Source organism: Clarias gariepinus, chromosome 9 (genome assembly GCF_024256425.1).
Source record: "Clarias gariepinus isolate MV-2021 ecotype Netherlands chromosome 9, CGAR_prim_01v2, whole genome shotgun sequence".
NCBI lineage: Eukaryota > Metazoa > Chordata > Actinopteri > Siluriformes > Clariidae > Clarias > Clarias gariepinus.
The window spans coordinates 25,628,492-25,772,670 of NC_071108.1; the positions used below are offsets into that span (position 1 = coordinate 25,628,492).

Consider the following 144,179-nt stretch of genomic DNA (forward strand, 5'->3'; position numbering starts at 1 on the left):
AGAGGAACCAGACTCAACAGGGAACCCATCCTCATTTGGATGAAATGGCTAGCAGGGATCGATTTGCATCATATGAGACTGGAAGTTCCGAATAACAGGAGATGTGTTTAAGTTAAAATTGAGTCCAGTTCATTATTAGAGGCTCAGGTAGACTGTAGGAAACTTCAGTCCTGAACTATAGAGCGACTAAAGTCTCAAGTCCTCAGAGAACAGCTGTCTGTATCAGCCGAGGACAGGACCATCTTTATGGAAAAGTGGAACCATCCCCAGTCATCACACGCATCCCAAACAAACCACACAGGGAATCCATGAGACGAGATTTCCAGCCAGAAGTGGGACACCAGGACGAGACCATTTAATGCTTTATACGTCAATAGTAGTAGTTTAAAATTGATGCGGAATTTCACAGGTAGCCAATGCAGTGTGGATAAGATAGGGGTGATGTGCTCATATCTTCTGGTTCTAGTGAGGACTCTCGCTGCTGCATTCTGGACTAACTGAAGCTTGTTTTTGCACCCACTGTAGTTGAACAACCAGACAGTAAGCCAGTAAGTACAATATACTTCAATCTCCAATCTAGAGGAGATAAAAACATGAACTAGTTTTTCTACATCATTTAGTGACAATATATCTTTTATCTTGGCAAGATTTCCGAGGTGAAAGAATGCTATCCTGGTAATATTATGTACATGTGCTTCAAATGAAAGGCTGTGATCCATAATCACACCGAGGTCTTTCACTGTTGCATTTGATGAAACAGAAAGGCCATTTAAAGTTACAGAGTGATCAGAAAGCTTGCTTCTATCTGCTTGTGGTCCTATGACTAGAACTTCTGTCTTATCAGGATTAAGCAGAAGGAAGTTAATTAACATCCAATCTCTTATGTTCTGCATACATTGCTCAACTTTAGTAAGCTGGTGTTTCTCATCTGGTTTTGCTGAGACGTATAACTGTGTGTCATCAGCATAACAATGAAAACGAATACCATGCTTACAAATTATGTTGCCCAAAGGAAGCATGTAAAGAGAAAAAAGCAGCGGGCCTAAAACTGAACCCTGTGGAACAACAAACTCTACTTTAGAACATGCAAAATGATCACCATTTAAATCTACAAACTGATAATGTCAGACTGTCAAATAGCATCTGAGCCTCGAGAGGGATGGTCCCTTAATTCCTACTACATTTTCCAGTCTGTAAAGAAGAATACTATGATCAATAGTGTCAAAAAGCTGCACTCAGTTTGAGTAAAACAAGTATAGTGACGCGACCCTTTAATAACTGCTAATTTAAAGGATTTGGGAACATACCCACTGCTGAGTAAAAAGTAAATTATTTTCAACAGGGGTTCTGTTATTGCTGGTACTATCTGCTTGAGAAAATGTTTGTATAGGATCTAATACACAGGTTGTCGATTTTAAAAAAGAGATGAGTGAAATTAATTCGTTCTCTTCAAGAGGAGTGAAGTATTCTAGGTTCTTATGTGATGTGGTTAGTTTATCATCTGTTTAAATTTTCTGGTTTAATACCATTTCCAAACAATTTGGAGTTCAACAGTGAGAAAGATTATTCACAAATGGAAAGCATTCAAGGCAGTTCTACTGAGCATGTTAAATGTTAAAGTCCATGACAGCACAATTAGAACAAGACAAAATAAGTACAGTTTGTTTAAAAGGGGTTTTTGAATTGCTGTCAGGAGAAAACCTTTTCTCCAGCCTCTATAAAAAATAACACGGAGACGTGACTGTGGTTCGCAAACTCCATCTGATCAGAGCACAATGTTTCCGGAACCTGTCCTATGAACAGATAAGACCAAAGTGGAGTTGTTCGGCCTTAATATCCAGTGCCATTTTTGGGGAAAACCAAATAGCATTTTACTAGTAGCACCGCATACCCACTGTCAAGCTCAGTGGTGCAGGGCTGATGATTTGCGCTTGTTTTGCAGCTACAGGACCTGGGCATCTTGCAGTCAATAAGTCAACCATGAAGTACTCTGTACATCAGAGTATTCTAGAGGCAAATGTGAGGCCATCTGTCTGACAGCTAAAGCTTGGTCTAAATTGAGTAATTCTACTAAATCTACAAGAATTAGGAATTATCTAGTCAAAGTCCAGGCCTCAACCGTATTGAAATGCTCTGGAAGGACCTTAAGAGAGTTATGCATAAGCAAATGCTTAAAATGCTTAAAGCAATACAGGATATAATTACTCCATGTTATTGCTGCTACATCTACTAACTATTGATTCATGATGTACTCAGTATTGCCCACATATTTCTTCTTCATTTTTGTTAAATAAGTAATGGCATGCGGACAAAAAAGTTATACTGTATGTTGTTGTTCGTCTGAGGTTGTATTTGTTTAATACTGAGACCTGCTATGATCAGATGATTTTTATTATGCTTTTATTCAAAAACACACATAATTAAAAGAGGGAGTACAAATTTTTAATGTAACTGTAATTACATTTAAAATAAATATTTAAATCTTTTTATTTAAATATTTAAATAAATGCTTTTTTTAATGTAGTCAAACTCATTTGTAAGCTGGCCATTTATGTCATTTCCGATTTGATGGACATTTGCCTCTTATTTTTATTATTTACTCATATTGTATGTGGCCTTTTTCACAATAATATTAAATTTTATTCACATAGATGGCTACACTGATTAATACAGCTTTGCTATCTAGGAGACCTAATTTATTTTTATGAAATGTAATTTTGAATGTGATGTATAACCATAGCCATGAGTATGTAAATATAAAGTGCACATTATAAAGCTGAACAGCATAGTAACATGGTGTGACTAAGAGTGTCCTGTAGCTTCTATGTTTCCATGTGTAATTTGACTTGCAAACTTACGGAATAATCAGAATCATGGGAAAGCACGTTTTAGCTCAAAGGTTTCTGAGATGTTGCAGGAACATAACATAAATAGGTTAAGTACATTTAAGTACAACACGAATGCTGTGCATATTACCTAATGTTGTACAGTATTTGTTCTACAATACAGGTTCTTAACCCTAGTAACAGAGTGCCTCTCATTCTGGAGATTTCTCTGCTTTAACACACCGGCTTCCCCTGAAAAACAGTTGTTATTATTTGGATAACTGAATCATTTGGATAGTGGTGGATAGGAAAAACAGTAAAATCTCCAAAACAGGATTAGATATGGGAAACCAGATCTAATGATAACATTTGAAAATTGCACAAATATGGGATGATGTATGATTTCATTCAGTGCTGGGTGGAGGTTGAATAAATGAAAGTAAAATAGAGATTTGGATGTTTCATACACAGTACTTTGCAAAAGTCTTGAACTACTGCTCATATTTTGCTTCCAAAGAGCCAGATTTAGAACTCCGAGCCTCCTAAAGGACTTATTTGGCTCTCATTTACAATCCAGTTCCTGTACCTGACCAGTTTCAGGGGAATGTTTTTGTTCATTAAGCCACACAGTGACCTATGAATCATTTAAGTGCAAAAAAAACAAAAAAAAACATCAAACTTAAAGCATGAACCAGTGAGAAAAAGGTGCAGATGATGACAGATGTTCAGACTGGTGATTGGTACACTGGTGGTGCTGAATGCTGAGTAGTTGGAACAGATGAGAGGGGAAATGAGGTTGCTGCTGAGTTTGTTAAAGTATATAAACAACTTATTTGTAAAAGTTAGACACTTTGCAGCCTGTCATAGTGAATAATTTGTTTTAATTTCTTTAATTGAAAGTTCATAATTTCACTTAAATTAATGTGAGGAAATGAGGGTTGGCTTTAAGACCTTTGCACAGTACTGTATATGTAAGAAATAAAACTTACATTGTCTATTAGTTTTATTTCTTACATATTTATCCTGTATACAAGGTCGCATGGGGGCCTGGAACCTATCCCAGGAGACTTAGGGCACAAGGCAGGGTAGACCCTGAACAGGGTGCTAATCTATCGCAGGTCAAATATGCTGTTATAGTAAAATATTGAAATGAGAACAATTATATAAAAAAGTTTTATGATGAGACCTGATGCATGTTTATGCTTTCACTGCAAGTTTATTTTCTCATAACATGCCATGCTAAAAATTTGCCAAATAATGACATTTTTATTAAGCAAAGAATTATGTTAGATTATGGTAGAACTGCAAAGCTTAGCACCCTGATGAGTTTCCTGTGTCAGAGCAAAGCTACAGTTTTACCGCTAATCATTATAAAGTGCTGACACTCCAGACTTCTTCCAAAAATGCTAAAGGAATGAAAAAGCTCACAATAGCAACCATAATTTGTTACTATGGAAACTATAACTTGTTACAACAATTATGTTAATGTAAACCTTACACTCACAAGTATTGTCAGCTGATGTTATAGAAGATGAATTAAAATGTTCTGACCAATCAGGGTTGAGCAGTCAAAAGCGACGCGGGATAAAAAAAACTTTTAAGGTTGAGTATTAAAAATTGTATCAGGTTAGTTGCTTAATTTGATGATTATTGTCTGAAATTTAAGCGCCTACAGTAAGTGACTCACTTATAAATCAGGGCACCATTTACTTCCAAATCCAATGCTTTGCTAAAATAGTTGCCGTTAACCAAAGACCAGACAATGGTTCAGAAAATAGCAAAAGATACTCATCATCTAACATGTTAGTTGCATCATGTACCCAGCTTTCAAAGTCCATAATTGTGCTGTTATGCGCTTGCCTCTCACACTCATTTAGTTCCAGACAGCCCTCACTGAGACCAACCCCCAGCGGAGGTGTTCTACAGGGCTGCATTCAAGAGCCACTGTACCTCTATGAGAAAAACAAAAGGAACAAAGTGAAAGGCAGGCAGTCAAGGGACCACTGGCAGATCTGAGGGAGGCAGGGAAGGGAGTCGGTCTCCAACCCATAGCTAATTATCACCAGCAGCATGAGTGAGATATTACTCCACAGAGATGATGAAGTGAGTTGGGTAGCATCGTTACTTAGAGACCTGGTACACAATATACCCTGATTCATTACCCAGTGGGTCCAGAGGGCTGCTATCGTCCCACATACAAACATTTTGCCAAGGACAGAGGACCTCCTCTGGGAGTTCTTCACAGGTTAGGGTGGGGCAGCCGCCTCAAGTGGAAGGGCCCTTGAGTATGACATGAGAGAACACACCAGAATCTTCCTTCAAAACAAAAACACTTGCGAAAGATGTGTGGGCTATGCTTTGGCTCATTTAAATTTGTTAATGTCATATCGATATACCAGGAAGTATGGTGGCTAAGTAGTTAGCACCATTAGCTCACACCTCCAGGGTTGGGGGTTCAGTCTTTGTGCAGAAAGATTGGTTTCCTCCGGCTACTCAAGCTTCCTCCTACAGTCCAAATACATGTGACTTGTGTACCCCACCTTGTGTCCTTGGATAGGCTTCAGGTCTGAATGGATGGATGGATATTGACATAACATAAGAGGACTGGCATTCACCCTGGGCTATATTTCTGGTAATAACAGTTACTACACAATAATATGCAAATATACCACCCACAATAATAACGGTAACAGCAAGGATAAAGACAAATGTCCAGGTAGAAGTTGGACTAGTTGGAATTAGCCATTGTGTGATTTTGAGATTTGGGTATGCTTCCTAGGACATTTGAACTGTAGAAACAAGAACATTTGCTGTTTACCCATACATTATTTCTTTTTATATGGCTTCTGGTGTAAGTGATTCAAATGTGACTGATTGCAGCGTTTTTAGAAGTTGCACGACCAAATGTCTCGAAACACACCGCATGGCACTTCATCTCGAGGCATTGTGTCCTAAAAAGTACTGGAATGTTCTTGACCTGACCTGAACCCCAGTACTTTATTTATCATTTCAAAAGGGTGAACTGAGTATCATAAGTGCTGTGCTCCAGATTGCTTATTGAAAGCGCAAAAAAAAGCCTTGTTGAAAAAAAAAAAGCAGTAAAATTGCAGCATCACATGCTTTATATTGAATCAGCAGGGAAGATACACAGCATCTGGTAATGTATGTTTTTAAAGACAGCAATTACTGTGTTTAATAACTAAACGGGAAACAACGTAAAAATATAAAAAGGGTCACTCAATATGTATGTAAGTTATTTTAAATAAAAGCTGATATTGTGGAGTTCTTTTGCAGAATAAAGGGGATTCGTCAGAATAGCCGACGATCTGCCGTGACCCTTCTACCTAGGGGACCAAGTGGACCCAAACCATGCCAGCATAATTTCTCCCACATATTACATACTCATATACTATTCTGATAAAATTGCTGCACTACAGATCTGACTAGGACTCAGCTGGAGAGAGCGCTATGATCTGAAACACAAAAGGATAATCATGGTGAAATTTAGTTGCCTGGGATACTTTCTGTAAATGCACTGGTACGTTGGGCCGCCTCACAAAGCATCCCTTGGGATCCCGTTAGCAAGGAGGTGCGATACTGCAAAACACATGTAGGCTGCAACACATTTATGGTCCAGTGAATGAAGACAGCATTTATAAAAATATACACATACTCCAGATTATTGCAGCTTGATTGTCCACCAGTGTAGGCCGAAAGGAAATACAGCATTAAGTGTTATCTTTGACTATTTTTTAAACTTGTTTGATGATCTGAAACATTACAAGTGTGACAAATATGCAAAAAAAAACCTAGAAATTAGTAAGGGGGCAAACACTTTTGCACACAACTGTATTAGCTCTACAATACACTGTACATTCAGCTACTTTGTATTTATATTTTTTATGGGAAGTGTTTTAAATGCAAAAGCCTTGAGCCACCACTCATTGCTTTATATTACATTCTATACCGCTTAGGGTTGCCAATCCATTGCAGGGCAATTTGAAAATGGCAATACTGTAAGTCTAACCTGCATGTCTTTGGACTGTGGAAGAAACCCGGATTACCAGGAAGAAACCAACCGTGCATGGGGAGAACATGCAAACTCCATGCACACAGGCTTTATATATGCTTCATGGTGGTGTAGTGGTTAGCACTGTGGCCTTAGACCTCTAGGGTTGAGGGGTTAATTCCTGCCTTAGATCTGTGTGCGTGGAGTCTGCATTTTCCGCTGGGTACTCCTGGTTCCTCTCACAGTCCAAAGGCAGTTCCTGTAGTGTGTGTGTGTGAGTGTGTGCCCTGCAATGGATTGGCACCCTATCCAGAATGTACCCTGCCTTGTGCCCGAAGTTTCCTGGGATATGATCTAAGCTTCCTGCGAACCTGTATGGGATTTTTCATATTAAAGTTTAATGGATGATTAATTTGAAATATGTAGAATAAATAAAAGAAATGAAAAGAAATGTTTTACTTTGATAGGCTACAAAGTGATCATCAGGATCTTGACTGGCTCCCACAGGTGGGTCCTGGTAAACCCATGTGGGTAGTGCACTCCCAGGGAAATACTTAAGCTCCTTCAACATGACAAGTTTTTATCTAGAGAATGACCTGACACTGTTTCTCACAAATCTAATGCTCAATTGGGCAATTAGGTAGAAAAATTTAATGTCTAGACCCATAAATATCCCATTTTACTATGTATAAAATAATTCAGAGACAATAAACTGAATAAATAAACAATCCACCTCGTGGGACAATGTAGAGCTGTCCGTCAGACACTATATACAATTAAAGACAAAATGAAATTAGTTTAAAAAAAAAAAACACACAAATGTCACCTAATGAAGCAATGCAGTGCATAGAAAGACTAATACTGCATGCTGATAAGCTTGTAATAACCTTGCTTTTTATATAGGGTCAAGATGCAGTAATCTGATTTAGAGTAATCTGCTCCAATCTGGCATAAATGCTGACCGCATGCCTCTCTCTTGCAAATGGGTCACTCCCATTATCTGAGCCTCAGCTTTACTGATATATATATACTGTCAACCCAGAGCATGTCATATTGACATTCAGCAAGTCACTGTTCAACACAGTGTATATATTCTTGAACTTGATGTGAAGGCTAAAGTCTAAAGTTCCACCAATAATAATATATAATATATAATAATGGTGTACATGTGTTGGTACGCCACTAACTTGGTCATTATTTTTACATGACGAGCATAAAGAATACACTTAAGGGCCAAAATGGCTACAAGAAGTTAAAATCTAATTTAAAAACAGAGAAATATTTTCTAAATCCATTTAAATAATTAGAAATACACATTTTTTTTCTCATTCTTCAGGTGATTTTACTGATGAAATTCGAACGAAACGAATGCAAAAGCTCATTGTTCTATGTTAAGTAATTGTATAAATAATGATCAAAACCAGGAGTGTAGAATGTATTTGTTCACCAAATTCATCTTGGAGTCAAATTAACTTAAAATAGCTCTGTCCTAAAATCAGCATAAAATCAAGCTTTGTAATGGAGATTTGTATTATTCTACTGAGGTCGATTTTAAACAAAAGGCAGAGAAGTGCTAGATCTTTCAACAAATATTAGAGAACTAACCAGAACTACCTAATTACAGTAAAATACAGTATCATCCTAATTAGTTTCACTATAATTTGCTAAATTATATTTGTGATTTTATACATATTGATATCGGATTATTATAATTTTACTAAAATAAATGACATTTGTAAATGTTGTTAATTCTATGTATTAAGTTAAGTAGAAAATACCAATTTTGACCATTATTTTAACATTATTTATCATTTATCGACAGTATATATATTTTTTCTTTATATATATATATATATATATGTTGTACCTGGCTGTAAAGTCACATAAATAAATGCCATGTAGCAATGTATACTTTGCTTTGTATTTTCTGTTTCTAACATGTTTGTCTCTGAGTTCTTATGTGCATTATGCCTTTATGAAAAATAATTGCTAGAGGAGTTTAAAATTATATGTCCTGCACTAAGTACCTGCAGGCAAATGGCCACCATTACATACCTGAAAAACATTTCCTCTGTTGTTAAAGGAAACAAGAAAATAACTTTTGGCTGATGTAAAAAAAAAAAAAAAAAAAGGGCTCCAAGAAAGTGCTCTCAGACTCCCTCTTCTGTCTGCCTACAGTATCAAACATAATGTACGCTTCTCTATGATTCAAGAAAAGCTGTCTAAAATTAATCTCACACACACATGAAACGTGAAACTCATGTTATATAGATTCATTACACACAGACTGATATATATTATATTATGTGTTTATTTTTAATTTTTTTATTTTGATGATTATGGCTTACACATAATGAAAACCCCAAATTCACTAGAAACCCAGGTCACTCTGATAGCGGCCTTCAGCTCTTTTGCGTTGTTGGGTCTGGTGTTTCACATCTTCCTCTTCACAGTATCCCATAGATTCTCTATGGAGTTTAGGTCGGGCAAGTTTGCTGACCAACAAAGCACAGGGATACCATAATCCTTAAACCAGGTATTGCTGGAAAATTAAATTAGCATCTCCATAAACCCGGTCAGCATAGAGAAGCAAGAAGTGCTCTAAAACGTCCTGGGCTTCATTTCAGAATCACCTTAAGGCTGCGGTTGTCTCTTGTAACGGTTTTGATGCATTGGTGGTACCACAGACACGAGGAAAGGTCTCACAGAAAAAGGTCATTTTATTTAGAAAAAAGTAAAGGCTTTAAGGAGGGAGGACAGAAAAAAGTTGATGGTGTGCATGTGCGGATCCGGAGGCAGTGCCCTGCGGGAATGCACAAGGCTGCTGAGTAATGTTGGCAGGCAGAATGGCAAAATGGGCCCTGCATGCTCCCTTGAAACAGCTTATCTTCTCTGACTGGCCAAGAGGCCCCTCCCAGCGTTCCCTGAGCACTCCCTACCTTGTTTTTATAGTGCAGGGAAAAGCCTGAGATTCATTAATGATGATTTTTCTCAAGCTGTGCCTGTTTTCAGCAGCCCCGCCCTTACGCACACCTGCAAAAAGAGAGGCTGCCTATTTAGTGAGCCTACGGAGTGAGCAAAGGGCAACAAAAGATTGAGGTGACACCTTTGTTGTTTCTGCAACTTTTTCTGTGCAGGATGTTAGCAGTCCTCCCCATGGTTGTGTAGGTTACCGAACCAGACTGAGAGACTATTTAAAGGCTCATGTGCAGGTGTTTAACTCAAAACGACCTTTGAGTTTTGAGTTAATTAGCTGATTAGAGTGTTACACCATGAGTCTTCAATATTGAAGTTCTTCACAATATTGAAATATTGAGATACTAAATTTTTTTCATCAGTTGTAAGCCATCAAAATTAACAGAACACTTGAAATACTGTATATCAGTTTGTATGTAATAAATCTATATAATGAGTTTTACTTTTGAATTGAATTACTGAAAAAAAAATCAGCTTTTCGATGATATTCCAATTTATTGAGATGCACCTGTGTGTGGTGTATATGCGCAGTACTGTGCAAAAGTGTTATTAAAAAGTCACATTTTGTTATGTATTTTTATCATATTTTAGCGTTATTACATACAAAACCATTGAATATTTCCAAATATACGGTATATTTGAAAATTACCAAATAAATAACAGGCTCCTGGGTTTTGCATAAAATAAAAAGAAGCAAGTGTGACAAAGTTATAAAAGGTACATATAGCATAATCTCCAGTCACTCAGTAAAACCTCCCAGAACCTCTCTGCAGAAATCTGAATCTAACACTACTGATTTTTTTCAAGCAAACAGTTTTCACAACAAATAGTGACTGTGTTTATGTTATTCCTCTTTAGTGCTCCTTATATAAATTTCTTTTAATATAATAATCAATTAAGGAGATGTGAAATTACTGTAATTTGTATAAGAGCTGTCCAACACATTATTAAAACCTGTAACAATAGTCCTGAACCTCCAACTTTATGAAATGTGGTCAGAAAAAAAATCATGAATGAAGATCACTTAAATGCATAGTAAAATGAATGGTAAAAAAATGACAATGGAAATCACACCTATGTTTAACAGTTAATGTAAGAGCATTTCCACATGTACAGTACAATGTGTCAAGAACTTACAGGATTGGGACTAAACAGCCGTGTGTTCATACGAAAACGACTTGTTCGTGAGACTAATCAGAAAATTAAAACACAGATTTCCTCAAGAGCATAAAGATTGAATTTTGGACCAAAAAAAGTTATGAGGTCTAATGGGTCCAAACTGACCATATTCCAGTGTGATGGGTGTATCGGGGTTAAGAAGGGAACACATGAAGCTATGCACCCATCAAGCACAGTGCCTACTGTACAACCCTCTGGAGGCAGTTGGTCAGGGCTAGTCTCAGCAACGTTATCTGGCAATAAAACAAAGTCAGCTGACGACCCTAATGTACTGAATGACCAGGTTATCACATCAATAAACTTTTTCTTTCCTGATGGCACGGGTACATTTCAAGACACAAAATGTGAAAGTGTGGTTCTGGGAGCATGAGGAAACATTTGGTCACCTTGGAGTGTGTAACTTTTTTTTTGGTTGGCCAGTTTATATACAGTATATACGTATATATAATAACAAACTGAACATCTTTAATGATATATAACAATAACCAAAACAAGGAAGGTTTATGATTTATATTTGACTGAAGTCTTATCCAGAATCAGTGTGCTCGGACGTGTAGGCCAGGAGAGTGACACTGTACACCTCAGTTTCATCTCCTTTCAGTATCAGTGGAACACACATCTGTACCACCTTGTTGGGCTAGAACAAACACACACACACACACACACACACACACACAATCAATGACAAAATATCAATTAAAAGACAAAGATGACATTTACTTTTGTATAAATATGTGCATAAATAATTTTTATCCAGTTGTTTGTTACTAGTGTCAAAGTGCTAACATGCTGTTATGACAAAATGTCCATGTTAACACATTTTATATAAGCCAGGTTTTATATACAGTGGAGATCAATATTAGAGAACAATTTATGAACCCCTGATCTTTTTAGACATAATGTAATCATCATTCCTCAACATTTGACAGATTTTTGTTGTGGCTTTACAACAAATTTACAATTTATATTACAGTGGAACCTCGGAGTACGAGCTTAATTCGTTCCGGAAGCGGGCTCATATTCCAAAACACTCGTAAACCAAATTTAATTTACCCATAGGAAATAATAGAAACTTAAATTATTCGTTCTACAGCCCCCCCAAAATTAATACATAAATAGAAATTAATACAAAATATAAAGTAAAAATAAAACAAATGAACCTGTACTTTACCTTTAAAAAAATTAAAAATAAATCCCGACAGATAAGGGTTTTCGTTTGTGCACGCAGGGTGTATGTGTGTAAAATGTACACACACACACACACCCATTAACGGATAGACCGTTTTTAAAACCGTTTAAAAATTAGCAAGGAACATTCCTAGTCACACTCACGTGAGCGCATACTAACAGGATCACTGCTGTAAGTAAAACAACAACAACAACAAAAAAAAAAAAAACAAATTAAACAGCTCCTCACCTTTGAAAACAATCGCGACAGAGATAAGTTTGTGTGTTTATTTGGCAACCTGAGAGGAGGGAGGATGAAGGGGGGCTCGCTCGCGTTTACAGCCCCCTTCTCTCAGGTTGCCAAACAAAGACACAAACTCTCTGCCTTACACAGACACAAACACACGCGCACTCAAAAACACTGCAGGCACTAAGACCCAGCAGGGGAGACGATAGGTCTCGGCTTTACAGCTCCCCTTCTCTCAGGTTGCCAAATAAACACACAAACTTCTCTCTGTCGCGATTGTTTTCAAAGGTGAGGAGCTGTTTAATTTGTTTTTTTTTTGTTGTTGTTTTACCTACAGCAGTGATCATGTTAGTTGATAGCATGTTGATCACAGCGTGTGTGTGTGTGTGTGTATTCATCCAGAAGGAGAGGCGATTACCTACAATTCTGCTGCAAGAGAGAGAAAAACTGTTGGCTCACTTGTGATAATGTAACGCTCGTTGTTAAAACAAGAAGCGCATGCGTGAAACATGATACTTGGTGCTCGTAAACTAAGACAATGCTCGTTTTTCAAGTCAAAAATGATTAAAAATTGTTGCTTGTCTTGCGAAAAATTCGTAAACCGTGTTACTCGTAATCCGAGGTCCCACTGTATTTGACTGTGTCAGGAGGTTTATTTAAAATCTAAAATTTATTTTATCTTAAAAATTATAAACCTATATATTTTCCTCAGTCAACAAAATGCTGTGTCTTTGTGACTGACTGGCAGCATTGCATTAAATTCAATTCAATTCAATTCAATTCAATTTTATTTGTATTGCGCTTTTAGCAATTTTCATTGCCGCAAAAGCAGCTTTACACAATAAAAATTATTATTTAAGTTTGTATCAAATGTAAATTTGTATGAATCAAAATGAAATCTAAAGCAAACCATGAAGCAGGGTATACATACTGTAACTAAATAAACTTCACATGAAGAAAGAAACTGTATGTTATTCATTTGCAATGGTTTGTTCAATTACAGACAAGTTTCAAGAATTCAAAGAATCCAAAGAATCCACAGAACAAGTCTTTTAAACCTAGATTTTTTTGTCCAGGTCAACCGTGTCACGTTCCTTATTTAAATGATTAATACAGGGTGTTAAAAACAAACCCCTTTTTTATGTAAAGCTACAAAACCACCAAAATTTGAACTTAATTTTGGAGACATAAAAATTCCAACAATCCTTTTAAATAGAACAGTTTAAACATGACAACAGGCATTTGGGATGTGCACTACCAGTCAAAACTTTGGACACACACAATGTTTTTTTCAACATTGTACATAAATGCTCAAGACATCTGAACTATGAAATAAAACATCTGAAATGTGTAGTAAACAAAAAAGTGTTAAAAACACTAGAAAATGTTTTAGATTTTAGATTGCCATGCAAGTGCCAGGCTTTGATGACAGCCTGGCACATGCATGGCATTCTTCCATCAGATTTATCAGGTGGTCACCTGGATTGGTTTTCAATTCAAAGGTGTGCCTTGTCAGGCATTAATCTGTGATATTTCTTGCCTTTTTAATGTACTTTAGACCATCGTTTTTTTGGGTACAGAGTGCATCGCCCTATTATTGCTTTTACAACTACTGTACAAATTCATATTGTGGCAAGAAACGTCAGTTAAGCAGCACACATAAATTCTTCTCAGAGTTCAAGTGGTAGACATATTTCAACACTGACTGTTTAGAGGAGACTGCATGAGTCAGGCCTTCCTGAAAGTATGGAGAAGGAGGTGTGATGTTGTGGGGTTGCTTTGCTGGGGACACTGTTGGTGACTTCAAAATTGAGGACACACTTTACCAGCATGGCTACCACAGGAATTAGCAGTGACATGCCATTCCTTTTAGTTTGCACTTAGTGGGAACATATTTTGGTTTCCAACTGGACAATGACCCCAAACACCTCTTTAGGTTATGTAAGGGCTATTTGTCCAGGTAGGAGAGTGGTGGAGTGCCGCATCAGGTGACGTGGCCTCCAAAAATCACCTGGTCTTAATCCAATCGCGATGGTTTGGGATGAGCTGGAAAGGAGAGTGAAAGAAAAGCAGCCAACAAGTACTGTACTTAATACCTTTGGGAACTCCTTCAAGATTGAGAGACACAATTCCAGTTTATTACAATACCTCATGAGGATGACCGAGAGAATGCCAAGAGTGTCCAAATCTGTTATAAAAACTAAAGGTGACTCCTTTGAAAAATTTTAAATGGAAAATATATTCTGGGTTATTTAATAAATATTTGTTGACTACATAATTCCATATTTTCTCTTTTATAATTTCAGTGTCTTCAGTATTAGTATACTATGCAATGTTAAAACAATAAAAACATAAAAAAACACTAAGAATTATGAAAAATATGTCCAAACATCGTCTGATACTGCATATGTAACAATACATAATGAATATGTCAGAATGAGCAACCCCATGTGTAAATGTTATTTATGGACATATATGAATTTTCAATACACTGTGGAACTGTAATATATTGAGGTAATATATGAATTTGTTATATGTGCCATATATTGTACATACTGTATATGGTCATATAGTGTCTTGCAAAAGTATTATGTTTTTTCACATATACAGTATCAGTATCAGCCAAAAGGTTTTGCAGACTCTAACATGTTTTCTTCTAAGACTGCCCTGTATTTGGCACCATCCATCTTCTTCGTAACTCTGATGAGCTTTATTGCTCTACTGAAGAAAAGCATCCCCACAATGATGCTGCCACCATCATGCACAGTGTTAGTTTTACGCCACACATAATATTTTTGCATTTGGCCAAAACGTTTAAGAGCAATTTTTTCCACATGTTTGCTGTGTCCCCCACATGGCTTGTCGCAAACTGTAATTGGGACTACTTATGGCTTTCTTTCAACAATGGCTTTCTTCTTGCCACCCTTCCATATAGGTCAGATATGTTGAGTGCATGACTTATAGTTGTCCTATGGACAGATTTTCCCACCTGATCTGTGGATCTCTGCAACTCCTCCAGAGTTACCATGGGCCTCTTGGCTGCTTCTCTGATTAATGCTCTCCTTGTCAGTGTAGGTGGACGGCCATGTCTTTGTACGATTGTATGACATACTCTTTCCATTTTCAGATCATGGATTGAACAGTGCTCCGTGAGATGTTCATTGCTTAGGATATTTTTTATAACCTGCTTTAAACTTCTCCACAACGTTTTCCCTGACCTATCTAGTGTGTTTCTTGGTCTTCATGAAGCTGTTTGTTTTCTAATGTTCTCTAACAAGCCTCTGAGGGCTTCACAGAACAGTTGTATTTATACTGAAATTAAATTACGTGTAGGTGGACTTTTTTTTGCTAATTAGGTGACTTTCAAAGGCAATTTGGGGTTAGAATTCAAATGCATGCCACACTTTTTTAATTTGTAAAAAATTTTTAAAACCCTTTATGATTTTCTTTCCACTTCACAATTAAGTGGCACTTGTGTTTACATAAAATAAAATACATTTATGTTTGTAACATGACAAAATACAATACTTTTACACGGCATATATTTTGTAACACATATGATTATACAGTATATAATTGATCAGCCACAACATTAACACCACTGCCAGGTGAATTGAATAACATTGATTATCAATTATTTACTAGTGAACTGGAAACGGGATTATGGGCACCCAAGGCCAATTTACAGCCATGTGGACTAAGGGATTATCTCATAGAAAAGCTAGCGTGGCACAAACTGCCGATAAAAGTCAATGATGGCCATGACAGAAATGCCTCAGAACAAGCAGTGCATCACGGTCTGCGGGATATTGGGCTTAGCAGGCAAAGAGTTCAAGGTTGTTGATGTGGCCTCCAAATTTCCTTACACATGGGATGTGCTGGATAAACAAGCCCGATCCATAAAGGCCCCACCCTGCAAACCACAGCACCTAAAGGACCCGCTGCTACTGTTCTAGTACCAGACACACCAACCCCTCCAACTTCAATGCCAAACCCTCCACAAAAGGGGCCAAAGCTGCTCCAGTGGCACAAGGGAATCCTAAAACCTGAATGGTTTTAATATTAATGGTTAAAATAGAAAAAGTTATGAGTGATCAGTGTATATGTTACGTATATAAAAAAACCTTTCTCTGATATATGTACATATATTACATTTCTGTATGGGAATATTAGCCGTGTTCTGACTGACCTGTTTTTGAAAGGCTGCCAAAAGGAGTAACAGAGCATTTGGCTGAGATTAAAACTCACGCAAATAGGAGGTTTTTACATTCATGTAAATATAACCTAGCGAGCATCTGTTAGATCTGATGCTCATTTGACAACTCATGTGTAACTTGTGTATAGTATTACTTTATATTTTATGGATGTACAGACATAAATCTTGTACACACCCCTAGCTAAGCCCAATTAAGAACTCAAGTGAATTCACAGACCATGCTGACAGTGCTGGCAACTCTATTTCTGAGTTTGTAGCCAGTGTATCTGATGGCAAAGTGCTACAATTCACATTTTATTACAAAAACGCCTTTTAGTTAGGATTTGGTTAAGAAACGAAACATTTGGCCATTTGCCAATGCATTACACCAGTAAGTGACATGCAATCATTCCGTACCATGTGTCCAATAGGAGGTGTCCAAGTGACAGTGATGATGCGTCTGTGACCTGCATCTACACTTCCTTTAGTGGGGTCCACACTGAACCCATGCTGCTGAAGACCAGTTAGGTTCTCCCACAAAAACTCCCCATTCTACAAGTGGTAAACGAAAAAGGGAGATGGGATGAGACAAACATTGCAGGGAAGAGAAAAAAAGAGAAGACAGGAAAGCAGGAAGAAATTATATTGAGGAAGGAAAAGTGTCATAATTACACTTTATAATGACAATGTGTAAAATATGAGTGTCTTTAGATCTAGGATATACAATTACAAGTGTACCTTCTTGTTTTGTGGTTGTGAGCTGTGGATACAGCCCACCTCTAACTCCCGCACTGCGGCTGTCACCTGGCCCTCACGATACACACTCCTTAGAGTCAGCAACAGGGGTGTGGGCAACTTCTCCCTCTCTGTGTGTGAGTGCCAGCCAAACAAGGAGACAACAAATAAGCTCATGTTTCTTTACTTATAGTTTCCTGGCCAAGCATACAAGGCTGCACTAGCATACAAACACATATTTAGGGACTAACTAAGCTTATTTTTTATTAGATTAACTTCATTGTATTAAGAAAACCATTTACATTTTTTTACATTTAGGCATTTGGCAGACGCTCTTATCCAGAGCGACTTACATTTTTATCTCATTACACATCTGAGCAGTTGAGGGTTAAGGGCCTTGCTCAAGTGCCCAACAGTGGCAACTTGGTGGTTGTGGGGTTTGAACCTGGGATCTTCCGAACCGTAGTCCAATGCCTTAACCACTGAGCTACCCCTGCCCAGGGGTGCATTTGTTCAGTATAAAAACATCTACAGTTGCAACCATAGCAAGACTAGACAAAAGAACTTTTAAAAAAGAATGTTTAAGATAAATAGGGGGAAAAGATATTTCTCAGGAATATCACACAAGCTATGTTCCGTACCTGCGTGTTCTGTCTTGTCTGCACTGTATATATTTGGATGGATGAGTGATTCAGAGCACAGGTCTAATGGATCACCACCACACACAAACATATTGTGGCACCGTGCTGCACCGCGCAACTCCAGATTGCACACTGTTTGCTGTCACACACACAGTATTAAAATTATTAAAACACTACAAATATGATAATATCAGCAGTGAGTCAAAGACATAAAGTGTACCTACAACATAAATGAGTAAAAAATTGTGTCTGTCAGCCTGGAAAAACCTTCATATGGTAAAATTCTGATATTTCATCCTATATGTGGTTCTGAAAACTCAGCTAGAAGTAAAGTCAGGTAAGGAATAACACACCACAAACCATATTATTCCTTTCTGCTAAACTTAAAATAACAAAAATGGACAGCTTGTCATTGCAGAACTGAAGAAGCTAAGTTAAGTCCTCTGTCCTGAAACTTTAAAATTACTGTCGCTGTTAAAAATTACAGACACCTTTATACTAAGAGTCATTTAATAAATGTTTTAGAAATGTTTGCTAACTCTTCACCACAGGAACTGTACCGTGTCAAAAAGGCACTGGTAAGATTGCAGGTTTTTGTGATGTAAAAATGAGTGAAGCGAAGATAAATCACATCAGATCTTTTTTCCAAAAAAAGGTAAAAACATATCTGGGCAAAGGGGCAAGTTGGCCAGGCAGATATGCTCGAATCGGTCCCACCCAAAACCCTGTGGATAAAATGTGTTACAGTCTGTAAAACTTTTTAACTTTTTCAGCACAAGTTACTAATAAATACCATATGCTTATCACCCAAAGAGCATGGTGATAAGCATATGGTGGCGGCAGCAACATGTTATGGCACTGCTTCTCTTCAGCTGGGACTGAGGGCTCTAGTCAATATAATGGGAATCATGGATAGCACCAAATCTATATTGGCACAAAACCTGCAGGTCTCTGTTAGACAGCACTTTAAAGGTGAACAAAGATCCCATAGGATTTATATTTATATCACAAAAACCTGTAGTTTTAACAGGAGTATCTAGACTTTTTATAACCACTGAACAGTATGTTTTTCTGTTAAAAAAGGCATTTATAATTTAGGTTTAGATTATATGGAGTAGCTGCCATACAACTTCCTGTGAATGAGGTGTTACTGTAGATGCAATAATAAATCAAAACAAGAATCGAAACAATTGAACAACAAAATTAGATAAATCCATTTCATTATAAATTTAAAGTAAATAAAATTTTGTGTTTGCTTTTCGATTCAGACAGTTGGACCTGGATGTGTAAAACTATACATGCTTTAATCATATCATTATTATTATCATCAGTTTGCTGCAGGCGAAATTGAGTGAAATTGAGTGAAACTCTCTCACTTGGTTCATAAGTTGTATACGGAGTGCATCTCGGTAATGTAGACTCTCATGATCAGGTTGAAACATTACAGCGATGTCCTGAACTTTACCGGGGGCGATGATGCCCTCTGTGGGTGACACACTAAACACACTCTGACCGCTGTAATTCTGAGTGCCTGTGAGGAACAGCAGACAAAAACAAAATGTTTCCAAACTCATAAATTTAGACAATCAGTGCTGGTCACATGAGAAAAAACAACATGATAGCATGTTTGCTTTGCCAACAAAATAAATGTTATTCACAACAATAAGCGTAGAAATGTCCAAAAATGTTCACAATAAAAAAGTTTAATTTTTTTTTATTGTTAACAGGACTGAATAAATTTTAAATCCACCCGACTGCATCAGCTTTCCTAAAGAAATAAATACCATATTATACTACGTATAGTATATCACATCTTTTAGTGTCCAGAGTGAAAATGTATTTGTCATTGTACATTTACCCAGAGTTGTGCATGGTGTGGAATACTCAGAAAGAAATGATGGAAACAAGCGTGTGTCTTTGTGTTTGGGGAAACTGAGGCTGTCCAACAACACTCTAAACTGTACAAGCAGATCGGATGAGTTTTGAAGCTGCACAGTGAGAAAAAAAAGGAGAAACAAGAGCATTATGCCTTATTAAATTCTGATCAATAGTATTCTTAAACACACCTTCATGCACACAATTGATTTCACAATCAATTATCATTTAATCATATATTCTAATGAAATGGTGATGAAATACTCATGTTCACTCACAGCAATTAACTTTAATTAGGCATGGCAAATTTTAATTCATTAACCCCACTACCACCACCACCCAAAAAAATTACACAAAATTAACAGGATATGACCTCAGAATCATTATGTTTTATCTTTATTTTAAAAAAATTCAAAAAGTAGTTCTAATTTTACCGTAAGCACTTGGCTAGAGCTCTGTTTTTCCAGCACATATCCAAAGTCCAGGACTGGTCCCTCATGTGTGCAAGTGACGAGAGGCTGGATGCCTTCTCCACAAAGCGTGAACTCCAGAGTCATTGTACTGCAGCTCACCTCCAGTATTTCACGATACTGATCCAACAAACATCAAATCACATCAGTATATTTACAAATATGTTGGACAACATGTAACACTCATGGTGACATACTTTCACTTCCACTTCCCATCTGAAGCTGTTTTTTTTCAAATGTACATATTAGTAACTTATAAACAAGTACAGATAATGTCACCTGGATGTTATCTGCAATTTAAACAAACAAACAAACAAACAAACAAAAATCCTCTTATTAAAAAAATCACATATTATCAAATTTCCCTGTGATTTAATATTTGCAATGTTCAGTCATTTATAAACACTAGATCAAATGTAAGTTTAATTGTTTTCTACCTTAAGGCACAAGCAATAATTAATTACACATAATCACAATTTTGTCAGACTTATACTAACCTAAGTGAAACATGGATGCCCTACATTAAATACTTCATGCATTTGTTATTTAAACCCCAAAATCCCAAGCTATTTTTGACAGAAGTAGTTTGATAGAACAATTCATACTGAATCTCTTACTACCCTACACACCACTAGAGGCCAGTGCTGTTTACCTTTTTGCTTAAAGCTGGTGTAAAAGCCAGCACAAGTGTGTGTGTCTCTCCAGGCCTGACTCCTCTCATCGCATTCAACACAGCAAATGGTCCGTTTATGTCCAGCAGTGAAGACGTCAGCTGCAGCTTATGTTAAGAAAGACATGTTGCTGGCACAGTAAAACGAGGCTCAAATAGTTATTTTAAAGTGGTGTACAAATCAAGCTCGCCAGCAACCAAAATCACGGCTTGTTGTCAGACAGGACACACAACATAAACATAAACTTGTTACTGGGTTCAGTTATTACAGAATAATTTGCATATTCAACAATTCATTCCAAAAATTCATAACAGCACTGTTTAATTCTAAAATGTAAACTTTCTAGAACAGCTTGAATACAAATCAATGCACAGCATAAAAAAAAGATTTAAAAAAAAGTATTTGGCAGAATGAAACATTCTGAGATTAACCATCTAATAAACTTAGAGAGAGAACAAAAGAGGCTTTTGAGGCAGTGACTGCTTCTAGCTTCTACAACATTAGTGATACTTACTTGTATTATTGAAGTGTCACAAAATTTAATGTACGCTATCAACTATAAACTAATCAAAATATGACATGATGTGCTTTAATAAATAAAATATTTAAACTTGTGGTACAAGCTGTAATATCGCCAATGGAATAACAGCCCAGAAACGTAATAAATCACAAGCAGTTGCTATCACAATTGTGGGAAATTTCCTATGTTTGTAGAATTATTAGATGAACGCTGCAGATTTGAATGTTACTTAAGCAGTATCACATGTGATGTGGTCATAGACATGAGGGCAATTCACTGATGACATACTGATGATGCGGATTGATACTTATAATTAGGTTTCCCCATGGTGTTATGCTCTATATCACCACTTGTGAAATGTTTCTCGTCCAATCAGATTACTCTGCTGCTTTATAAAAGCAATAAAACATGACATATTGCTCTTATAGGCAAAGAATCAACTTTATGGGTGGTGACAATAACTTTGCAATGTGTTTGACTGCATAAGACCTCCTAATTAATAATCTTCCTATAACAACATGCCAGGTACTGTTAAGGATTTAAGAATTAAAAAAAAAAGAACAGTAAGTCCCCTACATACAAACATTTAAGCTACAAGCCTTTTATAATAAGAACATGCATTTGCGCATGACCTGTCCGGGTTACATTGTCAGGTGCATGTAGCGTGCATCCGAGTCTGTCCGGAAGCAAGTGTAAAAGCAGTGACGAGGAAACTGGTTCTGCTAAGAAGCACCAAGCAATGGAGACAGAAGTGACAATAATCAAAAAGATGGACCAAGATGAAAAGATAGCAGATCTTGCTTATTCTTTTAACATAAATCGTTTAACCATTGGCATGATTTTAAAGAACAAGTATAAGATCATGGAACATGTTAGTTGTACACTGGGTATAGCCAATTGTGTTAGTATCCTAGTACCTAGACAATGTTTTTTGGACAAACAAATTGGACTTACGAATGAGCTCTCGTAACTTATTTGTATGCTAGAGACTTACTGTATTTTGTCTAAGATGTTTATTATAAACAAATGAATTATAAAACCGTTGCAACTATAATGCTTGTAATACTACTACTACTGTTAATAATAATGAAGTAAAAAAGTCGTGAAGTCTGCTTCCGAAGGATACCTTCACAAACTCTGAACAAATGTTCTGTACTGTCACTTTTTTCAAAACCTTCTGACCTAAAACAAACAAACAAAATAAATAAATAAATCAAAATCTCTTCAAACACAGTAAATCTAGTATTTGTACAGACAGACATATCTTACCTAATGCCACCTGGTTGAAGTTGATAGTCGTTTCACCGCTGTCAGATATGACCATCAGCATGGGTCGAACAGCTGGGCAATGCAGCTCCAGGTACAGTGTGTTATATGGACTGTGAAAAGGGTTCTATTTTTTTTATTAATCCAGCCCTGGCCTCAAGCATACTGACACAAGAAAATATTAGAGCAATCCTTTTCCTAGTCACTGTACACTATGGTACACAATTCTCCTTAAAATCTGAGGCAATATGTTTATGAATGCTTTTAGTCATCTAGATAATTAACCTGTTAAGGGTGCATCAAGACCATTGGAAAAAAAAAGCTGCAGTTTCTTTTGATTAGGTGCTTAGGTGCATACCAAGCACAGTAACCTAGAAATATGTCTAACTACATTTCATTGTGACTGGCTACAGTGAACAATATATGCATCAGTCACACACATTAAATGCATTATTATGTGATTTTATTACATTTACAATACTGTATATATACAGAGTCAGCCAAAAAATGTAAACACACATATACTAAATTTACTGCTATATATTATATATTGATATGTATGATGATAATAATATAACAGTATTATTAATATTATATAATAATATTAATATAATATACATTATACGATTTATTTTACACTATTTTAAGTGTTTATATTTTTTTTGGCTGACTATATGGAAAAAACCAACCGCTACGGAAACAGCGAAAGTCCTCTACAAAGGAGAACTCCCGTTACCCTATGCACCGATCGGTGCTGGTGGCCTTAGGGATTAAAGATAGGTATTTATATGTCAGTTCACCTGTATAAGGGTTCCCCTGTCTCCTTTTGGTGTGTAATGTCTCCATTAGAAATAAAGCATGGGATGATGTAACGGTTGCATGTCTCCGTGAAAGTTTGGAGTAGAGAGGCCTTTGCAGCAGTATACTCATTTAAGCTAGACAAACAAGGAATATATTAGCCATGTGTAGAACCTACAGTAATCTGATAAAATACACTATATAGCCAAAGATTTGTAAAAACACACCCATACATCACAACATATGTGGACCTTTTTGCAAATGGCCTGAATGCAGTCTTTATATGAAGCATTACTGGAAATACAGGGTGATAATACATGTCCCCAAAGCAAAACTAAAGAAAAAATATTTGAGTGGCCTGCACAGAGCTCTGACCTCAACCAAACTGAACACCTTTGGGATGACCTGGAACACTAACTGCAACCCAATCTTCTCACCCTGACAGTACTTTATTTGTGGCTGAATGGACAAATCCCCCCAGCAACCCTCCAACATATAGTGGAAAGCCTTCTCAGAACAATGGAAGATATAAAAACAGAAAAGGGGCTAAATTTGGAATAGAATTTCATTATTCATGAATGTAGAATTTCCTATATACATATAGGTCTGTATTCTTAAAATGAACACTTACTCTTTCTTTGTGTCCTCTGGGTTCAGGGCCTGCAAAGGACTCTCACTTTTGGGAGACAGGGACCCTTTCTTGGTCTTCTCATTCAGCTTGCTTGAGTTATGATTTAGGGCACTTTTGACTTTCTTTGGTTCCTCCTGTATCTCATTTTGGTTCTGCAATAATGGAAAACAACATTCTATCAAAGCTTCTATCAAATCTCACATATCTTATCAGGATTAGTAAACCGAAAGATAACCAATGTATCAGGACAGATGTTGCAGCATCTGGGCTTTTGCCAAAGTTATCCTCATCTTTTAATTTCTTAACTACCTGTAGCTCCTCCTTCTGAGATAGCAGCTGAGCAGCCTTGGCCTTGATGATGGCATCAGACAGAAATGGGCTAAACGTAACTTGAACCAGACACCTCTGTTTAAAAAAAAAAAGTGAACAGCTTAGATTTTTTTTCTAGAAATGAATGAAAAATAGATGACTGCCAAAATCTGATAGGACTCCGTAGGAGCATGATCTGGTTAGACTCCCAGAGAGCCTAACGAGTCTCAGCTGAACTTTGGAATGCATTTCAACACAGAATGAGGGATGTGGAATTTGGCTCGAATTACTTATTTTGTACTCGCATTTTGGGTGCGCTGTAAAAAATGTCCGTAATTTTAACAGTAAAATACCATATAAATGCAGAATAAAACTGTATTTTACAAAACTTGGGATAACCATAGAATTTACAGTAAAAAACTGTAATACTTTGTAGTTTTACAAAGTAAGACCTTAAATTTAACAGTTAAAAACATACGAAAATATGGTTTATTGCAGTAAAATAAAAAAAAAGGTTATGGATGTAACATATAAACTCTCAGAGAAGGTATTTGTTATTAATATACTGAAGCATTAGTTTATATTTTACTAAACCTTTGTTAATATAGTTTAAAAATCAGAAAAATATCTGCTCTGTAAAAAATACACCGTTAAAAAAACAACAACAACGTAATTTTGCCAGAAATGTTCCATAAAAAATATGGTAGCAACATTATTGTTTGTACAATTAAAAAAAAAAAAAAAAAATTCTACGGTTTATAGCCATCTAATTTACATGTTTATGCTATATTAAAACAATTTACGGTAAAAAACTGGCAGCTGTGGTTGGCAAAAATTTACCGTAAAAAATACGGTAGCAACATTATTGGTTGTATGGGATTGTAGTATTTATTATACTTTATATTTTAAGGATTTTAATATTTTTTATACGGTTTATAACCGTCTAATGTACATTAACCAAGGACTTTAAATGTATGGTATTTGGCCCTTTGACACCGTGGCAAGGACAGCCGCTAGAACGTGCCACTTTACCCGCCGCCACCGCTCACCAGCCTGTGCCCGCATGCGAGCAGGGCACTGCCCACCAGATCTGCACGTGAACACCTTTCCTTCCCTTTTTCCCTTTCTACCTCCTTTAACCCTTTACTTCCCTAAATAAAATGACCCCTTTACGTAAGACCTCGCCACATGTCCCTGTTTGTTGTTGCCCCCCTTGTGCCAAACTCATAACAAAATCCATGAACATATTTAACAACCTAGTGCAGTGTGCACTTAAAAACCACAATGCAGGACAGAGGACATAAACTATTTTAACATGTGTGTGATTAAATAATTTTTTTGTGTAAAGTTGTAATAAAAGCCCTTCTATAAAATTATATGCTTAGATTGTCTGCCCAAAACGCTTATGTCCACCCTGACATTTGTATATTTGATTTTGATAATTTAAATATTGTTTTGATGTCTTTATTAAAAAATACATGAGACCATGCTGATGTCTAAGTCTTAAATAAATATTGATGGGTTTTGATAATTTGATTTAGGTTTGTATTCATCAATTAGCATAAAAGTACTCTTAATAGTTTCTTAACAGTAAAATCTGAATGCTTTTGTAACTTCTATCTCTTTTAGCTCCCAGCTAGTGTGTAAAATGTGTTTTACAGAATTGCTGAATGAATTCAATGTGGTTATTCATATAAAAAAAATAGTCCAACAATGACAGCAACTGTGTAGCAAGCATGGTAGTGTAGTGGTCAACATAAATCTTTAAATTAGACAGTTCTGAGCTGTAAAAAACATGGTTATGATCCGTATTTATTACAATGTAAACTCTGGAATTTGATGGGAATAAATTGTTTTTATAACAACATAAACATGTTAATAAGACATTTATAAACCGTACAATAACCAATTAAAATCTGTAAAATATAAAGTATAATGAGTGCAATCCCGTACAACCAAAAACATTGCTACTGTATTTTTTACGGTAAACTTCTTGCAACCACAGCTACCGTTTTTTTTACTGTAAAATTTACAATTTATTTTTTTACAGTGTGACAAACTGCATGGTTGGTGTACAGAGCAGAAATTTCTCAACAACCAAGATGATTTTAATGTACTTATATACAACTCAATTGTAATTTAAGACAGACTTTAAAAAAATCAAAACAATTAGAGGAGGTTACAACAGGATCAGGAGATTAAGCAGAAGGATCAGTACCTCTCCAGGTAGCACACGTCCTGTAGTGGGGGTCAGTGTAATTTCAGAGTTTTCTGGAGGAGTGAATGTGAAGAATCTGGCACCCACAGGAGAGACAGGGCCCTTGCCAATTCTAGGCATTGGGCCTGTAAAATCATTGAGGCTAGTGTGAGAGTTCAGTATGTGAAGCACAGCTATGGACCGATCTCCTACTGCTGTGGCTCCAAACCGCACCAGTGAATTAGAGAGCTCCAGCACGGGGCGCACCCCGATTGCATGGCATGGCAACACAAAGTCTCTATGTGGAAAAGAGAATAAACTATTTTATGGACAAAATTGGCTGTAATAATACAGTGTGAAAAATAATAGGTTAGTGTACAGTAGGTTAGAGGTTGGAGAAGAAGATACATTAAAGGTGGTTGAAATCTGGTGGAAATTATATACAGTATTTTATATGTAAATATACATAATATATACAGTTAGTTCCGACTGAGCAATCTGATTAGACAAGAGGTTTCTAATAGTTGTGATCGTGGGTGGTAACATCACTGGGGCATTTAACTATACGTATCACTTTTTGTCACAAGTATTCTTACAATCGTTAATCACACTAACTGTATGTCTGTCGCAGCACAGGTAAAAGTAGTTTGGTACAGTCCACCATACTGAGGAGAGAGCAGTTTCATCCCAAATCCTGCATTCAAAAGCAGCCATGTATATAATCAGTTGATAATAAATGGTGTTTGTGGAACTGTCATACAAAAAGCATTATCACACTCAAGGTCATGTTGTTCTGCATGAACTGAGTTCTGTGTAATATTGTATAATTATATTATATTGTATTATATTATCAATGCAAAGATAAATCTTTATATGTAATCCATACTACATTGCTTCCAAATTCAACCACTGATAATTATTTCTCCTGAAAGCTTGAAATTGCATGATCTCAATATCTCTGTCCAATTTAATTTATGAGTGTTGTTTAAGTCAAACCAGGACTTTCATATGTGCAGAATAATATAACACAGTTATGGGAATTAGGACTACCTTTAGTTCTCCATATAATCCCCTGATACACTAAGGCATTTATCCCAGTGTTTCACTAGTGCTTGGACACCATGAAGGTAGAAAGTGTTCTCAGTATGCCAGAACCATGAATGGACTACTTGCTTCATGTCTTTCAGTGAACAAAACATGTGGAAATGACTTTGAGGGGGGTCAAGACTGTATGGGGGATGTAGCAAAAACTCCTAACCAAGAGTTCCTGTAATGTGCAACTGGTGTTTGTGAATGATTGTGAGTACAGTTCCCACAGACTGGTGTGTCTTGGAGCAGGCTGCCATTGGCTGAAAGCCACAAATCTACGGCCTTCTTTTAAACAATTGCACCATCCAGATCTTTTATTGCGGGTAAAAGTCTCATCACCATACTGTGCTTGAAGTCTTCAATTAAAATGTTTTTTTCTTTTACAAGTTCCGGTTCAACCCGCATATTTTTAAACATAAGGAAACCCTTTTTGGTCCATGAAAAAGGGTGTAATGGTGGCTCACATTTTGTATTGAGCAGTATTAAACATCTGAATGAATAAACATTCATATGAATAATATGAATAATAATTTAAATTAATAAGAATTTAACTTGACCTACCTGTTAATTCCTGACTTGCAGGTGATTTGAAAGTTGTAATCGCCTGGTTTGGGAGCACTGAAGATCAGATCAATTTCCAACGTCTGCTGAGGGAGCAGCGTGCCAAAACCATCATTAGGCTGAATATCAATGAACTACACAAAAGAAATAATGGGATCAGACAATCAGAAACTCTTGCAGGCTTTGTGGGAGATCATGAATTTATGTAAACCGTCATTCACGGTCTCCAAGTTTTGTTATTCCTTTGCATATTGAATCAGTTTAATAAAATGCAGACTAAATATACATAAAAATATTTTTTATTTGAACTAATATAAAAGTAAATCTGAAAATTGTATGGTTCATGATGATACAGGAATTTTAAGCTACGCATGAGATCAGGAAAACACTACTTGGCATCGCATTTGAGTAAAAAGATATACCTTCTACCCCTATCCTATAAAGCTTTCCGGAAACAGGCAATTTAGTGGCAGATGGATTTTTCCCCTTAGTGAACCCCTCTACACAGGGTGCCAGGACACTGCCCACAGTGGAAATCTTTATGCTGAGGTGGTCAGTTTATAAAAAAAAGCTCACAGGCATGTGCCATATCGTTGACATTTACAATGTGTTCTCTTTTTGGCTGTAGATGTCAGATAAAGGCTGGATTCAAAGGCTATTTGGCAGCCATTTTGTCTTGCTGTAACGACTCATTTTCTTTGCGTCCCAGTTTCTACAAAATATGTCAACAAATATGCAGTGTCCCTCATGTTTGGAGGACTACCTAAAGAGACATTTGAAAAGATGCAAGTATTCTAAATGTTCTACAGATGAAACATGAAAACAAAACAGCCATAAAAAACAAACAAGTTATTTGTGAGTAAATTCTTATATATATTTAGCAAACCTCAGTTCAGGAAGCTTAAAACTAACATGGTCTTCAGCTATCATCAGTAAGAAAAGAATGGGGCAAAGAAATAGCCCAGGGCTATTCTACCCCATCGCAATTGGGACATTGTACCCTACAGACTTCTGCAAGTGTTGGTGTAGCCCAACCAAACAGCTGCCATAGCACTTTTACTATTGCCTAAGATACAGTATGTTGACCCAGTGATGTAATGGATTATATTAGCTGTAAAACTGCTTTCCTAACAGTTTTGTTATAAAATTTAAATGATAGCAACCAAATAGCTTCATTCTATGACCAAAAAATGATGGTTGGAGCAGATGACCCAGCTGGGCTATTATACTCCACATTTCTCCACTGTATTATACAGTCCTGTGCAAATCTCTTGAGCCATCCAACATTTCTTCATATTTTGCTTTCAAAGAGCCAGACTTGCTTGTATTTTAATTCGGTCTTAAGGAATAGTTTCCCAGGTCTCAAGTTTTTGGCTCTCATTTTCAGTCCGGTCCCTGTACCTGACTTGTTTCAGTGGAATAATTTTTGTTTGTTAAGCCACAAAAGGCTCTATGAATCATTCAAGCAAAATAATATCTAACTTACACTGTATCCTTGATACCATGGAGTAAGTCATATTTCCACAATTTACACCAGAGAAATAAAATTTGGAGGGATTTAAACATTTCTCTGCATAATTACATTATTCATGATATAAACAGTTTTTTATGTGCAGGCCGTAATATTAAATATTACCATTTTACCAATATACTGTAATTAATTTATTTCTAAATTTTTGAAATATTGTCTAAAGTTGCCAGATTTGTCTAAGAACAAATCACAGCTTAGAAAATTTTAATTAAAAAGTAAGATTCTTCTTCTTATTATTATTTTATGTAACATGATGTAGCTAAGAGTGGGACTATTTACAACCTAAACAAACTATATAAATAAAAGAAAGTTTTTGTCTGTACATTGGTCAGAACTTGTTCTTTCAATGATATTGTTTCATTTCAAACAGTGGAGGATCCAAAACCAGTCGCCGAAAACATTGCATGTCTGTTATGTCTATCTTTGCAAACAGATTTTGTTAAGCATCATGCAAAACTGGCTGGAGTGCTTTTTTTCGGGTAAATTTAGTGCTTTTTCCCTTGATGTGGGTGTGGCTATATGCATCACTTAACAGAGCCAATCAACGCTATACTTTACAAAGTATCTGGAAGACACAGAAACACCAGTAATGCACCTACAATCCTTACCAAACACAAATAAAAGCGCAACACAGCATGGCTTACTAATAAAAAAAAGGCAAGTAAAACTAAACCTTCAAATATGAATGGACAGATCGATGTAAGTTTATTCTTCCTGCAGGAAGTTTAAAACCATACTTTGGTATTTGCCTGAAGTTCCAAAATTTCCGAAAGTTCCGAAAATCTTGTGCCATGAATTAAGTCTAAATGGGCAGTGGAAGGGAAGTTATAAGCAGTTATGTGCCAAATTACAAATTAAAAGTTTTGATAGCGTTCTGTGCATACGTGAAACTGTGGGCACCTCTTAAATCGACGGCTGGACAGAATTTAATAAAACTTTAGAAGTACTGAGATATCTGCCTGAGGCTTAATCTGCACCTTAAGTGAAATCAAAATGTTGAGTAAAAGTGATGTTATAAACAGTTATGTGCTGGATTTAAAAATCTACTTTAAAATAAGCTACCAATAAGCTTCCTGATCAATGTAAACACCTGTACCAATCAATGATTAGAAAAGCTTAACTGAATATTTTTACTAGGATTTGTTCATATTTTCTCCATTAAAATAACAGCACTAAAGTGAATTTTAACATGCTAGGATGATTTTAAGACAAAACTTGATCCTTATCCAATCTACTTTCTCAATTTCTCATATGTAATTTACTCTGCAATTAACGAACAGGGAGCATATTTGGCTGATGACAAAAGAAGTACAACTTAAAATAAATAGGACTAACCACAGCTTAAACTTACAAAAAAAATTCTATGAATTAATAAGTTAGGCAGAGAACTCTGCTGTAGCTGTAGCTGAAGGTTTTAGCTTTAACCTTTTAACTACTTCTTAAAACTATAACCGTCAATGACAAATTACAAAACAAAAAACTAAGAATTTATATTAAAAAAAGATTGAAATAATCATCCAACAGGAGTCTAGTATAATGTTGGTATATGAATTGTCTCAACTGTAATTACATTAAAGACTAAAAATGTGTTGCAGCTTCCATCCGCATTATTTGGATGCTTATAAAATAGCACTTGATCCAATCTACTATATACAAAATGATGTGCCTGCAGGATGTTTCATTCACTCTGCTCCCAAAAGTAGAAAATGTGCCCACTGTTTAAAGGATAATCTTACCAAGCACACATCTGCTACAGTTTCAGCTCACTAAAGAGCAGTCCCTAAGTTTATGTTTGAGAGCAGTATCTCCAGCAATCTCATCTTTGTCAATTGATTTAATCTATAAAAGTAATAAGTAATTTAAAAGTTATAAAGATTGTATGGTTTTAATTAAAAAAATAATTAAAAATTTATTTAATGATTTAAAGTATTCTTAGATCATTTCCTTTTTTACAAGCCTAGGGATGTGTTTGTAAACTAAAAACACTTCCCTACCTTTATGTGAGGATCTGCCAATGGTGTACCACCCTGCACACACCTCTTGCTGCCTGAGTATCATAAAAGTCTGTACTGTAGTTAGTTTATGGTCTGAATAGAATATCAAAATTATTGATTTCTGCATTATCTCCTTACTTGTGCCTAACTCTACTATTAATATGACCCTAAATATCTATTATACAGAATACTATTGACACAATATATAGTGGGGCATTTCTATTACACTAGAGTACAAATATTTAAAATAATAAAAGTCTAACCCTTTTGTTGTAATATGTCATCAGTTGCTTACACATGGAAATGTGACAGCTGGAACATATTTCCTAAAAAAGTGATTGCAGTGTGTGATTTCAGAGAGCCAGAAATAGAGACTGTGTAAAACGCTTCACATTAGTAATGCCTTCAGGCTGGTCTATCAGTGAAAATGAGTGTAGCCCTATTTCCAGTGTGCTCTAATAAAACAGCAGCACACTTGATGCATATCAGAACCAGTATTCATAATCATCATAATCATCATAATTGTCTTTTTGTTTACAGACTTTTATTTTTTTATAATTTTTTTTGTATACAAAAAAATACTGGTATATTTAATTAGTACTCCATATTTACCTTGGGAATGCCCACAAAACCGAAGTCCTGTGGCAATAAAGAGAGGTTGTTGAGACGTACGGTGGTCTGAACAGACTCGAAAACGGTGCAGTGGCCAAAATCCACCTTGGTATGGTCAAACGTCAAATCAGAAGTGGTCACAATCGCATGGACAGTGAAGAGAACAGGCTTTACCTATTGGAAATTGATCTTATTAGACTTATGATTTTATGGATTCCTCCAAATATTACACTCCTCATTAAAAAAGTAAAATTAGAAGATGTCCAAAGATGAATTCAACACTGAATATATACAGAACTATTTAATATTTTATATTAAATCTCCGAAGGGTGCTCAAGTCAAACTGGGATGTGTGATGAAATTTCCTGCAAGTAAAACCGATTGACATTTGCAGAAGGCTTCAAGCACAGTACGGTGATAAGACTCTAAGCCGCAGTAAAACATTTGAATGGTGCAAAATGGGGCATTAGTGTAGTAAGAGATTATATATTCTTCTTCTCACAACTGTGTTCTTTTATTCTGCACAATCAAAAGTCCCGGTTTGACCTGAATGCCTCTTGTAAATATTTCAGTGTGATATATAATTCTCAGATAAAACAGATGTGACAGTAAATTTTCTTTGGCTTCTGCTTTACTTACCTTGTTTACGTAATGGCACTTATTTATAGATTGAAAGAAAAGGAGGGAGGCAAGGTGAGAGTGTGAGAGTAAGAAGCTGTGTGCTGATCAACATTTGTGTTGATTTTGAACATCAAAGTGCTGTAAGGTCACTATACTTGTGTGAATTTTTTTTTATGTTACCTTCAGCCAAAAGGACAAGAAGGTAGGGATTGTAACAAACATATGAGTGACATATCAAGAATCAATGCAAATTAATAAATTGTTCTCTTGGCGATGACATTCTATGATCGAAAGTTTCTATCCTGACAGGCATGTCTTCTTCCTGGATGACTCTGCCTCTGTCCACAGGGCACGAGCTCTCAGTGAACCGTTTGAAGAGGATGATGAATCATATGGTACGTCTTTCACAGCCACTAGATCTCAACTCAGTTGAACATATAGAATAGAATAGAATAGAATAGAATAGAATAGAATAGAATAGAAATGTGTAAAATGTCCTGAGAATCACCCAGGAATTTGGTTTACAAAGAGAAGGGGCTTCTTATAAGGTCCTGGAAGATCCTCACCAAGTGTGTCTGTGTATCTTTGTATTTGTGTGTGTGTGTGTGTGTGTGTGTGTGTGTGTGTGTGTGTGTGAGAGAAAGAGAGAGAGAGAGAGAGAGAGAGAGAGCATGCATATCTGTGTGTATGGCTTTGAGAATTTGCCATGGCCAATGTTTTGGTCAGGAACACAGGTTTGAGCACAGCATGAGTCCTGGCCTGGGAGCTAAATCTGAGTGGGTGATAGGACAAGCGGATGATGTTAGATCCTGTTCGCCATGGATGGTGTGGTGGAGGGGGGCTTTTTTTGGAAAGGAAAAGTTAACCAGAATCCAGGTTGAGGGATTATGCATTCTTACTGATTCTGCTATATTACTCAATACACAGCTATTAAATAAGCAGGGCTATAAAAAGCAAGGCATACAGAAATATTTATAGCATCTTGTCTTAAAGCAATACAGCAAGGTAAACTCTGTCTTAAAAGAAAGAGAGAGAGAGAAGGCAGCCATGATCTATTTTTGACTATTTGCCCCTACCTGATCAGCCACCTGTATATTCAGAGGTACCTCCAGGACTCCCGTGTCCTGGTCAAAGAAGGACTTGGCGTCCTCTGGCAGGCTACATCTATCAAAGAGACATGAAAGACAGGACAAAAATAAACATAGTATTTGTGTAAATGTACTGCTGAAATGACCAGAATTAAATTTAAACTTGTCTAGTCAACAGAGTCATTCTTTAAACTTCATATCTGTACATTTTTGCTATATTTCTATTCATGAAAAAAATACTAAAATACTAATGTAAATGTCTAAGATTTTCTGCTTTCAGTTTTAACCAAAAAGAGCTAAACATCACTCATGCAGGAATATTAACCAATTTTATAAAGTGGACACGATGATCTGTAGCAGATATCAAAGCTAAGCGGGAGGGAGAGAGAGAGAGAGAGAGAGAGAGAGAGAGAGAGAGAGAGAAAGAGAGACAGACAGTGTGAAAGACAGGACTGTACAGAGAGCGAGGGAGAGAGAAATAAATAGAGCAAAACCAGAGATGCATTAGTAGTTCCACGTAGTCCAAAGGCTCTACCATGTGAGAGCATGGTAACCATGGTGATTGTGGGTGTAAGGCGCAGCGGAGTGGGATTTAGAGAGGGACACGCAGTCAAATGTCAGATTATGTAATACAATAAGCTCCGCTCAGTGATAATATGTCTAAATTAAACACCCTGTGGAGTATAAAAGCTGCTAAAAGCCAAACATAAAAACAGGTTAAAATGCTTAATTAGATTTTTTTGTTGTTTTTGTGAAAAATAGAAACATAGGTGTAACATGTGAGCAATAAGCTATATTTAACAACATAGTTAAAATAGATACAAGTCTCTATTCCTTATATAGAAGAAGTGTAAAGATATCGTATTGGTTCATACATACTATTTTTCTAAATGCTTCGTATAAACAGGAGATTACTGCTTTTCTCTGTGCCAGAGCTCCATGAAATAATTGGGCAGTTTTTCCCTTTGGAATTTTCTATTTCTTCTTTGCTGGTCGTTAAATAGCTGATCTTAAATGTTCTGAATTCCTCTTTAATCATGCAAAACCTCCGTTTATAATGAGCAGGGCTATGAGCAAGGCTAATAAAACTCAGTTCTTTTCTCATTTGAAAACCAGCATTTAACAGTACAGTATTATCCAAACACACCCAAGCATTAAAGCCTGGTGTAATCCTGCACATTACACCTAACGCTAAAGCGTTAAGTGGAAACTAGGGCTCTGCCTTTCATGTTTAAGAATATCCTCCCAAATAAAACCAATTGGGCTAAAAACATTCTGCTCAAACAGGGTCACTTTATTATATATGTATACCACTGTAAAAAGAAAAAAAAAGAAAAAAAAAGAAATACAAAATAAAAAACATTATGAACTTTACAGCCCTTTTACAGACGAAATAGATATTAAACCTTGTGTACACCAACAATATACCCAATGTCCATCCTATTAGTGGCAAAATAAAGACTAAATCAAATCCAATAAATGTACAGTATTATTAACCATAGTATGTTTTCTGTTATGCTAAACTGATTTAATGATCTAAACTGAATTTAGGTGTCCCAAGTCTAGGATCTATGTGCCATCCATGCTACCATCTGAGACACTGGTGTTATCAATCCCACACTAGCACCGATTTATTTAAGGAATCGCTTGTTCTCGGTTAATGGAGTCTCGGTGGGAGCGTCACTCCTGAATTAGCTTGGCGTGGTGCTGCGGAAAAGCCTTGCGGGGCGTCACATGGCCCATCTGTCGGAAAAGAAACAGGCTTGTAGCACAGTTTTGGCTTCTGATATGAAAGCACCCCACGTTAAATTCCAAATGATCAGTATAATTCCATTTCCTTTATTGCATTATTAAAAAAAAACCTACTGCCTAATCCCGGTCCCTGGAACCAGTTTAAAGAGAAAAGTCTTTGAAAGGCAGAGTTAAGGCCTGTATGAAGTTCAGTGCTCTTTACTTTTTTATCGACTATTTACTATTTAAATTACCTAGATTTGATCATTTTCAGGAAATGTGTATGAAACCATGTTAAATAAAGTGAAGTGAAAATGATGCCTATATGTTTTTTTTTTAAATAATACTTTATTATGCACTTTCTGTTCTTCATCTTTAAATCACAGTCCATGACAAATCTCACAAGGAGACAACATTCATAGAGCAGTCCTTTAAAGTTTATTAATATTACATTAAGTTTGCTACTAGCTAAGAACAAAAGTAGGGGCATCTTCTGTTTCAAGACTAACACATCTTGTATACGCTTTGCTGATTCATTATTTAATGCTATGTAACTATGAGATGTACAGTTGCTTACAGCTACACTATACTGACTAGTTTCTCTTGAGAAAGAAGCTGTGCATACCCGAGTCTTAGGAGTTGAGAGAGCAGTTGGGGGATCACTGAAAAAATGAAAACACACTTTACAAAGGGATTATGGAGAGTTTTGTGTTTGGGGGAACAAATGAATGTTTTTTTTGTTTTTTTTTACTGCTTTCCAGTAGAAATTCTCTAATTCTCCAGGCTCATCATTTTGAATTAATGTTTTAATTTAGGCTAACCTAAAATCTGTCCCAGTAGTAATATGTGGCATGGTTTACTAAATGGTTTAATAAAGCCTCTGATTAACTAAGATTAAAGCTGAAATATGACCAAATGTGCTATTAAGATTAGTTGTGAAAAGCCATGCGACTGGACAAAAAAGCTTTCTTACCTAGCAATATGCTTCAACAATAAACCCAAAAAGAAATCATACATTTTAAATCTAAAACAATAAATACAAGTTAAATCTGACTAATTTTATGCTGATTCATGCTACATTTCTATCCTAATGGAAGTGGTCAGTCCCAATGTCATGAAGACTCAATGAATGGTTTGATGAGTATAAAAATGATCTTATTGTCTTCACATTCACCGCATCTCAACTAAACTATATATAAATGGGAGATTCTGGATAGATGAGTTAAGCAGCAATCTCCACCACGACCATCATCATCATCATCATCATCATCATTACCATCACCACCACCATTTGAGGGTAGAATATGCTTTATCCCTCCAGAATAATACATCAGCAGTATCTATGCCAAGGTAAACTGAAACTGTTCTAGCAGTTTGCAGTGGTCCAACAGACACTATTTTGTTGTTAACTTTAATATTTCAGTTCCTTGTAACTTTTCTACTTGACTTTCTTGCCACTGAGAGTCTCACACAGTGGGCAGTTCATCAATCAATAATACAGGATTTTTTTGTTGTTGATCTGTTGCTGCTTTGTGGTTACCTGGGCAGGAATTTGAGCTGGGCTCGAAAGTTGGACTTTGCTTGAACATAACCAGTTTTAGGCAGTATGTCCAGGTGATTCTTCAGCTCCTTACACACTTCAAATGTCAATCTGAGTGCTGTGCTGGCCCTGGAATACAGAAACACTCATATGTAAATAGACTGATTTAAATTGATTTTGGGACATCCTCTACATGTCCCATGAGATTTAGGAAACAATCTTGCTGTTCTTTTAAAAACAAAGCACATGCATAATTCTTATTATTAGTAATATTATAACAACAATTATCCTAGGTGGCACAATGAGTTTTAGTCCATTAGCTCTGAGAGTACTTCAGATAAGCCACTTTTCCTAAACACCATTTAGTACCTCTGTTTATTTGTATAAAGTCCAGCAGCTGTGCTCTGAGTTTTTTGTGTAAAAGCTGTAACACATACAGTACAGTACATACAGTACGCTTCACCTGTACAAGAAAAAAAAACATACACTTTTTCCCAGCAAGCCGAGCAATAGTTATATAAATAACTCAAACCAGAGTACACACGATCCACCTGAATAGACGTTAATAGCCTCACATGATGTACAGTGTTCCATTTTCTCACCATTTTTGAGGTGACCCAAATGTTATGAGAAATCCACTTTGCGGCAAAAAGCTTTTAGATTGAGGAATATAATTGGGCTGCACGACAGGAATGTAATCCATAGAATTCTGCCTACACACACCTACTACTGCAATGGCAACATGCCAACGAAGGACTGACTCACCGTCACCAGATGTTTTTGTTATTTCCTATCTTATGTAAATGGTTGTGATTTTACTCAAGTAGAGGAGGTCTAAATACGTCATTTCAGACTCCAAGTATAGTTTGCAATCTTGTAATTAGGGAGAGCAACTGGCTCAGATTGTTGTTGTTGTATACATACTGTAGATCAGCATTGATAACTATTCAAATAGCATATTTTCTATGTGTTTGTATTATGACTATGTAAATAAGTACTTGTACAGTGTCCTTCAAGCTCAGTAGTTTCTCAAGGCAAAAAGAGATGGGATATTTTAATGAGGCGCCAGAAATTCCCTGACATTGCACTATGCTGTCAGCACTTACTATAATTTTCAAGCCTTCAGTAAAGTGACCTACATAGTAGAAAACTCAACAGATGTGCTTGTGCCACAGGCAAGGGCAGCGGCAGTCCATGGATATAAATGGAAAACTTTAATGGTACACTACGCCCTAGTCACAGAGCTACTCCTGAGATGTTTCAGTCACTGCAGTACCCCAGTTGGCTTAAACACTTACTGTCACATACAATTTCGTTCCAGCATGCCGCATCTATAGTTTCGCCCTCAGCAGGACACTTTGTGCTTTGTCTTGCTCTAATTTTAATACTTTCTTTAATTGGCTTGCAATTTCTCACGTCTGACAGGAAAAAGGCAAAGAAAATGGCCCAACAAACTCAATTTCCTACTCAGAAACTTACCAGAAATATATAGTTCACACATAAACACACACATACACACACACACACACACACACACACTCACGCATAAATATACAATGAATCAAGTCCATGAATTTTGAAACGATGATAAGGTTAGGCATTTGGCCAAAAATAAAATAATTTTAAATTAACACAACCGCTCAAAAGTTTGGGATCACTTTCCAAATCCATGTTTTTCCTGGTTTTTATTTCTTTCGACATTGTAAAGCAATGCTGAAGGCGTCCAAAATATGCAATAATCTGATTTGAACGGTTCATTTTGAGATGTGTCTGCTACTCATGATGTCCAAAGACTTTATAAACGGCTCTAATCCTAAACTAAACATAAATCCCAAACATAAACTTTTCCTCTGCAGTAGAGGTAAGGTTTTGTCTTGCTTTCCTGAGATGGGCTTCATGAGAGCCAGTTTCATCATGGTGCTTGATGGGTTTTTACAAAAGCACTTGACAATACTGTTCTTGCAGTAACTACTGTATTCCAGAACAGCTGACTTTCATGTCTTAAAATATCAACTGCCTGTTGTTGTTGTTGTGTCATTACATAATTACCTATTATCATAATTTCATATGTTATTTCATAGTTGTGAAATCCCCAGTATTGTTATAGAATGTAGAAAATAGATGACTAAACCAAAACAAAGAAGTTTGCAAATGATCACATGTGTATACAGTATATTTACATTTACAGTACATTAAGGCATTTGGCAGATGCTCTTATCCCGAGCGACTTACGAACTAAGTACCATCAGTCAAACAATGCTAGGACTTTATAGGAATATTTGCTATAAAACACTGACCATAATTAAGTTAATTAAACTCTGATCACTAAAGTAAGCCTTCTTGTTGCAACCAAAACACATGCTTTTATGGAAGCATTTTTCTACCTTCTTAAGGTCCCACTTCTGAGTTAAGTTAATGTGGCATAGTTCTTGCAGCTTGTTCCCAGTTAATTACAGACTCTATATAATGTCAAAAAGCATATATTTGCTATAAAACCCGTAGCTGCATAATAAAATATAAAATTGTGCTGAAACGTTTGCATACCTTGGCAGAATTTGCAAGATGTGTACCATTTTTTTTAAAAAGAATACATGAGTGAGAAGGCAAAACACATTCATTTTATTTCATATAGGACTCAGGTTCATATGTAAGGCTAAGAGAATGAGACGATCATCAAACAAAACATGAAAAATAAAAAATATGAAGTAATCTCACTTCCAAAGTTTGTATACCTTTAGTTCTTAATATATGATGGCATGCAGTCTTTTGTAATAAGTGTGTTATTACAATATATTGTACAGCATGAGTGTATTCTATTGTATTGAATGCATGAGGTCTCTTAATTCTCTCAGGTGGTATAGCTGCCCATTCTTCTTGGCAAAATGCCTCCAGTTCCTGTAATTATTTTGGTTGTCTTGCATGAACTGCACGTTTAAGATCTCTCCAAAGTTGATCAATGATATTGAGGTCAGGAGACTGTGATGGCCCCTCCAGAACCTTCACATTTTTTCTGCTGTATGCCCTAAAATATGTTGTAATTTTAATGACTATTATTTTGTTCCCTTATTTTCAGATCGGAATCTATCCATATTTAAGCATGCCAGAAGATTAAAAAAAAAAAAAAAAAAAAAAAAGAGGACTGTGTCAGAGAAAAACAGCCAGGAATTTTGAAATTCTCCTTTTGAAAAACATCTTTCTGCAGTTGAAGTTCTGCTGAGAACAGCCCCCTATTCTGTGCGTCAGTGAGTTGCTCTTATAGGCTCTAATGTTTACATAATATTAATAATGTATTAAAAGCCAAACCTTACATGCTTAAAAATGTAAAACATTTCGGTTTCAGATGATACAAAAACAGCTCTCCCTTCATGGGCACTCATCGACAAGTACCAAAATAAAGCTGGAGTTGGTAAAGGAATAGCGATTAAGCTGATGATACATTGTAAACCGAAATTTTTCGTGGTGTCATAATCTTTAATATGTTTTATTTAAAATGATTTGTTTGCAACATAACACTTTCTCCCTGTCTAATTTGTCTAATCTAATGTAATCTAATTTCCTATGAGTGACTTACTACAAAAGCACATTCAAAACATAAGTTAAAAACTTTAATTAAAACTCAACATATTATTATTACCAACATATTCTTGATACTAAATTGCATATTAATATTTCCACAAACAAAACTGCAGACTGATTTCATCTCATGCATTAGGTGTATTAATGCCGTTTTTAAAATTATGCAAAAAAAAAAAAAAAAAAAAAAAAAACACACTTATATGGCCAGAATAATTTTAGCATAAGAGTTTGGGACTATTAATCCCAAATCCAAAAGTGTTCCTATTAAGGGTGCCAGTGAGTGTTTGTGCTGTATATATTTTGTGCAGTATATACTGTATACTGTATATATTCCCACATAACCTGGACCAGTCAGAAAAAAATGCCCCCAAAAATCTCTTTGGTGAAAAATAAAACAGTAACGTCCCTTTTTCCATCAAAGCCGGTGCTAAATTTGCCACAGAGGCTAGAGGTAACAACAAGAAGCTAATTATGAAAATGAGTTGGGGTTTAAACTTTAAGCCTAATTGGACAAATCCATGCTAGCCATTGTTTTCTCTATAAAGCATCTCTATGTTGTCATAATGGTTCCCAATAAAGTAAGGCTCATCCAATAAACAACTAAACACTGCAAATGACAGATTGTATTTAATTTTAGCCTAAATCTGCACTAGGAAATATATATTTATTTATCATATAAAAATATCACTGTAAATATCATGAAGGATACAATAATTATCGGCGCATTATAAAGTATTATTAAATTCCTTCAACATTTCAATACAAGGCAGCAGGGAATAAAACGAAAACAGTTCAACTATGGCTATATAGTCATCACAAGCTCTTCGTTTATGTCTTTATTTTCTAATTCTATCTAAATCTGTATGCATATACAGTAGAGGGAAATACTGTATATACAGACATACTTTTTTTGCACCTTTAAAAATATTTTTGCAATAAAAAAACTTATTGAACCTTAAATTGTTAACACACTACATAAATAGAACGTGCTCAGCATTTAAACAGCATTGAATATATATATGCATACATAAAGTATATACAATTTACTGGAGATGTGATCTGTGTCATTCTTTGTTCCTGGATGGAGCAAAAAAACACCCTCTTTGCTCTTGCAGCACTGTCACTTTCAATGTTTAATAGGTCCATAGGATGAACTGCTGTAAGTCTCTGAATATTCTTAGTATATACAGTCTGTGAGTGTTTTGGTCTATATACCCTGGCTCTATTAAACACTGCCAAAAGTCCAACGTTATCCTTTTTTTTTTCTACTGTATTCCACATTTGCACTGACGTAGTACAGTCTAAAAAATCTGCTGCTTTCAACCCACTTAGTAAATATGCAGCACTGAGGGGAAAACTCATACACATACACACACGCACACACAGTGTATCTATATTAAGAATCCTGCGGACCAATATCAAAAGGAGTGCACAGCTCATAGAGGGAGCACATGAAAAAGGAGCAATAAAAAAAAGAAAAAAAAGAAATGGACCCAAGGATTGCTCCAAGCTCATGGGTTTGTGTGTGTGTGTCAACTGGGAGAAGTAGGTTGTGTTTGTGGACGTGGGTTTATGTTTGTGCAGTGTACATTTGTGTGGGTGTGTGTAACTGCATGAAAGATAGAGGGTGTGTACAGTACGTGTGTGTGTGAGAGTGTTTGTGTGTGTACGTGGGAGGGGTTGTCAGTAAGAACGGCTGTTATACTAGGCAGAGATGACGGGATGAAGGGTTTGTTCTAAGCCGCTTTCAGAAAGCACTGAGTTCCATGTCAACGTCTTCTCTCAAGAGTGTTTAAGTTCAGCTGATTCCTTTCGCGCGAATTCGAATGCTTTAATCACGTGATTCACGTGTAGAGTCTCACACACTCGCAAACCTGTTTTAGTGAGAGCTCTGAATCCTTTTTTAGCACTGTTTCCTGCGAGTAAACATACATCACATAGGTGTTGTGAAGTGAATCAATGATGAGGGTGGGCTTTGTTCAGAGGTGGGCATACACATTCTCACTCACACACACACATACACACACACACACACACACACACACACACACACACACACACACACACACACAAAGAGGCAAACATGCACAAAACATGCTCACCCACATAACTACCTACAGTAAGACTATAAATAACACACAGTAGACACTGGGCATTAGTCACCAGTTGTGTAAGATACATAACAATAATTTTTTTTTTATTATTATTATTATTTTTGCATTTTATGTGTGAATCTTCCATAAATATACTGAATATTTAAAACACAATAATGTAAAACAAATAATGCTAATATTTTAATGGAAATGACATACTGTATCTGTTGTATTTTAAGCTGATGAGGGATTTCCTGCAAGGATCTAAGTCTACAGACTCTTGATTCATGGCAATAGTGACAGGTTTCTAGATTTTAAATTCCTCCTTGTGCCTGTTTCCATATGGCACATGAGCATGATTTTAACTGACAAAACAGCAAACAAACACCAGCACAGCTGAATCCACCTGGGTAATTTTAATTATGGATGAGTGACCAAGGCTTACCTCTGTTTTAAACAGCATTTTGTGCTGAGTTTTCATTTTATATCTGACATGAATCGCTTGTAACGTTTATAACTACATGCAAGAATTTACACCAGTATTCATACAGATCTTGCCTTCTGCACTTGGACTGCTATAACATACTTTAACATGTATATAAAACAAACATTTTGCACCTTCAGGGATGATCCTAAACAAATAATTAGCAAGATTAACAAAGGTTTAGATTTTTTTTTAAAAAAGGTCAGTCTGACTGAATATGTGTTCACCATGAGCTGGCTAGTTAAATGTATTTTCCTCACACAGTCAATATCAAGCTGTGATCGAGTTTTGGAGGTGTGCCCTAAAGAGGAGAGCGCCAGCATTTAGCAGTGGTGGATGAAGTACACAAATCCTGTATTTGAGTGAAAGTAGAGATCCCCTAGGTAAATACTACTCCATTAAAATTATTAGGATTTTCCAAATCTTTCCTAATTACTTACCCTCAAATGTACTGCAAAACTACTGAGCTGGTATTTGCCCATTGTTGCCCGAAAATCATTGTGTGCAAATCTCCGCCACTTTCTCTCTCTTTCTCTAATGTTTACGAGGATTTCTAATCCTGTAGCAAATCTTTTTTCCCCCTATTTCCCGGTTATGAATGCTGAAGCGCACAAATATAACAAGGGAACAAAGGATTCTACACATTACATAGCACACTAGCTTTCCATTTTACATTATTTGGGATTCAACCCCAGAACAGTTAGTTATCTGGGGCTATTCTACAACTCCATGGTTTATTTTCTTTGCATTGTGGCTACATACAGTAGTAGTAGTGGGAAGAATTTAAAACTACTCCACCACTATATACAACACATTTGTGGCATTTAGTGATCTACTAATTTCTATTAACAGTTTTTATATTGCACAATGTTAAATTACACTATTTTAGTGTTTAAAAAACGAGAACTGAAACAAGTACTAACAAGACTTATTAAAAAAAATGTTGCTGCTCCATGAATCGGGAGGAGCACCAGGCAGAACGGTTAATAGGGTTGCCATTTTATAAAAAATAAATGAATAAATAAACTCTGTATCCACCATGATTCTTTTAAGGTAGATTTAGGCCTTTTGGGTGGCTTATAAGAAATAGATAAGCTGAAATTTTTGTGGAAAGTTGCTAGACCCTTGTTAATGAGATTACGTCTTCTGTGTATGCCTTGCTGGCAATTGGAAACACACCTGCTGTATTGGAAGGCTGTGTTCGGACATATATTACATTTTACTTTTGTTGTTTTTTTAGTTTCTACATTATAAAAGGACAAAAGGAAGACATACGGACTTATGTAACCAAGTACAGAGACACAACAGTCCATCATAACCTTACCATATGGGGCTGAGTACATGAGTATAATTGCAAGAACATATAGTGTTTTTGATAGCAGTTGCAAAATCCTTTAAACACTATATTGAAAATGGACTATCCCAGGAAAGGAAGAAAGACTTATCTCTGGGGCAGAGATGAGTTGATTTGGAAATATCAGCCTCAGGAAAATCAGGAATTACAAACCCAGAATAGAGCCTACAGTACATAAATACATGTACTTAAACTCAACTGTTCGGAAGGAATAATTTCATATTTTGGATGCCTTCAGCATTGTTCCACAATATAGAAAATAATTCAAATAAAGAACAACCATTAGACTTCCAAACTGGTAGTTTAAGTCAAGGTTGAAAGCCTTTTGTAATTACTAAATTTTATAATTATAATTATAAAAAAATAATTTATTTTGAGGGTATGTTGTCCTAGCCTACAGTATGTAAAATCTATGGTCATGCTCATTATGCTGCTAATGTGTTTCATGGGGATTTTATATAGTATGACACCAAAAATATACGATTTCTGTCCCACCTGCTTTGCACTTCAATGCTGTCTTGGTAAAGACGATCATACATGCAGATCTTTAGGTCCATGCTCGGCTTGGTCACCCACACAGGAACGCACTCAGCCACACCGTAGGCTGACACCACTAACTAGAATTTTTGAAAAGTATATTCAGTTTACAGTTGGAACCATACGACAAAAGTTTACTCAATCTGCAATGCTCCTTACCGCTTCACAGTTGGGTTGTGAAAATGTGATCTTAATATCTAGCTTAGTTTCTCCTGGGATGGTCGGTGTAAAAATGATGGGCAGTTTGACACTAGCGAATGGGCCCACCTCACCCTCAAGTACCTAAAGAGAAAATTAATGTGCAAAGTTTCATGTTAGCTTCAGTAGTTTACGGAAAACTTTAGCTCAGACTAAGCAGCACCTAATGGGTCACTGATTGATCAATAATATACCAATTTAACAGCAAACTGGTTCTTCCCTGTCTAAATTATTAGAATTTTATTCCTTTCTCATGTATTTCTTTCAGTGGTGCAGATGATATTGTATTCTGCCTTTTCCTTTTTTTCCTAGATTTCCTTCTATTCTTATAAGAGTCGAATACTGAATATGACTGAATCAATCATATGGGTAATTTTCTGCAATTAGCCAAGGTTATTTGTGCTTGTGTAGCATCAGTGTAATCCATGCTCCAGTGTAATTTTAGTGGCTGAACAAATACTGTAAGCCTCTCACAATAATCAGCATGGCATTAACACATCAAATGAGAAATCACAGAGATAAAGCAGACATGGCCATAACTAGCAATGACGACACCAAGGTCCAGACTTGAGCAGTTTCTCTTGTTTTCTTTCACCTCCCACATAGCATCTCCAGGTGTCACATTCAATATGGACACAAAGACACCATGACAATGTGGTGGCACAATGTAGCCTGTTATGTAGGAAAACTTGCAGTCCAGAACCCAATCAGCATCCAGCTGATCTCAGGAGAGCTAAGGAAAATAGCTCTTACAGAAAGAAGAGCAAAATTAAAATTAATCAGTGCAACTTGTAAGAATAGTTTATGGGTGAATAGAAGTACAATACTACAGAGATTAGAAATTAGAAATTTAATTAGCACACATTCATCTTTGTGGTATAACTGTAAGAAGTAGGTCACATTTATTAATATTATTGGACCTGACTAAAAATGGAAATCCCTCATTACTGTTGTCTTTTCTGGTGCTGTTTTTGGAAATCTAAGGTTGTTCATGAGTGATATGAATGCATGTTTGACATATGTCATTATTTGACTTCTTTTTGGTTGAAAAATGCCAGACCTGTCTCAAATTTCTCATTAAAATGTGCCTGTGACTAAAACCCTAAAGTAGAAAAGACAAAAAAGGAACAAGCAATGGTTGCTGTGTTTTGCTTTCCAAAAATTCTTTGAATATTTTTGTGTGATTTCTTTTCACATATATTTTAGACAATTATGCTGACAAGAAAATACTTATAACCAGTTTACCAGTTTCTGCATACACAGATTACCCATAACATTAAAACCATTTACATAAAAAAAAAACCAGCCTAGGTTTTGAAGTCTCATTGTGCCATCGGGGTGGGGCGGCTCTGCAGGACCTCTGCTGTAATGTCTGTCACCACAACCTTGGGTGTTGTGGGTCTTGCAGAATTGGGGCCTCTGTGGATTGGACTTGTTTGTCTGGTGCATTCCAATGGTTTGGGATCTAGAGACTTTGGAGGCCGGGACGGCATCCTTGGGCTCTTTACCTACTCTTTACTGGGTGTTCTGGTACATTTCTATCATTGACCAGCATTGACTTTTTGTGGTGATTTGTGCTGCATTGGCTTTTCTGTGGGATTGGATGGGATGGGCTGGCCTTGGGTCCCTACAGGCATGGGTGACCCTTAGGTGCCCATTATCCTGTCACCAGTCTACTGATGTATAATAATCAATTTTATTCAGTTCACCTGATAGTGGTGTTAATAGAGTTTTATAAAATGTGAGTAGGGAAGTTTTATGCACAAAACTATGCGTGCGCGTGGTTAATAAATAAGTCTCGCTCACTGTTGTTTCTAAACTGTCAGTAAATAAAAGCCAGTTTTATACTTTTGTTTGTTCACAAAAAGGCTGAAATTGACACATTCAGATACATCTAATATACACTGCCTGCCAAAAAAAGAAGTGTCAAATTATTGGCCTGCATCAAGCAAAAAACAAAAAGAAAATTACTGGTATTATGTTAAAAAATGTCCAACGCATTTATACCTAAACGGCTGGTGCTGAAGCATTAGAGTCCATAGCATTTCCATATCTAATGACTGAGAATAAATCACTGTGAGGCCATAGGAAAACCACTTGTCAGTGAGGCTAATTGGATAAATGTTTCAGTTTGCTAGGGAGTATAAGGATTAGACTTTGGAGCAATGGAAAAGGGCCATATGAGTCCAGACTCAACCTATTCCAGAGTGATAGGCGTGTTAGGATAGCAAGGGGAGCACATGAAGCAATGCACCCATCATGCATATTGGCCACTGTACAAATCTCTGGAGGCAGTGTTATGATCTGGGGTTTCTTAGATTGCTCAGGTCTAGTCCTAGCAGCGTTATGCGGCAATGAAATTAGGTCGGCTAACAACCTGAATGTACTCAAAGACCCAGTTATCACATCAATGTATTGTTTTCTTCCCTGATGGCACATGAATATTTCAGGACTCATATTGTCAAAGAGTGGTTCTGGGAGCACGAGGAATCATTTTTACACATGAATTAGCCATAACATCACACTCTGTAATCAAAGCTGAAAGTGTTAAATCAAATATTTGAGTGTGTGTGTTTTTTTTTAAGCATTCATTGATTTTTTTGACTGACAGCCCATAAATTCTGCACATTAAAAAAAAAAAAAAAAAATTTGGGCATGCCAAATGTCTAGGAACTAGAAACTTACTTTGCCAACGCTAATTTCAGTGATCTCATGGTCATGGCCCTGCTCAACCTCTGTGACCTTATCCTGCTCCAAAGCATCAGCTCCTGAAGCCTCAACACCTACAGATGTGTCACAGCTGGTAAGGGATGTTCCTAAAATCCCAGTTAATCCAAGTTATTAGTCATTTAGACAAAAAATCATATTGTTGAACCTTTAAACATTGCAATCCTGCACAGAATATTTTAATTAAATGTTGTGTTCACCTGATTTCAGTTCCATCTGTGTAATGCAGTTGGAATTTTCATGACATAAAGCAGCATCCTTCACGCTCCTGCTCTCAACAGGCTCCTGATAGAAGCAATATAATTCACATACCGCAATATAAACGTACACTAAGTGTAAAACGTCTATTTGCACACATCTGTGTCACTAGACAGATGTTAAGTCGATGTGCTTGTTTTGGTGGCTAATTGCAAAAGTTACCTGTTCGCCAGTTGAGGAATGCTGCGAGAGACTAGGCAACTGAAGGCTGTTTGTGGAGAGGGGAGCCAGTGAATAGCGAGTACCCAGTGCCCCCCTGTTGGTCAGGGTGATTACCCGTGAAATTGTCTCCCCGACCACATGCGTGCCAAAGTCAATGAGGCTGCTATCAACAACCATCTGGGGAAAAGAGAGAAAAGACATAACATTTATAGAAAAAAAAACAAGACTTACAGCACCATCTTATCTATAAGAATGTTCCTCTATATGTGGTACCAGAATTACTTGGAAGAAAATTTTAGCAGTGCTGACCTCACATCTTTTTGTTCTGCACTTGATTATGACAGAAAAGGGGCCGGCAGCTGACTGAAACTGGATCTCACCATCCAAATCTTCATTTATCTGATAGAGAGAAAATGTACAGCATGTTGCAAATTCATATATCTGATTATCAAGAAGGACATTAAATGATACTGGTACATAAACAATGACCATCATCTGGATTTCTATTGTGTTAAACACAGGACATGGACTACTTCAGAATTAGAAAAAAAGGATAAAATAATCTACAAAAGGTTTAAAAAATATAAAGGAATGCCTGATGTGTGTTTCTCTATAGAAGACCCGTCACTGTATACAGTACTGTGCAAATGTTTTAAGCCACCCCTCATTTCGTCATAGGAAATAAAATGATTAATAAATATATTCAATGATTAAATGAAAGAAACAGAAACACATGCTTTACTATGACTAAAGTGTGTAAATTGTCTAAATATACACTTTCAAAATTGGTTGTTTATGTAACAACCTCAGCAGCAAGTTTATTTCCCCTTCCATCTGTTCCAACCACTCATTTAGCCCCGTCAGTATACTAATCAACAGACTGATCATCTGTCATCTATGGTTTTAATGCTTTTTTGATTCATAGCTCAGTGTGTGGCTTAACAAACCAAAAACATTCCTCTGAAACTAGTCATGTACGGGGACAAGACTGAAAATGAGAACCAAAAACGTACCAAAAATGAAAGGCAAAAACGTTTTTTAAGCAAGCCTAGAGAACTATACCTTAAGACTACATTAAAAATACGAGAAAGTCTAAATTTACAGCTTCTTGTAAAAGTTATCAGTTTGCTTAAATGTTTTGGTTCACACAAGAACCTTTAAACCCATAACTTTTATTATAATATGCTGAAGCATCTTCAAATATGGTCTGTTAGTTACTGCTATTTAAGCCCTGTGATGTTTTAATGTTCTTTCTCAAAAACATACTATAAGAACTATATGTTGAAGCAGGGTGTGAAATAAAAAAAACTTACCAATGGTCTAAAAATGGCCTCTAGTTCACATGCCATGCCTGCTGACATTGATCCTGGAGGCTCAAAACTGAATTATGAACAATAGAAAATTGGATTAGCAAAGAATCTTTGCAATGAAAAAAAGATAAAAAATACATACAAACCACAGTATAAAAAAATAATTACATGCCAGGTTTCACTGGAAATGTTTTAATACTAATAAAACTGAAGGAGCATGACATATAACTCCGAAATCTCTCTTTTCAACTGAATAAAAGTAATCTCTCTTTTATTTGGTTATTATTCTTTCAACATTGAGATAGCGTTTAGCGAAATGAAGTTTAATGTCTGGTCTATGTAATAGACTTCCAATACTCGTTTTTGTGTCATGGAACAAAGAACAGTCTTAGTGATGTACACTTGGACACAGGATTGAAGATAGTTTGCCTGTAGCTGTTGGCCCAGGCTTATCCATCAGAAAACAAAGGAATAATCAATACAGCATTTAAATAAAAGTGGTAACGAAAAGCAATGGCTGATGAATAATTGAATAATGTCCAATATCATAAAAGCTATTTCCAGGTTATCCCAAATTCTGTTTTTATTTGATCTATTCCATCTACAGTATGTCAATGCACGCAAAAAATAAATAAAATAAAAATAAGACAAAGGATAATTCCACAGGAAGTCAACCAGTGTATGGAGAAGAAACTTGAGTCTAGCCCTACTGCAGCATGCAGCTTTATTGTGAATACTGATAGGTTGATGCAGTGCACATTCATTTGGGAATGAGTACAGAAAATGTGTAATAGAGATGCCTGTGAGGCATTCATTCATCTTTGGTAACTATTTCAGGAGGTTATCCTGGGAACGTTGAAAGAAAGGAGGGAATACAGCCTGTGGATGGGATGCTGAACAAATACACCTATATTCACATACTCAGTCACATTTAAAGAGAAATTAGCATACCCAATCCACCTTTTTTAGATTTAGAAGGAAACCTATGCAGACTTGGAGAGAACATGCAAAACTCAGCAATGCTTGCTGTTGAACTTACAAAAAACACTATCTATTTACGTCTATTAAGTCTACATTAAGTCAAAAAAATACTGTCTATGAATCTCTATTTAAAATAGTGACATTTTAAGAGGTGGAAAAGTTAAGCAACATATTACTACAGTAGTGGAACAGAAACTCTTAACTCTACTGTATGTGATTTAACCATCCTGAAATTCATTAGATTTAAAATCGTTCCGCTCCACAGTTTCAGTCTGGCATCAGTGACATTCACACCTGTTTGTGATACTCATGAGTATCAACCTTAATGGTTTCAGAACTTTATCTGAAAATTTGGCAGGGGAGGACACATGCCTAGATAGGTGTCTCCACAGAGACTCCAAATATCATCCCCCTCCCCCATTATGGTTTTACATGGATTGTTTTATTTCAGCAGTTCACGTCATACAACAATCTGTCATTCAGTTAAATTTAGCTCCCAAAGTCACACAGGCTGATACAATCTGTCTAATTTATCCCATGTGAGCTGAAGGTAACACATTCAGCTGAAAAGGCTTAATTAATGAGCTGGCTTGCAGCCTAAAGAGACAGTAATCTGCTGAGTTACCCTTTAGTGTCACCTGTTCAATTATTACAATGTTAAAAGGGACTTTGGGCTAAATATAAAAGGGAGAAAATCTGTTCTTGAGGTCTTGAATATCAAGTCTGATGTATGGACAGATTCGCCATTTGTTGTGTGTGAAATATGCCTGAGAGGATGTAGCAGGAAGTGATGAGCACATGCTGAGAGACATTTGTCATCTGCAGATTTTAGAGAAATGGCTTAGAAAAGCAGCAGGTTCTATAAAAATAGATGAACTGCTTTAAAACAGTATGTGTGCCATCAACCTATTTCCTGTTTTTGGTGAACTAAGACATGAAGCTTTGTGCATGTATGAGAGATAGATAGATAGAGAAAGAGAGAGAGAGAGAGAGAGAGAGAGAGAGAGAGAGAGAGATATTCTGATACTCTGGAGAAGGGGGCTCTGGCATAAAGCAAAAAAACAAAAAAAGGGAGAGAAAAGCCAGAGAGACAAAGAGTGAGACAAAAAAGAGAGCCGTTTTTAGAATTTCTGGGGGCGTCAAAGGAGGCATGGACATATGGCAAACAGAGCAGAGTCTTACTACTGCTGCTCACTTCCACAGATTGGTCTTGCCTACATAGATATTGAACTTGACAGAGTATGAATAATGTACATGAGTAATAAACTTCAGTGGTACATGAACTGTATTTTTTATGTTTGTGATTGTTTGCCCTGTCATTCACTTAGCCTATCAAAATCATCATCTTCTGATCATACAGTAGGTCATTGGTATTATTTTTTATCCTTGTGTGCAACTTAACCACTGACTGCATATGACGAGTCACATATTAAAACTCATTGCTCATTGTTGTTCTCACCTTACAGATATGAAATCTGTGAGGTTCTGTGAAACTCCCACAAGCCTGCAGTAATTTGTGACATTAGAGATGTTTGTAAGTACAACCTTTCTCTTATATGTCTTTTCAAGGTCAAAATCCTGCAAAAAAGCATGATAAAATATTCATCTTTATGCAATGTATGAAATAAGAATTTGTGTAATTATTTATTATACTACATCAAAGAGAAGTGTGTACCTACCTTAAATACAACTGTTTCTGGTTTGCTGGCAAATGGTGGACCTTTCCGCACTTTGCCACTTGTGGGTTTCTTGGTTGTTTTGGAAGTCAAAGTTTTGTCCGCGCCTGTCTTTAGGGATCGCGACAGAGATGATTTGAGAGAAATGTCTTTATCAGGCTTCATCTGAAAACATTGAGTTGATTTAGTCATTTTGAATATTTAACCATTAATACCTCATTAATATCTTACGACAAAGTAAAGATGATTTCATTAAAACAACAGAAATTACTCAAGGGGTACTCTGCATAAACTGCGGTTAAACTGCATAAATAAGAAAGTCATCCATGCCTCAGATTTTGCTCCAAATCAGCTGGTTTTGTTTAAGCGCATTTTTAACAATAGTTACACTATTTAGTACTGGTGATAATACTATTACTGTTACTATTTTTGCATATTTTTGCCTCAGTAAACACTTCTTTCTGGAAGCGTGACTTTCATAACAAATCAACATGGCTGCACACGGCATTAGAAATAAAGAAAATCTTATTACCTTTTAATGAGTTATACTTAGAGCTGTACAATTAATCACATAAAAATCCAAATAGTAATATGCACCTTTGCAATTTAATCGCATAAGCCTGCAGTTTATATATAGTGTTTGTCTATCATTTAAGTTTTTGTTTCTTTTTGTAATTACTTTTAGGGTGATAAATATTGACAACCATCCTACTAATGTCATAGTTTGTGTCATTGAATACAAAATGGTACATTTAATTGTTAAATATCGAGGTTTACGTCACAATCACAATATTTGTCAATAAAATCAATAAAAATGTTTATCCTGCAGCCCCAGTTACACTGTATATACAAGTATTAGCTTTAAATTGTCATGCACACTCGGTCCGCGATCGGCACAAGGACCCGGAAGTAATATGGTTGCGAACCAGGAAGCATAAAAGGAGACAAGATGGCGCAGCCCATCGCTCAGTCATTGAGTTTGCCCATGTCGCTTCGGATTCATTCGCCGATTCGTGAGTACTCACTTACTTGGGTTTGCTTTCAGATTGAGTGTGTGTTTATAGGACGTGTTTTAGATTGTGTCTATCCCTTGCTCCCTATTTGTGAGAGTCCTTAGATTAAATCGTGTGATTATCCTGCCTACTCGTGTCACTCCGCGTTTGGGTTTACCATTCACGATACAAAGGGTTAACAGCTTCTGGGCAACACAGGTTAGTTCATGACAGAATGACTGAGCCATCCGCGGTGAACCCAGCGGATCATGCACATATCTGCGATGTGGTGAACCAGCATGCCATGTTTATCAATAAGCTAACCAGGGAGATCGCTACACTGCGCCAGAGCGTCCAAGATGTTGCGGAGCAAAAGACGAGCCATCCACCTCACCGCCCTTATGACCTGGTAATAGAACTTCAGTCGGGTTCCGTTCCCCCTGCGGCCACCTCTACTCGATATCGGCCACCGAGACGCAATCTATGGAGGAATACGTCGCCAATGCCCTTCGTCATGGGACCATCCGGTCCTCCTCCTCACCAGCGGCCTCAGTGTTCTTTTTTGTCAAGAAAAAAGGGCCCGAACTTTGCCTGTGTGTTGACTATCGGGGGCTAAACAACATCACTATTAAAACAGACAGACACCCATTGCCACTCACCAACTCAGCCCTGGACGCCCTCTCTGCTGCCACTGAGTTCACAAAGTTGGACCTCCGGAGCGCCTACAACTTGGTGCGTATCAGAGAGGGCGATAAGTGGAAGACGGCATTTATCACACCCACCGGACATTACGAGAGCCTGGTCATATATACCATTTGGACTCTGCAACGCACCCTCGGCCTTTCAACAATTCATTAATGACGTCCTCAGAGACATGCTGGGCTGATGGGTGTTTGTCTAACTAGACGACATTCTCTACTCTCACACCCTCGAAGAACACATCCAACACAGCCAGCTGTTCTAAAGAGATTGCTTGCTCACCAACTGTACTGCAAGCTGGAAAAATGTGCTTTTCACAAGCACTCCACCACGTTCCTGGGTTTTGTCATCTCGCCCCAGGGTGTGGCCATGGACCCGCAGAAGCTAGAAGTTGTGCGGCACTGGCCCCTACCCAGGACTCTCAAACAGCTTCAACAGTTTCTCGGGTTTTGCAAACTTCTATCATTGCTTTTTCCGGGGCTACAGTACAGTTGCAGCACCACTAACCACATTGACCAGGCTCTCCTCTCATCCGACGCCCACATCCGACGTGTCCACCTCCACAACGAAAGGTTTGTTGGCATCTGGATGGAGAAGGGTAGGAGCGGTGATGAAGCGGTGACAAAGTTCTTGGAATGCAGAAATTTCAACCCAAAAATTCACCCATTTCAACTCACCCCAGCTGCAATTTCTGCATTCCAAGAACTTTGTCACCGCTTCATCACCGCTCCTACCCTTCTCCATCCAGATGCCAACAAACCTTTCGTTGTGGAGGTGGACACGTCGGATGTGGGCGCCGGCGCTGTTCTCTCTTAGCGAGGTCCAGAATATAAACTTTACCCTTGCAGTTTCTTCTCCAAGAAATTTGACCCCACTCAGCAGCGATATGGGGTAGGAGACCCCCCTGTTGGGCATAAAGTCGGCCTCGGGGGAATGGCATCACTGGCTCCATGCTATTTATCAAACGACGTTCTGGTGGCCCTCCTTGAGGAAGGGCATTACTAAGTTCGTTCAGGCGTGCACCAGGGCCAAAGATGTGAATCAACCAACACCTGGAAAACTACAACCACTCCCCGTTCCTCGATGGCCCTGGACGCACATCGCCCTGGATTTCATCACGGGCCTGAAAAAACACCATCTTAACCATCATGGACCGGTTCTCCAAGGGAGTGCACCTCGCAATCTTCACATTTCATCGGCCACCAACCTAAGCCCATTTGAGGTGTGCTATAGTTTCCAACCTCCGATGTTCGCCCATCAAGAACCGGAGGTTGACGTACCATCGACCCAACAGTTGGCTCATAGGTGTCCTTGACGGCGGTCCCGCTTACACCGTGCACACTCGGTCTGCGACCGGCACTAGGACCCGGAAGTAATACAGTCGCGAACCAGGAAGCATAAAAGGAGACAAGATGGCGCAGCACATCGCTCAGTCATTGAGTTTGCCCATGCCGCTTCGGATTCGTTTGCCGATTCATGAGTACTCAGTTTCTTGGGTTTGCTTTCAGACTTAGTGTGTGTTTATAGGACGCGGGTTAGATTGTGTCTATCCCTTGTTCCCCATTTGTGAGAGTCCTTAGATTAAAATCGCGTGATTATCCTGCCTACTCGTGTCACTCCGCATTTGGGTTTACCATTCACGCTACAAAGGGCTAACCGCTAAAGCTATATCTTCTGGTCAACACAGGTTAGTTCGTGACATAAATTAATCATAATAGAGATATATTGGTTTGTTAAATCTAAAACACTGACTACAAATGAGTGCATCCATGTTCCATTTTTGTCTGTCAAAATTTGGAAATTACGTAATCCTGACTGGCAAATTATAACTTAAAAATGATTACAAACTCCATACAGTATCTCTGAAGTGATACAGTGAAACCTCCGATTGCGCCAACGGTTTGTGAGTGTTCCACAAGACGAGCAAAGATTTTTAATAAATTTTGACTTGGAAAATGAACAGGTCTTGGTTTACGAGTACTGAGTATCATGTAGCACTCATGCGCTTCTTGTTTTGAAGCCGAGCATCACATGATCACAACTGAGCCAATGGTTTTCTCTCTCTCTAGCGCTGCGGAATTTTGGGTAATCGTCTCCCCTTTCTTAGTTTTTAGTGCACGTTTCTTACTGGTTTAATCAACTTCCGTGCACGCGTGTACTGTTTACTATAACACTGTGACCACGTGTGTGTGTAAAACATTTTTTATTTAGTGTTTGTATGCGTGTGTGTACAGCGTATTTACTGTTTATCATAACACACGTGTGCGCGCGTGTAAAAGAAAGTAAAAGAAAGTCTCGTTAGAGAGGTTAAAGATCCATTTTCTCTCTCTCTTATTTTGCTATGCGTCCTCAGTGACATGCTGCCTGTTTTATTAATTTGAATTAACCAAACTAATAAAGAAAATCATCCAGCACTAGTTAAGGGCTATGTGACTATATTCACTCTGACCACAACATGCACCAAATTAAATGTCTTGTACTGAAAGATATGTATACGAATATTCATACTGTCACACCCCTACTACAATCCCTTGACACATTTTTCCAGCTGCCATCAAAGTATTTTTTACCACGTTACACTCAAAAAATTATTCTGGGCTTGTGTAACTTATATATAGTGATATTACATCTATTCACCTAGTTTTCAATGTACTTGATTCTATTTAATTTGTTTAACCTAACCATACCAATTTTAACCATTAGTTACCTTTTTTTTGTTAAACTTACATATTATACTCAAGACAAAATTCCACCTTAAATTGAAATATGTTACTATATTTATTTACATTTCTAAGACATTTAAAGTGTAATAACCATCAGTCATAATGCTTGTTGATATATTCTAATGAATATTTAAGTAAATAATACATTAATGACCATAACTATAAAATTATCCCTACAGCATGCTTGCGATTCCAAAGCCCGCTGAACTCAGGTTGGACCAGACACTCTTGGTCTTCTTTTCCTTCTTTTTCAATTAACAAGTCTGCCTCAGTCCTTGTTCTCCTGCCTTGCTTCTCCATGCAATCCAGAGAGGTGCTGATGTCACTTTTAGAGCTTGCAGGAGAAGACGCAGGGCGGGATGGGAGCCTATTCTGAATTATCTGCATGAGTAAAATAAGGGCTGTGAAATGTCTGCCATGCAAATAGACAGAATAAAAATAGAATGACCTGCCTGTGTATTTGCCAGGGTAGATATTTTATGCATAGTAGACAAAAATACACAGAGAACAATATCTTCAGGAAATCCTACTTAGAAAAAAAGTAAAAATGAACCACTTTACCATAGAATTGCTATAAACATAGACCATAATGTAAAACACCTTGATATTTTCAGCATCCCTAACAACTTTATCAGCTTTATTTCTACCTCTTCCTCTAAGTGTGCTGGTAGAGGCAGTAAGTTCAGTCTTTGCTCACGTCGCTTCAGCACCATGCTCTGAGTCACACGTGCTGGTGGATGTTTGAGAAGCGATTGACGTTTTTTCAGTCTCTCCTTGTGCTCTTCTTCCAGCCGCAGTTTGGAGGCTATCTCCATCCGTCTGGCTTTCTGCCTATCCAGGAATTCCCTACAAAATTCAGGAAATTCAGGTTATATTACCTGTTGCATGTTTAGAATTTTTTCATGTAGAACTAACCTATTGCCCCTATTGATCTACCCCCAGCGATGCATGCTCAGTTTTTAAAGTATGCATCCAGCTCCCTATCCCATACCCAACCCCATTTTTACAGCTATGCTGCTCAGTGCCATGTTATCACCTGAGCAATGGTGGAAAAGCTAAAAAGGGGGGGAGAGGAGGGGGTGATTGATGCATGACTTCTTACTCCTGCTTTCTGTAGAAGCTCTCCTGTGCTTTGTGCAGGTGGATAAGCTTCTTGCTGTCCATTCCTGCTTCTAGGAGCAAACGTTTTTGGCAATTTTCATCCTCTTTCTGCTTCTCCAAGCAGGCTTTATCTTTAAGCTTTCTCACACGCAGAGCCTCCTGCAATGAGAAAGATTAAGTGGTTGCACTGATAACTGTATGGCGAAACATCATCGGTAAATACGGAGCAATGTTTAATAGTGAAAGAGCATTTTCCTATTCACATAATTGATAAAAACGCACAGAATTGGAAATAAACAGCTGTGTCTATAAAAAAAAAACATTTGTTAGTGATTCTAATCACGAAAAAGGTTTTAATTTGTTAGCGGGCAAATTGGACTTTGGAGCAATGGAAAGAGTCAGACTCAGCAACTTTATGTGGCAATAAAATGAAGTCAACTGATAATTTGGAGTTTTTCATCCCTGATGTCACAGGCATGTTCAAAAACTTAAATTGTGAAAGAGGGACCATTTTGACACATAAACCGGTCACCATATTGTTTGCTGGCAGTTAGTGTATTAATAATACTAGTACGTTTAGATGTTAAACGTCACTATTTGTGCTAATTTTAAAACACAATCACAGGAATAAACCTTAAAAGTATGGGTCCATTTTTTTTGACAAGTACAATTTGTGAAATGCTCTAGGGTTCCCCATAGGCTAAATTAATGAGATGTCGCAAATCCTGTAGGCAAACCAAGCTGAAGCAAAGGAAAATGCATGAATTTATTTCTACTTTTAGAAGAAAAAAATTAGAAGTTGTATAAGAAAACTATAAAATGTATAAAATGAAGCCTCAAAACTGTAATAAGAGTCATATATTTAATTACTGACTCGCTTGCCTGTCACATACCTGACTGGCTTCTATATTGGCCCTCAGTGATTTTGCAGCTTCTCTCCTCTTCTTCATCAGCTCCTTTCTTATCATTTCTCTCTCTTCCTCTTTTTCACGCATTCTTCAACATAATAATAAATTAGTCTCATGTATGTATTAGTGGTTCCCAAACTTGGTCCTAGTGTTTTCTCAATTGAACAATGTGTGACAGAAAAAAATAAACCACCAGGACCGGAGTTGGAAACCACTGCGGTATGTGATCACTGTAGCAAATGAGTGTGTGTGTTGGGGGTCTTACAGTACCTCTTGAGAGTCTGTTTCAGGAAGAACACTGCTTTCTGTTGACTTGCCCGGATCTGCTCTTGCTTCTTTAGGTCAAGCGCTGCTTGCTCTTGTAAAGCTTTTTCCTGCTCACTTACACACAGCAACAACATTTCTACATTAATATCTATTATTAAATTAAATTAATATTTGCTAAATTAAGTCACACTTAAAAAAATTTTTACACTTCATTTAAATTTGCTTATAAAATATAATTTGAATAAATCATTAATAAGGAGTTTTGTGTGTTTATATGTGTGTTCAGCATTGGCAATAAGGACATGGGACTTGCTAGAGCAAAGAGTAAAATGTGCCTCATGGTACTTTTTGGCACGCAGTGCTTTCTGCTTGGCTCCCTTAGCGATGTTCTTCTCCCTTTTAAGTCTTTCATTGTACTTCTCCTGTTTCAGGGCCTGAAATTTCTTCTCTTCATCTTCCACCTCCTGACGCAGACCTAGGTACTGACCAAGTTCTACCTCCACTTGACAAAGCTCCAGTCTGGATGGAAAGAATGCAAAATTTATTGGTTTTTTTAAAAATGGACAGAGTGACAAACCTTGAGAAATTTTGTCGCCCAAGTATTTGTCCAAAAGTTTTGAATTACATCACATCAGTCTGTTCTACATTTATTTTAAAGGCCGTTAAATAAAAGTTGAGACACAGTTAAGTTCAGTTAGAGAGAAAATGTTATTTTATTGGTTATTTATAACCTGATAGTGTGTGGTTAGGACTAATGAGCTAAATGGTATGTAAGGATGACTGGAATTCTTGCATAATGTTGAAAATGTTCTTTATTATTTTTACTTGGGCTTTAAACCTTTTTCTGGTGAGGGCAACTTCCTAGTTTTTTGAGAACTTGCACACCATATGCCAACCACTTTTAATGCCTAATATTACTTCTAATAAAATAAAATAAAGGAAAAACAGCAATAGAACAACATAGATTAAGAATTTTCTTATACTTCTTATAGGGCAGGAGTTGCTCAGTGGTTAAGGTGTTGGACGACTTATGGGAAAATCCCAGGTTCAAACCCCAAGGTCCACCAAGTAGCCCATGGTTGGGCCCTTGAGCAAGACCCTTAAACTTCAACTGCACAGATGTTTAATGAAATAAAAATGGAAGTCACTCTGGATAAGGTCATCTGCCAAATGGCGTAAAAATGTTATATAATAGTACAGACAAACACAAAGAAGATTGGTGCCTAGCCTCAAACCTCTGATTTGCATGTGTGGTTAAGGGATAGGTACTTTGGGTTAGACACAGTAAGTGGTAAAAAATATAACAGTATATTTTTGATAGAATGATTTTACAAATTGATTGTCTAACCTCCCTTGTAGAAAGTACATTTTTGGCTATTCTCAGATGAACATTCTCACTTCCTAATAATTGTAATTATTTGATGTTAACTATACTGTACATACAGTATGTGTCTATTGTAAGTTAAGTCAAACACACTGATAGATTTTATTTCACACTGGTGATCTCAAAGCATTCTTAGTTGACCTTGACAGAAAAGAAGGGAGTTGCAGCAGTGCTTTTCCCACACACTGCAAACACAGGCCATAGCATTACTAATGTGGTAGAGAAGAAAGAAGGTGGTGGTGCTTCCAGAAAGAGTTCAAAACGCCTGCACAAATGATAAGATTCACAAGTAAATAAATAAAAAAAACAAGACAGCTTTTTGGCTTATATTTGAGTATTTTACTTGGTAAATATAATGTAGCATACTCCAGAGTTAAAACCTAAAGGTCATATGTAAAATGTATAAAACTTGACAGGTTTAAATATTTATTTTTTGGTATTTTCCATTTCAGCCCTCACACTTGCAAATTCCAGCCTGAATAATTTGGCACAGAGGTTGGATGTTTCAAACTTACTGGATTGTTTTTGTGATGCAATTAATGTCTGTTGCACTGAGGTCAAAAACTCACTCGTGCTCTTGCAGGACCATGGATAGATGAGCCTCCAGCTCCTCCTCTGCTTGAAGTTCGGCACAGACACACTTGTGTTGGGCGCGTAGGCGGAATACGGCTGCGCTGTGGACAACAGCACACACTGAGGTTGAAGTAACAACAAATACAACTCCTTTCCACCTACGATGTATGTTTTTTTTTTTTTTTTTTTGCATTTTACCTGTTCCCTGCCTGCTTCTTCTTTTCTATGTCATTTTGTAAGTTGTCTCTCTGTTTTTCTAGCTCAGTCACATGAAGACGACAGGCTTTCAGTTCCTCTCTGTAATAGAATGCATGAGAAGCAGGACAGCTTGTTAGAGTTTAAAAATAAAACGCTTCCAAAGCTTTGGTGGCAAAACGTGACGCTCCAAATTAGCTTGAAAAGTACCAGCATTCACAAGGGAGCTGGGAACTGATCACACCTCGGCACACCACAGACAGCAACACGGAGAAGAGTTGGGTGGGGGTGAAAAAATGTTACATTTTTCTCAAATTATATAAGCTTGATGATGTGAAGCACATCAGCCCCTAGATTAATCCTTGTGAATAAAATATGTCAAAGGTACAAAAGATCATATAGCTTGTTAATTAAATAATATAGACATGTACAGTACAATCAAGATTCTATAGTTTTGCTGTAAATGTATTGCGATAGAATAAAAAGCTCATTAAAAGCATGTGCAGCCAGGGAAAAAAAGGTTGAGTGGCTTTTCCAAAAAAGCCTAGACATAGAGCTTGATAAAATAGTGAAGCCCAGGGGTGCAATTGAAACACAGAGGGCCATTTAAATGTGCACAGCACTGTGTGTGTTTTTGTGTGAGTGTGTGTGTCATGTCAGAATGTTGCAGATTTATGACAGAATGTTTGTTCCACACTGCTATTCAAACACAATGTAACCTGTGAGTCGTTCTATCCACCCACCTAACAGCTTCTCAACAGCTTGGGCTAAAGGCTAAAAACACATATGGAAAATACTTATGTTTTTTTCTGGCTCAAGAGCTCGGGTTTTAAATATATCTTCCAATTAAAGTGCGAGGTATACTTCTGTTTAAATGCAGCAGTAGGAGAGATTATGGTCTGCTGAGTTAACTGAGGAGCTGGTGTATCCGCTTGCATGAACAGACGTGTGCGTATACATATACCATACTGTATATACATATACGTGCATATGTGTGTGGAGGCAGACCTGGCTTTTAACACATTAAGCTCCTTCTGTTTGTAAAAATGGTCCAGTTGGTCCAGGTCCCTTCTCAGCTTGAACATCCGAGTGCTGTCTATGTTGCTTCTCTGCCTCTCATCAAACTCCACATCTCCAGACCCTAGGCTTAAATCCCTGGTGGAAAACACTGAAGGTCATAAAGAGCCTTTGGGTGTCCTTACACTGAAAATTCAGATAATAGGCTCACCAATCTGGGTCATCCATATCCACAGAACAATCAGCAAGAAATCCATCTTCATCCTTAAATGCAGCTTCTGACATTCCAGCTTCTTCTAATTAAACACGAGCAGGTGTGTACACATACATAATTACCTTCATTCATCATAATACAGAAATTCTCTTATGTATTGATGTCTACCTTTCACGTCTTCATCAGTCCAGTAGTTCTGTCGTGCTTCATGTTCAAAGTCCTCGGACAAGCTGCTGTCCATCGTGAAGTGCTTATCTGTTGACCTGTAACATTTAAATATCATTAATCATCTCTATTCCGATGTATTTATTGGATTATCCAGTCAACTAATTATGTGGCAGGAGCACAATGAATGAATGAACTCATGCAGATAAAGGTGCAGAGCTTCAGTCCATGTTGACATCAAACATCTGAATGAAGACATGTGTGAGCTTTGACCGTGGCATGGATGTTAGTATTTTAGAAATACTACTATCAGCTATATTAACTAAAATATTTACTGGTTACAACAGCATCTCAAACCACCAAATATGTGTAAATTCTACAAAAGCAGAAGGTTGCACTCTTATTTGTCAGGAACAGGAATCTAACTCTTTTCCAGTGAGCAAATTTCTGCCAGCCTGTACTCAATGAAGTCTCAGATTCCTGTTCTGAAATACTCAGATAAACTCATATAGCATCAGCAGCTACAGCCAGTGAGATCATATTTTTTTCCCCATCCTAACATTTGACGTGAACATCAGCAGACGCTCTTGACCTGGATTTCTGCATAGTGCTGCTGCAACATAATTAACTGAGTGGATATTGCATGAACAATTTAGTTTAAAGATGTTTCTCTTACATACACATTGTATTAGAGACGGGAACTACTAACGAGATCCCGATATGATTTTAGCATAATACCTAGGTGCCGATTAAATTTGTATTGCAATTACATTTCTAGCACGATTTCCTAAAAAACTTTAACGCTGTGCTGCAGGTCATTGTGTGAATAGTTTAAAGTGCACCACCTGTAGGATTGTAGAAGAACTGCAACACGTTAGCACCTCAAATGCAAACATATATAAATTAAAATTCTATTAAAAAATATTCTGAAGTCAGTGTAACAATATATGAACTGCCATATGTAACTGAATTGATTTCCCACCATAATTTGTCAATTTTGTAAAAGTAACGAACATACACATACACAGTGATTTTATCTTTAAGCTGTAGTGGTAAAAATATTCTAAATTATAAAGGCTTCAAGCTCTGAAGCTGTGTTTTTTGTAACTTTGTATATGTGGAGACAATTACAGCAGTTTGATTGTGTTATTCTAGTCGATTTCTTTTTATAAACCTTGTAGATTGCACTTACTAGAGAGAAAACACATTAAACCAAACTCTAAAGCTGATTTTTTTTTTTTATTTAAAAATCAGAGTGAAAAATCATTGTTTTTATTTGACCATTTCATCGAATCTTTTTTTTTAAATTTGTTTATAAGGATATTACAGAGGGTTTTTGAAATTGTAACGACTAATATTAGTTAATTAATAAAAGAAATAAAATATTTAAGCACATGTTCTCTTGATTAAATTCTAAAACTAAGAAATGATAGTTTGAAAGTGATGAAAGTGTGAAGGTAAAATTTCATTAAGAAAGGACTTAATGTAAGTGCGCTTCCTCTTTTAAAAACACAGTTGGGCCATATTGATCATTACTAGGTAAATGACACTAATCATCTGATCTTTCTGCTGTGGTTAAAGAGCTGTAAGGTTTTTTTTTTTTTTACAACCTATTACTGTTGTTTATCATTTATTTATATTTTTTTTGCATAAAATATTCTATACCTAATATCAAGAAAAAAATACTTTCGTCCAAATAGCAAGATGCTTTTCTCTTAATAATGAGACATTTCTCTCGTAATTACAACATGATTTTCTTGTGTTTCCCCTTATTAATAATTTGTAAACAAAAAATAGACAATTTGTAATAGCAACAAGAGAGTTTTTTGTTTCAAATAACAAATAATGTAGGTACATAATAATGAATCGCTCTTTGCACAACAATGGTATGCTTTTTTCGTAATGTCAATGTTTTTAATTTGGAACAACAACATGTGTTCAAAATATTTTTTTTACCCTCTTAGATTTTCATGTATACGTGAAGTAATTATATGCTTATTGGGACAAAGGTATGGTATAGGCATAGAAAAGTAATTTTTTTTAATGCATTACTTTAAGCATTCATGCAAAACCTCAAGTAATGCTGAAGATTAATTTATGCAAATGTATGCAACTGTATGTGCAAAATCACATGTCGCTCTTCTCTGCAAAATGTTTTAGTGTTTGCATGCATTTTTTTCTTTTTAACTCTGTGTCTGCCAAACCTCCTTTGTTGCCCTTCTCCTTAAGAGCACTGTTTTTGTATCTATTTAAATGAGCTACTGTTGAGTCACACCCTGCAAGAAGCCAGACGGAGGGTCTCTTCCTATATGATGTCACAAAGGGGGAACTCTCAACTTGCTTGTTTAAGCCCTGGCCAATACAAACCTGGAAATAGAATTAAAAGCAGGGAATTGTTTCTCAAATTTTTGATTTGTACACACACTGTAGACTCATCTGAACATCTAAAAATGAGTAAAAAGTGAATTTTGCATAATAGGTGGTGCCCTTAAAAAAGAGAGGCTGTCTCATCAAAGTAAGAAAGGCTGTCTCATCAAAGTAGCTGAAATCAGTAATCTGTTTTTACTGTAGTTGTGATGGTACATGGTTTTACAAGGCATGGTTGCTAGCCTAACACCCAGCCCTCCTCCTTTGTCATCCAGGGTAGAGACTGGCAATAGCAGAGTTGTAAGCCTCCATAGTCCTCCCAAGTGCAAACTACGCACATTTTGGAAACACAACATTTTGAAAACTCAGCTAAAATGCAGCCTGCAACAGATCCCTAAAAAATCACAAGTCAGTAAAAGTAACAAAGTGACCATGTACTAAGATTCTGCCAGGAGCTAAACGCACCAAGGGTTATCCTCAAAGATACCTACGGACAAACATTTATCCACAACGTCGAAAATCATCGACATGCCCTGAGATAAAGCATAAACACTGGCAAAATAAAGGCACTAGTGCACTCCGGGGACCAAGACCTTTACTAGCAATACTGACATGCTTTGCTCATAATGACAAGCTGATAATAATAATATTAACAACACTTTTCTCCTAATAAAAAGTATTTTTAGATAATAGGGAGATGCTGAACTCCTTACCTGTACAAATGTTAAAACAAATATCTAATCAGCCATGTCAAGCATCAGAAGAAGCATGTCAAGCATTCTGAGAAAGAAGTGTATAAACTGATATATATATACTGTATAGGTATATAGGCTGGGTGAAAAGTAACTAGGCATTAGATGGTTATAAAATGCATATTTCCAATACAAATTTATTAAAACTAATTATGCATGTACTTTAGTACACAGAAAAATAAAAGAAAATCTTCAAATTTTAACGTAGGCACCAGTGGCGTCAACCAGTTTCTTTAAACTTCTGTGGATGGAATGCACAGTCTTTTGCATCTGAAGGAAGTCTTTTGGGATGTTGCTGAGAACATCCTGACTGTTCACTTCTGTCCTCCAGTATTTGAGGCTTTGTCCACTTTTGTCCACCAAGTTCTATAGCCATCAAATGTTGCCTAGTTAATTTTCACCCACCCTGTTTATATATATATATACCATATGCTTATTGCAAAGGATCGAGACAAAATATCAACCAAGAATGCAAGATGTTTCTTGTAAATGATTACCAAGTTTGCACAGATTTAATCCACTATTCTTTACAGATCTTCGTTAAATCCTGAAGGTTTTCTGCCTGTCATTTGGCAACTCGAAGTTTTAGCTCCCTCAATAAACTTTCTATATGATTCAGGACCTTAATGTGCTTCTTCCTGAGCCACTCCTTTTTTGCACTTGTGATAAGTTTTGGGTCATTGTGCATAACTCATCTTCAGGAGGTTCTCATAAAAATTTTTACCATACATGTCCCCATCTATTTACATTTTTCTTCCTCCAAAAACAGCGAGTTAAGTTGATGCCTAAGAGCTCAATTTTGGTCTCATCTGACCGCACTTTTTTCCAATCCTTTTCTGTTCATTGGCAAACTTCAGACAGGCCTATAGACGTGCCTTCTTGAAAAGGGGGACCTTAAAGCACTGAAGGATTTTAATCCATGGTGGCGTATTGTGTGACCAATGGTAATGGTTACCAATTTGTTTGGTGACTGTGGTCCCAACTGCCTTGAGATCATTTATAATCTCCTCCCGTGTACTTCTGAACTAATCCCCTATTTTGCATTTTTCCCCCTTTGCAAATAATAGTTCCAACCGTTGTCTCCTTCTCACCAGGCTTGGTGATGGTCTTGTAGCCTATTTCAGCCTTGTGCAGGTCTACAATATTGTCCCTGACATCCCTTTGACAGCTCTTTGGTCTTGCCCATGGTGGTGGGGTTTGAACAGAACATGTGGACTTCAGATACACTTGACGGATTGTTGTTAGGAGCTCCTTTTTAAATTAATCTGTGTAGAAAAACAAAAGCAGTCTGTGGGAGCCAGATTATCGTTGCTTGGTAGGGGATCAAATACTTATTTTTTTTTTATTTTTATATGGTTTTTTTTTCTAGATTTTTGATTGATATTCTGTCTCTATCATTTAAAATAAAAGCAAACCAGCCAGCCATCCTTTAAAATAAAATAGAAATAGTAAACCTAATAGATTTAATATACATTTTTTACGTCAAAAAGTGTCTATAAATGTTTTTTAATAATATTGTTTATGTTTGCCTTACTGCAAACTTTTTTACACTTGCTTTAGCTTCACTTCATGTCTAACATCTGAGTGCAGTGTCTGTACAGTGCTGTACATTTCCACACTGCAGTAACTTACCTAGCTAGATTAGCTTCTACCATCACCCTAATTTACTAGACTTAAGCTAAGCTAACCTTCATTAATTCTAAAACGAGATGTTAGAGAGTGAATATACAGTGTTTTTTTTAACGTTTTTTCCCCCTTACATTTATTTGTTTCCTTACCAACTTCTGGAACTTTCCTCGCTCAAGCTGCAAGCTATCACTTCTACGGCGCTCGAGCCTAGTGTTTGCTTTTGCGTTACCATGGAAACCGGAGCCAGCTGAGCGCTGAAACTGCCGGTCTAATTCCAAACAGCGTCCTGCTGGCTGTACAATGCGCTATATAGAGTGCACAAGCTGTTAGTTTATACCGGATGTAGGTCACCTCTATAGGGAGTGAGGAGCCATTTGGAAATTCAGTCGTCAGGTTCAGTTTAAGCGTTTAAACGAATCTGTTTCTTCATCCCACATAACATTTAGATGAGCAATGGGTTTAAACAGGATGGATGGCAGAGATTATTGTAGTTTAATGGTTCGGATTCAAAACTGTAAAGCTTGTTGTTTGTCATGAATGTGTAACAGGAATAAATAGGATAAAAGCTCTGTAAAAAAAAAAAAACATCTTCATGGGCAGCCCTGTTTGAGAACAAAAATAGAGGCAGTATCCTCACTGCATGACTTGAGGCAAAACACGACTTACACTAGCTCATAAGATATGTTTCAGATTTATGCTTAATGGACCATGGCAGGGTTTGTGTGTGTGTGTGTGTGTGTGTGTGAGAGAGAGAGAGTGAATGTGTAAGTGAGTGGGTGGTTGGTTGGTTGGTTGGTAGGTTGGGTGGGTGGTTGGGGATGTTCTTGCTTTTTCTTCATGTGTGTTATTGTTCGCATTTGTAAAAGGAATCGCTTGTAAAGATTCAGTTCTGTGTTAAAATACACAAAAACAGAAGAACATGTACAAGAGGACAATCACAAGCCAACTCATTCACTCTATCAGATTTAAATTACCTGCATGCCCTCTGTCTTTTACTGTAGGGCCAGTGTTGATAAGGATCTTCTTCTCATCAGCAGAATTTCTAGAATAGCCGAGGAAAAAGTGCTGAATAAGCTGAATACCAGTCCGTTAAATCCTTCAAATGCTTCTGATTTGTCTGTGTGTATGTGTATGTGTATGTGTGTGTGTGCGCCTGTGTGTGTGTGTGCGTGTCAGATTCAGCTTCATATCTTATGGTGAACTGGGTACATCCTGAACACCAGCAACAGCCCACGGCAGGGCACACAGCTAAATGAGCAGTGCTGTATCTCGAATTATTACATGACACTCTGTATGGTAAAGGTGTGTAGTGTCCTGAGGGCGGAAAACAGCGTTCTTCATGCTGAAACACCTACTGTTATCTCTCGAGGCTTGAAATGTAGAAACCAGGGCAGATAGGAATACACGGGGAAACGCAGGCTGCGTCTTAAACCTCAGGAGAACTGCAGTGACACAGATATTTTAGTCAGTAGCTGAGAGCCTCCCTGCATTGCTGGGCAAATAAGTGGAAAAAGCTTATCACAAACTTAAGCTGGTCATGTTTTGCCAGCATGTTAAGGACAGAGCTGTACTGCATTTTAGAGTATGTTTGTGCGGTCAGTGACAAAAAGTCTGAATTCATTTATAACAATCAGCCCTAACACCACTTAACACCACTGCCATGTGAATAGAATAACATTGCTTATTAATTACATACCCGTAAAATGGTGGGGAGCGAAGACCAGCCCACAGGAAATCTAATCTAGCACAAATTGATGGATAAAAGTTATTTCTGGCTATAATAGAAAGGTATCCTTACACTCATTACATCACAGCTTGCTGTGTATTGGGCTTAGCAGGTGAAGAGTTCAAGGTTGTTGATCTTTCAGCATCTTTTGGATGTGCTGGACAAACAAGTCTAATTTCTTTAGTACCCATGTTGCAACTTACAGGATCTATCTTGGGGCCAGATACCACAGTCATGCCTCAAGGGGTCAAAGCAAAAGCAAAATGTTTTGGTGGCAAAAGTTAAACCTAAAACTTTGGTGGTTTAAATTTCATGGCTGATTGGTATATTTCTGTTATTATTTTAGACTCAAAAAGTCATATTGCAATTCATTTTGACTCACGAAATCTGCTTCCTGGACATGATCCACCTCAGCCGTCATGATGATTTATTACAGCTCTTAAAACATATAAAGGGGTGTTTCGTGATAAATGGTTTGCTGGCCTGTTTGAGTGATTAAGCTTTCAGTACAATATCAGGAATCCAGGATGCAACAAAGACATTTATTTCTTTTGGAGAAAGGATTTGGGTTGCACTTAAAAAGCTCAGAAAACAGGCCGAACGGTTTCAGAGGAATGTATAGAGTAAACATACAGTAAACGTAGCCTAAACCAGCCACAGAACACCAAAACCCTGACAGATGACCATTGTAGTTTTTAGTTGATTAAGGTTAGTACATAAACTACTGTATACACTCTCTATAACTGATCTGATCATATGCATTTATGTAAATGTTTTAGCTGAATGTAACTAATCAGACCAGAGACTAGTTACAGCTATTACAGACATTATCTTAGAAAGGGATAAGCTTACAGATTTAAATAGATTTCTCATTTTCTTTGTCCTCTCTTTTGTGATATGGGGAATGATTCTCCCTTCTCCAAAACAAATCCTGTTTAAAAGTGAGAACCACAATTAAACCAAATATAAGCACTTTGGATTATTTACTTATAGACAAAACCATAATTGTTGGCTAAGCATTTACGGTGAACTGCTGTCACCATTTAGACATGATAGTTGCTTATCCAGAGTTTTGTAGGCGATGAATTTTAGGTACCTATACAGTAGCTGTAAACTGGGTAACTAGTTTGCAGCTATTAAAGTTTAATAGATTGTAGAAAGGTATCCTTACACTTGTTACATCTGTGTTGCTGTGTATTGGGGTTAGCAGGTGAAAAAGACCAATATGTTCATCTATATAAATCATTTTATGGCATTTATATGTCAATTTACAATGTACTGTAGGTACACTGTGGTAAAAAGGTTTTGTGTGATGGTCTGAATCATTTAGGTGTGTAAAATACTTTTTCATGTCCCTGTAAACTGATCCCTTATATCCACTACCTGGCCGAAAAAGTTGCGCACTCTAATAATAAGTTTAACCCCCATTAGCTTTGACTATGGCACTCAAGGTTGTGGCTAATGTCTAGGAAAATGATTCCTATATTATATACAGTTTTTCACAAATTGTGGAATATGCCTGAAATTAATGAAAATGAAAAAAAATGGGATAAAATAAAATAAAAACTAAAAAAAAAAAAAAAAAAAAAAATATATATATATATATATATATATATATATATATATATATATAACAAAGTCAACTGATGACCTAAATGTACTGAATGGACAAGTTATCCTTTTGATTAATTATATATATATATATATATATATATATATATATATATATATATATATATATATATATATATATATATATATATATATAAATCTTACAGTACAGATGAGTACAGATTGTGAGTACAGATGAGTACAGATTCTTGTGCATTGCAACTCTTAAGAGATCTCTTCTTAACATAATTCATGATTTTTTAATGACCACGTTTTCTTCAGTGAAGTTGATGGTTCAGCATTATGCTTCTAGGATCTAATAACACTATGGACACTTTCTTCAATGTCTTTTTTATGGATGCAGGCCCTTCTCCTTTTTTTGGCTTGGCAGTATATGATACAGAATTCTTGTTATGCTAAGATCTAAAAATGATGCACGTTGTGGAAAAAAAATACCTGGAGCTCCACACTGGCCTACATATTTGCTTGAACAGAAGCTACAATGCTTCAAGAAGACCTTCACACAGAAACCCATGCAGTAAGAACCAGTGAGGCACACATACCAGGATTCTTATGGTAAATGAGAATAATCTAAAAGAGAATAATAAAAAAAAAAATGAGTAATAAAGGCAGCAAGATACCCTCCAGCACATGCTCACATTCAGTAAGCAATTTATCAAGGTGTAATGGAACTGGTGCTTACTGTATATCTCTTGAATACTGAGTGCGAGGTGGTATTATATACTGGATAGAACGGGATCAAACTGGGAACACTGGAGCCGTGTGACAACAATTCTACTCACTGCACCACCATGCTGCCTTCCAGCATGCAAACATACAGCAAATAATCATATTTTAACTAATAAATAAATAAATAAATAAATAAATGCTTCATTTAAATAAGTATATACAATTAAATAAGTACAGATAATGGATGGATGGATGGATGATTTCACAGTTATCAAACAAAATGTATAAAATCTTTTCAAAGTAATCTGTAGAGGGAATCAACTGACACACATGTAACTCTTTGATCAAAGATCCTAGATCAGCATTATGTCAGTGCTTTGATATACATTAAAAACTTTTTCAGCAGAAGGAAACAAATTAAATCACAAGCAGCACACACTAATGAGTGTGCAGAGTGGACTGTGTTTCTATTCTATAAAGACAAGACTGTGAATAATGTTTGGTAGAAGATTGGATTTTGTCTTGATGCTTGCAGCAATTTACCTCCACGCACACGCACACGCACACGCACACACACACACACACCCTCCCACGTTTAGTGACCCCTGGGCTTATGTATACTTGTATGCCACATATATTAACTCTCTAACAGTGAGGAATAAACCCATAAAATGCAGATTTACAGAAAGACTGCTGGGGTTAATGTACCACTTGAAAAATACACTAAACAACAAGCTGTTATCTGTTAATTAATAATGTGTTTTTTTTTAATGTTCTTCCTCCTTTACCTTCTCTTTACACTTGTAAACTGAGACCTACAGTTAGTTACTGCATATTCATTTGTGGAAATACAACTATACAGCTATACAGAAGCTAAAACAGACTGCAGAGACTTTTTTCCTTAGGTTGTTGTGGCAACTGCATTGCATTGGACTGTGTCTCCAGGAGTCTACAGTAGTCAGTATACTGAAAAAAAATCAGAAAATTTCAAACATGCATGCACACACATCAAGACACAGTGCACACTAGTGAGAATTTTACATCATGGTGACAATTTATCGGCTGCTGATTGTATTTAACACATGCATATGTGTTTAATTTGGTTTTACATTAATGGTTAAAATTTGTGATACAGTGGTGTGGAAGGTAACGTTGTTGCTCCAGGGTGTCTGGTTCAATCTCGAACTCAGGTGCAGGGTTTCTAGGTCTGTGTATTTCACTTGTCTCTTGCATTTGAGTCTCTGATTTCTTCGCAAAATTATGTTGGAAACTTAATTGGCAGTCCTTAATGTAAAGTGTGTGACTTTGTGTGTGCATGGTGTACTGTAGTGTGCTGACATTTTATCCATAATATACTGTATTGTTTATGATGTATAACTTGTATGTACTGTATTATGTACAGTATATTATGTATTGTTGCTCCTAATAGTCCTGGGATATTCCCACCTCACCCCAAGCATTTCCTGGATATAACCATCTTGCCCCCAGTTTTCCAAGAATATACCCTCCTTGATCTAGTGTTCCAGGGACATACTAACATTACTCCTCAATGTTTCCAGGATAATCCCCCTTCACCCTCAATGTTCCCAGGATGTTACCACTTTGATAAAGTGTTTTATTAAGATTTATATTTATTTTTTAAACTTTGGCTTGCATCACAGCAGCATGATGGTGTAATGGTTAGCAGTAGCCTAACACCTCTCACAACCCTCAGGGGTTCAGTTCCCACTAGTGTGGGATCTGCAACTCCATGCAGATCTGTGCGCATGGAGTTTGCATATTCTCCCTGTGATTGGTGGGTTTCCTCCAAGTACTCCGGTTTCTTCCCACAGTCCAAAGAGACAAGCATACTCAAAGTGGCATTTCTAAATTGCCCGTAGTGTATGAATGTGTGTGTGCTTGTGGCAACCTGTCCAGGGTTTACCCTGCCTAGTGCTCTGAGCTGGGATAGGCTCCAGGCTTCCCACAACCCAGAACTAACAGAAGTAGTATAGAGATTGAATGAGTGGCACAAATTAACACTTTCCTGGAATCATTATGAGTTTGATAGTATTAAAACATTTTTAACTTTTAAAATAATAATCCAATGTTTGGAATGATAACCTGTAGAATGTTGTGTGTGTGTGTGTGTCCGTGTGTCCTTCAGGGTCCGGGTTCGATTCCTGGCCAGGCTTGATTCTCCTCTCTCTGTGCATGGAGTTTGCATGTTCTCCCTGTGCCCTTGGGTTTCCTCTGGGTACTCTGGTTTTCTCTCACAGTCCAAAGACTTGCAGATTTGCCAAATTGGCGTTCCCAAATTTCCCATATGTGAGTGAGTGTACTGTATGTGTGTGCCCTGCAATGGATTGGCACCCTAAGTGCCCTCGTGCCCTAAGTCTCCTGGGATAGGCTCCAGGTTCCCGCGACCCTGAATACAGGTATGGACGCGGTATGGACTATAAGTGAGTGAGTGGGATAGTGTGTGTTTGTGTGTGTATATGTGTGTTGGGGTGGAGGGGTTTCCCTTGTCTTAAAGTGTATACTTCAAAAAGGAGAAAAATGTTTGAAATTAAAGAAGCCCAAGAAGAACAAATATAAATAGGTTTATGGTGGTTTTATTAGTGCCACAAAGAACAAGGGAATCAAATTACCAACATGGTTATAAAAATGATGATGATGATGATGATGATGATTGACATTGTTGTTTGTTTTATTTTGGTTCCAATCAAAACGGCAAAAAAAAAAAAAAAAAAAAAATCATAAATGTTATATAAAAAAAGTGTCTCTATGGAAACAGATTTTATTCCTAGGGACATCTGTTGTGACACGGGTGATAAGACTGATGGAGTAGAAAGAGAGCCCTGTTCTGTTCTGTTCTGTTCTGAGGGACCGAGCGCATGACTCTTCGAGTTCAGCAGGAAACTGCGCGTTACATAAGAACCCGGGTTCTCCGCGCGCTCCATCCAATCTGACGTTGTTCACCGGCTCAGATGGGATGGGATTACTGCTGATCTAAGAGAGAGAGAGAGAGACACACACACACACACACACACACACACAGAAAGACAGGGAGAGTTTCCGTTGCGCTTGGAGCGCTTCAGCACTTGGGACAGTACAGGACGCAGGGACACAGGGACACAGGGACGGCTCTCTGACCGCAACATGGATCAGCCCGAACATAACACAACATAGGATCTTAAACCCAAACTCTGGTTCGATCGGGGACACTTCAGCGCACTCCTGCAAAATGGAAGTGACATTCGCTCTGTCGACGCTTTTCTCTCTGATCCTCGTGGGGAACGAACTGGCCAGGTAAGAGTTGTGCTGATGATGTCTTTCTACACTCGCTCTGTACAACAGGAACGTTATGGAATAACCAGCTGCATGGGTTCCCCGCCTTTTTTTTTCTTTTTAAAACCCCCTTTTGTGCGCGCGCGCGCACTCGCACCCGCACCCGCACGCGCTGCAGCACCGGCACTCTATCTCTTCTCCTCTCTTACACACTCATCCGTTAAACTCACCGCACACACACTTAGGCACGCGTTTGCACTTGTACATTTCTTCCCATTCATTTATTTATGTCGTTTTCTTTTACACATCACTCTCTTGTTTTGCTGATTGATGCGCGCTCTCGAACCCTAGGATGATGAAAAGCGCACTTTGATGTTGTTATCTGATATCTGAGCTGACAACATCCTTTATGATCTTATGTAAAGCTCTCCACAGAGTTGTGCGTAAAGGGGAAGAAAAAAAAATAAAAGTAGATAAACAGGACGGCAACCTAGATAAGAGAAGAGAACAGATAAGAGAGAGAGAGAGAGAGAGAGAGAGAGAGATTGCAGTACTAACTATCCTTTGATTGCTCAAGAAAAGAAGAATAATTTATACCAGTGCCACCTGAGAACTTAAGGACATTTTTTTATTTACCCTTTATTTGTTTTTAATGCTAATTGCAAGTTTTACGAAAAAAAAAAATTATAATATTATATAAAATGTATACACACTTCAGGAAAAGAAAAATGTATTTAAAAAACATTTTAATACTAAATGTATTGCTATATGTTATATATTAAGGAACTTCATACTATTTTTCTTTTTTCTAAAGTGTGTATGCATTTTTTAGCTGACTCTGTATATGTAATCGGTTGGGTTACTGCATTACTGATCGGAATGTCAGGGGTTCAAGCTCCAGCATTGCCAAGTTGCCACTCTTGAGCCAGCCCTTTACCCCATCTGTTCCAGGGGCGCTGTATCCTGGCTGACCCTGCACTCTGACCCCTGCTTCCTAACCAGAAAAAAAATCATTTCACTATGCAGTAAGGTACACATGACAAATTATTGAATAATTATAACTCAAAGCAAGGGTATCTGTAACATCACTGACAACTGCTGATGTTTTACAGCTTCACTGTTCTAGCTTGTCTACATGAAAAAAACTGTTTTTTCATAGGTTTCCTAGGGGATCTTCAGTTTTCTACATCACTCTGAAAATATACCAGTAGATTGATTAGTTACAGTAAATTGTACGTGAATAAGTGTGAAAAAAACTAATGTGTGTGTGTGGTGACAGTCTGTGATTATGGGAGAGGTTCATGTCAAATGCAAACCCAGACTTGGAAGTAAGTTGTTACTGACAATAAATAAATAGATATCAAAAGAATGGTGGAACGGTGGCTTAGTGGTAAGCACTGTCGCGTCACTCCTTCAGGGACCAGGTTTGATTCCTGCCTCTGTTTGCATGGGATCTGCATGTTCCCCCTGTGCTTAATGGGTTTCCTCCGGGTACTTCGGTTTCCTTCCACACTCAGAAAGACATGCAGATTAGCCTAATTGGTGTTCCCAAATTGAATGTAGTGTGTGTGTGTGTGTGTGTGTGTGTGTGTGTGTGTGTGAGTGTGTGCGCTGCGATGGATTGTGCCCTAAGTCTCCTGGGATAAGCTCCAGGCCCCCCTGCGACCCTGTATACAGAATAAAAAGGTATAGATGATGAGTGAGTGAGTGAGTGAGCGATATCGCTAGGAAAAGATTGGTAATAAAGAACAGACTGGAAAAATGAAGTAAAAAATATTGTGTTGAAAATACCAGATTGCACAACTGGTTAGTACACGTTAGATGTAGTCTGTGCAAGTGTACATTATACCCTATTAGAAAAAATGGTTGTTTACAGTATGTGTTCCTCCATGACTAGAAATGATGACTAGAAAGAGTTTTTTTAAAGCTTTTTTTAGTATGGTTCCCTTTGTATACTGTAGATCTACAAAAAAACTTTAACAGTTCCCCACGCACTACACAACAGTTTTCGGAAAGTGTAAAAAAAAAAAAAAGGTATATATTCAAAAAGATAACCGTTTTTTTGTTTGTTTTTCAAATAGCAAATAAATTATGTCTTAGTGTTCGTCTTTACCTTCATCTTGAGACACAGGGATACAGCAAAACAGCAACGAACTCATCCAAATATCTCCAGCCAACTAGCATTACTTCATTTTTGTATTAAAAGACACAAAACCCAATGACATCATACTTGCTTGTTCAAACTGATTCATGTTACTATGTTGCAGGTGTTGAACAGACCATTCGTTTCGAACTAGAATGTTGCTCTTGATCCTTAGACATATAACTGATTGGGTTTGTTCCACTTATAGCCGAGATTTTAAAGGTCGCGAAAACCATAAATATGACTGCCTCCAGTTGGGCCACTGTTGGTAGTCATCTGCTATCTGGAGCACATTTTAGACTCGGTTTATAGTGGAAAGCACAATTTCGTAGAAAACAATCTTTTACGCAGAGTCATCCGTGAAAGGTAGAAAACATTTCGACCATACAGTATTGTTTGCAGGCCTCTCACTTTCTCAAGGGCAATGAGTGTTGGTCAACTTGTCAGTGACACTTTGGTAGAACATTTGGTAACAGAAGGGAAAAGAAAGGAAGAGTGTAGCACATGTACTCTATTATTGTACCTTGCCAAGTACAAATGCAGTAATCAATCAATAATTACTTATGATTAATAATGATTCCATTATCACTCTTTTCATGTAGTAATTATTATTTATTTATTATTGATTTTGGTGTAATAGGTATGCAAATATGGGTTTATAAACGTTCATGGTTTAAGGGGATGAAAACATTGTTTTATATTCTCTTGAATGTAAATGAAAGCAATGTTCTTTAACATATTTGTTATAGTGGGTTATGTGAACTTGTGAAACAGTGTGAACCTGTGTCTTTCACTCGCATTCCATACACTGCATCTTTATTGACTCATTATGGCAGTCACGCTGTTTTTCCAATGATTCACTCAATGAACACATTTTTTTCCCCTCACACTTTGGGTTTCTGTATCCCCATTCTCAGGAGTGAGGGATTTATTTTTGGCGAGTGTGTAGGGTTTATTTTTATAATTTTTTATTTTTAAATATATTTTTTATTTTTCCTCCCCCTCACCTTCTTATTGTGCCGCACAGTACCAGTACATGCCAGGGGAGTGTGAAAGCAGCTGGTGTTAGCTGGTTACCTTCTGTGAGCTACAGCTAACAGTTTTTTTATTTAACCCTCTGCACTTGAAGCAAAGCTGAAGGTCCCTCGATGCTTTACATGCATTGCAACCTGCAAAATGTTTCCTGTGGAAAGTTTTTCATGTACTTACTATATACACTTATACATTGCGTTCACACGTGCTCACAAACCTCTTTCATAATTCATTGCTACAGGAGTTTATGTAAGTTCATATTTACATAAAATCGCATGATGATTTATGGAAATTAATCCTCAGAGGGCTGCTCTCTCCTCTGCTTAAGTGTTACCCTGCAATGTTGATCAGATTCGGGTTGTTAAGATTTAAGAAAAAGAAAGACAATCAAATTGTTGGCTTAATAGATATTAAAAAAAATAAGTCTAATAATGTACAATGCTTGTGGGGCAATCGGCAAAAACAATGCAAAAAGATTTAAGACATTATCATATGTTCTGTTCAATTATACACTACATATATGCAATCTACAGTAACCAGCTAACCATTACCTCATTTCCCTATGCTATGAATTTTGGGTAAGATCATCCAGGCTATAATTATGATGCTGATTGTTGGTTTAAATGTTGTGTACATTAAAGAAAGGTGAATATGTGATTGGACGACTTTGTTGCAATGTTATAAAATCTTTCAGGATGTTATCCCAGACAGAAAATTACTTTACTTGTAAATTCCAAATTTAATCATGTGTGGCAAAAAACAAAACCAGTAAGTGTGCAGTTCTTGATTAATTAATTCAAAAATGGTCATACTTTAACTATTCAATTATTTCGCGGAACTGATGTACACACTTCACTTTTAAATATTTAAACAGGTTGTTCAGTATTTGTATAAAATATTAATATAAAAAAACAATTAATACTTAAACATTACAATTTTTAATAGCTAATAAGTATTAATAGATGGATGCTTTATTTTTTCCTCATTCATTAAGCATTATGCATTTATTAATTGATATATGCCTATTCTAGAAAAGTGTCATTTTAAGATCATTTGTCACCAACTATGACCAGTATAACCATTATGGCCTCTGTACCTCTCTCTTATTAGTGTTGGTCATGGACCTTTTTATGAATTTTTCCCTCCAAAATCCATTTTATGTTAATGGTTACTGGTACCCTATTCATCACACTGTCATTATATTGGTAATACAACCGATGGGCCGTATCATTTTAGTTTATGCATCATCACCTGCAGTCAGCTCTCGCTCTTTTTACTGTTGCATGATAATTTATGCTCTGTTTAACAGTCATGGTTGAAGCGTTGCAGCGATGCCGGGGGTGCCGCCGGCAAGAAATAAGATTTCAATTCTTTACACAGATTTTAAAAGGGTATAGGATCTTTATGTTTCGTGGTAAAATTCCTGAAGACGAGTCTAACATTTTAAGGCAGTTGCACAACAGTAGACGATGGGAATATTTACTGTACGTGTGAAAGATTAGCCGAGTCAGGACTGCATAATGTAATACTTTATAACCACTATCTGTTTCGTGAAAGAGGCATACAATTGTTTGGGGTTGTTTGGAGAAAATCTAATCAATATATTTTAATAGAATTGTTAATAGGGTCTCAGTGTTTAGGAGGTTATCATTATTATTATTTGTCACATACACAACCATGCACATTATGACCTGCAGTGAAATTCTTCTGTGACTCTCCGTGACCTGAAATAGAAAATGACTCAGAAACGTACAATTATACTACAAAAGAGTAATGTACGCTGACACAATATAGTAGAATTTGCAAAAAATATGGAAATTAAGTTATGAAAATAAAATACAATTGAAGTATAAAATTAAATTGTATGGGAACATGATTATTAGAACATTAAAGTGTAAACTATGAAAGCACTAAGATATAAAAGTGTAAAACAATCAAAAAAAAGAAATATGACAACAGGTGACTGATTAGAGACAGGGAGTATGAAATGATAAAAGGTGCGTCAGCAGCAGGTAAGTAAGCAAGTTCATAAAGTGCAAGATAATAAATTTAGCATTTCTACCAGTTTAGATGCAGTATAAAGATCATTAACGCTTTTTAATTTTAAACTTATAGGTGTATTAACGGTGACTTAGTGCTTAGCACTGCGGCCTCGCACCTCCAGAATCAGGGGTTCGATTCCAGCTTTGGGATTCTGTGCATGGAGTTTACATGTACTTCCCATGCTTAATGGGTTTCCTCCCACACACCAAGGACACGCAGATCTGTGTTCCCAAATGTGCGATGGATTGGCACATTTTTCAGGTTGTATCCCGCCTTGTGCACTAAAGTTCCTGGAATAGGCTCCTCCCCGTGACCCAGTACACAGGATAAGCAGTATAGTAGATGCATAATTTTAATGTTAGCAAATTAATTACTGTGGTACAATAAAAATATGCTCTATGTTGCATGGAAATACTCAACTCCCTCTGACTCATCACACCACCACACTGTTGATTCTTCTCCTTTATATGGTGGTGATGTATAACAGTAGTACCCTGTCATTTTTTATTCCTTATGTAAGGACACAAATAATGTTTTTTTTGTTGTTGTTTTTTTAACTTTGGTGAACTAAGAGTGTGACAGAATTCATCTCAATGCATTGGTGAGTTAATGGCTCACAAATTTATCCAATCTCTTATCACAAAACCTTTAAAACGGCAATGCATTACCCTATGTGGTCTAATCCTACTGTGTTCATCTTTATGGTTTTTCTCTTGGTATCTAAAAAATTTACTTGAAATTGATTACAATTTTCAGTTTAGGTGTTGAGCATACAGTGTAATGGCACATTTGCTTCTCTATTCTGTTGTTTTGAACTTCCTCACTGCACCATGCAGGTTATTAAGGGACAGTTAAAGCCTTGAGGAAGGCTGCATTAATGAAGAGAAATAAAAGAGCAAGAGGCGTGGAGATAGTAGGGAAATTACATCTTAACAGTTTCAAGTAAATGAGGTAATTGAGCTGTGGATCAGGACGTTTAGCAATACTCCCATGGCCAATCAAATGGATGGCATTGTGTTTTAAAACCTTTCAAATTTCCTTCCAAAACATCTTCCTCAAATTTCTTATTACAATTCATCATATTAGGTTTAATTGATCGTATAATTGTAGGTACAGTAAATATTATTATAGCGTCTTTTGGTATTAAAGTAATTGTAAATATGCCAGCAGTCATCAAGTTTAGGTTTTATTGCATTTAAATGAAATAAAAATATATAATCACTTCTGACCTGTTAAGCCTATTGTTCCTAAACTACTTCCATAATATTGTGTATTTTCCACAAAATATACATATGACTCATAACTTTAGCATGTATCACTGTTACTGAACATGTTTTAATAGCAGGGCATTTTAATGAACTTGTTTCAACTATAACTATATCAGCAAATTCAAGGCAAAATTCAATTACAATAACAGAGACAGACTGTACTATATTTGTTTTTGTTTGTTGCTATTTCATATGTACAGTATTTTCTAGTACAGTGAAACCTTGGATTTTGCAAGACGAGCTCAATAATTTATTTTTTAACTAACTTGATAAATGAGCGAGGTCTTGATATATACTGGTATGTGCTGATGAGCATCACATGATCACAACTGAGCCAATGGTTCTTTTCTCTCTTGCGCTGTGGGATTGTGGGTGATATTCTCCCATGCTCAGTGCACGTGCATCATTCATAAAGTCAACATCCGTATGTGCATGTACTATTTATTATAATATTGTGACCATGTGTCAAAGTGTAGTGACTGTTCTTTAGTAACTGTACTGCAACAACAGCCCTCATGAAGAAAAAGGTTAAAAAGGCTATAGCAGTGTGGGAGATGAATCCGTTTAATGACAATGTAAAGTCACATTTCCTCGAAATCCTTAAAAGGAGGCAGAAGCAACTGTCATTAGAGAGATCCCATGTTAAAGAAGTTTAGCGACAGAGCAGTGATTCTGTTAGTGTGTGTGTGTGTGTGTGTGGCCCCAAAAAAGTGTGCTCTAAACTGTCCACACGGCACAGCATCCTGTGTGGAAAGAGTGAAGTATTTGTAAGGTTTGTTTAGAATTGCAGCAAAATATACTGTAATATTATGATACAGTACTTACAGAATTTTAACACAAATTGAATTAGCATCTAGATATCATGATGCTACTGTATCGTATCAAGTAGTCCCATCCGTAGTATGCGCAGCTTAATGCTCTCATTAGGGCATCTGTTCCTGAACAGATATTAGGTAAGTGGTTAGACAAAGAGTGATCTAAAATACCCCAAAGTTCCAAAGACAAAAGGTTTAACACACATAGATTAGAGTTACCAGGACCCCCTTCTGGAGTCAGGCCTGGTGGTCCATAAGCACACAGCACGCACATAATCCAGTCAGGCATAAAATGCCTACATTACTGTATGTAGAGCTGTGCATTCACCACCTACAAAATAGAGGGTGAGGTACAGGGGCAACACCATTTGGGCACCAGGCAAATGATTTACAGACCCTTGTAATGGCAGTTTGCCATGCTGAATGTCACCTTGCTAGCAAGGGAAAAGTCTGAGTTGTTATGTGAGAAAAAAGGGTTATCCAGTATTATATTATCCCTTCTTCAATCAAACAATTAACGGAGATTTATTAACTTTTGGATTTTATTAGACTGGACACGCTACAGTATAATCTTGCTAACTGCCATCACTGTTGAATCTGCATCACATACTGTAAATATAAACTTTCCAGCAAATTCAAATTAAACCAAATTCTAGGTGGGATCAGAATAAAAGTAATTAAAATATATACAGTAGAAAGACAGTTCTAAGGCATTGGGACTGCAGTTAACCGTAGTTAGAGCCTTTATTTGCAAATGGAAAAAAAAAAAAAAAAAAAAACTTGGAACAATGATAAATCTTCACAAAAGTGGCCAGCCTACTAGAATTTCTCCCAGAGGACACCAGTGATTCAGAGACTGGGCAAAAAATAAAAAAAATAAAAAAAATGGTATCCCTGGGTGAACTGCAGTGCAAAATTCCCTGCTAATATCTTACCTTTGCCAAAAAACACTTAATGACCCCCCAAATATCTTGAGAAAATGTTTTTTTCTACTGAAGTGTCAATACTCTAAAGAGTAAACTGCTAATGAGTCGGACACTTGGGAAGACACAGGTCCTCTTACAGTTTATACAAACCCAGCACAGCATTCCCCAATAAGAACATCATACAGTATGAATGTTCCAACATGGTGGAGTAATGTGATGATGTAGAGGTGCCTTGGTGATTCATTGCCTGAAACATACTTGACTCCTAAAGGAGAACCAAGACAATAATCTGACGCACAATAATGACTTTACCTCTGAATGACTCAAAAGGAACTAAAAGAAGATTTTTGAGTGGCCTAGAAGACGTTCTGACTTTGAGATGCTATGACAGGATCTCAGATTGGCGGTTGAGAGCATTCCAGTGTTCCTGAACAATTCTGCAAAAACAACTGAGCCAAGAATTCTACACAACAATGTGAAAGACGAAGCTCCAGTTATTGAAAATCTGTGGCTTCTGTTGCTGAAATAACTGGAAAAAACTTTTTTTTTTTTCCTTAGGTGGGTAGTTACTTTTTTCACAAGTGTAATATGCATGTGTTGCATAACCTTTTTCTTTAATAAATGCAATAATCATTTAAAAACTGTTTTGTGTTTTTCATGTTCTTCTTGTCTAACTGTGACAAATGTGCAAAAATAGAGAAAATCAGGAGGGGGCTAATACTTTGTCATGACACTGTCTTCACTGAATGTGATCTCTCTCCCATAGGAGAGAGGCCTCAGGCTGGTGTTGCTATAATCACCAGTCCCAGGCTGAAGGCCTCACAGTAGGAGTTTTCCCCAGTGGACCAGCAGGATGTCTCAATGAATCTCCATCAACTCTCACTTTCTGCATATGCACCAAATAACACTTCCGAGTAGTCAGCCTTTTTGGTGATGAGGGTTTATGAGGGTACCTGCTATCACTCCATAGTGATTCTGGGGGAATACCCTGCTCAGTTTTTAGGATAATACAGATACCCAGAAGGGTGTGATTGGGAGAAGCCTGGTCTGAACCCATGTGTGTATAAAATGTTATTATACTTCAATTATACCTCAGATTGTGAATAATAAATACTTTCTTAAACACAACACTGATAATAAGTTTACTTGGTAGCAGAGCATCTAGATCAGATCAAAATGTCATGAACAAAGTCGCTCCAAATACAGTATGTTGTCGGTTTAATATTTCTGGTGGCCCCTGGTATGTGGTTGCAAAAGCATTCTGGACCTCCGGAGGGGAGATAATGAACAAGCCCTGCTAAGCAAGTGTGAGTGGAAGTGCTGACCTTTACTAGGGATATTAATGAGTGATAAAGGAGCAATTTAAGGGACTCCTTAATCCAATGTTGATTGTTCCATGCGGTGTGACTGAAGTTATTGGAAGCAGTTAAAGACTTTTGAAGTGGAAGTCTGCAGGGGGACGAAGTTTGGCCAGAGAAAGTTAGAATTGTGTGTGTTTTTTAATACTGCGTGGATATTGGGGGGCATTGGACTGAAAAACTGAAAGGCTGGTTTATAATCAAAGGTGGGTGTGTATGGGGGTTTGGAGACCAGAGTGTGTGATACCATAATAGTGGAGCAACTCCATACACAGTCTATTGTGTAAAGTTTGATGATCATGCAAGAAAGTTTTAATATTTGTTTTTGATACTGCATGACCATAGAGTCAAAATAGTTTAAACTAAATATCGGACATCCTTAAGAGTAGGTCCAGTCTTGTTTTTGGTTTTCATGGACATGATGTCAAGACATAGTCAACTGAAGCCGCCGAGTGGCGCAGAGTTTGCAGCTGGAGGTCTAGAGAGAGCTGATTGGCCGAGCTCTCTCAGAGGGGAGGGATGAGAGGTACTTACTGTAGTGCTCCCACATTAATCACGGCTCTACAGCCAATCAGGGGCGTCTGTGAGCTCGCGCAAACGGAAGAAGCGGATAGCGATTTCCTTTGAGTGTGTTACGTCGCCCCCAATGGTGTGTGCCAGCAGCTCGAAAAGATGCGGTCGGTTGGCGTCATGTGGTTCGGAGGGAACACGTGATAGTCTTTGGCCCTCCCGGCTGAATGGTAGTAGTAGCCTTAATACACTATGGGAGCCCCCTAGTGACAGGGAGAAATTGGACAGGACTAAATTTTGGAAAAAAAAGACATAAGTCAACTGAAGTGCTGTAATGTGGAAACAAGAGTCATGTGAGCTACTTTAGGGACTTAAGAAGGAGGACCCCTCGGTCAGCACCCTCTAGATGAAAATGAGGCATGTCCTGATAGACAGAGACCCTGAATAAGATAAGACTAAGAATGCTGTTTTTTTGGCTGGTGGCCTCGTACCTCCAGGATTAGGGGTTTGATTACCGCCTTGGGTCTACGTGTGTGGGTTTGCGTGTTCTCCCCGTGCTTGGTGGGTTTCTTCCTGGTACTCCATTTTCTTCCGACAGTCCAAGACATGCAGACCTAACAGGCTAACTGGTGGCCCTTAGTGTGTGTGCATATGTTTGTGTGTGTGTTAGTGTGTCTGTGTGCGTGTGTGTCCTATAATGAATTGGCACCCTGTCCAGTTTGTACCCCACCTTGCGCCCAAAGTTTCCTGGGATATGCTCCTGGCTTCCTGTGACCTTGTAGGATAGGCAGTATAGAAGATGAATTAATTAAGTAAGTAATTAATGACGTCATATAACAGTGGTGCCTAGTCTTTTCAAAGTGACCTTGCTGCTTTTTCTTTGGGGATGTGTTCCACTTTGAAGATCTCCAGCTAATATAAATTAGAAGACGTTTAAGCTGTTTTGTGTAAAGCACGCGGTAGTATTGATAACCAAAGCAGCTCCTTAAACAAAATCTTTTAGCCTGTTTAACCTTAAAACATAAATGTCTTCCAGGTGTACTAATATGGAGCAAAATGTAGGTGACCCAAGACTCAGTGCATTGCACCTATAAAATTATGTTAAATGTTCCCCTTATTGCCATTATAGTCTTTATATTTACTTAATTATATTTGCAGTGTTAGGCAATAATGATATCATAGTATGACGTTATTTAGAATACAGTCTATTTTTCAGTGTTTTGTTCAGTACAGTATTGTATGAATTTAATATTATAGTTTTGAGCTTATTGCTCAGATACTTAAATGATTTGAGTAAACACAGTTGTATTCATTTTACGTTTATTCAGTTGGCATATGCTTTAATTCAGCAGAAGCCAAAAACAAGTATAGAGTAGAGAGAGAGAGAGAGAGTTGCTGGAAGAAGGAGTAGTCACAACTAAAACACAAACCCACAATCAGAATCACAGAGAGATACAGACAGAACGAAATATGAAGATTGGCTCCGAACGGCAGTCACGAAGCAGTCAGTCAAACTGTGCATGATGCAATCTTACAATTCGAAGAGGACTTGCACAGAAGTTGCAAAGTAATACATGTAATCATGAGCAACATAGGATATCAATCACCTCTACAGGTAACCCTATTGGAAAAGAAAACACAGGCAGAAAGGAGAGGGAGAATGCAGAGTCTAGTCACATTTCAGAGGTGTACTGGATAAGATGTATGAAGGATGTTCAAGTCAAAATGGGACTTTTGATTGCGCAGAATAATGCAGCGTAATTATGAGAGTAAAAACTCGCAGAAAGGTTAATCAGACTGCCTGCTTGATGTCTGAGCAAGGTCAGGACTGTACAGGAGTATGACAGGAACTCCCAGCTGAGGTTCTATAATGTGCAGGTGGTGACCAGGATAGTCACTCGCAGACATACAGGCTTCTTAAAAAATGTTTGCACTCTTCAAATGAGTCTCATCACTGAATGCATGAAGTTTCCTGTAAATGCCAGACATTTCATCACACGACTCGAGTTGACCTCAACTCTCTCTCCTGTTTTTTTTTCACTTACATACTGTAACATATAGGGCACTGGTGGCTCAGTGGTAGGTGTTTCGCCTGCCATGTGGAAGGCCCGGGTTCGAATCCCAGCCAGTGCCCAAACCCCAGCCACTGGATGCAGTGCCGGTCCCAAGCCCGGATCAAATAGGAGGGATGTGTCAGAAAGGGCATCCGGCGTAAAACCTGTGCCAAGTTGTAGTGCGGACTGGGTATTCCGCTGTGGCGACCCCTTACCGGGAGCAGCCGAAAGACCAACAACAACATACTGTAACATATGAAATAGATGTTGATTATAAATGAATATATGGAGTGTAAATTACAGCAGTTGTTCAATCAGGGAAGAGCGATGTGCATTATTAAAATAAATTCATCAGATGGCTAGTTGAATCATGCCACATTTGTCAATCTAATCACCTTTTAGATTATTCCTTACTAACAACCATCAAGCTAACAATAGATGATTAGCTTGCTAGTGTTGGCTCGATACGCGTTCGCCAGTTTTCTTTCAGCATGGGGCCACCAGAGAGACAGAGAGTAACTGTGCTCTCAGTCAGCAGATGTGTTATTTGCCTCGGAGGCTTCGCAGCATGCGTACCATGGCAGTTGTGCTCCGTGTTCCTGCAAGCATACACATTTTGCATACACTATCACTTATTTCAAGCACTTATGCTACTACTGTACTTCCGAATAGTGACTTCCCTTAGTTACATAACTAACTAAACTGGCGGTGTTTTTTCTAACGTTAGGATAAATAACTCAACTAGGACTAAGTCAATGTTCCAGTATTGTGGAAGTTTTATTTTTATACTACTTCTGTAAAACTAAGAAGACAGCAATTACAGCAGCAGATAATTACATGCACGACAGTCGTGCGCACAAATCCTGTGCAACTGTCTGGAAGTCCGTAGTTCTGCCTGAGGTCTGAATACCAATGCTAATTCCAGCATTAACTCCTCATTACATGTCTGTACGTCAACGCTGAATGGGAATGATGCAAACCATGATTCAAATACTGAAACTTGAGGAGCATTGTGCACAAACACATTCATATGCGCTACGGTTTACAACATCTGAACGCAATTCAGCTTCGCTAATTCAACTCCTGGCATGGTTTTTAGGAGGTGAAATGAAAATGAGGACCCAGAAGAAACCCATATGGACACGGGCAGACCATTAAAATTATATATACTGTATATCACAGACAGTAAACGAAGCACAGGATCGAACTGGGATTCAACTCTTATGAAAGCGTGATGTTACTGCTGCACCAACATGCCACAAAGTGTGCCAACTATACCCATGTAAATAAAGTAAAATGTTGGAAAGGCAAGTAATGTTTACTAAATCATTCCATAATATACGGTATCTATGGATTCATACAAGGTCAAAAAATGCATTTCCTAAAGTCAAAAAGTGAGTCAATGCCCGCAGAGTCACACGTTAAAATTTCCAACTCCACATAAACATGTTTGCAGCCTGCTTCCAAAAATAATTTTGGTTTCCATAGCTGGCTCCACAGCTGCACTGCAGGTTCAAACCCCTACCTGTCTGCTCTGTATCACATAACCATCCAAAATGGAACTGTTGTAGCAAGAAATGTAGGAGACACGACATTCCGTGTAGGGTCTGGACGACGGAGTTCCATCAAATGCAAAGCAATGTTGGCAAATATATGTAGGGCAACCACCATAGCATTTTGGCTAATCTAAAGTTAAGCTAGCTAGCTTGTGGTAACTGAATTAAGTAGGCATGCTGCAACCGACAGGCAGGATCTGTTCCTTTGCTTATTTATGGATTAACTGAGATTTAAACTAAACCAACACTTGCCAAGATGGTGACGACCAGAACACCTACATTTGAGCTTTAAAACCGATCATCAGAAAAACTTTGGGTGACATCGCAGAGGGTTTGTCCAGTTCTTAATAAGTCTATGGTCATGGGTGTCTTTACTGTTTCCCTTTGTACTATTTCCTATTGTTTTCAGCCATGACTTAAAAAAATAAACTTCTGCATTTTATTATTATAATTTAAATATTTCCCCCTGAATGGGTCATATCCCGACAGCAGGGCGGCTAAGGCACCGCACTGTGGACTTGCGCCTCCAGGGTCCGAGTTTGATTCTTGGCCATGTTCGATTCCCGCCTGTGTGCATGTTTTCCCAGTGCTTGCTAAGTTTCCTCCAAATTTCCTCTCCCACAGTCCAAATATGTAAAGATTAGGCTAATTGGCATTCCCAAAATTGTCCGAATTGTCTGAATGTGTGTTTGAGTATGTGTAGGTGTGTGTGCACCGCGATAGATCGGCACCCTGTCCAGGGTGTACCCTGCCTTGTTCCCTAAATGTCCTGGGATAGGCTCCAGGCCCCCTGCGATCCTGTTTACAGAATTAAGCAATATAGACGATGAGACACTGGATCATATCCCGCACTCTCTCACCATGTGTGTGTTATCCTTTTTTTGTGTTATCCTTTTTTGTCATCTTAACTTTGCTTTTCTCGTTTTGTATGCATACAGTATGTTACGTTGATTTTATGTTTTTGTCGAATCATTTTTTGTTAGTTTTCCCTGGATTGTTCTCCAACAATCATCATGCACAAGTTGCCAGATGCTTTTGACATTCAGGGGTTGAGCTTATTGAAGGTCTTCCTGATCTCGCGTTGTCTTCCAGTGATAATAACTGTTGAATGTCTCAGTGGCAGATGTCCCCAGGTCTAACTTTCTGTCCATGATGAAATAGCAGATGTTATAACATACATGGTCAGAATAGCACCAGTTGCACAGCTCCTGATATACCGAAGGTCGGTTCTGTGTTACAAAACTGGTCTTGAAACTTTTTGATACCACCTTGTTTACTGTTAGTGACTTTCGATTCATTCATTTGATTCAAGTATGATTGTGTCTTCCATAGTATATGTGTGCGCGCTGTAGTCCTTTAAATCTTCACTATTCTGTTTTTATTCCTTTGTATTCAGCTAAGCGTTGTGCTGCATCTCCTTCACCTTTGTAATGACTCTGGCACACACAGGAGACATTACCGTGTCCGGCTCTCCCATTCGACTGTGGATCTCACTATGTTTTTGGATAGGCTATGTTTGTGCCTCCTCCTGCTGATCCCTGCAGAGCTTTTCCCCACGTCATTAACGTTATCAGTGTTCCTGTAGCTGATATCTCCACCCAAACCGACCTGCCCAGCTGAGTATCTCCCAGCGTGCAACACGATAGCCCAGCTCCTTCTGCTCTGCAGGAGTTGTTGAACCTAGTCCTGATGACTATTAGTGCCCTGCCAGCACGGACTACAGGCTCACATCTCTTGTTATACACATTAAGGACACAGATTCAGATACTAATGATGCACATTTTCACTGACAGTTTTTTTTTGGAACATGTGTTCCCTACTCATAATACTTTGTGTTCCCCTGTGGATCAGAAAGCCTGCAATCCTTACTTCCTTTTAAAACTTCCTGATTGGATATGATGTCTGTTTTGAACAGAACAAACTCGATCAAATCTTTAGAAAGTCTGTTCCAAGTTGTTCTAATAGTCTAATAATCTATTATGCTTGTGAACTTATTTTATTACTATCCTTCGGCTTGGTTTTCATTTGCACCTTGCTTTCCAAATTCATAGGCATTAATATGGAATTTGTTCCAGCATGCATACATTTTTTTAACATGTTGTTTGAATTTCTCTGTTCAGCATTATTCATGCAGGGCACTGATGTTAGACAAGAAGGCTTTAGGTGCAGTCAGCATTCAAGTTCACTAGGGATGAGGCAACTTGAGATCTTCCATGCCTGCATCTGTGAACCCTGTCTCCTTGCTTTAGGCATGGTTGCTGGAACATGTTTGGGTTTTATTGCCCTGCATAGAAAGACATTCTGTATAATTTTGTGTTTTTAACTTTGTGGAAACAGCTTGTGGAAGAACCACATATGTGTCTGGTGTGTTTATGAACCTTTGGACAGATATCATGCAATGCATAAAATGGACAAGACCAGTCTGTGAGAAACATGTAAATATTTTACGAGTATAATAAGTCAAATGTTTCGCTATTCTTGATAATCAGTTAAATAGGTAAAATGATGAATAATGAAAAGGTGATTTTTTTGGGTGTTGGATGGGATCAACCCAGAGGTGCCATGTTCTAAGGTATTTAATATATACAGTATGGATGTAAACGTCAGTAAATGGAAGTTGCAATTCTGCTCTATTGTCTCATGTTCATATCCTGATCTCCATGCTGTGTCTTCAGTGTTTTTTACAGAAAAAAATAAAAATAAAAAATTGGCCTTGCTATTTCAATAGTTTAAGAGCACACTGTACATAAGGTATTTAACCAGAACTGTGTAATCCATGCATAAAAGTGCAGTAACTCTGCGATTTACAGTATACAATAAGCAGGTCTGTCTAAAAGGTTTTCTGAAATTACAGCCTAAATTTCTTGCATAAATTTCTCGTATGGACTATTCACAAATAAATCTGTCCACGGCTTGATTAATGAGGCCTGTTATCATTATAGAATAGACTACTCACATGTTGTACTTGCTGAATGTTTAGCATGTATTAAAGACAAGAATACTAATTCTCTACCAAAATCAAAAGTTTACACACACCTTCTAGAACAGTTTTTCATATACTCTACGCACTAATTGCAATGTTCTTGGCGAATACAGATGTCTGACTTATTTATTTATTTATTTATTTATTTATTGTAAACTGACTCACTGATACAGATTTTGGCCAATTCAAATTTTCTTTTCTTTAATTCACTATAATTCACAACATAAGACATTTTCTCTAATGAAAAACTCAATTATATGTTTATAATAAAACATGGACTATTAAATAACATTTTCTTTAAAAGATTACAGCACTTTCTCCAGGTTACTGGTCACAGCATTTTGAGAAAAATAAAAACCAGTAATACCCTAGTGGAACCACAGCACCCACTAAAGTGCCACACTACCTACAGTACCCTGGTACTCTATAAAGTCCTACGGTGCCTACCATGGTAATATCTGTACCAAGGTATATTATAGTAAAGTATGGTGCATAACATAGTAAAATTCATTATGAGGTTATGGTGGCAGGAATAAAGCTGAGACATGCATTAGCTACTGTAGCATCACTATAATTAATGTAAGAGTGCACTCTTCCCCACTGAGCACAGCCAATCTGCTCCCTAGATTCCTGGCTCCAGATGGTCGTAGTGGGATTCAAACTCGCGTTCTAGAGTGAATTCTTTCCCTTTGCACTACACAGAATCACATGTGCCACTAGTTATGTTCAATCCACTGAGCGTTAAGACTGTTAAGTAATAGTGTTTTATTGTTTAATGAGATACATTTTTGTTTTATTCAGATCCATATGTTTTTGTGTGCTTCTGCTCTTATAGAGCCATGCTGAGCGACATCGGTGACTACGTAGGTACAGATATTGAGATCTCCTGGTTGCCAAATCTGGATGATTTAATGAAAGGTTACGCTCGAAATTTTCGTCCGGGGATAGGAGGTGAGTCATTTCACTGCACTTTCACACCCCTTACATTTACAATCTTTCTTAGCAGATGCAACAGAGAACAGCATGCATAACAGACCAATGCTGTGAGGTTTCCAGCTCTGCTCAAGGTTTGATAGATGGATAGATGGATGGATAAATGGATAGATAGATAGATAGATAGATAGATAGATAGATAGATAGATAGATGGATGGATGGATAAATGGATGGATGGATCGATGGATGGATAGATAGACAGATAGATAGATAGATAGATAGATAGATAGATAGATAGATAGATAGATAGATAGATAGATAAATGGATGGATGGATAAATGGATGGATGGATAGATAGATAGATAGATAGATAGATAGATAGATAGATAGATACATGGATGGATGGATGGATAAATGGATGGATAGATAGATAGATAGATAGACAGACAGGCAGACAGATAGATAGATAGATAGATAGATAGATAGATGGATGGATGGATGGATGGATGGATGGATGGATGGATAGATAGATAGATAGATAGATAGATAGATAGATAGATAGATAGATAAATGGATGGATGGATAAATGGATGGATAGATAGATAGATAGATAGATAGATAGATAGATGGATGGATAAATGGATAGATGGATGGATAGATAGATCGATAAATGGATGGATAGATAGATAGAAAGATAGATAGATAATTTCAAGACAGGATGAACCTGCCTTATTTTGGTTGTATAGTTAACATGTGGATATAACTGTATTATTATTAATACTAATTATTTGTATTATAACTGTATCGTCACATATAGCCATATTTACACTCAAGGTCTCCCTCAGTAGGAACACCTCTACATTCATCCAATTCTGATCAGCCAATCACACTGCAGCAGTGCATTGCATATAATTGTAAAAGTACACATTAGTTAATGGTCATGTCAGATGTTCATCTGTTCAAAAATCCTATTTCAGACCTTTCTGAATCCTTTCAGACAAAGTGTGTCCATGCACGAAAAGGGCATAATCGAGAGGCGTTGACATTTCAGGCTTTAAAACACCCACATTCCCACATTATTGCCACGGCTGTTAAGTGATTAGTGTGTTTGCGCAAAATGCCAATGACATAATGTTGAGTCTTTAGTGAGGATGAGTAGGAGTTAATGTCACTTTGCCTTGTTTCTCTTCAAAGGACCTCCAGTGAATGTTGCCATGGCTATCGAAGTAGCCAGCATTGACCATATCTCAGAAGCCAACATGGTATGGATTTAAAATAATCTGATAATGTTTTGGTTTCACTGTATTAAAAAGAAATTGTTGTCTATATTTTGTTTGCACTGAAACACAGTTTAATTTCGAACCATGCTCTCAAACCTAGGGTTAAAATTTGAAGATCGATTGGTAAGAGAGCTGGGTCAGGACGCAGGGACCAACAGGTGGATTTTTAGCCGCATGAAATTCGACATTAAAGAAATGCAGTTATGGTTACATCCACGTCATATCTTTTTTAGTTTCTCATTGTGAATAGTATCCAACGTTAGGTAAAACTTTGCAAGGTTCCGCTAGCTGACACTCTTAGAGTGTCATTAATTAACATGAACACACCATGCAGTTTTCTGTGTGACTTCTCACAAGTGTTTTTTAATAGTGTTAAAATTTTCTGCAAAAATACTTCCCGCAAAAACGCATCTTTAAATACTTTTAACACTAAATGGTTGACATTTTGGTGGAACGAATAGTGAACACCAGTGCTCAATGCATTAAATGTAACAAAGTTAAGTCAAATAAAGCCCAAGTGACCAACATGAATGAACTTCTAAATAATCAAAAGCCATCCGTGTTAGCTAGAAAAATTTAGAAATGAAACTTTAAAGTTTTAAAAAGCAATATTTTCACCCAAACAGCAGAATTTAGTTGTCAAGAATTTAGATGTAAAGTATGTAAATGTAAAAATTGTGCATGTGTGTGTGTGTGTGTGTGTGTGTATGCCTCCTGGCAGGAATATACCATGACCGTGTTTCTGCGTCAGAGCTGGAGAGATGAGCGCCTTTCCTACAACCACACAAACAAGACGCTGGGGCTGGACAGCCGTTTCGTAGATAAACTCTGGGTTCCAGACACGTTTATCGTCAATGCCAAATCGGCCTGGTTCCATGACGTCACGGTCGAGAACAAGCTCATACGGCTACAGCCTGATGGTGTCATCCTCTACAGCAGCCGGTGTGTATGTGTGTGTGCACGCGAGTGTTTATTGTTTATGCATCATTTGGAATTTATAACCATAGAATGACTGAATGTTTTAATGAATAAATGAATACTAATTCTGTATGAAACAAATTCATTTTTATCAGCTGCTTCATTTCCATTTTTAATTGAAATCAAATCTTTAAAGATTAAAGCAATTGCATATTTAAAGACAAACATAGCTAGAATAAATAATATTATGCTTAAATTATTAAGTAGTATTAGACTTTAGACTAACAAGATGCAACTTATTTAAGAAAATTCTGCAACCCTGTGAAATTCTATGATTTAATTTTAAGTTCTATTGCAAGAGCAAACTGTATGAAATCCTTTGCAATTAGACAAAAATAATAATAATTTTATTGAAATAATTGTCATTATAGAAACAGCATAAGACATTTGACTAAACTCTCACCTGTTGTATAATAAGCAGGGTGTTTAAGTCAAACCAGGACTTCTGATTGTGCATACTGATACTGAACACAGTAAAGAAAGAAAAGGAAAAACTCCCTTTACTTTTCTATATAATGTTGCACTAAATTAAAATTTTAATTGTATTTGTCACATACACAGCCATGCACAGTATGATATGCAGTGTAATGCTTATACAATTCCCCGTGACCTAAAATTTCTTTTTCTAATGCACTATCCCACCTAATGCACTTATCCCAGTGTTTCACTAGTGCTTAGACACCATCAAGGTAGAAAGTTTTCTCAGTACACCAGCACCATGATTGAATGTGGAAATCCCTTGGAGCAAAGTCAGGACTGTATGCAGGGTGTTGCAAAGACTCCTGGAACAAAAAGTTCCTGTGATGTATGTGTGGTGATTCGTGAAGGATTGTTTGTGCACTTCACATGGGCAGATGCTGCACTTCTGTGAGTTGTCCACCTTTTAAAACATTAACAGCATTCAAATGTTTTACTGCGGCTAAGAGTCTCATCACGACTCTGTAAATGTCAAATTTTTTATGCCTTTATTTACGAGAAATTTCATCACAAGTCACTTTGCTTGAATGCCCCTTTGTAGTTTACATTAATTTTCTTATTAAAACCCGGCAACACAGCATAGGTCAATGACGATAAAAAAAAAAAAAGTGCTTATATGGAAGCCTTGCTGGTGTGTGTTAATGGGGAGGTTTCAAACTGTGTACAGTATTTGGGTGTTGTACAAAATAACTAATGGCTAAATGTTCTAAGCTTAGAAGCTTAGAACACTTATTTACACTTACTTACACTTAGTGGTTTGGGTGTTTCTGTTTTTTTTTTTTTCAGAATCACATCCACAGTAGCCTGTGATATGGACCTGACCAAGTACCCAATGGACGAGCAGGAGTGCATGCTGGACCTTGAGAGCTGTAAGTGATGCATTATATAGATATCTTTCTTAGAAAATCTAAACAAACTGCATCCAAAAGTCATTAACAAGCAAAAGTAAGTGACTGCTCAGAGGAGATAAGTCAGATGAGCAAGCACAAGGCCAAATGTAACTCTGAATTGTTTAATAAGACCACAACTGACCTTTTTATTTTAATATTAAGTGCTACATTCCGACAATGAAACATGGTGGTGGGTGCATCTATTTTGTTGAATGGAACTTGTGGCCTCTTGGTTGCTTCTCTGTCTAATGCCTTCCTAAATTCTTTGGTGGATGACCTCTTTTAGTGCCACTGTTTTTTTTTTATATTAGAGTTTTGTGGGATGCTCTGAGAGTGGGATAATTTTATAATCAAACCCAAATATTTTTTTTTGTTAATAACTTCTTGGAGGTAATGATGCTGTTTGTTTAGATAAATTTTTTTAACAAACCTCAAGACGTTCCAGAAAATAGTGCATTTATACTAAGATCATTATACCCCATTCTGTTTATGTCTATTGATGGTTATTGATTGCAATAAAATCAGTTTAACATTATAAGACATTTTGTGTAACTTTGTGACAGAAAATCCCAAGTAAAATCAAATGTTAATACTGAACATAATTTGTCAGATCGGAAGAAAAAAACACAGAATCATAGTAGTTTTAAACCCACCATGACATACAATCCTGTCTTATCACTCTGTATTGTTGGTATTGCAGACGGCTACTCTTCAGAGGACATCATTTATTACTGGTCAGACAGCCAGAAGCATATTCATGGCTTGGACAAACTAGAGCTGTCCCAGTTCACTATCACGGACTACCGCTTTATCACTGAAATGATGAACTTTAAATCAGGTGAGTCAGATTAATGGATTTGATTTAATTATTAATAAAAGTGTTCTAGTATAAAATTGTTCACTGTCTGGGAAAAAAAAAGTCACAGTTTGGATTTAAACGAGGCTTCCCATTTCATTAACAACCATGTTACGAGACATCCTGTGGTTGTAGACAGAATGTTATTGTGTTTCAAAGGGGTCAAATAAAATTTACATTATGGGGAAGTCTTTAGTCTTTGACTCTTCCACCAGCAATACAAGATCTTCATTAAACTCTTTGGATGGAAATAAATGTTATGACAGTGAAAAGCTTGCCCATACAATGCCATGGTGATCGCGTGTCATAATCAAACCTCAATGCAGGCCAACAAAATATGGTGTGTAGCTTTCTTTTCTTTTTCTTTTTTTTTGCCCAGGCAGTGTATTTGACTTCATAGCAGTAAACGCCTCTATATAGTACTGTATTACTACCAGCATTGTTTAAGGTCATTTCTTGTTTACAATAAATTATTATTCAATAACTCTAAGCTTCTGGCTTCTAATTGTTTTTTCACCTAAAATAGCTGGCCATTTCCCTCGGCTCAGTTTGCATTTCCGGTTGAGGCGGAATCGAGGAGTGTACATCATCCAGTCCTACATGCCTTCTATCCTGCTGGTTGCGATGTCCTGGGTGTCTTTCTGGATCAGCCAATCAGCTGTGCCTGCAAGAGTATCGCTAGGTTTGTCACTGGATTTGACACATAATTACAGTATACAAAAGGCCACTGTGCAGTATTTGGTGTGACTAGTATGCTATTTTAAACATCATGGACAATCAGATATTATTCACTAATGCTGTTTTTTCCCTCCGAAAATGCTCTATTATAAGACTGAAGTTAGATGGTTGATGCATTAAGAGAAGTGTACAGTAGCTTCAAATCACAGACTCACAGTCTAATAAATGGGCTTGGTTAAAGACAGCATTATTTCCATAGGAACAGCTAATGTACATGATGAAAGTCTAATAATAATGGACGAAACAACATGTAAAAAAAAAATAAATAAAAAATAAAACATATGAACAGTTTGAAACAAAAATGCAACTTTCTATAACACTTTGAAAACTTTCTAAAACTCTCGATTTGGTACACCTGGTTTTGTCCTGGTCATGACTCTATTATAAACATTTGGAATCATAGATGTACAATACCGCTTAAAAGTTTGGGATTACTTGCTCCAAGAACCATGGGGTGAAATCTCATCAGATTATCTTAATATATAATCAACAGCTAGAATGTCTGCCAGACTGTAATTGCTGCAAAATGTATGGGTTTTTTTTATTCATCATTTCTATCAAAATCATAATTTCTAACTATGACAATGTCAGCATGACTAGTTCTTTTGCTATAATTTCTATTCAGGCTAATATCATCTGTGTTTCCTTGGAAATGATCCCAAACCCTTGAGCGGTAGTGCTTATATATTTCTATATCATTTGTAATGATTTTCATGCTCTTCAACAATCTTCGTTATTTAAAGGGTCCCAGACACTTTTTTCCTTGTAACAATTTGCTCCCAAATGCTCGCAACAAAATCATAATCAAAGTACAAGTTTGCTTTATTTTATTTTATTAATGCTCAACCAACTCTATTTGCATTAAATTGCAGATTTACATGCAGGTACCACAATTTGATCGTTACACTGATCTATCCATTGTGATAAAACTGTGGGAGGTGGAATTATAGCATTTTGCAAAACCACCCAAATGATACTGATATATTACAATATAAAACAATTTGGATGTCATTTTTTTGCATTTGTGCTTTATGCATAACATATGTTCTAACACTTTGTAATAGCTATTGCTTCTTCTTGGAAAAAAACTAACAAACGTCAAAATGGAGTTTGCACAGGAACTGTACATGTAATAGTTAATATTGTTTAAGTTTTGTGTGCGAATCCATTTATTAAGCATTTTTGAAAGGAGTCTTCAGTGTGAACACAGTCAAAGGTAAAGCTGTTATGAGCTTTCTGAAATGGAAAATTCCCCAGGGTGGTAAATTAATAATAATGCTTGATGTGACCACTTAATGTACACTCATACTCAATGTGACAAATCGATCCACTTTTGTTGCCTTTTTCTTTTAAATGGTAATAAAATGGTATACAGTATGTTGCTTGAACAGTATGTGCATAAGTGCATAGACAGTACTGCATATTAATGCAATGTAACCTCTGACCTCAGGAATCACTACTGTGCTGACCATGACCACACTGATGGTGAGTGCTCGTTCCTCATTGCCTCGCGCCTCTGCCATAAAAGCACTGGACGTATATTTCTGGATCTGCTACGTGTTTGTGTTCGCTGCCCTGATTGAGTATGCCTTCGCTCACTACAACGCTGACTACAGCAAGAAAGAGAAGGCCAAGGTCAAAGTAAACAAGAATACAGAGGTAAGAGAAAGGAGTAAAGATCAACTTTGTAGAAGTAGATTGTCATATTGATTTATTGGGCCTGCTCTAGAATATATTTTCATTATTGAACATGATTGTACTGTATATTGTTACGCGGCAGCTTTATAGAAATCCATATATTGATTTAGATTTAGCTTTTTAATGAGCAAGGCTGAGGCACCAATCTCCTATAAGCGAAACCAGAAAGGAACCAGACTTAAAAAGGAACCCATTGTGTGATAAGTCACTTTGAACAGTCACTAAAATGATCCAAACTTCCCATCACCAGTTGAAACCATAAGTGATTCCCTGTGGAGGCTTTAAGCTAAGTAGAGTAACAAGTCACTGGTTTATCATTCTTGACATTTTTGATAAATGAAACTAGCCATTTTTAAACTTTTAGCTTTTACTATACAGTGGAACCTCGGATTACGAGTAACGTGGTTTACGAGTGTTTTGCAAGACGAGCAACAATTTTTAATAATTTTTTACTTGAAAAACGAGCATTGTCTTAGTTTACGAGCACCGAGTATCATGTTTCACGCATGCGCTTCTTGTTTTAACAACGAGCGTTACGTCATCACAAGTGAGCCAACGGTTTTTCTCTCTCTTGCAGCAGAATTGTAGGTAATCGTCTCTCCTGCTGGGTGAATACACACACGCGCTGTGTGTGTGTGTGTGTGAGATGTGCGTGTGCGCGCGCACACACACACACACACATTAACGGAGAGACCGTTTTTAAAACTGTTTAAAAATTAGCAAGGAAAATCGCTAGTCACACTCACGTGAGTGCATACTAACGGGATTACTACTGTAAAGTAAAACAACAACAACAAAAATTAAACAGCTCCTCACCTTTGAAAACAGTCGCGACAGAGAGAAGTTTGTGTGTTTATTTGGCAACCTGAGAGAAGGGGCGCTGTAAAGCCGAGACCTATCGTCTCCCCTGCTGGGTCTTAGTGCCTGCAGTGTTTTTGCGTGCGCGTGTTTGTGTCTGTGTAAGGCAGAGAGTTTGTGTGTTTGTTTGGCAACCTGAGAGAAGGAGGCTGTAAACGCGAGCGAGCCCCCCTTCATCCCCCCTCCTCTCAGGTTGCCAAATAAACACACAAACTTCTCTCTGTCGCGATTGTTTTCAAAGGTGAGGAGCTGTTTAATTAGTTTTCTTTTTGTTGTTGTTGTTGTTGTTTTACTTTACAGCAGTGATCCTGTTAGTATGCGCTCACGTGAGTGTGACTAGGAATGTTCCTTGCTAATTTTTAAATGGTTTTAAAAACGGTCTATCCGTTAATGTGTGTGTGTGTGTGTGTGTCTGTGTGTGCGCGCGCACATTTTACACACATACACTCTGCATGCACAAACGAAAACCCTTATCTGTCGGGGTTTAATTTTACATTTTTTTAAGGTAAAGTACAGGTTAATTTGTTTTATTTTTACTTTATATATTGTATTAATTATATTTATGTATTTATTTTTTTGGGCTGTAGAACGAATAATTTAAGTTTCCATTATTTCCTATGGGAAAATAAAATTTGGTTTACGAGTGTTTTGGAACACGAGCCCACTTCCGGAACGAATTAAGCTCGTAATCCGAGGTTCCACTGTATTTCAAATTCAAATTTTATTTGTCACATCGTACACAGTACGATATCCAGTGAAATGCTTAGACAACTGCTTGTGACCTTAAAATAAAGACTATGAAATAAAGATGAAAAATAAAATAAAAGGTAATTTTAACTAGGAAAGAATAAAATAAAATAACTGTACAACAAAAATACACAATATAGAAAATATATGAAGAAATATAGAACAAAAGAAACAGCTAAAACAGCTGTACGAAAGTAACAGCTGTACAAAGTAGGTGCAGCTTGTAAGTTGTCTTTTCTGTAAGGTAATGTAAAATGAATTAGAGATCAAATTGCATATTCTGTTTAAGTACAATATAAGAATTTTAAGACTAAAACAAATTTTAACTATATTGGTCAGACAGACACAATTTCCACCCACTAGTTTTAGTTTGATTGATTACAGCAAATAGTGATTTATTTCTTATTTTGTGTCATTTATTCATTCCTCCCTTATAAGCCAGTCAAACAAGAAATTTCCCTTATAAAATTATCTGAATAATAATGAATGAGCACAGCATAACTTATACATTTATGCAAAAATTTGATCAATATAACCTTCTTTCACAGAAACTTTTTATAAACAAAAAAAAGTTTTAAAAGCCTTTTTATTGTTACCAACCCAATAAGAAAAATTCAGGACTTTCGTAGGCCAACAAAAACCTTTTTGTGAAGTATAGTACCATAATAAATAGGACTGTAAAAGAATTAGAAATTAGAAAATGAAATATTAAATAATTTATTGTAGGAACTCTCTTACAAACTACCTGTCATTAATTTTGCTTCTATACAGTGAAATACTTCAGCACAGGCAAGATTTTTTCTTTTAGACCATAAATCTAGCATAACTTTATCTCTATTGTGGGAGGTAGTATAGCACCACCTCTTGGATTGTTCTTAAAACTGCAACTGGGTATTGATGCCACACATCAAATAAACATCGGCCAATGGAATCAGTAAATGTCATCTTATTTACTCATCTACAGTCTCTTTGGGTGTTTTCTGGCCCAAGGAGTTGCCTGCCTTGCCTGTTGACAAGCACCACCTCTGCTCTTGATAGTCAGATGCAAGTCAACAAGGCAATTAGTGGGTAATATCGATGTGCAGCTGGGGCTTCACTACTATCTAATCATTCTAGAATCAGAATGAGGAAAGATGTAATTCCAGTGATCATGGCCATGGCATGATTTTTGGTCCCAGGCAGTTTGCTTTGAGTATTTAAAAAAATAATGCTGATATCATTGGATTTTCATACACAGCAATCTCTAGAGTGTACTCAGGATGATGAGAAAGACAAAAAAAAAAAATAATAAGTACCAGAACTGCAAGTGCAGCGAGATTGTGAAACTGCTAGACAGGTTCCCACCTGGCAGGAAGTACTGTATCCTGTCACTTTAATTACCAGTCATAACAAGTGTGGTGAGCAGAAAAGCATCTCAAAAATCACAACACGTCAAACCTTAAAGCGGATGGACTATATGTACCACTCCTGATTTCCCTCTATCAGCCAAGAACAGGACTCTGAGGCTACAGTGGGCAAACGTTCAGTAAAGTGAGATTGGAAAAAGACAGGACGATTTTTTTTCTCCATTTATGCAATAATTAGCTTCAATTTCAGTTTTGCCTGAAAGGATTAGATAAAAATGTACTTAGGTTTTTATTTTAATCTTGAACCTTGAGATCTTATAATTAAAAGTTATATATTGCTTTCTGAAACTGTAATCTATATGATTCATGTGCAATTTGTGTTATGGACGTATCATATATTTTACAGTCCATGGTGAAGAACGGCAAGCAGGCCATGGTCCTCTTCTCACTGTCGGTGACAGGCATGAATCAAGGGCTTGTCGTCTCCAACCGGCAGAATCGCGGCCAGTGCCAAACTGAGACACCCGCAGAGCCTCAGGAAGAGGCGGAAACGGCTAAGCAGGAGAGCAGAGAGGAAAGAAAGTGCTGCAAGTGCAAACCCATAGACGCTGACACCATCGACATCTACGCTCGTGCTGTCTTCCCTTTCACATTCGCCGTGGTCAATGTCATTTACTGGGTGGCTTATACCATGTGACATTCTCTATACAGTACTGTAGATGCAAAGTCAGCTGAAATCTTGATATTATGGATTTTTACATTACGGGATGATCGCGATTATTAAACTATAATTCAGAAAGTTAAATCCTTATGATTCAACTCAGTGTGGCTCTACTGTGCATCTGACAAAACCCACATAATGAAGATGAGAACATCTGGTAAGGAAGCGCTTTTCCTTTCAACAGTCTTTCAGATGAAGGTGAGTGGACTATGAGGGATTGTGCCGAGTGTCTCGCCTCTCAAACATTTCATGTGATGCTATTATGAAATTTTATTTTGTGACATTTAATTGCCGCTCTTTCGCACCTGGGATAGTCCAATCGAACCACAGAACATGAACTGCATGGCTGCTGTTTTTCTTATCAGCAATATTTTTTTTTCCTCATTCTTATTCTGCCATGGGTTTTAAGTTTCCTGTTATTCCCTAGGCTTTTGGCTTCATTTCAGAATTTGCAAAACTGCTGCTTGAGTTCCAGCATAATGAGCAAATGACTGAATATTATACGAGTCACAGAAGAAGGCCATAGTTTAAATAATGACATAAAATAATTACAATTTTATTCACAATGCCTAATTGCATGCATTTATAATCTAACCTTAGTTAGCTGAACTCTAGGTTTATCACAGACCAAATGCATTTCTGTGTAAAGGGATTTCAAATGGCCTCAAGACATTGACATTGATCTACTGCCCTGAACTAGATATGGAGAGGTTTTTATAGTCAGCTTTCTTAAATATTTCAGCACACTCTTCTTAATATAGTTTTAAGGCTCTAAATAATTAAATGACGCAATTAAAGAGAAACTTGTATTGTGTCTATATAGGGGCGATGACCGCTGCAATAAATTTGAGAGTGATAAAAGAAACTGAATGTGTGTGATTTACTTCAGTGTGGTACAGACGATGATGATCCATGCACCTCTTCAAAGATCACGCTGTACTGTATGATAAATGTGTCTCTACATAGAAGCCAAAGAGACACCCTCAACCTGGAAGTAATCGCTCCATTGCATTACCTAGCAGAGACGTGGTCCTCAAAGTGCAACAATCAGCAACTGGTGTATCTGAGCAGTTAAGGATAGAGAGGAGGGAGTAATTGCACTCCACCAGCTCAGCAGAGCATATCACAACTACGGTGTCACTCACAATAATCACCTGGCTTTAGCGATCGGCCTAGTGGGACATTATCCTGCAGGTGTTCCACTCACCTGGCCTGTGTGCATCATAACGCTTGAGGGTCAGGTGGCTTGGAGGTTGGAGGCCTTGCAGACCTATCGCTTTACAATCTGGCACCGTGCAGGGAGTCTGCACACCAATTCTGACACTCTGTTGTAGTGACTTTGCACTGAGGATGCCTGCAGATACAGTGAGCTATGGGGCACCAAAAGGGACGAAGTGGTCAACGGTAGAGTGCGTAGTGACAACAGTGAAATAAATGCCGTGGCCGTGAACTTGGAGGCAAGAAGGCCTCTTGTGTGTTTCCTGGGATGACCATGGAGCTGTAGTATTTCCTACAGGAAAGCCTGACACTGTGTGGTGGACTTTGGGTTGTGCACATTATTGGTTAATTAACGGAAAATGTTTGAGAGCTGCCAAGCGAAAATGAGCAAAAGCAAATGTTTTTGAGCTTAGCAAAGCTTGCTCTAGTGGTACTGCTATAGCAAGGGTTAGTATAGACTGACTGGTACACAGTATAGACTGACTGACTGTGCGTACACAGTCTACAGTGGACTGACCCATTTCACTATCATCCATTCAGATGACCTTGTAATTGTTGTGCTTCATAGGCTTTAGTGCAAGAGTCTTTAATATATTATAATTTAAATTCTTTTTCTTAAATAAATAATGAAAATACACATTTAAAATAAATATTTTGTGCAACAGTACACTACATTTTTATTTCCCCCATTTTGCATCCATTGTTTTTAGCCCAATTAACCATTTAACATTCTCAATAAAAAAAGTATAATATATATATATATATATATATATATATATATATATATATATATATACAGCGAGGTCAATAAGTATTTAATCACCCTGTTATTTTGCAAGTTCTCTTACTTAGAAATCATGGAGGTTCTAAAATTTTCAGCATAGGTGCATTTCCACTGTGAGAGACAGAATCTAAAAAAGATAAATCCAGAAATCACATTGTATTTGTGAATTACCCTGTGTCAAATAAGTATTTGATCACTTGCTTATCAGCCAGATTTCTGACCCTCAAAGACCAGTTATTTTTGCTTTTAAATAGTCCATATGCTTCTTACGGAGCCACTCCTTGGTTTTCCTGGCTGTGTGCTTTGGGTCATTGTCATGTTGAAAGACCCAGCCACGACCCATCTTTAATGCTCTGACTGAGGGAAGGAGGTTTTTGCCCAATAAGTCACAATACATGGCCCCGTCATCCTCTTCTTAATACAGTGCGGTCGTCCTGTCCCCTGTGCAGAAAAACACCCCCAGAGCATGATGCTTCCAGCCCCATGCTTCACTGTAGGTATGGTATTATTGGGGTGATACTCATCATTCTTCTCTCTCCAAACACAGCGAATGGAGTTAAGACCAAAAAGTTCTACTTTGGTCTCATCTGACCACAGGACTTTCTCCCATGAGTCCTCTGGATCATCAGTGTATTACTGATAGTAGCCTTTTAAACGATGGTCCCAGCTCTCTTCACAGCAATGACCAGGTCCTCCCGTGTGGTTCTGGGCTGATTCTTCACCATTCTTAGCATCATTGATACCCTATGTATCCACTTAGACTTTGGCTGATTGTGGGGTGCACAGGTGTCTTTATGACAGCTAACGACCTCAAACAGGTGCTACTAATTTAGAATCATGAGCAGAGTGTAGCTGGACTATTTAAAAGCAAACTGGTCTTTGAGGGTCAGAAATCTGGCTGATAAGCAAGTGATCAAATACTTATTTGACACAAGATAATTCACAAATAAATTGTTAAAAAATCATAAAATGTGATTTCTGGATTTATCTTTTTAGATTCTGTCTCTCACAGTGGAAATGCACCTATGCTGAAAATTGTAGACCCCTCCATGGTTTCTAAGTAAGAGAACTTGCAAAATCACAGGGTGATCAAATACTTATTGACCTCGCTGTAAATATATATATATTTCTTTTAGAAAGAAAAAAAAAGATTATTAGAAAAAGCAATGTTAGGTTTACAAAAATGATACAATGCATTCTTAAAAAACTGTTCAAGTGCAAAATAAATACTCAAAGATTTAAATATTTCAGTACCCAAGCAAGCAGATATGATTGAAAGACTTTTTAATAGCGGTGAGTAACAGCAAGAAAAACCTAATTGAATTATTGGTGCAGCAAATAAATGCTGTGAAAATGAACACAAATATAAAGGTCTGGACATTGAGCTGCCATTTTCGCAAAATCTCCTACACAGGAAAAATTGGCATCCTGAATTGCACCATTAATTCCAAACAGCAAAGCAGCACTTTAGAGAAGTAGTTCATTAAAACAGCTAGCTTGCAAAATAAATTAGGCTGAATGTCAAGTATGTGCAGAAGAAGGAGAGATGGCTGTACTGTGCAGACTCAGCTTTTTTGACAGCAACCTTTATAAAATAGACTCCTTGGCTTTCAAAATGTTGTTTAAAAAATGTCATGAAATGCCAGTGTGTGCTCGGTCCTTATCGTCGTCGTCATCATCTTCCATGCCGCTTTATCCTGTATACAGGGTCGCCGGGGACCTGGAGGACTTGGGACACAAGGTGGGGGTACACCCTGGACAGAGTGCCAATCTATCGCAGGGCAAACATACACACACACACACACACACACACATTCACACACTACAAGCAATTTGTGAACACCAATCAGCTTAATCTGCTGGTCTTTGGACTATGGGAGAAAACCGGAATACCTGGAGCTAACCCACCAAGCACTTTTTGATTGGCAATAGTGTTTTTTTTTTTATTATGCACTTAGATAGATAGATAGAATGATAGACGAATAAATAGATAGATGGACAGATGAAAGAAACTCCCAGACATCCGGTAGAGATGAGACGGGTTTGTAGTTGTGATTGCACACTACAGTGCCATAAGTAGTATACTGTATAGTAAAAAAAATATACATAATAAGACGAAGGAAATAAATACTAAGTGAAATGCAGTGCAACCACTGATGTGCAATTCTAATAATGACAATAGTGTAAATCGTAATCGTGCAAAAGAGCAGCAAGAAAAGTGACCAAGTCTAGGCGTATTGACATACTGTAATATGTAAGCCTGATATTCAGTGAGCAAATCCTGAAGCTATAAAAACCCACATCACCTGAAAGCTCATACGTGAAGATGGATAAAGTTCGGAGAAATGTAGAATAATTTAGAAATTGCACAAGAATGTGGGCGTGTGTATGTATTAAAATGCTTAAAAAAAAATTCATGAGTGTTACCAACAAAGTGTTACTGCTCTGGTCCACATATACCTTTACCCATTTTTCTGACATACTGATTAAATTGTTTAGAACAGGATTGTAAAACATAATTGATGCCCATTTACTTATTTATGTATAGATAGTCATCAGTAGTCAAAAATGTTTAGCATGATGGTAGACGGGTGATGATCTGTGCTTAATGTGCAGCCGTAATCCCTGGGAAAATTGCATCCATTAAGACAACAAGGAATCCAATTTATGTCAAAATATTCTTGAGACAAATGTAAGGCCATCCGTCCAGCAACTTAAGTTCACGCAACAGGACAATCTTACCCTCCCTTTTTTTTTCAAAAAAATGTATGGCGTTTTTTTTTATATTGTCTTTTCCTTTTTTGTGTATAGAAGTTGGTAAGGACCACACACTCTGTATTAGGGCACTGATAAATACACTAATAAAATTAAACCGTGGTAAAAAAAGGCCCGGCAGCGTCTCTACCACCTTATAGACGCTTAAGAGACTTCAGACCGCCCTCCAAGGTGCTCAGGAATATCTACTCCTGCACCATGGAGAGCATCCTGAGCTGAGCGCATCATCCGCACCAAGCTCCCTGATCTACAGCAGGCGGTGCTGGACCAAGGCCAGGAAGATCGTGAAGGACCTCAGCCATCCCAACAATGGACTGTTCTCTCTGTTGTGGTCTGGGAAGCGATTCCGCTCCCTGAAGGCCAACACAGAGAGACTGAGGAGGAGCTTCTTCCTGCAGGTGATAAGGTCTCTCAACCACATCAGCACACAGAACTAATACCATTTTTTTTAACATTTATAATTATGACACTGTCTCTTTGCACTCATCCTGGACATTCATGGACATTTTTGGACACATTCATGCACACTTACACATTTATATTTTTCATTTCTGGGTCATTACACACAAGTAACTCCTGGGATAGGCTCCAGGTCCCTGTGACCACAGGAATAACAGGATAACGCGATATAGAAGTTGAGTGAGTGAGTGAGTGAGTGAGTGTATTTTCTATTTTGCTATTTTGCTGTACAGAATGTCTTAATTTGTACAGAACATTTTTATTTTTATCTTACTTAAATTTTATTATCTATTGTATTTCTATTTTATTCATATTTATTTATTATCTATAAGCTTTATTTTTAAGGTCACAGGCAGTCGTATAAGCATTTCACTGAATATTGAACTTTGTACAGTACGTGACAAATAAAATTTGAATTTGAAACCAGTGTGTACTTTCCCATGAATTAATTCAATTCAGTTCTATTGTTTTCTGTTAGCAGGTGTTAACATGCTTTCAGAATTTCAGTATTTACAAAACAGCCGTTTTCTTTCAATCTATAATACTGTTGATTGATATCCTGACATTCTCTTTCAGAATTTAATAAGCAGAACTCACATTTTTGTCAATTTTGGCAAGTCAATCAGTCCCCAAAGGACCACACCCTCACGCCACCACCACTATTTTTGGCCTAATGTTTCTCACTGGGGTTCTCTGGAGCTGTCTAGCTTTATGAACAGCTTCATGATCCTTTTAGACTGTGGTTAAATATTTCAAAAAAAAGAAATTTCTCATCTGTTACAGAGGTTCCTTTGATAGTTGTAACCTACCTCACTTTAGTGAAAAATTCTATTTAAGTGATTAAAGGGCTGACAGTAAACAATAAAAAACCCTAATGTTCTACAGCAAGTCTAATTGAGGTATCGGTTAAAATGAGTTATTTGGTGATCGATTACCGATTACTGATGTTGGGTACAGATAAATATATTACATTATGAGCTCTTTATCGCTTACTGTACCTCAAATAATCAAAATACTGTTAACAAAATCTGAATCTGTCTGCAAGGCATCGGTGTCCAGGAGTGTCATGGATATTCCTGCCTCATGCCCAGTGATCGGTGCTCATTGGTAACCCTGGTAAAGCAAGTACTGAGAATGAATGAATGAATGGATGAATGAATGATCCATTTCTTTAAACAGTCTGTCTTGTCTGTATGACCATACAGTTTGACCAGCAGATGGCATAATAGTCTCTAAAATTAAGGAGTTTCCCTATACCCATATTGCACGGCCTGCACTATACAGTATATAAACAGCACAATTCTTCATTTCTTTCCTTTTCCAATATTTAAGCCCTTTAATTAAGACTGGATAGGAAAGGGCAAGCTATCCCTTCAACCCCAGGTGTTTAAACATTTATCTAAATGACGATGTAAAACTGTAAAACATTTGATTAAAACTAAACAACAATGAATGAATTTAACACAAAGAATTTAAAATTGAGCATTTAACAAAGCTTGGTGACAGGGTTAATTTAAACTTCACATTAGAGAAAAAAAGAAAGCAAGTAATTGCATAACAATACGTATGCCTTTCAATATTGATCAATATTGATCACTCACTCCCCCACTCACCATCTATACCGCTTTATCCTGTATGCGTATATCCTGGATCTTATCCCAGAAGATTTGGGGCACAAGGGGCGGTACACCCTGAATAAGTGCCAATCCACTGCTGGGTCACATACTTAATTCACATACTACAGGCAATTTGGGAACGGCAGTTAGCCTACTGTAACATGCATGTTTTTGGACTGTGGGAGGAAACCGAAATACAGGGAGGAAACCAACCAAGTACAAGGAGAACAGGCAAACTCTATGCAGGTGGACCCAAGGTCGGAATCGAACCCAGACCCTGGAGGTACAAGACCAAGGACAGTGCTAACCACTGGGCCACTGTGCTACCCAATTTTGATCCCTGTTTTAGAAGTACATCTATAAATGAGATATGTTACGTGTAACCAGCAGTCCTAGACACACATTGTGGAGTTAAATGTCCTTAGTGTCAGCTTGATAGAAGAATGTCTAAATGCTCGCTCCATAGAGAAGCTCTTCTTCACCAAAACCCAGGACATAAACTGGAGACAATCACAACTGCGAAATGCTGAACAAACAAGCAAATGTCTGAGCGGAAAAATATTTCGTGAGGCCAAAATAAAAACATCTGGGCTTTAGCATGCATCCTGGTTTCTCATTGTGTTGGTCATGTGACAAGGCTGGGACAGGATATCCTGCTGCTGAAATAGCCAGCACATCCCCACGCTGGTCTGACCAGCTACCCCTGAACCCTGCTCCCAGATCAGCTTTCCTTAAGCTTATCCTGAGCTTTAAATGGAAAAAGAAACAATAAAAGTTATCTAAGATCGGTGTACAGCAGAAATACACGTCCTGTCTACAACACTTCCTGCCTCACAACGGAGTCCATATGGCAGGTGGGTTCAGAGCAGCTTAGAGTACAGCTCACGTTTGTGTTTAAGAAGGAGCTTTACACACACACACGCGCGCACACACACACACACACACACACTAAATCACTTGAATCAAAAGACAATTGAAACAATTAATTAACAATAAATTATACATTTTGAGTATAAACAGGTATTAAATAGTTATGATTATCAGAAATGACATTTTTTATAGATCGCCCAGATTTGAGGAGACTTTAGACAACCATTGAACACTGAACACTGCACAATAAAAAATTAACTATTATACCTATAATAAATAAACTTATTTAATACATATACATATATAATAATTAACCATTAGAAATTAAACCATTAGAAATGTTCTTCAGCTTCTCCATCATTATATATATATATATTATTATTATTATATATTATATTCTAAATCTGGTGACAAATTTCTATTTTCTTTTTTATACTTTAATACTTGGTATATATATATATATATATATATATATATATATATATATATATATCTTTTTTTTATAGATATCTTGTTCTTATTTGTAAAGTTTATTTTACTATTACTTTGTACAGTACATTTGCACTAGTTAATCTTATTTTCTAACGTATTTCTCTTATTACAGTATATTTTACTTTGTACAGCATATTTTACTAGTTAATTTTATTTTTAAAGTATTTCTTTTATTTCTTATTTTACTTTGTACAGCATATTTTACTAGTTAATTTTATTTTTAAAGTATTTCTTTTATTTCTTATTTTACTTTGTACAGCATATTTTACTAGTCAATTTTATTTTTTTTAAGTATTTCCTTCATTCCTATTATTTCTTATGTATAAGCTTTTACTATTATTTTCCTTTAAGGTCACTAGCAGTTGTGTAAGCATTTCACTGCATATCGTACTGTGTATGACTGTGTATGTGACAAATAAAATTTGAATTTGAATTTAACAACACATTCATATAACCACTGTTTTTATTTACAAATGAATGTCACAAAATAATGTGTTATTGATTTCTTAAAAAAAAAAAAAAAAGCATATCCGAAGCATAAGCTACCCTGCATTCGGTTTACACACAGTTGGTGATATTCTGAACCTGACAGGGGGTGACATATGGCTCAGGCACATTTTAATCCCTTGTTGCAATTAAAAAGTGATTTCTGCTCATGAAAAGACAATCTGTATGTCTGTGACTTTGTCCTGAGGGCAAACACTGGAGATATTAGAGTGCGAGGGGGAATAGACCCACATGATGTCTACATAGAGAAAAGGTAATATGACTTGCGTGAGGCTGGCCTCATTATTACCATTATTATATATCTGCCCTAATTAACATAAATTATCATTCATCCTCATGCAGACGTCTGTGACCTTGATGGAGCTCCACTGGGTGTGTCATGAGAACAAAAAAAAGTAGTGTCTGTGTATTAAGAATGGAGCTTACAGCATAAAATAATATTTTTTTCTATTAATAAAAAAAAAAAGGTTTTGCTTTTATAGAAGGTCCTTCCTTGTGGTTTGTTCCAGCCACTCAGACCTTTACAGAAATTATTTAGCTGAGAAATCCAAATAAAGAAGGAGAATTTTTCGCATGATTTTATCGATTTTTATATATTCCCCTCTCAGGTCTGATTTTTTGATATCATGGCAAAACAAAAAAAAAAACAAGACATTAAATGATCAGACAAAGTATGTTTGTTCTCCTTTTGAGTTGCAGTATGTAAATCACTATACTAGGAACCTAAAAACCACCTAAAGCAGCATGCATACATTTAGTATATGGGTCTTGTGCAAGTTTTTTTTATTGTTGCCTGATATATTGGCAGAAGTATTTTCTCGCCTGCTTTCACATTCATATGAGTAACGTCCAATTCTTAATCCATAGGGTTTAATACTGTATGATGTTGGCCCACCATTTGCAGCCCTAACAGCTTTAACTCTTCTGGGAAGGCTTTCCACAAGGTTTAGGAGTGTGTTTATGGACATTTTTGTGCATTTGTGAGGTCAGACACTGATATTGGATGAGAAGTCATGGCTCACAGTCTCCACTCTAATTCATTCCAAAGGTGTTCTTTCAGGTTGAGTTCAGGCAAGTTCTTCCACACCAAACTCTCTCATCCATGTCTTTATAGACCTTGCTTTATGCACTGGTGCGCAGTCACGCGGGCCATTGCCAAACTGTTCCCACAAAATTGGGAGCATCAGAGTGTCCAAAATGTCCTGCTATGCTGAAGCATTAAGAATTCATTTCACTAAAAGTGAGAGGCCGAACCCAACTCCTGAAAAACAACCCCACACCAGTAATGACCGAAATGACTTCGCACCAGTGCACAAAGCAAAGTCAAGCAAGGTGACAGTGGTAGACTAATATGTACCATAATGTAATTCTAGCTCTACATTATTTTGGCAAGCAAGCAGCCTCAATTGGTTGGACTTGGACTTTTAAAGTGTTTACAAAGTACAAAAGCTAACACTGTACTAAAAGTGTTCAGCTGTACCCCATGAGACGTAACTATAGTTAGGAAGTTTGATTTAGCTTTAGATTTTGTACGTAATATATATTGCTAATGGATTTCTATTACTAGAAGGGGCGTTCAAGTTAAACCGAGACGTTAGGTGCAAAACAAAACACAGTTATATGAGTAAAAACTCTTTTTATTTGTCTATATAATCCCCGCTACATTAATGCACTTATCCTAGTATTTCACTAGATACCATCATGGTAGAAACTTTTCTCAGTACGTCGGAGCCATGATCAGACTGCTTGCTTTATCTTTGAAACACTGGCCTCCCAGGAACTCCTTTAATAAAAAATGTGGAAATGTCTTGAAGCAAGGTCAGGACTATATGTTGGATGTTGCAATAACTCCCAGAAAAGTGTCTGTAATTTGTAAGTGGTGGTGAACAATTGAACATTTAGTTCTCTTTGCATTTTTTCTGTGGTACAGCTTTGTTTGGGTTATGTAAAAAAAAAAGAGAGAGAATTACAATGATGGCAAATCATAATTACCTAATAACTACATATTAATTTTCTATTCTCTCTGTCTGTCTCTCTTTCTCTCTCTCCCTTTTTCTCTCATGGCTCTAAGCTGTCCTTCCATTTCTCTTTAGCACTTCCTCATTCTTTTTTGTCATCCATTTTTGATTACAAGTTTACCGTAGTGCATTTGTCTTCATGCTTCCTCTCATTTCCTTTCATTGAATTGCTGTGTTCATTTGTTGATGAGTCAAGCCTAAACTTTGCCCATAAATGTAAGCGGATACAAAAAAAAGGCCATTAAGCAGTTTTCTGCTCTCCACTTGTTCAGATCACAACGCTCTCATGAGATTCTGGCCCTAACGCTATTCATCTGGTGCATTTTGCATTATTTAGAAGCCACTGTATATTTTCTGGCAACCGATTTCCCTGAGGTACATCAAGCATATGGTTCAACAATACTTCTGTACAGAGGATCCTATTTAATATACCAAATATACTATGCAATATATCCCAATACATAATATACTCTGAAAATAATGCAATATACTGTACTGTACTGTGCAAAAGTTTTGGGCCACATATCATTTCTTTATATTAAATAAAATGTTGATGTTTATGTTGATTAAATTGAAGAAATGGGAACAAATGTTTTCCTGTCACAAGTTGCAAGGTGCCTATGGATACAGTTGGTTGTTTATGTAACAAACTCAACAGCAACCTTATTTCCCTTCTCATCTGTTCCAATCACTTAGCATTCGTCATCACCAGTATACTAATTACAGGCACGTGTGTTTTTACTGGTTCATGAATTAAGATGCTTTTTATGCCTGAGTGATTCATAGGTCACTGTGTGGTTAAGCAAACGAATACATCCTCCTGAAATTGTTCAGGTACAGGGACTGAATGGGAATTCAAGCCAAAAAGTTGCCGACCAAAAGTTCTTTGGGAAGCCTGGAAAACTATTCTTTGAGACTAGATTAAAAATGCAAAAATGTCTGACACTTTGGAAGCAAAATATGAAGACATGAGGACTGGCTCAAGATTTTTGCACAATGCTGTACAGGTAAGATATAAACCAAAAGGTTCATTACTATAGTTCTCACTAGTTCGCAAGTTCTACAGTATGTAACTTGCAATGTTTGACATTGAAATATTATGTAAAATGTTATTTCACAATTTATTTTCTAAAATATGAAACAAAACAGTGAGCAATGAACCTTTGAAGCACCATATATTCAGTATGTGGTCTCCTGGTAAATTTCCACAAAGCTTTTCTAAATGTGAACAATAAATGTCACAATATATTCAGTTCATCTGGTTTACACTTTACATGCAAGACTGATATCAATACCAGGCTATACTATGTGTGATTAATAGAATGTTATGGCATCGCTGTCTCATGGGAGAAATGTAATAAAGGCTGTGTTTATTCAACAGCCTGGGAAAATCAATCAGCCTGTTCGACTGCCAGGTTAATATTTAATTACGCTGTATTGATCCTGCGTGTTGAGATTTCCAGACAGTTTTCATCCCGATTCTTTAAAAATGCTTGTTATAAAGAATCCTTTGCACCAGGCAATTGTAACACCCGTAAAAGCCACTTGCATAAATATACTAAACAAACATTTTGCACAAAACAAAGCAGCCTTGTATAGATGGCAACATATGGAAAATACATAAAATACCATAAACTCCTCTAGAACTGTCTAAAAAGCAGTGGTGTTGATGAAGGTGATTTTGCTATTTACTGTATGATGGTCTATGATTATATTCATGGTGGTGTTGCTCATGGTTACATTGGTCATTCTGATGATGTGTTGGTGATGGTGTTGGTTGTAGTTGTAGTGATGGTGTTGATTGTGGAAATGATGGTTCCAATTGCATTATTGGTGATGGTGTTGTTAGTGGTGGAGTTGCTGGTGGTCATGATAGTCCTAGATGTGGTGATCTTTAGGTTTTGTTGATAGTGGGGACAGTGGTGCTGTTATTAATGGTATTGGTTATAAGGTGGTGGTGATAATTCTGGTGCTGGTGCTGGTTGTGGTGAAAGTGGTGACAGTGGTACTGCCTGTGATGCTAGTGATGGTGTTGATGGTGATGACTTTGGTGATGATAATGGTGCTGGTGCTGGTTATGGTTGTGGTAATGGTGGTGATAAAGTGTTCAAAACAAATCAACAGCAACAACTTGGAAGGAAGTCATGAGATATTAATATTTGTTGAAATCTGCTTGTTTGCTGTTAGGGTTTCTAGGTGTGCCTGCAATCAATCAGAACACACCTCAGTTCTGTTTGCAATCCTGGCATTTTGATCTATGGCTTATTATGTGTAAAAGGTAAACATTCTTGTTGTCGTATTAAATCTGTCTGGAAGATTTCTTATAATGACTTTATAACTGAACCCAGAACTACTACTTCTAGGAGGTTAAAACCATCTTCTGCATTTTTTCCTCATTTTTTTAATGATCATAAAAACTTTAAAAAAATAATAAATCTCTAATTAGCCATGTAACCAATAATCTAAGACATTTTTAGTCTTAGATTTATGTCTAAAACAAGCTTTCTGCATCAATTACAGTATTACACTAATATAAACTTACATGTGGCAATTGTTTAAGGTTTATACAGTAGATAATATTTTAAGATTATAAAGCCTGTAGATCCTAACATATTGTCTGTAGCTCACAGCTTTAGGGTCAGAGCTCAGGTTACTCTCTGTGTGGGGTTTCATAAGTGTTCCTTGTAACCATATGTTATGTTTCTTCTAAAACAAACTGGTATGCAGCTTAGCTACTCTAAATTGCCCCTAGGTACAGTATGATTGAGTGTGTGTGTGTGTGAGGTCTCACTGAGAGTGTACCTCTGACTTCTATGCAATATGTGCAAAGCACAAAACTTCTATGAAAACTTTCGACCAAAAACAACAACAGATATGTGAAAACCTCATTAGATTTAAACTAGATTAAAAATCAAATGTTTCCCCTGGATTAAAAAATGCAGTTTTTATATGATAGAATGAATCTGATATAAACAGGATGTATAAAAAAATCAGAAATGAATGCAAGTACTGTATTACGACACACCAAGATTAATTTTCACTTTCAGATAAACTTTATGCCATTTTTCAACTGCAAAAATGCAAAATCATGTACACCCTCTATATTTATTTACATAAACAATCCTAAATGATGTTAGAAATGGAAATGAAAACCAAGCAATAAAGTAAACTTATATGATAAGATACAGTTTAATCTGCAACCTTATTTGACCCTTTTATATTATTTATAAATATATTTAAATATTATATATTCATAAATTATTTAACAGTAGGTATGTTCCCACATTTGTTAAAAATGTTTCTTTAAAATAAAGTCTTATTGTTTTAAGAATGTAATGCATTTGGCAGACATCCTTCTCCAAAGCAACGTTTTAAAATACTTTTTAATGCTTTTTTTTTTATTTTTATTTATCTCATTATACATCTGAGCAGTTGAGGGGTAAGGGCCCAACAGGGGCAACTTGGTGGAGGTGGGGTTTAAACCTGGGACCTTCTACAGTAGATCGTGGTCCAACACCTTAACCACTGACACACCATGTTTAACATTAATGCCTTTTTGTGAAAACTGTTAAGAGTAAGTGTCTTATATACTAAGATTAAAGATCCCTAACAGTATGAACTGGTGCTGTAGTATGCAATGTTTTTTATAAATATTGATGGGTACTTAAAGTGATTTGTGTCTTTAAACTTTTGTGTACGAATAAGTATGTTGTACTTAATCCGTAAGAATAAAATAGAAATACTTGGGAACATGCATTTACTAAAATATAGTGAAATGGAAACAAATAAGATTAAAAAAGGGGAAATATCCTTTTAAAAAACTAATTTATCTTCAGTAACCACATTATCCACAATGGATAAGATGCCATTATTTATACAGGGTACGATGCCCACACCTCAGAGCAAGTAAGCATAGCCAATCCAGTGGTAACCAACATACAAGCTGAAGTGAAGTAGAAAACCTAGCATGTATTCTAAACATTGGTGTTAATGTTGTCAACCCTGTTATCCTTCTATCAATCAGGTCTTTTAGTCAAATTTATGCACTAATACTCCAACGTAAGATTCATTTAATTTTTTTAGAAATGGATAATTAATTACACATATATTTTTTAAAAGATTCTGCAATTTGAATTAGAAATTTTATAATAATAATAATAATAATAATAATAATAATATAAACATGTTTATGCTGAGCTTAAAATGATGCTTAATTTAGTAACACAGAGGGCTGAGACAATACACATTTTTTTCAAACATTTAATTTTTGTAAGCAAAACATAATTTTTCCTATGTTAAAATCTATAAAACGGAAAAAAAATATAAAATAAATGCAACTTATTTCTCCCAAACAGCTGTTGTGACGTCACTGTTAAAGACCGTAAAATATCGCGGGATCTGGTTGGACTCTGATTGAAATATTTCCAAACCCTTGTAATTTGTAACTAATCGGGACGGCGTTAGGACCGTGAGACGGGCGTGTCCAGGGAGTATCCTGGATGACTTTCTAATTAATATAAGTGTTACTACTTAGGGTCTGGAGACTGTTATTTTATAATAGCTTCACTTTTGTGAAGTGCCCTTCAACGGGAAAAAATACGTTGGCTTGTCGAGGTTCAGCCCAGGATTTCCCGTTCTCCGAAGTTAAAGCTAAGGAGTGCGCATGCGCGAACTGTTGAGCAGCCGATACTCGCGCGCAGCCGATAGCGCGAGCGCTCCGTAAGGGCTACCTGTTTAAAGGAAACGCAGAGAGATAAACGTCAACTCGAGTCCAATTCTGAGGTAAAACGAATTAAAGAGAATATGTTGAGAAGAAAGTTTTTTTTTTTTTTTTTTTTAATGTCATTGTAGTGTGTAATGTGTAATTTGTCAGAAAGTTCGACAGAAGTCTGACAAGAGCCTTCAGAAATAAGATAAATAATTTCACGCGCACTAATTATTATTAATTAATAATAATATAAAAAAAACGAACAAGAGATTCTGTTTAAGTTTTTTTTTTTATAAGTGGAAATGAGTGGAATTCTTTTGTGTCTAAGAGAAGAGTGAGTGAGACATGACTTTGTCCAGGTCGGCTGAAGTTTCCGCGGTTCCCCCGGCCGGTCTTCCTCTTGATGAGAGCCGTTAGCGCTGAGACACGCAGTCCGGTCTGAACCGGAATAAAGTGGACATGTCGAAGAGCATCCAGAAGAGAAAGCACTGGACCGGCAGGGTGAGCGAGTGCTCGGTGCGCAGGAGCTCAGACGGCGAGCTGAACGTGGAGCTGCGCGGCGGGGCAGAGAGCGGACAGTTCACCTACATCGCCGCGGTCACTCAGGATGTAGTCTATCAGTACGGACAGCTGTCTGAGGGGGACTTACTGCTCGAGGTCGAGGGCTTGCCCGTGTCCGGCTTGCCCCTGTACGACGTGCTGTCTCTGCTGGACAACACCAGGGACCCCGTGCGGATGAAAACAGTCCGACAAGGTGAGAGCGCGTGACTGAGCCCGTGTTTCAGCCGAGCAGATTTTAGTCATGACTTCTCAGAGTGTGTGTGTGTGTGTGTGTGTGTAAGTGCGAGTCAAATTATTATCCATGATAAACAGCATTAACTCGGCATGACTAGGCAGGTGACTTTTCATTGCCTGTGGGAACTCTTTGTGGGATGTTTCTCATAAAGTAGGACAGCAGATAGAAAGAGAGAGAGAGACTATAAGAAGTCTACACACACTTCTTAAAAGTTTTGATAAAAGGGAAAACTTAGAATATCATGGTTCTATAAGTGTGCACACCCTTTTACAAAAGGCCATGTGACTCTACTTCAAATCAACAGTTCACACTTTTTTACATTAGAGAACCGGAATCGTTTCTGAGAACACTTGACCCCAAAGTCCGGTTCATTTTGATCAGGGAGAACACAGTCGTTCCATGCTCGGGAACTCGGGCATGATTCGGATCGAATCAGATATGGAAGCCAGTAATCATTTCCGAATCAGATATGGAACCTGAGCACGGAAGTCGATCGCTGTTTAATGTGATGTCATCCTTCTAAACCTGTGTGTAGCATCCTGTGTAGCATCCTCCAATCACAGCTCCTGATCTACACAGCCGTGACTGATACAGTAGGAGGGCATGTGAATGTGGAATATCAGTAATATTAGGGATGGCGCGAAAGTTAACATTCTTGTTCACAAGCATTCCTGGGCATGGCACAGATGTGAAAACGCCAATAAGCTTTTGTTCAAAAGTAATTATCATATTCTCCCCATCAGTGCAGTGATTATGATTAACCTCAAATACAGACCAGACTAGGAATTTCTTTACATCCTTTTGGTTTTGTCTGATTCCTGGAGCCATGATCCATAAAGAGCTTACAAAGCATGAACAGGACCTTTTTGTAGAAAAAAAGGCAATCAGGAGAGGGAGAGAAAAATAGATCTACCATGTAGATATAAACCACGCAGGCCGTCACTGACAAGTGCAGAAAATAATAAAGTGATACCACGTTGATATTAAAATGATAAAGTGGAGAGCACCACAACGACATTACAGAGAACAGGATGTCTCTCTAAAATTGACGAAAGGACATGAAGAAATGATTACAGTAAGGGAGGCTGCTGCGAGGCCTACGATAACACTAAAGGAGACTGTTTAATATCTCACAAACAACACACCCGAGCTCACTTCAGTTTTTGCCAAACCAGGTGGTAAAATGTGTTATGATCTGAGAACAAGGTGAAACTTTTGGGAGGATTTGTAACAGGTTTGTTTGGTGCAAAAATTAAAGAAAAAAACAGACAGTTTATCACTCAAAGAGCAGCATACAAATGATGGAGTGTGGAGTTGGCAGTGTCCTGCTACGGGACTGCTTCTCATCAGCTGGGACGACGTCTGTTTAGGCAAGATAGTAGGAATCCAAATATCAATCTACAGCACCAGTCAAAAGTTTGGAAACACCTTATTAATAAATAATGTTAGTGCAAGTAGTGTTTATTTTTGTTTTTTGTGATTTTATTTTTTACATTCTAGGAGAATACTTGATATTTCCAAACTATGAAATGACACATATGGCATTAGGTAATTAAGTAACAACTTCCTAGGAAGACCTTCCCAGAAAAGCAGGACCAAAACTTATCTCTGTTGCAGAGATGAAGTTCATTTAGAATTACCAGTTTCAGAAATCACCAATTAACAAACAACAACTCGGATTAGAGCCGTTATGAAGGATTTAGACACATCTCAAGACAATTAGAAGCTGTCTTTTAATCTTTGACTGGTAGAGTATTTTTGCAGAGATCTGCAGGACTTTGTTAGACATGTGATGAAAGAAATGGATTCACTTTTCAGCATGAAAGAATCCTCAGATTTTTTGTGAGCCGCATCTTATGTATGCTTGATTGGTTTTAGGTTCTGGGGAGTCTTGAGGCCGGGTTGGGGCTCACAGGATGTGCTGTCCTTTGGTTTCTGCGTGCATGGATGAACCTTGGTTGCCTATTTCTGTTAATGTTACATGGTGTTAACGTCATGGCAGATCGGAGTATATTGAATTTAGTCAAATGTATGTAGTATTTCAATTATGAGATTATCATAAACAACTGTATTTTTCATACCAATGCCTGGCGTAATTTTATTGGTTAAAAATTGGCAAAATTATTGACCAATATAAAAATAATAAGAAATAATAAAAGAATAAGAAAATTCTTAAAATGAATTTCACAATGAATAAGAATAAAACAGGCAGGTGGAGATGTTCCTGGTTGTCCAAGAAAAGCCCAAGTGTTGTATTACAAGAAAAAGATGTGTGCCCACTTTCAAACTGTTTCTTTTCTTTTTTTTCTTTTTATTCTAAAACATTTCTGTCTGCTTTTTTCACTAGAATGTTCTTGGTTGTTATAATCACATCAACGGCGCAAAAAGCTCTGACACGAATTTCTGATTTCCCTTGGTTTAATTTTTTCACATTACAAAAAAACAGCACTAATAACTGGGGGGTTTATATCAACTCTATATACAGTAGGGGTACACACCCAGCCAGTCAGAGAGAGAGTAAGAAATGGGAAAGGAGACAAATTTACAATGACACACATAACCAAGACAGGCAGAGAGAAATACACACGGTAAAGAAGGATAAACAGACTGAAAGTGAGCTCTGAAGAGAGAGAGAGAGAGAAAGAGGGAGAGAAAACGGACAGTTTAGTAATGGACAGGAATCTCTTATGAAAGAGACCCGAGAGATTGAGAGAGAGAGAGAGAGAGACTTTAAGACATATTTAGTAACAGAGATAGGAAGAGAAAGACGGTGAGACACAGACAGTGTCAGAGAGAGAGAGCAGAGCACTCACAGGGAGAAACAGAGAGAGAAAGAGAGACATCAAAACACACAAACAAGGACAGAGAGAGCGAGAGAAAGACAGAGAGACAGACTCACAAAGACATTAACAGATACACTGTTAACTGATGAGGTTGCAGTTTGACAACAGGCCGTTCTGACACTTTCTTCAGGGCATGTTGTTGACCAGCTTACTGCAACATTCACTCTGTAGCGGTCAAACAAATCGCACACACACACACACACACACACACACACAGAGCACACATATCTAAAAAAGCCCGTAGGAGGGGCGCGCTGGGAGATGAGGGGAACTAACCAGGAGCGGGGCACTGAAAAATGACCTCATGCACAGGAAACAGACCTGTATACATAAACAAAGTCACACACACTTCTAGAGACCATAATGTGTGTGTGTGAGTGTGTGAGTGTGTGTGTGTGTGTGTGTGTGTGTGAGGGTTTTAGTAAGAGAGCAGAAGCAGTAAAGATTCGCTCATGTGTATTCTCTGTACTTCCGACAGAAGGAGCGTGGTGCGTTATCACGTGGCTCTGATTATTTTTGGAGATTCACTCTGTGGGACTATGATGGGCCTGACCCACAAGCTCTATATGAAGGCGCACTTGTACACGTGTGTGTGTGTGTGTGTGTGTGTGCGTGTGTGTATACCTGTGTGTGCGCAAAAGATGTAGAGTGTAAAATATGAGCAAGTAATCTTCCAGCTGTAATGAGTTCTTCTTTAAGTGCCTTTGGAGGGGAATTCTGCACATGTTCACCTCATGGTCACATGGGTGACATCTGGGCTTTCTGCTTCATCCTACTTCCCAATATTGTGCATGTAGGTGATAGGTGTGTGTGTGTGTGTGTGTGTGTGTGTGTGTGTGTGGCTGTATTCTCCCTTTGCTCCCAGTGTTTCCAGGATTGACTCTGGATCTACAATGGTGTTTACACAGTAGTAGGACACAAAGCCCTACTGAGCAGCAGAAGAGTGTTAAAGGGTTGAACAAATCCACCTAAAGGCACATCAATACTGTTTGCATAACAATTAATGTTAGGTATATAACAAAGCTAGGTATAATGCTATTATACTGTGCGTTCAATAGCTAAGAGCTTAGTTTAGATCTAGTTGGAGCTAAAATTATACTTCCTGTCATTGCTACCAATCGCAGAGAGGTGATTGGGTGCGAGTGCGACCAATAATAGCAGAGTGGACATACACCTTGTTTCTACCCCCAAACTATTATAATTCATCTAAAGGGGAATTCTCTGCTGAGCGCACACAGGATAGAAGCAGTCTCATGTGCGAAAGCTTTTCTTGAAAGCCTTGTGCCCTGTGCTTTGTTCTTTCACAGTGCCTCATGCCCTCTATGTGAACCGATGATCAGGAACTGTGTTTATAAGAAATATGTCCATATGATGTCACTCACTCATTCTCTATAGTGCTTGTCCTGTATACAGGGTCGCGGGAGGTCTGAAGCCTATCCCAGGGACGCGGGGCACTAGGCGTGGTATACCTAGGATATACACGTTCACACACATGAGGAATTCGGAAATGTCAGTCAGCCTACCGTGCATGTCTTTGCACTGTGAGAGGAAACCCGTCCCCCCGCCAAGCACACAAACTCAGTCTCGCCAACTAACAGACCTTTGCCGGGAATCGAACCCTTGACCCTGGTGGTGCGAGGGCACAGTGCTAACCACTACGCTACCATACAGCTAAAAAAACAAAAAAAACACGTGACATATCGCACGTTAGTGCGGCCATAGAACAAATTGAGTGCTTGCGTCTCCGGATAAGTCTGAAATCCCAGTGACCAACATCCGGTTTCCTGTGGGTTTGACAGAAACTGTTAGGAGTGTGTGTGAGGTTTGTGTGTTGTGTACAGGGGTAAAAGTGAGAGTGACCTGAAAGCGAGTATAAATAATGAACACATGGACAAGAGGTTAAGAGGGGACACAGTAAGGTGTTGAAAATGTTCCTTTCATCTCACATTCCAACAGAAGAGTCTGTGTCATTCATTGGTCATGCTAATTTCTCACCCCCGTTTTCTCACAGACACAAACACACGCATACGCGCACACACCTGTTTTTTTTTCCTATTTTTTTTTTCCTTGCAGCTTCACATGGCCTTGAATGGCTCTGTGTTGTTTTCAACTCACTCTTGGGAAATGATTAACAGTGTTTTGTAAGAGTAAGTATGACTGCATGACTGTAGCAATGACACTACACCTCAGTTAATCGCACATTTATTTCCTCACCGAAATGTCACACACTCAGGGACACATACACACAGCAACATTTATTCCCAAAAAGAAAGTCGTGTTTAAGTCGACACAAATTAGACATAGAAAGTAACCAAGCGACAGCAGTGACACGAGTTCAGTGTTTCAGCAAAACACCTGAGCTTGTGTGTGTGTGTGTGTGTGTGTGTGTGTTTATCAGAGGAGTGAAATGTGACTGCCTATCGCTGATATCATATCGAACAGAAAATAAGGAGTAACAGTGCACATAAACAGCACAAGAAACACAGTTAACCTTGAGCTGTATGCACCGTGTGATTTGTAGCAGGCATCTGTTTTGATTCATTTGTGATTTTTGTGCCGTTTATGTTAACATACCTAGCAAACACTCCTGCACACATGCTCATCCTGGGGGGTAAGTGTGTGAACACATGGGAGAGTAAATAAGAGATTGTGGTCATGTGACCAATGTTTGCTTTTGTGAGATTTCTGTTTTCGTGCTTTAGAGTCCTGGTGGGGTGTGAACCGAGTGTGAAGGATGTAGTTGGTGCGTATGGAACGGTTGAGTGGAGTTCAGAGTTCAGACGAATAATTCTTATGTGTCTGCAAACCTGTGATCACGAGCCCCACCCCAAAGGAAATATAATCAAGAAGGAAAATATTCCTAGTATTCGTTTGTTTAGAGGCTTTGAGCCAAGAATGTTCACATCGGAAACATGTCATTATTAAATATTTGCAAAGGATCCTGACTTTATGAGGTCTGTAATTGTACACTATTCACTATGAAATAAAAAAGTATCTGAAAGTTTAAATGTAAGTCCTGAAGAGACAATGCGTAAAAAAGGTGATAGCAATAGAGACAAGGAGAGTGTTCTTGCTGACACTTTCCAGCAGCTGGAACAATGTGAACAATGTACGTCTTGTTCAGATAACAGCTATCATGAGACTGAGTGGCCTGCACTGTTTTTCACCAGTAGAAATCTCTGGAGTCGCGCTGACGGCAAACATGGGTTGTGAAGGTGCAGTGAGGATCAAAAGCGCTGGCAAATAAAAACCGTGACCGCGAGGAAACAGATCGGGCTCAAAGGTTGTTCCATGCAGGTGTTTCCTATTGTAAGAGCCAGTGCTGTGTGTGTGTGTGTGTGTCAGAGAGTCTGTGTGTGTCAGAGAGTCTGTGTGTGTCAGAGAGTCTGTGTGTGTCAGAGAGTCTGTGTGTGTCAGAGAGTCTGTGTGTGCGTGTTTGTGAGAGTCTGTGTGTGCGTGTGTGTGAGAGTCTGTGTGTGCGTGTGTGTGAGAGTCTTCTCATGAAGACCTTTCCAGGAAAGCAAGACCAAAACTTACCTCTGCTGCAGAGGAGAAGATAATTTAAAGTCACAAGCCTCAGAAATCACCAATTAACAAACAGCATGTCAGATTAGAAGTGTTATGAAGGATTTACAGAGCATAAGTAGCAGAAACATCTCAATATCAACTGTTCAAAAATGATTATTGCATATTTTGGATGGCGTCATCATTGTTTTACAAAGTAGAAAAAAAATTAAATCAGGAATGACCATGGAGTCAGAAGATGTATCCAGTCTGTGTGTATGTGTAAGAGAGTCTGTGTGTGTGTGATATTCTGTGTGAGAGTCTGTGTGCGTGTGAGAGTCTGTGTGTGCATGTGAGAGTCTGTGTGTGCGTGTGAGAGTCTGTGTGTGCGTGTGAGAGTCTGTGTGTGCGTGTGAGAGTCTGTGTGTGCGTGTGAGAGTCTGTGTGTGCGTGTGAGAGTCTGTGTGCGCGTGTGAGAGTTTGTGTGCGCGTTTGAGAGTCTGTGTGCGCGTTTGAGAGTCTGTGTGCGTGTGTGAAAGAGAGTCTGTGTGTGTGTGTGAGAGAGAGTCTGTGTGTGTGTGTGAGAGAGAGTCTGTGTGTGTGTGTGAGAGAGAGTCTGTGTGTGTGTGTGAGAGAGAGTCTGTGTGTGTGTGTGAGAGAGAGTCTGTGTGTGTGTGAGAGAGAGTCTGTGTGTGTGTGTGTGAGAGAGAGAGTCTGTGTGTGTGTGAGGAAGAGTCTGTGTGTGTGTGAGAGTCTGTGTGTGTGTGTAAAAGTCTGTGTGTGTGTGTAAAAGTCTGTGTGTGTGTGTGAGAGTCTGTGGGAGAGAGTGTGTGTGTGAGAGTCTGTGGGAGAGAGTGTGTGTCTGAGAGAGTGTGTGTGTGTGTGTGTGTGTGTGTGTGTGTGTGTGTGTGAGAGTGTGTGTGTGAGAGTGTGTGTGTGAGAGTGTGTGTGAGCGAGAGTGTGTGTGTGAGCGAGAGTGTGTGTGTGAGCGAGAGTGTGTGTATGTGTGTGAGAAAGAGTGTGTGTGCGTGTGCGAGCATGTGCGCTAAAAGAGTGTATGTGTGAAAGAGTGTGTGTGAAAGAGTGTGTGTGAAAGAGTGTGTGAGAGTGTGTGAGAGAGTGTGTGTGAAAGTGTGCACGAGTCTAAGAGAGTGTGTGCGCGTGAGTCTGAGAAAGTGTGTGTGTCTGAGAGTGTGTGCAAGTGTGTGCGAGACTGTACGAGTGTGTGTGAATGCGTGTCTGACCTCAAGTTGTTTATTTTTTTCTGTTTGTTTGTTAACAATCTTTTCCTTTACACGGCCAGTTTGCACTGCAGTTTTACACACTGATTTGGTGCTTGAGAAAGTGCGGGACCTTTTCACACAAACTGGGCAGTGTGCGTTACAGAGCCACGACACGCCTCAAAATTAAAATAGCCTCGAACAAAAACAGGTCATGAGGAGAAGGAAACTCCATCACTCGTGGACTAAAAACAGTTCAGACGTGTGTTTGTGTCCGAGCTTCTCACCACAGAATATGAAGTTCAGGGACAGCGCTGTGATTTATTTCGCCTAGATTGAGTCAGATAGGAAAGGCCAATGCATGCATGTGAGGGTGTGTGTGTATGTGTGTGTGTGTGTGTGTGGTTTAAGCTTTATATTTAAGGTATCACCCCCCCTTACCTCCCCATACACACACAGCGCAGGAGCTTGTATGCTATTATTGTAAAAAAAAACAAAAAAAAAACAGCACATATATGTGTTATTTTATTATTATATAGAATAAACAATCATTATAGCCGTACCATGTAATCATGTGGTAAGGCAACATAGTGAAGCACTGTTTTTATTCTTTATATATAAACTACCAGTGTGCTTTAGTTTTCTAAATTGGATTCTTCTCCACTGGTAAGGTAGGTTTTTAACTTTTGTACTGTTTTTGAAAACACAATTAGTTCATACTGTATACTGTACCTAGTTTTTGCTGTTTGGTAGTGTTGATTGCAGTGTGATTGAAGTAGGTCTAAAGCAATTAGTTCTCAGGTAATTAATCAAGAGTAGTTTCAGGCTTCCTTAAGGTGTGAATTGTGGGCAGGGCTTAGCTACATATATTGAAGGTGTCTCCGCTACAGACACAAGTGTCTGTAGCGGTTAATAAGAATATCCTGCAACAAAGGTAGTGCACAGAGAATTGATTTAAACTCTTGTTGCCAAGAAGTTACAAGTTTTTATAGACAGTTACCTCAGTCTAGCATGTGTCTTCAACCTATCTCTGTCAGTTCTCACAGACCAAGATGCTTTTACTCACACAGCAGAGGCAGATCTCCCAGAAACCTCATCTACCCTCCAGTACTGTCTCGTTGTCCTGCACTGGTGGTAGGTGGGCTCTGGAACTGCCAATCTGCTGTAAAGAAAGCAGACTTTATCTCTGCGCTAGCTACTCATTACTCTTTTGACTTTCTGGCACTAACTGAGACCTGGATATCTCCTCAGAACTCAGCTACACCGGCTGCCCTATCCTCTGCCTATGTATTCTCTCACACTCCACGAGAAACTGGCAGAGGTGGTGGTACGGGTCTCCTGTTGTCCAAGAGATGGTCCTTCTCGCCCATCACCCTGTCTCATCTCAGTTTTTCATCATTTGAATTTCATGCAGTTAAGATCTCCTTTGCCCGCTGTCATCTAAACCAAGGAAGACGTCTTGTCCTGCTCCTTGGCTATCTGATGTACTGCGCAACAACAGGAGAGAATTAAGAACTGCAGAGAGAAGATGGAAGAAATCACAGCTTGATGCAGATCTCATCTCTTACCAGACTCTTCTTTCCAAATTCTCATGTGATGTGACTTCTGCCAAAACTACCTTCTTCAGACAAAAGTTGGAAGCATCTGCACATGATCCTGGCAAACTCCACAACATCTTCTCCTCACTACTCAACCCACCGACTCCTCCTGCCCCTTCCTCTCTGACTGCTGACGATTTTGCCACATTCTACGATGGGAAGATTGCAGCAATCCGCCAGTCCTTCGCTCTCAACCAAACTCCTACGGCAGAACCTCAGGATCTTTCCTTCCCTCCTTTAGCAGAATTTTCCAACCTGTCATCTGATGAGATTCAACAGATCATCTCGTCATCTAACCCCACCACCTGTTCATTAGACCCAATCCCTTCCACAATGCTCCAGGCCATCTCACGAGACCTCCTTCCCTTCACCACAGCCATCATTAACCAATCCATATCATCTGGTCATGTTCCTGCCGCTTTTAAGAAGGCGAGGGTTATTCCCATCCTCAAGAAACCCTGCCTGGACCCATCAGAAGTTAACAACTATCGCCCGGTATCACTGCTCTCTTTTATTTCCAAAATTCTTGAAAGAACGGTTTATAATCAAATGTCTCTTTATCTCTCACAAAACAACCTTAATGACCCAAACCAATCTGGATTCAAAGTAGCACATTCCACAGAGACTGCCCTTCTGTCAGTCACTGAGAAGCTCAATGCTGCTAGATCTGCCAAACTTTCATCTGTCCTCATCCTCCTGGACCTGTCAGCTGCATTTGACACCGTGAACCACAAGATTCTATTATCTATTCTTACAAGCCTTGGAATTTGTGGAACAGCGTGGCAATGGTTTGCTTCTTACCTAAAAGATAGGTCATATGAGGTAACATGGAGGGGATCTACATCTGCCCCACGTAGACTCTCTTTGCTAGGGCTGAACCCTGAAACTGCAGCGGATGTAGAAATGTAGAGTAAAATCCTCATCCATCCACTGTGCAGTCAAACTGATGAGATCCACAGTGATAAAGCTGAGGATTGAAATGTCCTGCAACGACCTGCTAATGTGCTTTTTCACAAAGTCACAAAGGGAGTTTTTGGTATCGGTGTGGTAAATATCAGAACAAGTTTTGAAGTATGAGTTGATTTGTGCAGTGTCTGGTATCGGTATTGGTGGATCCTTAGTTGTTACACACTAACATGTACAGAGTCTGATAGTCCTCTGCAGGTGGTGAGATGAAACAGTGAGATATGGCCATGACGTGAGAGAGAGAGCGAGTGCGAGCGAGTGCGAGCGAGTGCGAGCGAGTGCGAGAGTGTGCGAGAGTTAGCTAATAGAAGGTCAGAGAAACAAATAGAGAAAGATAAGGGAAGGGATGGAGGGTGGTGACACCCGGCTGTTGAGAGAGAAGGATGCCATACATTCCTAAAGCCTCCTGATTTGCTTTAGTGAGTCAGACATCCTCTTCTTAACAATCCCCCCCCATCCATAAAAAAATATAAATAAAAACCTGAGTCAGCACAGTTTCTTCTATTGATTCTTCTGTCCCTGTTGTACCTTTAAGACTATTTCTCTGCCATTTTCTATTTGAATTTCACTTATGTATGTACACTACAGCCTGCATGTCCCCTCGGTGCTGGGAACCTCTGCGTCTCTAGCTCTGTGCAACTGTACTTATGCATTCATTTATCTATATTCTATATGGCTTATCCTTATACAGGGTCACAGGGGCCTTGGGCCTATCCCAGGAGAAGCAGGGCACACACACTGTGGGAAATTTGGAAACATTAATTAGCCTACTTTGCATGTCTTTGGACCATGGGAGGAAACCAAGCACAGAGAGAACATGCAAACCTCACACACACAGACCCAAGGTGGGAATCGAACCCTTGACCCTGGAGGTGCGAAGCCACCGTGCAAAAATATTTTTAAATGAAATTCTAATGTGTTGTCTCAGGCATTTGACAATAACAGAATTTTAAAAATCTATTCATATTTATTATTCTGTGTGATGCTGTAAGTTTTTTCTTTTGGAAGAAGCATCTAATGTGTTTCCAACAAACAAAAGTAAAGCTGTAACTTAATAATTTTTGCTCACTCTAATCTGTAATCACTCTAGTGTAAGAGGAACGAAACATGGCAAAACATTTTAATAATGGCCCTACTTCACATCAGGCCGCATCACACCACCTCATGATAATCATTTTCTTATAACAGCATATTGCTCTTGTGTTCCTCAGTCAGCTTTTAATGTTTTCCAGCAGCAAACAGTAAATGTTAGCAGTTGAAATTAATCTTCACATTAAACATCAGAACAGGGGAAATAGGATCTCTGAGACTTCGACTGTGAGAGTATTGTGCCAGAGACAGCTGACCTCCAGGGGGTTTACGCATAACATTCTCTGGAGAAGATGTGCAGCATGGTGCACACAGTTCTGTGGGTGGAAATGCTTTGCTTGTGAGCGAGGTCAGAAGAGAAGGGCTCGACTGGTTTTAACTGACAGTAAGTCCTGTGGAACAGTGGGGTAAAAAGACATGACACGTCAGACCTTGAGACGGATGCGCCGCAACAGTGGACGACAGTCAGCCACGGACAGGAATTTAAATCCACCCAGATTTGTCTGATTTACCTTTCTGGACAAACAAACCGGATGCTTGGTGTGAACATAAACTGAATTATCAAAAATTATACAGTATTAAAACAAAACATAAATGTTTTTACAGTGTGTGTATCATATTATATATAAGGGATATTTATTACGGCATAACAAACACACTACCGTTCAAAAGTTTGGGGTCACTTGCAAATTTATTTGTTATTGTTTAGTGATGTATTTTCTACATTCTACAACAATACTGGGGATTTCAAAACTATAAAATAACACATATGGGATTAGATAATTACATAACAACAACAAAACCAACAGTTAGTTGTTATTTTAAGACACAGAGGTCAGCCTTTCTGTAATAGTTCTTGCAAGAACAGTATTGTCAAGTGCATTTGCAAAATCCGTCAAGCACCATAATGAAACTGGCTCTCATGAAGACCATCCCAGACGGGCGAGACCAAAACCTACCTCTGCCGCGGACGAGAAGTTCATGTACTGTAGAGTTATCAGCCTGAAAAGTGACCAATTAACAGCACCTCAGATTAGAGGCGTTATGAAGTCTTTACAGAGCAGAAGTAGCAGACACCTCTCACCATTAACTGTTCAAAAGGGATTAATGCATTTTTTGGACGCCTTCAGCATTCCTTTACAATGTAGAAAGAAATAAAAATCAGGAACCATCATGGAGTTAGAAAGTGTTCTAAAACTTTTGAACGGTAGTGTAAATTTAGGTTTTAACCTTCTCCATGAACATATAAATAGTTATCACACAGTGAACTTGGTTCTAAACAGCAATAATAACTGTTAAAGCACAAAAGTTGACTGGAAGGAAATTATATCAGTGGGTTTGTGGAAGTCTGCAGTACAGTGTGTACAGGAAGTGTATTTCTCTGCTTTTTGTTTCATCTCAGGAATGTTGGTGTAAGTCATACGGACCAAGAGAGCGCGCTCGGCTAATCTTTCATTTAACACACTGACCCTGATGTTCACTCAGATTACACCTGATCATTTCAAACACTCACAAGCTCAGCCTTCTTCTGGAAATTAAGTAGGGATCAAGGTGCAGTTATGTGTGTGTGTGTGTGTGTGTGTGTGTGTGTGTGTGTGCGCGCGCGCGAAGTCCATAAAACCTTTACTTTTGCAGTCTTTTATTTACTGTATTTATTTACTGTACTTGTCTTCATTCCCACTCTCCTTTTCTAGACTTCCGATCACTGTAGAAGCAGCTCTTAGAGCTATTTGTCCTCAATAGTCCATGCATGAATGCAGCATGTGCCTTACTTCAGAACCAGGAAGTCGGGATGACATAATTTTTAACCTTCTTGCATTCAAATTATAAAGTGGTGGGAAAAAATATCATTGAAGTCTGTGTTCATACGCTTTCAGGCGCCTGAAACACACCTATTTAATACACCACACCCGCTTGATACACACCCATTTCACCCTGCTTTCCTCACACATACCTGTGTTTGAGTCGTGTAGATGTGTGACTTATGGGGCAAAGAACGTTTACCACCTCTCCATCCTGAAGATCGGGTTCTGTTTTGCTTCCCTGGAGTCCAGATGGCTGTGACATCATCAGGATTCAAATCTGTAAATACGTCAAATGCTTTTAGGTTGCATCATTGTTGGCAACATCAAAAGGTCACTTGGGAGTTGAGGAGACCATGCTGCGTAGGTTTTTTTTTTTTTTTTGGTAGAGTGAGTGCATTGGTGTCTTTGTGGTAAGTACGTCCTATCCCAAACCACAGCCATTGGATGGAGTGCCGGTCCCTAACTCTCAGATAGACAAGAATGGTTGTGTTAGAAAGGGTATCTGGCACAAAACCTGTGCTAAGTTGTGTGTGTATATCAGATGGTCCAAGTTACCAAGTTAAATCCTTTACTCAAATGTAGTATAACTTCAGGTACCAATGGACAGGGGGGTAAGATCAGACCTAGACTAACACAAAACATCACAGCTTCATGCTACTGGACAAGTTACTAAACATCGGTCTAATGCAGGTGTGTGTGTGGACTCGTATTTCAAAACACTTCTAAATCAAATCGAATTTTCCCCTAAGAAATAATGGAAACTTAAATTATTTGTTCCACAGCCCCCAAAAAATTAATACATAAAAATAATAAATACAAAATATAAAGTAAAAATCAAACTAATTATTCTGCACTTTACCTTTAAAAAAAATAAAAAATTTAAACCAGACAGATAAATGTTTCCGTTGTGTGTGTGTGTGTGTGTGTGTGTGTGAGTGTGTGTTTGTGTGTGTGTGAAGCTAAAGTAAGAGGAGAGGAGGAATTAGACCCTTCTCTCCCTTCTCGTCTTACACAGTAACCCTTCTTCTCTTATTTGAGTTTTTCACACACACACACATACACACACACACACACACACACACACACACACACACACGTGGTCACAGTGTTATAGTAAACAGTACACGCTTGCACGGATGTTGATTATACCAGTAAGAGACGAGCACTAAGACCCTAGCGGGGGAGACGATTACTCACAATTCCGCAGCGAAGATCGAGAAAAACCGTTGGCTCAGTTGTGATCACGTGACGCTCGATGTAAAAAAACCTGCTCATTTTCCAAGTCAAAATTTATTACAAATCTTTGTGGGTCATGCGGAACACTCGCAAACCGCGTTACTCACAATCCGAGGTTTCACTGTATATAAACACTAGTTATGGTTAACACTTTTATTTGATCTTTTGTTATGCACACTTTAAATATCACTGAATCTACTGTGCATTTCTTTCTCATCTGTTAAGAATTGGATTTTTAAAAAATTCTATTTTATCTATAAAATAATAAAAGTTGTTACGTGAAGGGTTGTTTTGAATTAGAAATTTTTGTTCTGCAAAAAAAAGACAAATTTTACAAAACAAAATAATCATCAACCTTAAAATATTATTTGATATATTTTTGTAATTTTATTTTAATACTCTATGTAGGTTACATAATTAGTAAATAGAAGGTTATTTAGGCTTTGACCTCGGTTTCTTAGTTGGACGTAAAACAATTCCTGTATAAAGGCAACGTATGAGGTCATAATATTTGTATGTTCTTTATTAGTGTCATAAAAACTATTTGTTTATTATTTAAAAAACACAACAAAACAACAATGACAAACACAAAATGTATTGTGCAGCTCAACTATTCATTATTAATGAAATTATGAAGTAACTGAGGCTAAAGATTCCACTTTTATCAGTAGCTCTTGTTGGGCTTGCTGTAATGCTGTGCATTAAGCATGATGTCATGTCTAGCCGTACGTTGATCTGTGCATTAGGACTAATGCAGGTCTCAGGAGTGAGGGGTCAGAAGAGTAATTCTGTTTATTATCCCCCTTCACACGTCCCACCATCTGATAAGCTTAATAGCAGTGTAGAATTATTAGTTTTTGTTCCATTGTCCAGGGAGTTAGCTGGACATCTCTTCACTACCACGTATCGAAGTTAGTCAGAAAGCACGTCACCAGTCACGTCGCAGTGTATCGGTACAGCTGTGTAACAACTGGTCTTATCCGATTCATTGGACCATTTCGGTAGGCAGAAGTATATATTCCTTCTTATAGGAACATAAATTGCATCCTTTGATGGACTTAAACATCGGTTTCTTCTCTTGTCTCCATTCCCTGACTTCCCTGTCATTTTCTCAGAAATCTGTCTCCGTGTCATTTACCAGTTTCCCTTAATTACACACCAGGAAGTCCTGAGGTCTCATCACTCATCAACCTTCTGCTTCTGCTATGCCTTTCGTCTGACCTCGCTGAGACACACACACACACACGTCTCAATCTGTCTCAGTCTTCCACAGCTGTAGTTTCTAATCACACGGTGGTTGTGTTGTTACACACTGCAGTAATTCAGTGAAGCTCTACAGGTGTGAGTTGTCGCTCTGTTTAGTAGCAGTGTTATAAGAGACTGTTTAATAAAGGTCCGCTCGTTAATTTGGGAGTGTCTTCAGTGGTGTAGGGAGTGTGAAGAGGGAGAACAAACCCCTGAAATTGACACTGCCGCTCCAGCTCAGAGATCAGTGTGTACAGTGGATTGAGTAGCTGGAGCATTGTTGTTCTTCTAAAGAACTGCATTGTAGAGATGGATACCTGCACTGTGTGTTCTTTCAGACTGTGGAGAGTGTTTAAAAATGCTCGGGCTTAAATACAGTCTCTATGTGTGGGAATGAATGCCTGTTTGTGTGTGTGTGTGTTTTGTAGAGTAAATGTCAGTCTAGCCCTTGTTGGAGGTAAGTTTATATCTTCGGAGTCTACACACAGCTAGTCTCTCACCAGGAGCTCTGTGTGAGTGTGTGTGTGTGTGTATCCTTGGAACACCTGGTCACACCTGGTGTTCCTTCTTACAACACACACACACACACACACACACACACACACACACACACACACACACACACACACACACACACACACACACACAAACACACAGAGTTGGACTGCTGTTTTTTTATTATTTATATTACTTTTGCACCTTGGCACAATTCTTAAACATGCAGAAGTTTTTTTCAGCATTTAATCAACTTCTCAGACGGAGCAGTGTAGAGGTTTTAGACCCTGAAAACATTTAGTGAGTATCTTCTCCTTTAAACCTTCATTTACGGGATTAGTGTCTTTACGACGCCTTAAGAACTCACTAATCTTTTACAGACAGAGGTATGCCTTTAAGCCTGGGGCTAGTTGTGAGTTAAGAGTGATTATGATGTGTGTGTGTTTGAATGTACTGTAGTTGTGACATAGTAGGTGAGTTTGAATTCTGAAACTAGTTCTGAATAGATATATAGTTAAAATATAATCTGTTAAAGTTAATGCTTGTATTTTACATGCTTTGTATTTTACTTGTTGTAGCTAAACGCTTTTGTGGGGTGAAATACTAATAATGTTTGTTACACTTTCAACCACTGTCCAATCCATTGACAAATTCTACATCATGAAAAAATACACACTGGAGGCTTTTTGATGCCTGACCGTCATATCTGTATATTCTTTACGAACATATTTCCTTTTGGAATGTCTCAGCTTGATTGTTTCTAGCTGTCTAATCATTGTGGTGTTGTTAATTCGGCCACATTACAGATGTTGGAACACTCGGGTTTTTGGTCATTTTTGAAAGTTAGAATTTAATTACTTTAATTACTTTTAATTACTAACATTAAGTGATGTTGGACCAATATTGCCTGTGTGCCATTGGGATAACGGTGAACCAGTGACCCCAACATAGTGTTGCGAGTATAACTTCAAAATTACTTTAAAAAATATATATATATTTTTTTCCCCTGGAATCCATCCTTGAAATACTCCTACTGCTGATGCTAGGGTTTTTCTGTCCACTAAGTTGATGCAAGCAGCGCAGTGAGAGTGCTGAAGGGGAGCCACTGGTACACCAGGGAGCCTGCTGTTGAGGCTAGTAAATGCACAAACTGTATATTGCTTTGTCAAACAATAAAAAACAGAAAATAAAACCTCCATGTTGTGAAAAATTATTAGAAAAAAAAAGCCTCAGCAGCATGCGATCGTCAGTGATGTACTGTACAGGTTTGCGCTGCTTAAAGTCTGAGATCTGTTCTTTGGAGCTCTTATGCAGTTTGAACGTTAAGCTTTAAGTGCTATGAATAAATGTTAATATTCTGTTGCTTTTCGGTTGTATTTGCAACAATGTGTTGGAGTCATTTATTCAACGTTTCTTTACCATTGTCCCCAATGGCTTACCCAATTCCCATCCATCACTAGGGGGCTCCCACCAGCCAAACACATCTTTTCTAACTTCTTGCTTACGCACCGTTGGAGGTGGTGTAACACACTGGGAGGACAGCGCTATTCACTCATTCCACTTGCTCACAGACGCCCATGACTGTTGGTATTTATATGAGAGCGCAAAGTGACTCCCATCTCACCTCGCTGAGAGAGCTCGGCCAATCAGCAACCCGGCCAAAGTACTTATACCACTGTGCCACTCGGGGGCCCCTATCCTAACATTATTATATTAAAAACAGCTTTGGTCTGATGTCTTGTTTTCAGTAGATGAAGTCACAGTCTAATTACAACTATATGACAACATCATATAACATTAGGTATCTCTGGGGATTCTGCTATTCAGCCATAGGGGCATCAGTGAGGTTAAATTCTAATGTCTGGTGAGGAGGCCTGGAGTACCAGTCATCATTCCAGTTCATCCCAGACGTGTTCAGGGCTCTGTGCAGGTCACTCAAGGTCTTTCACTGCATCATTAGCAAACCGTTTTTTTATGGTTCGTGCTTTGTGCTTTGTCATTCTCAAAGAGATTTGGGCCTCTTGGGTTCAGTAAAAAAAAAAAAAAACTGTATTACAGCAAAAAAAGACATCCTGTATAACACTGTGCGTTTTTAACAGTTTTGGAAAAAATTTAACAAAACAGATAGGGATTTGATGGCCAGATTTCCACAAATGTTGGGCCATATAGTGCATGTGTATAAGTAACTCTTAATCAGTTTTTTTTCATTCTGGGCTAGAAAATCTAGAAAATATAAAGAGTAAGTACTCGCCGGAAACATTTCTTTAGTTTCTGGTTTATGTTTTAATTGCATCACATAATAGATGCAGATTTGTCAATCTTCTATTCTAACACATCCTAGAGTTGTACTGTCTGCTGGGATCCATCTCATATATCCATCTTATAATGTTGAAAATTATTAAAAATCATTTGTAGTGTAACATAATAAAATATTGTTACTTAAATTTATTAGTGTACTTTATTATTTTCGATATTATCTGTTCTTTTGCCAATTCCCACCCATAAGTTCCCTCTACCACTTGTACATGAAGCCCACCATTGTACCATTTTTCTCATGATAGGTCACATGGCAGCTGAATATACCCTGAAAGAAATTTCACAAAGCTAATAGATCCTAAAAACAGGTTAGTGTGACTGATTGACAGGGGAGAGAGTAACGTTATCCACTTCACCCAGAGAGATGGTTTTGTTCTCTTGGACATGAGATGGCATGATTGGAATGTGAACTTGCAGTGACTTTACTTCAGGGCAATCACCTTTTTTGTTCCTCATCTCTGGCTTTAAAAAAATTCTTCTACAGCTTCTTAGTATATTCTTGGTAAAGTTGTTCTGCCCATAACCATAAAGATATCCAGGGAATGGTCAGGATGGATGAAGAAAACCCAGGCAACATCTTTACAGCACAGCTACTGGTTACTGTAATGTCCTGTCAGCAGCACGTAGTTCACACAGGTTTCTCTCAATCATTGTGTAAGTCACTGTACGCAGAAACTAATTCTGCAGTTGCTCTAGTCTTAACTCTGGCTCATTCTTCACTCAGACATCAGGTCATCAGTAAGGAAGGAAATGTGTCAGTATCTCTGATTGTAGCACAGTCTTTTCCTGTGGTCTTTAGGTTCTTAAGGTACAGGACATCCGGCTTACTACATATTTCCATATTGTATAAGTAAATGTTTCCTAAAAGATGCATGATGTAGCTATGCCGAAATCCCAGATTACCCGCTTGCTCAGTACTGTACATTTACATACCCAGTGTGGTCTTAGTATTGATGAATAGGTTTTTTCAAACTCAGATTTAAATAAAAACACTTGACTTGGACTAAACGTGTATTAATTTATTTGTTGTGTGGACCCGTAACCAACACAGTTATGTGTGGTTCTTGCTCAAAATGTTCCCAAAAGGTTTAAACAATACAGTTTATTTGAAGAATACAGTACAGATTTTCTGTATATTGTAGCATTATGCATTATGCTTAAAAATAAAAAGAGGTGGAGCCCTACTCCAGCATGACAGTGCTGCTGGGCACAAAAGTGTCCTGCCAAGGAACTTGAGTGTCCTGCACAGAGCCATGACCTAAACACCACTGTACACCTTTGGGATGATTTGGATGATCGCGATTTTAACAACCATCACTGTTGCAAAGCAGCTTCACACAATCAAAAGAATTCTGGAAGTTTGTATGAAATGTGAATTTGTATAAATTAAAATACTAAAATTGAATCAAAATTTTATCTATACATATAATAAAACTGTAAAGTTGACGTGTCTGTATATTGAAGATACTTGTAAAAGAATTATTTGGGAAGGATGTAAGATGAGTAATAGAAAACATCAAGATGGCTTTTCAATTTTTTTGTCTGTTTGTTTGTTTGTGCACCCGTCACATAACCGTCAACAGATGACGCTGTACATTTTTAATATGCGCTTATGATTGTAGACGTAAATCAACCATTCGTATGCGCACTTCATGGTAACGCGTACAAATTTAAGTTCATCCCAAAATTTAACAGATTAACCGCGCTTATTATTGTTAAATTAAATTCCACATGAACAAAGTCACGGACACATCTAATAACAGATTAAAAAGAATACATTCATGGGTGTAATGGACAGGTATCTAAAAACATATAATATTTTATAAAATATTGTATAATGTATGGCAAGTTGGCATGGCAGTGCTCGAGGGTCCCTGGTTCGACCCTGAAATCCAAGTTATTGTCTTTCTGAAGTTTTGCGTGTTCTTCCTGTGTACGTGCAGTTTCTGCCTTACTCTCCCGTTTCCTACCACCTCCGCAAAACTTGGATTGGCAACCGTAAATCACCCCCTATGTGTGAGTGTATGTGTGAAGATCAGACTCACTAATTGGAGTAACTACAGATTAAATGACTAATTACATTTGCAGAGAAAAACGTGGCTTGAGTTTAAAATGTCGCAAGGCTCAGTGTCTCTCCAGTTTCTGCAGTTTTGCGGTACAGTGGAACCTCGGATTACGAGTAACGTGGTTTACGAGTGTTTCGCAAGACGAGCAACGATTTTTAATAATTTTTTACTTAAAAAACGAGCATTGTCTTAGTTTACGAGCACCGAGTATCATGTTTCACGCATGCGCTTCTTGTTCTGACACCGAGCGTCACGTCATCACAAGTGAGCCAACGTTTTTTCTCTCTCTTTCAGCGGAATTGTAGATAATCGTCTCTCCTGCTGGGTGAATACACACACACACTCAGGAACACACACACACACACACACACAGACATTCAAAAGAAACACTGTGTGTGTCGCGCACGCAGCATTCTTAAGGATTACTCGCACCCCGCCCACAAACTGTTTTCTCTCCTGCCCTCTGGTAGGCGCTTCAGGTGTCCCAGGTCAAGAACCAGCTGACTGAGAAACAGCTTCTTTCCCAGAGCTGTCTCCTTTTTGAACTCTGCCCCACACTGACACCTGCCCACACCTCACACACCCCTATACTCTTCCCATTACCATTACACTATTTAATATGGACTGCACTAAAATGTACATACCTGTTTGAAAATACAAATATCCACGCACAATACATTTGTAAACTTCTGATTGAGTATATATTGCACATATCTACTTGTAAATTCCTGTCTTCAGAAAATAGCAACCTGTATATTATGTTCATATCTATTTGCAAATTCCCGACTATAGTTAATAGCAACCTGTATACTGTATATTGTTTATCCATTTTAGATTTGTAATTATGGTTACTAGCAATCTGTATATTATGCTCACATAATATAATTCTGTAATAGTTACCCATAGCTTCTCCCTGCCCATATCCCTTTTAGGTGTACTTAGAACCTATACCTTTATCTTGCATTTCTGCTAATTGCACTTCTGGTTAGACCCAAACTGCATTTCGTTGCCTTGTACTTGTACATGTGTAATGACAATAAAGTTGAATCCAATCTAATCTAATCTAATCTAATCTAAAAATATGAGGTGTTTAAATAGCCTAAGGTACAAAGATAAGTGTTTATTTTAGTGTACAAGTGTACACTTAATAGCCTAAGGTACAAAGATAAGTGTTTATTTTAGTGTACAAGTGTACAGTCGTGGCCAAAAGTTTTGAGAATGACACTATTAATATTAATTTACACAAAGTTTGCTGCTAAACTGCTTTTAGATCTTTGTTTCAGTTGTTTCTGTGATGTACTGAAATATAATCACAAGCACTTCATACGTTTCAAGGCTTTTATCGACAATTACGTGACATTTATGCAAAGAGTCAGTATTTGCAGTGTTGGCCCGTCTTTTTCAATTCGACTGGGCATGCTCTCAATCTACTCCTGGGCCAAATCCTGACTGATAGAAAATGCATTGTTCTTTACCAAACTGTTGTTGGATTGTTGGAAGAAGTTGCTGTTGGAGGGTGTTTTGGTACCATTCTTTATTCATGGCTGTGTTTTTGGACAAAATTGTGTGAGCCCACTCCCTTGGATGAGAAGCAACCCCACACATAAATGGTCTTAGGATGCTTTACTGTTGGCATGACACAGGACTGATGGTAGCGCTCACCTTTTCTTCTCCGGACAAGCCTTTTTCCAGAAAGGTCCCTGATGTTTTTTTTAAAGAGAAGGCCAAAAGATCTTCCAAAAGTCTTTGCCTTAGATGCGCTCACACCTGCCTGCTTCCATTCCTGAGCAAGCTCTGCACTGGTGGCACTCCGATCCCGCAGCTGAATCCTCTTTAGGAGACGATCCTGGCGCTTGCTGGACTTTCTCGGACGCCCTGAAGCCTTCTTAACAAGAATTGAACCTCTTTCCTTGAAGTTCTTGATGATCCTATAAATTGTTGATTTTAGTAGCCACAATATCCTTGCCTGTGAAGCCATTTTTATGAGAGAGAATTTAGCCTAACTTCAAGTCCCAGGATTCTCTGTTCTGACTCAGCAGTGAAAATGGGGTCAGATGCTATCCCGCTCACACCACATGCCCTCTCTAAAGGAGACACTGTTCTTTTATCTCTAACGATTCGACAAACTGCAGCCAAAAATTGTCCAGTATTAAGTTGCTTCTTCTTATCTGCTTTATATTAGAATAAAATATAGATTTGAAAATTTAGCACAGCTGTAAGGATTAATAGTTCAGTACGTTGTAGTAGGGTGGGGTATGGTAGCCCCACCCTACTACAGGTACTACAGGTACTAGTACTTAGATCGTGGTGGGTTAGGTCATGCAAGTATTTGAACAAAAAAAAAATGTTTTTATAATTTTGCCTCTGTGTATCACGAAAATGAATTTTAAATTTGTAAAAGGTAATACATGGATAAAGTCTAGACTTTCAGCTTTAACTTAAATGGTTTAACAGAAATATTGCATTAACCGCTTAGGGATGTTGGGGATATTCATGGTAAGTGCAGTCCTTGTCAGTTTTAGAGCATTTGAGAGAATCTTGGCAGAAGGTATAGCTTTATACATTTCAGAATCAATCCTGCTACTTCTATACACACTCACATCTTTATACACATCTGTGACTCTGTTACACTGACACCCATACACAAGCCTTTTCCTTTTCTTCTCCATATTTTTCCTGTTTTAGGTATTCTGGTAGTTTTTTTTTCTAATCTTGCGTTTTTGATCCAGAGTCTCACCAGTGGTTTGCAATTTCAGGCAAGCCATTTGTTTTAACCTCATGAAGGCATCTCTTGATTGTAGACATTAATACGCTTAAATATCTCCCTCGGAGTGTTTTCAGCTAGAAGGGTTTTTCTTCATCATTGAAAAACTTCTGTGATCATCACTTTAGTTGTTTTCCATAGTCCTTCAGTTCATTGCTTCTTTCAAGAGTGTACTAAATTGTTGATTTGGTCATTACTAACGTCTCTGCTGTCCCTCTGATAGGTCTGTTTTAATTTTTTTTGTGTGTGTGTGTGTCTCTGTATTGATGGATTCCTTTACTTGTATCTACACCTGTTTGGACTGCGCATAAAGTTCCTATGATCAAACACCAAACACAAATTCAACTTTTGGAATCAACTCCAGACTTTTTTCATCTCCTTGATTTGTCATTAATTAGTGAGGAAACATTAATTATCTGAGCACATTTAAGTTTCAAGTTAACATGTGATGTAGGGCTGGGACAGCACCCCCTAATGGTCACCATTTTTTTTTTTCTAAAAACTTATGCTGCTATCAGAAGCTGTTTTCGGTAGGTGAAATTGGGCATAAAAGCATTAATTGTAGTTTATGTGAGACGATGCTTAAATCTCCTTTTTATTAATCTCTCATACTGTATTAAACTTACACAGATAAAGCCTGGATGGATGTACGCCTGGGTTCTGCCAGTTGTTGTTGAGCACGTACAGTAGTTGTCTGCACTGTACAGCTAACCTGCTATAGGAAGACAGCCGCACAGTGCATTATACTGTCTTATATTATCCTAAGTATCCACTTACACCAGAAGTATTTGTGCTCTGGGGCGTGCAGCGTAAATTACAGTCAGGGCCATGGGTGAGGAATGAGATAGTAAACACATGCATCAGACTTGTCAACCCTTACACAATTTACATGGGAGAGCCTTGTTTGAACATCGCTGGAAAGCAACAATATCGTGAATGTGTTGTCTCCGTTTCCCTAATGAACATGACAGAAGGATTTATTAACCTGTGTTGTGTAGGTGATGTAAACTCTTTACTTAAAGGGTGCACTTACTTTCTGTCAATGAGAACAGAGAATGTGTAGAGTTTTAAAGTAAGATAAAACCAATGTACTGTATGTTCCACATTTATATCACTAAATATGTATATTGTTAACATCATGTGTGTATGTATATGTGTATAGATCGGTATAGATGTGTGTGCCAAAAAAGCTACTTCTACATAAAGTTTATGCAACATGGCAGTGACCAATCTTGCTTCCCTAAAGTTGCTAACTTCAGCCGTTTTGTAGGAATTATTTTATACATGCCCCAAAAATGGCCATTTTTTCAACAATAATAATTTACAATGCCAATCATTCATATTTCTCCATGAGTATTGATACTAAGCTTCTAGAAGCATAAGACCTGTAAAATTGTTGCTTAAATTAAAGCATTCCCTGCTAAATTTGGGATTTTGTCCCCAAATTACTAAATCGGAGAC

General features: G+C 37.7%; 3 protein-coding genes across 16 annotated transcripts in view; 2 read left to right on the top strand and 1 right to left on the bottom strand.

Annotated features, from left to right (window-relative positions):
• Positions 1-11,048: 11,048 nt before the first annotated feature.
• Positions 11,049-67,999, bottom strand: cfap74 (cilia and flagella associated protein 74). Its single transcript, XM_053503365.1, has 39 exons — positions 67,970-67,999; positions 63,076-63,170; positions 62,905-62,989; positions 62,685-62,831; positions 61,680-61,778; positions 61,478-61,582; positions 59,870-60,043; positions 59,528-59,638; positions 59,243-59,345; positions 58,351-58,508; positions 57,896-58,094; positions 57,426-57,629; positions 52,838-52,999; positions 52,618-52,736; positions 50,181-50,247; positions 49,177-49,266; positions 48,868-49,044; positions 48,648-48,732; positions 48,406-48,536; positions 45,682-45,804; positions 45,481-45,602; positions 37,479-37,607; positions 34,196-34,283; positions 32,499-32,672; positions 28,362-28,495; positions 26,733-27,009; positions 24,515-24,610; positions 24,206-24,357; positions 23,577-23,711; positions 22,780-22,889; positions 22,637-22,692; positions 20,972-21,091; positions 20,284-20,439; positions 19,833-19,962; positions 19,351-19,505; positions 17,975-18,113; positions 17,337-17,464; positions 17,016-17,150; positions 11,049-11,626 (listed from the first exon to the last, which is right to left on the bottom strand). The coding sequence occupies exons 2-39, from the start codon at positions 63,146-63,148 to the stop codon at positions 11,516-11,518; spliced, it is 4,959 nt and encodes a 1,652-aa protein (XP_053359340.1). The 5' UTR covers positions 63,149-63,170; positions 67,970-67,999; the 3' UTR covers positions 11,049-11,515.
• Positions 68,000-74,875: 6,876 nt separating this feature from the next.
• On the top strand, positions 74,876-104,173 carry gabrd (gamma-aminobutyric acid type A receptor subunit delta). Its single transcript, XM_053504959.1, has 9 exons — positions 74,876-75,138; positions 92,641-92,756; positions 93,934-94,001; positions 94,741-94,961; positions 96,261-96,343; positions 97,065-97,202; positions 97,747-97,902; positions 99,409-99,617; positions 103,014-104,173. Exons 1-9 carry the CDS (start codon positions 75,074-75,076, stop codon positions 103,302-103,304), a joined length of 1,347 nt encoding a protein of 448 aa, XP_053360934.1. The 5' UTR covers positions 74,876-75,073; the 3' UTR covers positions 103,305-104,173.
• A 14,399-nt stretch (positions 104,174-118,572) lies between these two features.
• Positions 118,573-144,179, top strand: part of magi1a (membrane associated guanylate kinase, WW and PDZ domain containing 1a) — a 123,300-nt gene continuing 97,693 nt past the window's right edge. For 8 of the 14 annotated variants that reach the window (XM_053503475.1, XM_053503485.1, XM_053503477.1 and 5 more), the window contains exons 1-2: positions 118,578-118,849; positions 119,135-119,529. In XM_053503475.1, the coding sequence (XP_053359450.1) occupies positions 119,235-119,529 (295 nt within the window). In that variant the 5' untranslated portion in view covers positions 118,578-118,849; positions 119,135-119,234. Of the gene's footprint in view, positions 118,850-119,105; positions 119,530-144,179 lie in introns of all 14 variants that reach the window. The other 6 variants (XM_053503479.1, XM_053503482.1, XM_053503483.1 and 3 more) reach the window with 3 other exon arrangements.

What these genes read in the sequence shown, in the direction of transcription:
- cfap74 (XM_053503365.1), bottom strand. Translation starts at nt 63,148, where the DNA reads ATGGACAGCAGCTTGTCCGAGGACTTTGAACATGAAGCACGACAGAAC. An exon ending in GACTGATGAAGACGTGAAAG is followed by an intron (nt 62,990 to 63,075) that starts GTAGACATCAAT and finishes GTGTTTAATTAG; the next exon opens with AAGAAGCTGGAATGTCAGAA. An exon ending in GTTTTGTGGGCATTCCCAAG is followed by an intron (nt 28,496 to 32,498) that starts GTAAATATGGAG and finishes TCTTTTGTGTAG; the next exon opens with TTCATTGATATTCAGCCTAA.
- gabrd (XM_053504959.1), top strand. Translation starts at nt 75,074, where the DNA reads ATGGAAGTGACATTCGCTCTGTCGACGCTTTTCTCTCTGATCCTCGTG. An exon ending in GCCTGCAAGAGTATCGCTAG is followed by an intron (nt 97,903 to 99,408) that starts GTTTGTCACTGG and finishes CTCTGACCTCAG; the next exon opens with GAATCACTACTGTGCTGACC. An exon ending in AAGTAAACAAGAATACAGAG is followed by an intron (nt 99,618 to 103,013) that starts GTAAGAGAAAGG and finishes TATATTTTACAG; the next exon opens with TCCATGGTGAAGAACGGCAA.